The 122,233-nt window shown below is 42.2% G+C and overlaps 1 protein-coding gene across 1 annotated transcript; it reads left to right on the forward strand.

The window, feature by feature from the left end:
* Positions 1 to 16,058: 16,058 nt before the first annotated feature.
* Positions 16,059 to 115,184, forward strand: LANCL3 (LanC like family member 3; the record flags this gene model as incomplete). The annotated part of the gene is made up of 5 exons (XM_080795159.1): positions 16,059 to 16,631; positions 97,713 to 97,836; positions 99,944 to 100,141; positions 107,486 to 107,693; positions 114,764 to 115,184. 5 exons carry the CDS (start codon positions 16,059 to 16,061, stop codon positions 114,921 to 114,923), a joined length of 1,263 nt encoding a protein of 420 aa, XP_080651285.1. The 3' UTR covers positions 114,924 to 115,184.
* Between the last annotated feature and the right edge of the window lie 7,049 nt (positions 115,185 to 122,233).

Below are 122,233 nucleotides of genomic sequence, written 5' to 3' on the forward strand. Positions count from 1 at the left end.
TCGAGAAACGTCTATTCAAGTCCTTTGCCCATTTTCAAATCAGGTATTTTGTTTGTTTTTGCTATTGAGTTGTAAGTGTTCTTTAGGCATTTTGAATATTAACCCATTATCTGATACAGGGTTTGCAAATATTTTCTCCCAATCCATAGGTCACCTTTCCATTCTATTTTTTGTTGTTGTTGTTGTTTGTTTCCTTTGTTGCACATAAAGTTTTTAGTCTGATATAGTCTCAAAGCTTTTGTTGCTTGCATCTTGGTGTCATATTCAAGAAATCATTGCCAAATCCAACATCAGAAAGTTTTCCTCCTACGTTGCTTATACTTTCAGGACTTAATGTCTTTAATCCATTTTGAGCTGCTTTTTGTGTGTTTTGCAAGACAAGAGTCAAATTTCATTCTTTTACATGTGAATATTCAGTTTTCCCAAGACCACTTATTGAAGAGATTATCATTTCCCCATTGTATATTCCTGGCACCCTTGTCAAAGATCGTTTGACTATACATGCATGCGTTTATTTCTGAGCTTTCTATTGGCCTATATGTCTGCCTTTATGCCAGGCTGTATTGATTATTTTTATTACTCTAGTGTGATATGTTTTGAAATCGGTAAGTGTGAGGCCTCTAGCTTTGTTCTTCTTTCTCAAGATTGTTTTGGCTAGAGGCACCTGGGTGGCTCAGTGGGTTAAGCCTCTGCCTTCGGCTCAGGTCACGATCTCAAGGTCTTGGGATCGAGCCCCACATCGGGCTGTCTGTTCAGCAGGGAGCCTGCTTCCTTCCCCACCACCTGCTTCTCTGCCTACTTGTAATCTCTCTCTCTCTCTGTGTCAAATAAATAAATAAATTTTTTTTAAAAAAGATTGTTCTGGCTATTCAGGGCCCTTTGTGGTTCCATATGAATCTCGGGATTATTTTTTCTATTTCTGTAAAAAGTGCCATTGGCACTTGATGGGATTTCATTAAACTTGTAAGTCACTTTGGGTGCTATGAGCATTTTTACAATTATTGTCTTTTTAAAAAATATTTAACTTATTTATTTGTCAGAGAGAGAGAGAGCATAAGCAGGGAGAGCAGCAGGCAGGTGAGGGGGAAGCAGACTCCCCACTGAGCAAAGAGTCTGATGCGGAACTCTGGGATCATGACCCGAGCTGAAGGCAGTTGTTTAACTGACTAAGCCACCCAGGCGTCCCAACAAAAATTGTCTTCTGATCCATGCACATGGGATGTCTTTCTATCTATTTGTGTCTTCTTTAATTTCTTTCAGCAGTGTGTTAGAGTTTTCAGTGTACAAATCTTTTGTCTCCTTGGATAAGTTTCTTCCTAAGTATTTTATTCTTTTGCTGCCACTGTAAATAGGGATGTTTCCTAATTTACCTTTTGGATTGTTCATTATTAGTGGATAGGAATGCAACAATTCTTGTACATTGATTTTTTAAATTGTCTATTAACTTTTATTTTCAATTTTTGAGGTTTAAATTCCACTGTTTTCTTAACTTAATGTGTTTTTATGAATGTAAAGATTTTTATAAAGCGTTTTTAGGTTCACATACAACTTTACTCTCCCCAGTCTTTTCGTACATTGATTTTTATTCTACTTAAGTCATTTATTAGTTCTAAAGGGTTTTTGTGGAAACTTCAAGGTTTTTACATGTAAAATCATGTTATTTGTGAACAGAGATAATTTTACCTTTTGTTTTTATGATTTGGATGCTTTTTATTTCTTTTTCTTGTCTAATTGTTTTGGATAGGACTTCCACTATGTTGAATAGCAGTGGGAAGAATGGGCATTCTTGTCTTATTCTTGATATTAAAGGAAAATATTTCAATTGTTCTCTATTGAGTATATTTGCTGCAGTCTTTTTATATATAGCCTTTAATATGTTGAGGTAAATTTCTTCTACACCTAGTTTGTTGAGAGTTCTTTCTATCATAAAAAGGTGCTACATTCTGTAAAATGCTTTTTCTTCAAATATTCAGATAACTATGCAATTTTTATCCTTTATTCTGTTAACAAGGTGTATCATATTTATTGATTTGGGTATGTTGAACCATCCTTGCATCCCAGGGATAAATCCTGCTTGATCAAGGTGTATAATCCTTTTAATGTGATTTTGAATTCAGTTCACAAGTATTTTGTTGATAATTTTTGCACCTATATTCATTCATTGGCTCATCTATTTTTCTTCTCAGGTAGTGTCTTTTTCTGGCTTTGTTTTCAGGATAATGTTGGCCTCATAAAATGAACTTGGAAATATTTTCTCCTCTTCAAGGTTTGAGGTGTTTGAGAAAGATTGGCATCATTTGTTCTTTAAATGTTTGGCAGAATTCACTCATGAAGACCTCTGGTCCTGGGATTTTCTTTGGAGGTGTTTGATTACTGATTCAATCTCCTTACTAGTTGTAGATCTATTCAGATTTTCTAGTTCTTCATAATTCCATTTTGGTAGGCTGTATTTTTCTAGAAATTTATCCATTTCTTCCAGGTTATCCAATTTCTTGGCATACACCTGTTCTTAGAGTCTCATAATCCATTTTACTTCTGTGGCATCAGTTGTAATGTCTTCTCTTTGATTTCTGATTTGAGTCCTCTGTCTTTCATAGTCTAGCTAACGGTTTGCTAATTTAGTTTCTTTTTAAAAAAACCCAACTCTTTTGTTACTTTTTCTATTCTTTTCTATTCACTATTTTGTTTACATCTGCTTTAATCGTTATTATTTCCTTCCTTCTGATATCCTTGGGCTTAGTTTGTTCTTCTTTCTCTAGTTCCTTGAGGTATAAAGTTAGGGTTTTTATTTGAGATTGCTCCTTTTTAATGTGGGCTTTTTTTTTTTTTTTTTTTGCTTTAAGCTTCTCTACTCGTACTGCTTTTGTTGTATCCCAGTTTTAGTTTATGCTTTTACTTTCATTTGTCTTTGCTTTTCATTTTTGTTTGTCTCATAATGCTTTCTAATTTTTCTTCTTGACCTTTGTTTGTTCAAGAATGTGTTGTTTAATTTCCAATTAATTTAATTTGTGAACTTGTGAATTTTCCAGTTTTCCTTAAACTACTGATTTCTAGTTTCATTCCATTGTGCTTGGAAAAGATACTTGGAATGATTTCAGGTTTCTTAAATTTGTTAAGACTTGTTTTGTGACCTAACACGTGTTCTATCCTGGAGATTGTTCCATCTGTGTTTGAGGTTTATTCTGTTGCTGTTGGGTGGAATGTTCTATATATGTCTGCTAGGTCCATTTTGTCTATAACGCTGTCAAGTCCTGTGTTTCTTATTGATATTCTCCCTGGATGTTCTATTCATTATTGAAAATGAGATACTTAAATCTCCTATTATTATTGTGTTGCTATCAATTTCTCCATTTCTGTCAATGTTTGCTTCATATATTTATGTCCTTTCTTCTTGGATGCATATATAATTATTATATCTTCCTGGTGAACTGGCCATTTTATCATACATATTGTTCTTTGTTTCTTGTGACAATATTTTACTTGAAGTCTATGTTGTCTGGTATAAGTATGGCCACCCCAGCTATCTTTTGACTGCCATTCGCATGAAAGATCTTTTTCCATCTTTTCAGTTTCAGCCTGTGTCCTTAAATCTAAAATGAGTCTTGTAGACAGTATGTAATTGAATCTTTAAAAAACCCACTCGGTCACTCTATTTTTTTATTAAAGACTTGAATATAATTACATTTAAAGTAATTATTGATAGGCAATAACTTACTGCTATTTAGAAAACTATATTCTGACTTGTTTTGTCTCTCTTTTCCCCTCTTGTTCTCTTTATTTGTGTTTCATTGACTTCCTACTACAGAAGGAAGGATTCTTGGACTCATTTCTCATATTCTTTTGTGTATCTCCTAAAGGTATGTTCTTTGTGGTTACCATGGGGCTTGCAAAAAACACCTTATAACAGTCTACTATAAGATAGCAAATCAACTTCAAACAAAATACAACTTTATACTTTTACTTCTCCCCCCAACACTTTATGTTATTGATGTAACAAATTATATTTTATATTGCATATCCATTAATATATTTTTATAGTTATTTTTTATATTTCTTTTTTTAAATTTTTTATATTTCATTTTTTAACTTCTATACCAGAATTAAAAGTGACTCACACATCGCCACTTCAGTATTACACTATTTGGTACTTGTTTATATATTTACCTTTAATTGTGAGTTTATGTTCCTATGCTTTTGTGTAATTGTTCAGCATCTTTTCACTTCATCTTGAAGGTCTCCCTTTAATATTTCTTGTAAGGCAATTCTAGTGGTGATGAGCTCTCTCCGCTTTTATTTAGGAAATTTATTTAATTTTAAATGACTGTGTGGCAAAGAGGAATATTTTGCTGGATACAGTATTCTTGTTTGGCAGTTTTTTTCTTCTGGCACTTTGAATATATCATTGCACTCCCTTTTGGCCTGCAAGGTTTCTGCTGAGAAATCCGCTGATAGTCTTATAGGGTTCCCTTGTATGTGATGAGCCACTTTTCTCTTGCTGCTTTTAAAACTTTGCCTTTGACTTTTGATAACTTCATCATAATGTGTCTCAGTTTGAAATTCTTTAGTTCCATCTTATTTGGTATCTGTTGGGCTTCTTGAATCTGGAAGTTCATTTTCTTCCCGAGATTTGTGAAGTTTTCAGTCATTATATCTTGAAGTAAGCTTTCTGGCCTTTTCTCTCTTTTCCTCTGGGACCCTAAGAAAGCACAGACTGGTCTTTTGATGTCCCATAATTTCTTTAGGTTTTCTTCACTCTTTTTCTGTCTTTTTTCTTTTGGCTCATTTGACTGGATAATTTCAAATGACCTTTTCTTCAAGTTTGCAAGTTCCTTCATATGCTTGTTTATGTCTTGTGGTGATTCTCTCTAAGGAACTTCTCAATTCAGTTACCGCACTCATCAGGTCTAAAATTTCTGTTCACTTCTTTTTCCTAGTTTCTCTTTGTTGAAATTCTCACTTTAGTCATTCGTAATTTTCCCAAGACCCTTGAGCATCTTTATGACAACTGTTTTGAATTCCTTGCCATGTAATTCATGTATCTTTGTTTCTTTAGGGTCAGTTCCTGGAGATTTATTTTATTCCTTTGATTGGGTCATTTTTCCTTGTTTCTTCATGTTCCTTATAACTGTGTTGATATTTGCACATTGGAAAAAACAGTCAAATCTCTCAGTCCTTACAGACTGACTTCATACAAGAAGTAAAATATCTTCACCAATCAGCTCAGCTAGAGATTCTGGGAGCCTCTCAAGTCTTTTTTTTTTTTTTTTTTTTTTTTAAAGATTTTATTTATTTATTTGTCAGAGAGAGAGAGAGAGAGAGAGAGATCGAGAGCGAGCACAGGCAGACAGAGTGGCAGAGGGAGAAGCAGGCTCCCCGAGGAGCAAGGAGCCCGATGTGGGACTCGATCCCAGGACGCTGGGATCATGACCTGAGCCGAAGGCAGCCGCTTAACCAACTGAGCCACCCAGGCGTCCCTCTCTCAAGTCTTTTTTTGTGAATGTATGTTCTTTGGCCTTGTACGTGTAGATTCCTAATTAGAGAGATTTGTTGGATTTCTTTTTTCAGGAGTTTGTAATCTCTTGCTCCCTCTGGTGTGTGTCTGCTATACTGTAGGTCCTCTGGAGCAGCAGCACGTTGCCCGGCTCTTTATTCTTTGTAGCCCCCAGGCATCTAGAGTATGCCAGTTCCTGTCTCTTTTCTGAGATAAGTGAAACTTATCTGAGATAAGTGAAACTAGTCCCTCAAACAGCCCTGCCCAAAAGCCAGAATGTCAGATGCATACTCCACTCCTTTCCCACTGAGGGAGAGGCCACCAAACTATATCAGCCTTTGTCTGCTGTGCCATGGGCCTTCTGGAACAGCAGCATGTCACACAGCTCCTTTTTGTTCATAGTGGCCCTGCAGCATCTGGAGTATGCTGGGTCCATCCACATTCTGAGACAGGCAAGACAGAAGCCAGCTCCTCAGAAAGCCCCCTGAAAATCCAGAATGGTGGAGACATGTTCTAGTCTTCTCTTCCCCCATAAAAGAGCGGCTGCTGAGTTATATCACCTCTATCTATTGTACTGTGGTTCCCCTAGAGATCTAACATGCTGTCCAGCTCTTTTTTGCTCTCAGCAACCTCCAGGCACCTAGACTATGTCGGTTCCCATCAGTGCTCCAAGCCTCTTAAAAGTCAGAACACTGGGTATATGGTTTAGTCTTCTCTTTCCCTTCCTTGGTTAAAGCCAGGAGCTAGGTAGGAGTTGGCTCCAGATTACATGGCACTGTGCCAGGTGGAGGGGCCATGGCAAGAGAGCCCCACAAATGTTCCTATGGACTTCAGTGTATCTGGTTTCATGCTTGGCCTTGAGTGCAGGAGCCTCTTAACTGGCCTTCAGATTTCTCACAGAGGGCATTGGTTCATATTTTGTTGTGGAATCAATTTCCCTGGGCGGAAGGAAGTTCTGGGGCTTCTATTCTGGCATCTTGCTGACATCATGCTCTGTACCTTTGACTTGTTTTAATAGGTGAGAGAAATTGTTGTACTTAATTTTTAATATATCTTTCTTTTTAAGCAGCTAAATCTAATCCTAATGGATGCAGACGGATGCCCGCTTTAGGTGGCAGGTAATATTATACAAGGTCTTAAAACTTTATAAATATAGGATGATATAAATCTATGATATAAATCTATAAATCACCTCCCAAATATTTTATGAAAAGGAAGAAGTTTAGAAGAATAATGAAAATACAGAGAAATATAGTTCTCAGGAAAGCAAATCCTTTTTGTTTTTACCCATAGGTAAACAATGGTTCTCATGCTGTTTGGTTAATTAGGAAGAATAGGATAGATATCCAGATGTTAATCCCTTAGCCAGACTCATACTCCACATCTTTTTTGGGTCTAGATACTTAGTCTACATCACAAACCAGTGTGAGCTTGTACTAAATAAATGGCTTCATTTTATTTATATTTAATCATTTGGTAAATGAAATAAAGCCATTATAAGAGATAATAGACCTCAGATTTAAAAATAAATATTGAGACTAGATACATATCTCTGCTTTTTCATGACATTTATCTGGCAGCGGGAACCTATTAGACTGTCATGATATTCTATTCCATTGACTTATCTCCAGGCTTCTTATTATAGAAGGCCAATCCTTTGGATGCTTTTATACTCATCATTTATATGTACTTACCTACTTATCTCTTCTGAATCCACTAGTCCTTTATATCTGAATTCCAGTTTTGTATGTCTCATGCAAAACTCAAAATGCAAACATATAGCGCTCTTGACAAAAAGAGGTTTAATGTCACCATCTGAACGAAAATCAATTTTACTGAGTAGTGGTGGCCTGGAGATTCAGTTAAGTGAAGGTTCTAATTGCCTGCATTTTAAATAGGCAGATAATACTGTCAACTTTCTGGAACATCATAACTGAAAGAGAAAATATAATTAAAGACTGAATATACTGACATTTTTCTTTTTAAACTAAGTTTGTGCTATACAACTTCTAGTCAATAATAAATGGAATTTCTCTGTCAATCCTTTCAGAAGCAGTTCAGATAACCACAGCAATCAAAGACATCTTGCAGCGTTGGATTTTTTTTTCAAAGTTGTGAGAGTTTGGTAAAGTAAGGAGAAATTGTGGAAAGCTTCTATTGTACTTAAAAGATTGAAAACCACTGAGTCAAACATCCCCCTCATTTCGCGCCTGCTTATCTTCCTTTGCAGATCTGCTCACCTACATGGCTTTATGTCACATGTTTTTACTTTCCTGCCTACTCTTAGCACTGCAGAACCAGACAGCCTTGAAAAAGATTAATTTTATTCTGTCTTATGCATCAGCAACAAAATTTGTCAACTTGAATCTTTATTACCAGCAATCACATCAAAGCTGAAAAACACAGCATGATTTCTCTTTCCACATTAGAGGTTGAATTTGTCACAGTAAAAAAAAAAAGAAAGAAAAAAAAGGAAAACAAAAGAAATCTTTAGGCCTGTAAATGTAATGTGTTTGATTTAGGAATCATTGAGAAAGAATAAGCAAAACAAATAAACAATCAACCTCCTAACTCTTTTCTAAGGAGAATCAACTTAGGAAAAGAGGAAGATTCAAGAGGTTAGGTGGTAATCAGGCAACAGGAATACACTTCTTGAAGCAACTATATGTAGAATAATAATGATTTTGGAGAAATGCTAATATTTATTCAGAGCGAGACATCAAGATAAACCTTTTATAGGCATTATCCTAACCATTCTATGAAACAGATTCTCTTATTGTTACCAACTTATGGATGAAAAAACTGAGGGTAAGGAAAGTTAAATAACTTTCTCAAAGTCACACAGTTAGATTTGGTGGAGCAGGAATTTGACTGCAAGTCTCATTTCAACACCTTCACTCATTCATTGCTCAAGAGCTCTTCTCAATCAGCTCTTGTTCTACCACTTGAACTGCCTTCTAAAACCTTACCCAATATTTTCTTGCTTCCCTCCCTGCCTACCCAGCTCCACTAAACAAATCACAGCAAACTATTTTTTTAAAGATTTATTAATCTTAGAGGGAGAAGGGGAGGGAGAAAGGGGGGGGAGAGAGTGCACATGCAAGTGGGGGGGCACAAAGGGAGAGGGGGAGAGAGTCTCAAGCAGACTCTGCACTCAGTGTGGAGTCCCATGGGGCTCGACCTCACAACCCTGAGATCATTACCTGAGCTAAAACCAAGGGTAAGACCCTTAACTGACTGCACTACTCGGGCACCCCCACAAATTACTTTAAATTATCAAAAACCCAAATTAGTCCAGATCTCTTTCTTTTGTAAGTGACAGACACCCACTTGAGCAAAAGAAGGAATGCACTAGGTCCCATAATGGAACAGTTCTTCAGGTAAAGCCAGGTGTGGATGTACCAACAATGTTATCAGGTCACACTTTTTATCTGTGACTCAGTTCTGCTTTCTTCTGCGTGTTTTACACCAGCTTTCTCCTTGCAGTCACAGGATGGCCACCAGCAGCTGTAAATTTAATCCTACTTTAGCAATCCCAGCTTTCCCAATGGTTCTAGCCTCTCAGAATTGCTTCTCCATGGGCAGGCCTGGGATATATGTTCACCCTTGAGGACAAGGGAGTGGTTGAGCTCCCTTCAAATTACATGTTAAGGGAATGAGGGATGGTTGTTTCTCAAAGGAAATTCAAGATATTACTCATAGGAGAAGGGAACGGAAGCTGGGTTGACAAGCACAACAGATCTTGCTCTGAAGTCTAGGTACATGCCTTTCTCCATGTCCTCACTATAATAACCCATTTCCAAAGCTTACCTCCATCAGCCTCCTTTAAGCAGACTTACTGAATTTTGACTGCATCTTTGGTACTTAAATACTGAAATTATATATAGATAGGTAGATAGATAGATATCTCCACACCCACCCACACATACACCATATATATATTTTCCCATAATAAGGCTGAAAGTCATACTCAAAAGTTTTCAAACTGAATTAGCCATTGTCCTTCTTCTCATACTTATTCTACTACCTATATCCATTGACTTGGTGTAGAGCACCTCTATTGGCCCAATTGTGCAGAGCAGAAACCAGCCATTATCTTTGATTTTTCTTTCTTACTCCCATATCCAGTCAGTCATCAAACCTGTAAATCCTACCTGCTTCATATCTCTCGACTCCCTCTAAATCTCTCCATCCTTCTTGCTACTGACCTAGCTCATATTTCCTCATTTCTTGATTATTCTACTTATCATCCTGATAAATCTTCTGCCTCTCAAATATATCCTCCAATTTTCTAGAAAAAATGATCTTTCTAAAACACAGATATGATCCCATCATGCCTCTTTCCCACCATTCAGTGACTCCCTATTGTACGACTGCAATGGGCCCCAGTTTCCTCATTGTTAAAGGAAAGGATTACATTGATGATTTCTTGGATCTTTCCAGCTTTGTGACTCTGCTAATCCTTGCCAACCTAAAGCAGTTATCTTCCTTTCGTTATCTGGTAATAGACTTTTCTACCTTTTGGACTATGGGCTGAGAGCTCAGTTCTTTCTCCTATCATTCCTTATTATACCTCATGGGGATGCTGGGCCAAGATATACTAAGAAATCATTTCATATTGAAGACAGTTGGAAAAGTATGAGCATGAGAATTCCAAAGTCATAATCAGTTATCAATTATTTGAGACTTATCTTCTAACTACTCTCTCTTTTGCATTCATGTAAATGTCTAGAAATTGTATCAGAGAAAAACTCTACCCTGTATTTCTTGCATTGAAACTTCTTCCAACACTGAGAACTATAGATGTAGAAACAGAAATATTGTTTTATCGTAAGACAAAAAGCAGAAGTATTAATTAATGCATTATTCATTACGAGGTCATTATTTGACATCTGTTACAATATACCACCACAGGGATTCTCAACCACTCCTCCCCTCCTAATCCTGAATACTGGAGAAAACCTTAAAAATGAGTACATGTAGGAAACTTAAAATTTTCAAGTCAAAGAATTTACTCTAACCAAAGGAACACCCCCATCTTCCCTTGCCCATTTAAGGTAACTACACAGATTCGTCAGTTTAAAATAGAGGCATATCTGTTTTCGTATTTTGCTCCACACGGCAATAATTTATTATAGTGCATTCAAGTCATACCTCCATACACACACATTATAGTACCCAAAGGTATAACTGACATATATTTTTCTCATATCCAGTAAGGTAGGGTGTATATTATTACTTGTTCTTGGCCAGTGTGACTGATTACACTGGGCTGTCCCTCCTTCAGAAAGAGTGATGGGTGACAGTTTACTTATTTCTTTTGCCCAGTTTTTAATCTGCCATTACATTGTGTGCTGGTGATCATGTTTGCCATGAAATGGCTAAAAAATGTTTAAAATGGTAATGTTGGATATAGAGAAAAAGAGGCAAGAAAGAAAATCAAATCTTATGTCAAAATGCACATTTTTAGGGCTGCTATACAGAGAAGCACTATCAAGAATTTGATCATGAAAGTGGACAACAAAGCTCAGCTAGGAGTTAGGGATTGGTGGAAGTTTTTGACATTAAGAAGGGTATTACAGACATTGATAAATATCTATGGAGCAAAGATTGTATATAAGGCATTAATCTAGGTGCTTGGGATAAAGCAGGGAACCATGGAGACAAAAATGCCTGTCCTCGTGGGGATTACATTCTAGGAAAAGGAGACAGACAAGAAACAACATAAATCAGTAAAAATATATGGTGAATAGATACTAATGGTTGGCAGGGGAGGGTTACAATTTAAATGATAAGTTATGGAAGACTTCATTGAGAGATGAGAGGGCAAATATATCTTTTGAAGAGGATTCTAGGAAGAGAAAACTTTCTTTTTTTTAAAGATCTTACTTATTTATTGAGAGAGAGAGAGAGAGAGAGAGAGAGAGCGTGCGCATGAGGGAGGGAGGGTCAGAGGGAGAAGCAGACTCTGCTGAGCAGGGAGCCCCATGCGGGACTCCATCCTGGGACTCCGGGATCGTGACCTGAGCCAAAGGCAGACGCTTAACCCACTGAGCTACCCAGGGGCCCCCAAAGAAAACTTTCCAAGTTAAGAGTCTGACTAGTATGTTTGAGAAATATCAAGGCAGCCAGTGCAGCTGGAATTGAAAGAACAAGAGGAAGAATAAGAGGGAGGTCAGAGAAGTATGAAGGGCAAGATGGCAGTGTGCCTTCTGGGCTGTCCTATGGGCTCTAGATTTTACTTCGAGGGACAGGTGCAACACTGCCATCAACCAGAAGATTATATTATTCAGGCTGCTATTTTGAGAAGGGGCTATAGGGGACAAAAGAGCAGAAGCAGAAGAGGTCTCCAAGGTTTAGGTAACTAAGCTAAAAAAAATCGGAGAAGCATTTCCAAAGAGAATGTACTATAAGGACTAGACAGAGCTCTGATGCAGTTACCTGAATTTCTAGGTAAACCACATCTAGGATGAGCCCTTAGAGAAAAACTTTGGAAAACTTTTTGAAAGTATTTTTAGATGGTTTATCCCATAAAATGTACTAACCCTTAAGTGTTGAGGTTTGACAGTTATAAAATTACTGAGGTTTTTTTTGATATTCACCCTGAGAGGGCAATGATTTACATCAGAGAAACCCTTTGATTTTAATATTTTCTTCCTGGATAGTTTTGCATAATTTTATGCGATTTCCTTGATGAACCCACTAAAACTATTTTCCATCCATAGTTTTGCATAATCTGCACAATAAGGAAATCCCGAGGAAGAACTAGGAACTGGGCAATTCAGCAAGATCACAGAAACCATGTGTTGGGAGCTGCTTGTCAGCAAATGCTGCTAGAGAGTCTGTAAAGATCAGGACAAATCTTGCAGATAAGGGCAAAATAACTGTCTTTGGGAGAATTTTGTATAGGCTGCATATTTCTTTGTGGGGTCATTGCTACTTCTAAAGAATCCAACTAGACTTATTTTGCAACACAATTTTCTGTGTGCCTGCATACTTCCTGTCTCCCTGTCCAGAGTTGCCCCAAAATATTCCTCTTCCCAACTATTTGTTGCCCTGTTGAGGGGGGCAATATAGATTATAGGGGACTTTATGGCATTGGATGAGGGGAAGCTAGCAAAATATTCTAGTTACCTTTGCTGCACAACAAATCACCATTAACCTTAGTAGCTTAAAAAACTATTTTATTTTGCTCATAATTTTGTGGGTCAGGAATTCTGGAAGGGATTGGGACAGTGGTTCTCATAGAACTTCTGTCATCTGAGGGCTCAGGGGGACTGTACATCCGAGGTGGCTCACTCACATGGCTGTCAGCTGATGCTGTCAGCTGGACGGTCAACCCAAGCACCTGTAAGTGGCCTCTCCATGTCATCTGCATTTCCTCACAATATGGCCACCTCAAGGTAATCAGATTCTTACAAGGCGATTCAAGGCTCCAACTAGGAGCGGTCCAACATGTAATACAGAAACCACCACCATTTTGTTTGTTTGTTTTTTTAGCTTTGGATGCCGTGCAGTATAATTTTTATCACATTCTGTGGTTATAAGTTAGTTATAAGTCTACTCAGATTCAAGAAGAGGGGACACGTACCCTACCGTCTGATAAATGTCAGGGTCCAATGGCAGAGGAGCACACAGCGTAGGAGATGTTGTTAAGGCTGCATTTGGAAAATGGTTAGTTGGTAAAAACAGATTGTATGAAGTCACTGTAAAGTGTACAGGTCAGCAGCCCATGGGGAGATAAAGAAAGGAGGCAGAAACTGCGGAATGTTTTCGTTCTTGCATTCACAAGAACAAAAGGATCCAAGAAACAGACATCAAGTCTGGGTAACTTTCAGTTGTCTTTATTCTGCATTCTACACTCCAGGTTCGCTTGCTATGATGATCTCATAGTAATTCATTCATCATTTCACAAACTTTTATTAAGTGCCCACTACATGTGCCAGAGACTATTCTAGGCTCTTGGTGCCTATCAGTACGTAAGTGTAACAAAAAGCCCACCATCAAGGAGACTGTATTCTAATGGAGTCATGATATTAAAATAAGCAATGTGAATTAAGTAATGGCAATTGGAGGCAAGGCCTCATGTGGTCTAAAACTAGTTCCACCCTGAAGGATGTTCTGGACTGAAGTTTTGCCAGGTGATTGTGCAACAGACCAAGTGGTGGGTTCTTTGGGAAAGACATTTATAGTTAAAAGGGCTAATTTGTCCTAGTTTAAGAGGGCTTCCGGATACTGCTAACTTCTTGCTTCTCCCAAATCATGCTGTCTCACATCCAACTGGTGACCTCTGTTCTACTTGTTGGCATCACTGTCCAAAACCCCTAGGAAACCCAGTAATTCACCCCACCCTGTATACACACACCCTTTGCCATCTACTTCAGAGTTGCATAAAGACACCCTGCATTTTTCACGTGATTTGCCAATAGATTAAGGCGGGTAAAAATGTGTCAGTTTTAAGACCAGACCTAAAGAAGTCTTGCACGTGTTCACCTGGGCTCTTGCCCTGCTGCCACCGCCATGCAGGCATGCTGGGGTTGGCTGGAGGGTGAGAGACAGACATGTGAACCAGAGCCCGGCCGCGCCGATTTCCCCAAGCAACAGTCAGCCCACCCCCAGACACATGAACGAGCCCAGCCAAGATCCCAGATGCATGAACAGTAAACTTACTGTTACAGGCTACAAGACTGTGTGGTTGCCTGCTATGCAGCATTTTGGGGCAACGGGTGGGGGGGTTGACACAACTGGGAAAAGGCAGAGCTCCTTCTCTTGGAGACCTGCGTACTGGTCTTACTTTTTTTTTTTTTTTCTTTTTTGAAGTCAGTGAGCACAAGTCCCTGTCAGTTGCTGCTGGTGTCACCCCAGTGCTGGGATTTGTGAAAGGAGAGTCAAAATGAACAGAGTTGCCTCTAGATGCATGACAAAGGGGAGGTGTGGAGGAATGAAGTGGCAGCATTATAGGAGGAGGGAGGCCACAGCATCCCCTACGTGGCTGTCAATCCCAGCAGGAATCTTTTGCAAACAGAGCTCCTTTTCCAGAATGCATCCAGCAAGGATGGAGGGGGCAGGCTATTTACTCTCTGCTTCCAAATCATTGTGACAATTACCACTTTTGAGGAAAAAACTGCCTCCAAACAGAACTAGCCTTTCAGGTAAGTGGAGCAGTTGCTCTCCCCACCAACCGTCAGAAACTTTTCCACCAGTCACTTATTCTTTCCTGTCTCGCACAGCCCCTATCAAAATGCAAATACCCCTGGGAGAGATGACCTCTTTGGCCTTCCCTTGTCAACACTTTGGGAATGGAAGAATTATTTTAAAACAGGTGAGCAAAAAAGAAAGGCAACTTGTTTGTGTAATTGTTCATTTTCTGTCTTTCTCAGTGGACGGCACAGTCCAAGAGGTGTAGGACCCTGTCTGCTTTGTTTATCCATCTATTTCCAGAGTCCAGGATTCCTATGAGACCCTCAATAACGCCTGAGGAAGGAAAGCAGCAGGGAAAAACAGGAGAAGGGAGGAAGTAGGTAACTAAGGACCCGCAGAAAAGGGTAAAAATGCTGAATTAAAATTCGCACGCAGCATTTGCCCTTATATTCAGTTAATGACTTACTATGCATGCATGGGAGGGAGGGGTCTCTAGAGTAGGAGAAAGACAGAGCCGCCATCCTCTTACCTTAACCTGGTGTGGTTCTTTGCATTTTTACTCCTGTGTACTCCGAGAAGAACACGACAACCCAGGCCATAGGAAAACGTGCTGTACTCAAAGCCCTCAGCCTTTGGGATGGAAACATTCAGAATGAGAACTCCAAAGTGACCAAAATGAGAAAACAAGTTTCTGGAGGGCTCTCCGTTTTTTCCTAGCCAACCCCCCTACCTCTCCCACTCCCCCGCCCCAGTTCAGTGGCTTCTCAACCTTTAATGTGCATGTGAATCACCTGGGGATCTTGCTAAATATGCTGATTTTGATTCGATAGCTTTGGAGCGAAGTCTGAGCTGCTGCGTTTTTAACACTCTCCCAGGTGATGCTGATCGGCTGACTCGAGGACCACACTTTGAGTGTCGTGTACTGGGGACTCGAGGTCTTCACCTCCAGCGTCAGGTGTGTGTGTGCCGAGCCTCAGCTTTCCGGATCGGTGTCCCGCACGTCCCCGGCCTTCCGCCGGGAAGGGAGGAGCCGGGGGCGGAGCGGGAGGAGTGGCGCGGGCCCCGCGTGGGTCCTGCCAGAGATCACCTCGGCCCCTTGGAGAGGCGGCCGAGCTGCGGCGGCGCAGGAGGGGGCGGGTTCGGCGAGGGCGCGGCCTCTCGGAGGGGGGCGTACGACGCGCGTCCCCAGCGCCCGCCTGGGCCACTCGGGAGCTTCCCGGCAGCCCGGTGCCCCACTTGGCAATCCGCTCCGTGCTTCTTCCTCGCGCCCGCCTCCTCTTGTCACCTCCCGTCTTAGCCTCCCTGCTCCATCCCCGCCGCATCAACCGCCGGCCGAGTGCCTCCGAGAGCGAGAGGTGGTGCGCGGGGCTGCAGGGCGCGCCCTCACGCGGACCCCGGCCCGGCTTTGGGGGGCACGGGCAGCAGCATGGACACCAAGCGCTGCTTCGCCAACCGCTTCGATGACTACCAGGGCAGTCTGCTGGCGGGCCAGTGCGAGGAGGCGGTGGCGCCCTTGGTCACCGCCACCATCGAGCGCATCCTTCAGGAGCTGCCCCCGCTCGGGGGCGGCGCTGAGGCCCGGGGGGCGGCGGCCGCGGCCAGCAGCTGCCAGGGCGGGCTGTACGGCGGCGTGGCCGGGGTGGCCTACATGCTCTACCACGTCTCGCAGAGCCCGCTCTTTGCCGGGGCCCGGGAGCGCTACCTGCGCTCGGCCAAGCGCCTCATAGACGCGTGCGCCCGCGCCGAGGAGTGGGGCGAGCCTGACGCCGACACCCGCGCTGCCTTCCTGCTCGGGGGAGCGGGCGTGTACGCCGTGGCCACGCTCGTGTACCACGCCCTGGGCCGGTCCGACTACGTGCAGCCGCTGGGCAAGTTCCGGGCTCTGTGCGCCGTCTGCGCGCCGGTGTCCTTCCTGGAGTGCGGCTCCGACGAGCTGTTCGTGGGCCGCGCGGGCTACCTGTGCGCCGCGTTGGTGCTCAAGCAGAAACTCGCCCAGGAGGTAAGAGGCAGCCCCGGCCGCGGGGGGGCGCTCGCCGCCTGCCCGGCCCTTTCCCTGAACTCCCGGCTGCGGGAGCAGCGCACCCCCGCCCCCCGCACGCCTTGTTACTCTGGCGCTGTCGTTTCCTCAGTCTCCAGAGGTTCATCTGTTTTTGTCCGTCTACCCCCCTCTCTTTTTCAGTCTCTCAATTGTTGGGATTCCGCGTCTTTGCGCTTTGTTCTTATTTTACACCGAACGTGGCATCTCCCCAGATGCCTCCTTGCCCAACAGCTTCCTGGAGGCCCTTTGGGGCGGGGGGAACTCCTCGAAAATGAAAGGGATTTCCCTTCTTTTGACCCTCCTGTCGAAAAGCTGAAGCACCCTCGAATGTTAAGACTGCTGGCAAAGTATTGGAAGTTGGGGGGGTGGGCTGGTTAGGTTTTCATGGTTTCTATGGCTAACGTGGAGGTAAATGGCTTTGACGACCGCCCGTCCCCTGCGCCGCCGTCTGTAACCCAGAATTACTGCCCAGCTGCGGGTCTGATGTGCTGACTGTGGTTGCTTACTATTCAGTTAATCTCAGGGCTCTTTTAAAATGCCTGTCTAATGGGGGTGTCCTCTTTGAAACGCATAAACAGAGACAGAAGTTTACCCCATTGTAATCGAATGTGCATTTTTCATTCTAAAACTCGTAGTTAGGATTGTCAAGATGACAACGTACTTAACAGGGCAGGTTTTCTTAATGAATAGCTTTCCAGTGGCTCCTTGAAGTGAATTGGATTTCACAACTACATATTTTTTTTTTCTGGATTCACTTTGAATACAGCATGTGACCATTAGAGGAGAATGTGCCAGTTCCTGTGGAGTAGGGGGGGAAAAATCCTCCAAAGGATCATAGTAACTAGAACTGAAAGAGAGGCATTTTCATTCATAACCCAGTGGAGCCAAATATTGTTCTAGGGAGGAAGTGACACATTCAACATGACTTTATTTGGGTGAAAGAGGCGTTTGAAGAAAAATTAAAGGTACACAGTGTTTTTAAAGTGTAATTAACTTAGATAACTTCTAAGATAACAGAGGCAGACTTGATTTTTATTTATAGAAGGTGAGGTTGATACAAGTGAGAAAAAAATCACTAAAGACTGTGCGCTGTGCTAGCACGGTAGCAAAGATGTGTGTGACAACGTTGTCTTGAAATAGTTCACTCTGCTTCTGAGTCACTGTTATCTGCTAGCAGTTCCCCAAGGGCCCTTCCAGTTGTAGAAAACCTTTTAGAAGGCCACAGGGCTATTTACATATCATTTGTATTTCATTTGCATCTGCTCCTCAGACCTTGCAGTCTGGTGGTAGGCAATTTTCAGATTCGGGGCTTTTTGGGACTGCTTTCCCTTTGTGTGCCTTGGGGTCTTCTCTCCAGAATGGGGTGGCGGAGAGTGGGAGACCCGTCAGGTCATACAGGCGGACACAGACCTCAAGGACTCATTGCCCCAAAACTGGTGGCCCAGGGCCAGTCTGCAACCCTGATCCAAACAGACATTTATTAAGACCTCTTTGCTGCCCTCCTGCCAAACCAAATCTGTCTTTTTATACTAATCAATTTGAGGTTCTTTGGCCCCTACTCCCAGGAGACAGAACAAGTTCAGAGGGTTGTTCAACTGCCCCCCCCCCCAGCCACCACCACTACCACCACCACCAAAACCAGCTCTTAACCTGAGCAAATAAGCTAGTCTCCGTGCCAGCCTCAGCTGCAGTAATCTGAGAAATCCAGACTTGAAAAGTGCAGGGCAGGGGCTAAGCACGCCTGGCTGGAAGCCCTTCTGAGGGGAAAGTATGTCTCCTGCGCCATCCCCACTCCTGCACCCTAGCCAGCATATGGCTTTGCCCTCAGTCGATGATCCATAAACGTTGATTAAATTGAGTTGCCAACTTCTGTCATTTCTCTATAAATAATCTGTTATTATGTCCTGGGTTTCTTTCCTTCCAATGTCATTTATATTCACTTTGCTCTGGCAGTTCCTTCAGTTATCACCCTAGTCTGTATCCTCCCCACACTACCTGGCACAGCTTTGGCACCTAATAAATAGTTGAATGAATGAATCCCCATTTACTGGGATTAGTGCAATATACTCAGCTGGATTCTCTCGAGCCATTACATGTACCTCTTAGAAACCAATCTTAGAAGCACTTCATTATGCCATTTCCCGCACTCGGCATCCTGCAGTGGCTCCCTATTACCTTCTCTCCAGGGACTTCTCATCTTTCTCAGAGCTCAGATCCTTAAAATGGCCGACAAGGCCCCACAGGATTTGGCCCCCCTGCATACCTATTGCTCTTCTGCTCACTCTGCTTCAACCACAATGGCCTTCTTGCTGTGCCAGGCATTTCTTGTCTCGGGGTATTTGTACTCGCTGTTCCCTTTGCTTGGAATACTCTTCCCCTAGCTATTTTTATAGCTAGCTCTTTGACCTTGTATAGGTCGCTGCCTCATCAGTGAAGCCTTCCTTCCCTGTTCACCCTCTATGAAACCGCAACCTTGTCCCCTGACTTGATGCCCTTTCCTTGTTTCATTTTACTTGTTTATGTCTTTTCCAATTAGCAGGTAAGCTCCATACGTGTAGAGAGGTTTTATTTTATCGTTATAGTCTCATCATTAAGAGGGTACCTGGGACATATTCAAGTTCTCCCCTTTTCATTTGGGATTATTGCAAGTACTGTTTATGGCTTGCTTCGCCACTCACTCTGAATGGTGACCCATTTATCAATATTTTCCTTTATGGTGGTGCTTTTGGTGTCATACTGGTAAGAATATGTCCTATTGGTCGGAATCCTTTCTTACCTCCAAGGTCTCAGTAAATATGTGTTGCCTGAATAAGTGAATACCAGTTTCTTGGAAATTTTGCCTGAGATCAAGCTTAACCTTGAGACCGGCGCTTGTTAAACTTGAACGTTCATGGGAATCACCTGCAGATCTTGTCAGTAGAATACAGACCGATTCAGCAGGCCTGGCATTGGGCCTGAGATACTGCATTTCTAGCAAGTTCCCGGGTGATGCTGCTGGCCCAGGGACCATGCTTTGAAGGAGCAAGGCCATGCAGTGCGGCACAGGATTGGGCATACCAGTCATGTCTGTTGAGCTTTGCTATAAGACACCATTCTCTGAAGCTTGATGTATTTTTTTATAAGGTTGTCGTTGAGAATACTGATCACTCTGTCCTATCATGCTTTCATTATAAGGACCCACAAGGGGAATTTCTCTCAGTACTTAGAGTACAGAAATGGTTGTGCTCTTCCTGGAAATTGATTGAATTTTTTAATCTTCAGAATATGTCACGTAATTGATGTGTTTCTCACTTGATGCTGGCTACTAGGAAGCCCGTGACCAAAATTGCCCACATATCTGATATGAAGTGCCTTATGTACTTCCATAAACTAACATTTAATTTGGGTTAAAATTTTTTCTTCCTTAGTCTACCCTTTTTTGACTTCCTTCCATCTGATTTTATTGTTTGTATCGATAAGATTCAGAGATGAGAAAAAACGTGTGTCGATGTATGTACGGAGACAGCGACAGGAGGAGTCGCTCTAACCAGGTAGTATATTTTTGTTCAATTTGGCTCTCCTGAAAATACTCAAGGGAAGTAGCTTTGATGGTTTGTTAAGCAGATATCCTTGAGCAACAGGGCACTGAAGTCCTATGAAATCACACCATAAAAACTTATATTGGGTCCATTCTGCTTTCCAGATTGGGGGAAATGTAGCCGGGAAAAGTTAGAAATGGTGGAGGGATAAAGGGGAGGCCTAGGGACCGCAGTTAAAATAATAGCTTTACCACTGGGTGACCTTGGACAAATAATTTTACATCTCTGAGCCTCAATTTCCTCACTTCTAAAATGGATGAATGATAGCTTCCTTTCCACTTAATTCTGTCGTTTATTCCTTCATTCCATGAATGTCAGGTTTTTACATGTACCAGGCCCCTTGCTAGATGCCAGGAGTTAGTAGTGAGCAAAAATCAATATAATTATGTTGTGGCAGGTGCTCTGAAGGAAGTAAACAGGAAATACCTGGGGGCAGGGCAGGACAGAACAGGAGAGGGGTGGGATGCTGCTTGGCAGAGGATAGCCAGGAAGACTTCTCTGTGGAGGTGATGTCCTGGCTCATCACTGAAGCCTGAACATGAAGCGGCTGCTTTAAGAGTAGGCATTCCAGGCAGCAGAGACCGGAAGGATGAAGCCCCCAAGGTGCAAATCTGCTTGTAGATTTCAAAGAAGTGGAAGGCCGCCCATGTGATGGGAGCAGAGTGAGCCAGGGCTGGAGGCATGGGAGAGCCCTCAACCGACTGCAACTGCGTAGGAGCTGTGAGCCGGCTCAAACACGATCCTGCAGGGCCAGGTCAGTCAGGAGTTGAGGCTTCTTTCCGGTTTTAATGGTCATGTCTTCATCTTACTTACCTTTAAAAAGATCTCCCTGGTTTTCTGCATGGACAGTGAATTGAACAGTCACAAGGGGGACTAGTTTCACGGGGTCTAAGCCCCTTCTGTGCCAAGGATCCCTTTGTAAATCTGGTGAAGCCATCGATAGCTCTTTTTTCTTTCTCTCTTTTTTTAAAAAGATTTATTTATCTGAGAGACAGGGAGACTGAGAGAGAGAGAAAGCACGAGCAGAGCAGAGGGAGAAGGAGCAGCAGGCCTCCGGCTGAGCAAGGACCCTGACATGGGGCTTGGTCCCAGGACTCTGGGATCATGACCTGAGCTGAAGGCAGCCACTTAACCGACTGAGCCACCCAGGCGCCTCCCATCAATACCTCTTAGAATAATATTTTTAGATGCATAAAATCAAACACTTAGGGTTACAAAGGAAGCCAGTTATATAGACATTCAGTTACCAAAACGTTTGAAAAATTGTGATGCAGTGGCCTGTGTGTTTCTTTATTAACACGTTAAATAACAAGATTTCACAGCAAGCCTACGGATTATGGTACCTTTGAAAGAGTGATGAGGGTCAGTGATATTTCGAGCTGTCTTCAACAACTGCAGTGTGATATGAATATAGCTGTGATTTCTATAGGTGGCAAAGTCACAAGTACTTGAGTGGTTTGTGGTCTGCATTTGTAATGAAAGTAAATGTGAAATTGTTTAAATGAGATTTGAGGAAATACAGATGTGATTTTATTTCTCCAGCCAAAGGGGGCTGGTCTGGAAGTTGCTGTGGTGACTCACTTTAGATCAAGTGCCTAGTATTTTGCTTGGCCCACAGTAGCTGCTTAATGGAATCAGAGTTGTTCCCTTTTGCGTCCACGAACAGAAAATCGAAAGTGATTCTGAACGTCATATAGAAAATCATACAAGATACCAGGAATATATCTTCCTTCCATAATTTTATTTATATATCATATAGATATATTTATATATCATATAGAAAATCATACCAGATACCAGGAATATATCTTCCTTCCATAATTTTATTTATATATATATATATATGTATGTGTGTGTATAATATATATGTATATGTATGTGTGTGTATATATATACACACACTATATATATATATAGTGTGTATATATATATATATATATATACATATTGCTAGATTGTTAATTGGGTCCTTGGCTCATTCCTAAGGCAGGTGGTTGGCAGCTGTGTAAGTGGTGATGCTTTTAGCTGCAAATAGTAGAATGTCCAATAAAAAGTGATCTAAATAATGGGAACATCTATTACCTCACTTTCTAAGGGGTGTAGAGCTAGGCCATTACAGATTGGTCCAGCAACTCGAGAAAGTCATCAGAACCCAAGCCCTTTCCAACATTTTTCTCTGCAATTTTCAGTGTAGGAGTGTCCCACTCTCTGGGGTTGCAAGATGGCCACTGTCATTCCAGACATCACGTTCCCATTCAACTAAAGCAGAAAGGAAGGTTCTGAGGCTTTTTTCTTGCTTCTTTAAAAAAAAATCATGGAAAACATTTTATACTTGAAGAATTTCCCTTTTGCCTCATTGTCCAGCACTTAGTCACTGGCCACTTCTGGTTTCAGGGGAGGCTGGGAAGATTAGTGTCCTTCATTTTTAACCTGGATCATTGAATGCAGGTTCTGACAAAAAAAGAGGAAAGGAGAAGGAAAAAGCTGTTGCATGGATACCAAAATGTCTGCCTCCTGACGTCCCTTGGCAAGGTCTGTCTTACGACTTCCCACTTCCTTGGCTGTTGTGAATAATGTTGTCATGAACATGGGGATGCATGCATCTCTTTGAGATCCTGTTTTCATTTCCTTTGGATCAATATCTAGAAGTGCAATTGCTGGGTCATAGGGTAATTCTAGTTGTAGTTTTTTGAGGAACCTCCAGACTATGAATTTACCTTCCCACCAACAACGCACAAGGGTTTCCTTTTCTCCACATTCTCACCAACACTTGTTATTTCTTGTCTCTCTGATGACAGCCGTTCTAACAGGGGTGAGGTAAGACCCTGTAGTGGTTCTGATTTCCATTTCCCTGGTGGCTAATGATGTTGAGCACCTTTGCAGTTACCCGTTGGCCGTGGGTATGTCTTCTTTGGAAAAATGTACAGTTCTTCTGCCCATCTTTAAATCAAGTTGTTTGTTTTGCTATTGAGCTGTATGGAGTTGTTTATATATTTTTGATATTAACCTCCTATTCAAATAGAGTTTGCAGATATTTTCTTCTATTCCATAGGTTGCCTTTTCATTTTGTTCATGGTTTCCTTTGCTGTGCAGAAGCTTTTTAGTTTGATGTCGTCCCATTTACTGATTTCTTCTTTTGTTCCTTCTGCTTTTGGGGTCCTATCCAGAAAATCATTGCTTAGGCCAATGTCAAGGGGCGTTTTCTTTTTTTTTTTTTTAAGATTTTATTTATTTGACAGAGATCACAAGTAGGCAGAGAGGCAGGCAGAGAGAGGGAGAAGCAGGCTCCCTGCTGAGCAGAGAACCCGATGTGGGGCTCAATCCCAGGACCCTGGGATATGACCTGAGCTGAAGGCAGAGGCTTAACCCACTGAGCCACCAAGGAGCCTCAAGGGGCGTTTTCTTTCCTTTCTTCATATTTCACAGTTTCAGGTCTTATGTTTAAGGCTTTAATCCGTTTTGAATTAATTTTTGTGAGTAGTGTAAGATAGGAGTTCAGTTTCATTTTTCTGCATGTGGTTATTCCGTTTTTCCAGCACCACTTACTGAAGAACTATCTTTTCTCCATTGAGTTATCTTGGCTCCCATGTCAGATATTAGTTGACCATATATGTGTGGATTTATTTCTGGACTCCTGATTTTCTTTCATTGGTCTATGTGTCTGTTTTTATGCCAGTACCATACTGTTTTTATTACTATAGCTTTGTAATACAGTTCAGAATCAGGAAGTGTGATGCCTTGAACTGTGCAGTTCTGCCTTAGAATTGCTTTGGCTATTCAGGGTCTTTTGTGGTTTCATGTCTTTTAGTATTTTTCCTAGTACTATGTTGACTAGGTGTGGTGCGTGTCAGCACCTTTGTGTCTTGTTCCTGATCTTGAAGGAAGAGTGGTCAACCTTTTATCATTGAGTATGATGTTAGCTGTGGGCTTCTCTTAAATGCCTTGATCATGTTGAGGTATGTTCTTTCTATATCCAACTTGTTGAGAGTTTTTATCATAATTGGGTGTTGAATTTAGTCAAATGCTTTTTCTGTATGTCTTGAGATAATCCTGTGATTTTTTTCTCTTTCCTTCTATTAATGTGCTCTATCACATTTAGTAGCATATGTTGAACCATTCTTGCATCACAGGGATGAATCCCATTTGGTCATGTTGTATGATCCTTTAATGTGTTGTTGAATGTGGTTTGCTAGTATTTTGTTGCAAATGTTTGCATCTTTATTCATTAGGGGTATTGGCCTATAGTGCCTTTATCTGGCTTTGGTGTCAGGGTAATAATGGCCTCATAAAATGAGTTGGAAGTGTCCCCTCCTTTTCAGTTCTTTTGGAGGAATTTGAGGATTGACATTCTTTTTTAACTGCTTGGAAGAATCCTTCAGAACCTGTCGGTCCTTGTCTGTCTTTGATGACAGGTTTTTGGTTACTGATTCCATCTCCTTACTCTTTATTGGTGTGTTTGGATTTTCTATTTCTTTTTTTTTTTTAAAGATTTATTTATTTGACAGACAGATCACAGGTAGGCAGAGAGGCAGGCAGAGAGAGAGGAAGGGAAGCAGGCTCCCTGCTGAGCAGAAAGCCTGACACAGGGCTCAATCCCAGGACACTGGGATCATGACCTGAGCTAAAGGCAGAGGCTTTAACCCACTGAGCCACCCAGGCGCCCCGATTTTCTATTTCTTCATTTTTAAAAAAAGGTTTTATTTATTTGTGTGGCAGAGCACATAGGGGGAATAGCAGGCAGAGGGAGAGGGAGAAGCAGACTCCTTGCTGAGCAGGGAGCTCAATGCAGGACTCTATTCTTGGACCCTGGGATCCTGACCAAAGGCAAAGGCAGACGCTTAACCAACTGAGCCACCCAGGCACCTCAATTTTATATTTTGTTACGGTTCAATCTTGATAGATTGTGTGTTTCTATGAATTCATCCATTTCTTCTAGATTGTTCAATTTGTTGGTATATAATTGTTCACAGTAGTCTCATACCCTTTGTATTGGGGTGGTGTCATTTACTGTGTCTCTTTATTTCTGATTTTATTTGAGTCTGGTTTCTTTTATTCTAACTACAGGTTTGTCAGTTTTGTTTATCTTTTCTAAGAATCAATTCTTTTTTTTTTAAGATTTTATTTATTTATCTGACAGAGAGATCACAAGTAGGCAGAGAGGCAGGCAGAGGGAGAGAGGAGGAAGCAGGCTCCCCGTTGAGCAGAGAGCCCGATGTGGGGCTCGATCCCAGGACCCTGGGATCATGACCTGGGCCGAAGGCAGAGGCTTAACCTACTGAGCCACCCAGGCGCTCCCTAAGAATCAATTCTTAGTTGGTCTTTTCTATTGTGTTCCTCGTCTGTATTTTGTTTCTTCTCTAATGTTTATTACTTCCTTCCTTCTGCTAAGTTGGGGCTTAGTTGTTTTTTTTTTTCTTTTTCTAGTTCCTGGAGATATAATGTTAGGTTGTTTGAGATTTTTTTTGCCATAGTTTTTCTTAAAAATTATTACTGCCCTCATACTAAAAAGGTAAAGCCAAACAATGAGAAGATACAGAAAGATACATAACAGAATGTCTTTGAACATATTATCGTTAATTTATCTTTTTTAGAAATATTCCATGTAAATTGCTTATATCTTTCTCCATCTATGGAAATGATATTATATATATTCTATAGTTTTCTTGCACATGACCACATAGAAAGAGGTCTCATTCTTTATACTGGTTTGATTTCATGGCTATAGCACAATTTAACCATTAATGATTGATATTAAATTCAAGTTTTTTTCCTTTTTTTGCTGTCAAAACCGTGTTGTAAAGAATTCAAACTTATACATATAACATGCATATATACATATACAATATTTACATGTAATGTGTACAGACATATACATGTCTTTTAATGTATGTTTATGTATCTTTGCCTTCTGTTGCAAGTATATATATGTAGGATAAATTTTTTTATTTATTTTTTAAGATTTTATTTATTTGCCAGAGAAAGAGCACATGCACCATCACAAGCAGGGGGAGTAGCAGACTGAGGGAGAAGCAGGCTCCCCGCTGAGCAAGGATCATGACCCGAGTGGAAGGCAGGCAGGCGATTTACCTCTTAACTGACTGAGCCACCCAGGTGTCCCTAGGGTAAATTTAAAACACAACTGCTCCTTCAAAGTTTACAGATCATTTTCATTTGATAGAGATGATCAAAACTGCTTTCCAGAAAGATTTTATCAATTTCCTTTCCCTCCATGAGTGTTGGGGAGTGCTGGTGTTTCTATATTTTCAGTGCTGGGTTTCATCAGACTTTTTAGTAGATGAGAAACTGATAGGTGGAAAATGAGGATGGAAGTTTCTAGGGCAGAAAAATGAGTCCCCCTATTGTTTCCTTCAACACTCAGCAAACAGAATGCATATGCATGGTTTCACTCAGTCTGGGTTTGAGTGGTCTCTACAAGCAGCCGTGTGCCATGCACTGCTTACGAAAACCCCGCAAGTTTGGCTTGAAATGACAGCGGGTTGGGGAATGTGGTTTTTTGTAGGCTGAGTCCAGTTCCTCGTTGCCTGCTTATAGACCCACCAGCAAGTGGGGCACATCTATGAGCTACAGCTTACATCCTCTGTTACTCTTGAGCCAGAACCCTATGATTGCTAGAAGGGGGTAGGGACAAACTTTATAAGTTTGATAAGCACTTTACATATTTTATGTCCTTTAATACTACCAGCAACCTTATGACTTAGGTGCCATTGCCATCTCCATCGTACCCAGTGAAGGAACTGAGGCACAGAGAAGCTGGGAACTTGTTCGAGGTTACACCCCTAGTCAGTGGCAGAAATGAGGTTCTGCCCCCTGCAGGCTGGTTGTCAAGTCTATGCTTTCTGTTAGTGCTCCTTATACTTAACTGTGCACACAGATCACCTGGGGATCTTGTTAAAAACCAAGTTTTGATTCAGCAGGTCTAGGTTAAGGCCCAAGATGCGGCATCCCTAGCAAGCTCCCCAGTGATGTTGTGGCTACTGCGGCTGGTTCACTGAGCAGACTTGAGAGTGAAAAGCTCTAAATCACTATTTTTCTTCCAATTTTATGGGATTGCCTATCAACAGATTTGATGGATTCCCCCCAAACTTCATGATTTTCATCGTTTGTCCTTTGTCCTGAAAATGATTTATTCCATAAATGCCAGACTATTAGCTCTTCAGGTCATAGTTAATGCTGAAGGAAAGATTCACTGCCTGGCACATCTCCTTGCAGGTTTAAGAACTCTGTTAACAATCTGTGAATGAATGTATGGATTCCTTTTTTTTCCTGATAAATATAATTTTGTACTATATATACAAGGTGTTTTTTTTGGAGGAGAGCGGGGTGGGGGGTTGGGTGAGCCTGGTGGTGGGTATTAAGGAGGGCACGTATTGCACAGAGCCCTGGGTGTGGTGCATAAACAATGAGTTTTGGAACACTGAAAAAAAAATTTAAAAAAGGAAAAAAAAAAGAATTTCTTTAAAGGCCCAAATACACCAAGTTCCAGCAGTTTTAAATTAGTTCATAATAATAGAAGAGACACGTCATTACATTTCCAGATCAGATAGAAAACATGATTTTGATGCTCATAGAACCCCTCTCATTTTAGAATCCTTTAATTAAATCTACCTGTGTGACATAAGTAGTGCTGTCCCCACTCCAAATTAATTTAAATGGAAAATGCTTAGACCTTTTCCTTTTTATTTTTTATGATACAGTGATTTAAAAAATCTACCCAGTAATGCAGATTTCCTTAGAATTTATTTATACCTTCTCATCTGTTAAATACATTCCACCAAAATCTAAGCTTATTGTTGGTATTGTAATTATTTGGCGAGAACATGGTCTGTAATTTTCTTTTTTTTTAATAAACATATAATGTATTTTTATCCCCAGGGGTACAGGTCTGTGAATCGCCAGGTTTACACACTTCACAGCACTCACCATAGCACATACCCTCCCCAATGTCCATAACCCCACAACCCTCTCCCGACCCCCCTTCCCCCAGCAACCCTCAGTTTGTTTTTTGAGATTAAGAGTCTCTTATGATTTGTCTCCCTCCCAATCCCATCTTGTTTCATTTATTCTTTTCCTACCCCCCAAGCCCCCCACATTGCATCTCCGCTTCCTCATGTCAGGGAGATCATATGATAGTCGTCTTTCTCTGATTGACTTATTTTGCTCAGCATAATACCCTCTAGTTCCATCCACGTCGTCACAAATGGCAAGATTTCATTTCTTTTGATGGCTGCATAGTATTCCGTTGTATATATATACCACTTCTTCTTTATCCATTCATCTGTTGATGGACATCTAGGTTCTTTCCATAGTTTGGCTATTGTGGACATTGCTGCTATAAACATTCGGGTGCACGTGCCCCTTCGGATCACTACGTTTGTATCTTTAGGGTGAATACCCAGTAGTGCAATTGCTGGGTCATAGGGTAGCTCTATTTTCAACTTTTTGAGGAACCTCCACGCTGTTTTCCAGAGTGGTTGCACCAGCTTGCATTCCCACCAACAGTGTAGGAGGGTTCCCCTTTCTCTGCATCCTCGCCAGCATCTGTCATTTCCTGACTTGTTAATTTTAGCCATTCTGACTGGTGTGAGGTGGTATCTCATTGTGGTTTTGATTTGTTTTTCCCTGATGCCAAGTGATGTGGAGCATTTCTTCATGTGTCTGTTGGCCATCTGGATGTCTTCTTTGCAGAAATGTCTGTTCATGTCCTCTGCCCATTTCTTGATTGGATTATTGGTTCTTTGGGTGTTGAGTTTAATAAGCTCTTTATAGATTTTGGATACTAGCCCTTTATCTGATATGTCATTTGCAAATATCTTCTCCCATTCTGTCAGTTGTCTTTTGGTTTTGTTAACTGTTTCCTTTGCTGTGCAAAAGCTTTTGATCTTGATGAAATCCCAATAGTTCATTTTTGCCCTTGCTTCCCTTGGCTTTGGTGATGTTCCTAAGAAGAAGTTGCAGTGGCTGAGGTCGAAGAGGTTGCTGCCTGTGTTCTCCTCAAGGATTTTGATGGATTCCTTTCTCACATTGAGGTCCTTCATCCATTTTGAGTCTATTTTCGTGTGTGGTATAAGGAAATGGTCCAATTTCATTTTTCTGCATGTGGCTGTCCAATTTTCCCAACACCATTTGTTGAAGAGGCTGTCTTTTTTCCACTGGACATTCTTTCCCGCTTTGTTGAAGATTAGTTGACCATAGAGTTGAGGGCCTATTTCTGGGCTCTCTATTCTGTTCCGTTGATCTATATGTCTGTTTTTGTGCCAGTACCATACTGTCTTGATAACAACAGCTTTGTAATAGAGCTTGAAGTCCAGAATTGTGATGCCACCAACTTTGGCTTTCTTTTTCATTATTCCTTTGGCTATTCGAGGTCTTTTCTGGTTCCATAAAAATTTTAGGGTTATTTGTTCCATTTCTTTGAAAAAAATGGATGGGATTTTGATAAGGATTGCATTAAATGTGCAGATTGCTTTAGGTAGCATAGACATTTTCACAATATTTGTTCTTCCAATCCAGGAGCATGGAACATTTTTCCATTTCTGTGTGTCTTCCTCGATTTCTTTCATGAGTACTTGATAGTTTTCTGAGTATAGATTCTTTGCCTCTTTGGTTAGGTTTATTCCTAGGTATCTTATGGTTTTGGGTACAATTATAAATGGGATCGACTCCTTAATTTCTCTTTCTTCTGTCTTGTTGTTGGTGTAAAGAAATGCAACTGATTTCTGTGCATTGATTTTATATCCTGACACTTTACTGAATTCCTGTTCAAGTTCTAGTGGATTTGGAGTGGAGTCTCTTGGGTTTTCCACATATAGTATCATATCATCTGCAAAGAGTGATAGTTTGATTTCTTCTTTGTTGATTTGGATGCCTTTAATTTCTTTTTGTTGTCTGATTGCTGAGGCTAGGACTTCTAGTACTATGTTGAATAGCAGTGGTGATAATGGACATCCCTGCCATGTTCCTGACCTTAGCGGAAAAGCTCTCAGTTTCTCTCCATTGAGAATGATATTTGTGGTGGGTTTTTCATAGATGGCTTTGATAATATTGAGGTATGTGCCCTCTACCCCTACACTTTGAAGAGTTTTGATCAGGAAGGGATGCTGTACTTTGTCAAATGCTTTTTCAGCATCTATTGAGAGTATCATATGGTTCTTGTTCTTTCTTTTATTAATGTATTGGCTTGTAATTTTCTTATTACTGAATAAATTGGGGGAAATGGGCATAGTAAAAATTCTTTTAAATGGATTGAATTATTTTGCCGATAATTTAACCTCCCAGTGTTCTATAAGAGGTTGTTTTAATGGAATTTCACTGTATTTATTGACCTCTAAATGTGGAAATGATAGATTGTATTAATTTTTTATTAACTTGGCTGTTTTCATTTTTGCTGGTTAACGAGTGATGTTCGTCATATGACCGGCCCCTACAAAACACATGGTAGATTTCCTCTGTGTGGCAGAGAGGTCCTTTAATAACCCCGCATGGTGATGGTCTCTTGGTAAACTGGCCAGCAATCCATGGTGCGGTCCACTAAGTGTTTTTCTTCATGATTGACTTTCACTGATTGATCTCTGACCTATATTCAGTAATTAAGAACAATGCCTTGGACGTTTGGTTTGTCGCAAAGAAAAACATGTTGTTTTCATGCATTATTTATATCTAAGTACCACTTATCTTTGCCTCATTATTTTCTTTATGGATTGAGTTACTAGGGAAACCCACCAAGTTAACAGACTCATTATTCTTGAGGTGCTAGCCCCTTGGACAAATTAAATTTTCAAGAAGTCATTTGATCCATCTTTTTGCAAGCTGAACAAGGAAGTGTTTTGTTTAAGATCAGGTTTCCTTTTCTGAATAGCTTTACCCATTCAACAACCCAGACAAACGAATGACTTTGACACATTGAATTGTGAGTGTTGCTACCTGGCCCGTAAAGAAGCTTTTTCTCTGAAGAGAGACAGCCTTACAGACTTGGTGGGTGAGAACATCATCTAAATTAGAGGTAGCAAAACAAATATTGGTCATAGCACTATGTGCAGTTAGCGGTCACTGTGCCCATCTGCTGACTCCATTGCTTTGCATGGAATGGATTTCCTGTGCTCAGTGGTGTGTTGAAATCTGGTGTCCATGGCAACCAGAACATCACCAATCTCAAAGCACTCACTGGGGGAACCAGGTGAATGTTCACTTACACAATGACTTTAGGAGGGAACCACGTTCCTAAGAGACTTTACAGCTCTCAAAGGCTGAAGAGATCCAGTGCTCAGCCAGAAAGTAAGTATTATCCTCATGCACATTTCAGTAACATAATCTTACTATCTGAAATGTTCTTTCCTTATGAGGCAAAGAGAATTGCACACACATCACAAATCCCACCTGTTGAAATAGGTTGGACTCTCAATGAAGACATGAAAGCACTGTGTTTAAGAGCAGAACTTCCAGAGTCCGATAGCTTGGGGTTTGGATCCTGGCTCCACCACAATCGTTGGTTGACCTTCACCAAGTTTCTTAGCATCTTGGAGGCTGAATTTCCTTGTGTGCGAAATGCAGTACTAGCAGTATTCACCCTGTAGGTGTAGGTGTGTTACGAAGATCCACTGAGAATGGTCCCGGAATGTGCTTAGCAGGGGGTCTGTCAGGCACAGGGTAAAGGCACTAAGTCAACCATTATTAGTATTTTAAGTACGATGAGTATGATTTTCATTAATGCGAAACGACACCCAGCGTTGGCTAAACATAGGTATGCTTTTTGGACATCGAGCGCGTCTGTCTAATGTTCCCCGTGGCGACATTCAGAGCTGCTCTGGCCCTGATCCCAACAGCAGAGCTTTGAGCTCTTCACACAGGCCATGCAGGAGACGAAGCTGAGCAGCTCAGAGAGTGCATGTGAAAGCAAATGGAGTGGCCGGTCATCACCCCTGAAACACGAACCTATGCGTGCTGCCCTCTGCACTTTGCTTTCTCTGGCAGGAGGGCTGTTTCTCTTTCGAAAATTTCAGGTCCTTTGCGGACTTATCCTAGGAATTGGCTTTCCTGAGTCTCTGACTTGTACTCCTCAGAGTAAATCGCCTAATTGGCTTTCAGCGGCGGGAAGTTGCTGTTGCCAAGTGACGGTGGAATATTCCTTGGTCGGTTCCCCCAGAATCTGGATGGCACATTGAAGAAACTCTCTCTTGCTCTTAAGTTCTCATCTTTGCTTCTAAAGATCATTTGCTTGCATGGCACAAATTCAGAATTGGAGCGAAATTTCAATAGCTGTATCTCTGGTGAAGTGACAACATCAAATGAGTTTTCCTCAGCAAATGTTCTGGATCATGTATACGTGGTAGCTTGTTTCAGAAAAGGATTCATACAATTAAGGATCCTTTCATGTGTTCCTTAGGCTTCTGGGCTCAGAAATGATGGTTTTTCTTGCATTAATGCACTTTTCTATTTGTGTTCCAAGACTGTGTGTTATAGGCTCACTGTCAGTTGTGCAAACTTCAATCAACATTTTACTCTTTAGCTCCTAACTCCTATTTATATTCATTTATGTATTTACCTGGCTCTAGTAATAAAAGTATAATTATGACTTCCTCCTATCCCTAATCATTGAGTGGTTATGTATATCCATTAGTTCTGCTTACAGTCTGCAATACCATAGTAACTGGCTCTGGGTCTTGACCTTCGTCTTTATGGGGGTCTGTTCTATTTGTCTCTGACCTGTGGCCTTAGGTCAGTATTTCTCACATGTGAGCACACATTAGAATCCCTTTAAAGGGCTTGTTATAACACAGGTGGCTGGGCTCCATTCCCAGAGTTTCTGATTCAATAGGTCTGGAGTGGGGCCCGAGACTTTGCACTATTAACAACCTCCAGATGCTGCTGCTCATTTGGAGATGACATTTTTAGAACCACTGCCTGAGACTATTCCCTTAACCTTGAGCAAACATCTCGGAAATGGTGGGAACTAGGGGAAGGCATAGGGGGATAATACCACAAACTTGTTACCACCACCGGAAAATAACTCAAAAGACAGGACTTACCAAACGACAGGCACTCTGATAAGCATATTATATGACCTATTATGACTCAGAGGTCGCCTGTCATCACACAGCTGGCAAAGTTGCCTAACCCATATTTGTCTGACTCTAGAACTGCTTCACTTCTAGGGCTTTAAGTCAGGTCTGATTTCTGCATGTTTTTCTACTAACGTTTACCCTGCTAAGAGGAGAGTGAGTTGTACCCAAGACATCTGGAAGAGTAGACACTCTGAAGCTGAAGGTGTCACTGAAGTGTAACTTAGAATTGAATAAAAATGGCAGTTCAGGAGCTCGTTCTGCAATTGTCACAAACATCTGGAAGCCTCGGCTTCCTGGAACACTAGGAAGGTTCAGGAGTGGGGCTTGAGCTTTCTGAAAATAGAAGAACTAGTTGCAAGCTTGATAGAGTGATTAGACATCTAGAGCCTTTCCCAAACCCAAGCAACTAGATGATGGTCTCAGGCTAGTTCTCCAAAAGCCATCTCTGGGCTGTAGACTGATGGGCAAGTGCTTCATTAAGAAAGGGCTTCTAAGGGACACCTGGATGGCTCAGTGGGTTAAGCATCTGCCTTTGGCTCAGGTCGTGATCTCAGGGTCCTGCAGGGAGTCTGCTTCTCTCTCTCTCTCTCCCTCCCCCCCTCTTCTCTCCCCCTCCCCCTGCTCGTTTCTCTCTCTCTCTCTCTCTCTCTCTCAAATAAATAAAATCTTTTTTTAAAAAGTGCTTCTTGGAGACACCAGTATGGGAGGAGTGGGGGCAGGAGTAAAGGGCAGGAAGCCAAGCAAAGGTGAGATTTGGGCTAAGTCCCAGCTCTGTCTCATCCTGTAGGGGAGTTCTGGAGTGTAAGTTACATCACAGGGTTTGTCCTGACCAGAGGCACACTCTTTCCCTAGTGAGTCACTACACCTGGGGGTGCGGGCTATCATCTTCACAGGTATGTCTGTTCTGTTGGCATGTGTCCAATGTGGCTCTTGTAGCCTAAAAGTTAGACCCTGGAAGAAGGCTACAGGTGAGGGTTGTTAGAAGCAAAACATATGGACACAGTCGGGGCTGGGGGGTGGGGGGCAGAGGTGGATTCACAGACTCAGTGGAAAGGATCTGAGGGGATCAAGTAGGAATCTCCAGTTTCTGTATGGGGGCCCTCCGGACCTTAGGAGAAACCTTGATAATCACTTTCTTGACAGACTGAATTAGAGAAGCTCTGAGCTTTGAGGCCCAGGTCACAGTCAAGGGCAAAGATGAGATACTTTGCTGAAAATAGCAACATTACATGCTGAATGGTGAGACACCCCCCCCCCCGGCAACATATTACAGGCCTAGCTTCTCAACTCAGCCCCCAGAACACTGGCAGACACACTCACCCCCCAGGAGTGGGCAGGCTAAAGGAGGGTCTGTGGTTGTCAAATAGATTCAACAAAAATAACCACAAATACTGACATCTGTAGGTGTATCCCCTCCCAATGACAAAGCAGTTACACTGCCTCATCACCCTACAGTCAGTGCCACCAATTGGCTAGCACTCTTCTTCCCTACCCTGGGTTCCCACTGAGCCTTTTAGGTTGAGACTTTTAAATAGGGCCTGTCAGAAGACATTTGAAGAAAGCATCTGATGTGAAGGACAGTGATCACAACATATAGGAAAGCCAAACTTGGAATAAACAGTTAATACTGGGAGCAGAAGAAAACTTCCTGAGTGCCCAAATCTATAATTAATATTACCAGAGAGGAAAGCGAACACATGTATGAAGTAAAGGCAGGATGTTATTGAAAGCAATATTCAGAGGACAGAAAAAGAACTCTTCGGAATTAAAAATACGATGGCAAGTAAAAATAATTTAGTAGAAGGATTAGAATATTAAATCAAGGAAATGTCCCTGAAAGTTCAGCCAAAAGACAATGAGATTGATAAAGAGAAAAGACTAGGGATGTCTGGGTGGCTCAGTCATTGAGCGTCTGCCTTCAGCTCTGGTCGTGATCCTGGGGTCCTGGGATCGAGTCCCGCGTTGGGCTTCCTGCTCGGTGGAGGGCCTGCTTCTCCCTCTCCCACTCCTTCTGCTTGTGTTCCCTCTCTCGCTGTGCCTCTGTCAAATAAATAAATAAAATCTTTTTTTAAAAGAGAGAAAAGACTAGTTAGAGGAGGTCTAACCTCCATCTAGTAGTCAGTCCCAATAAACTAGAACAAAGTATATGAAAAGACCAAAAAAATGACTCAAAAATATTTTTCACAGGTGCAAGACTTGAGTTGTCAGCTTTCAGGGGCCCATCAACATGTTGGGTGGAAAAAGAATAAAGAGATTGTAAAGCCTTCCAAGGAGAAAAGCAAAACTGGTTCCATAAAAGGATTAGCACTGGGCTTTGAATAGCAACTTAGGAAGCTGTAAGACAATGGAGCAAGGCCTCCAAAATACACAGAGAAAATTACTTATCAACCAGAATTCTATAGCAACTGAAATGATCAAGTGTGAGAGTGGGGAAAAAAAAATAACCTTGCAAGGTCTCAAAAGAACAATTAAAACTTTTTTTTTCTTTCAAAAGCAGACATTCTTTTTTCTTTCAAAAGTGTGAGACAGAAATAATCTAGCCTCACAGGGCATGTGTTAAAAGAACTTAGAGGCCAGAGGTTGTAAATAAAGCAGCCACCATCTGGAACTCTGCAACAACTTTATAACTGGCTATATATCCATTGTAAAGGGGGACTGGACCAAGGAATAGGAAACTACGGGAATCTCAAAATCTGGAGCCCCAGTGCAGGTGAAATGATAGGAAACTTCCAGAGTGATGGTAGAGACAGCCCCAAATGACAGCTGGGTATCCAGGCTTGAAGGCAGCCAGTGAGTACTGAAGCAGAGCTACAGCTGGGATGTTGCCAAGACAAAAAAAAAAAAAAATTGAAAGCTTACCTGATGTGTTTGGATATACCTAAGGGAGTTTTGTAGGTCAGTTGGAAAGTCTGGGCATGCATTTATTACAGACAGAAAACCAAACAATATGAAAAGAGAAGACAGTTATTAACCCTGAGGTGCGATAAACTAGGAGAAAGAAAATGGTGATCATTGTACCTGGTTTTGCCTAATATTAATTTAACCTAATGTTGTTTTGGTAAAAGATGTAATATAACTAGGGTGTTTGAGAAAGGGAATGTATGTATGGAGAGAGACTAAGAGAGCTAAATCTTCTTCTTCCATGTTAGGAGATTAATAGCACCTAAAATGGAAAAGCCAGGATATAGCTGTATAAGAAGAAATATGAAGAGAAGTAGCAAAAATACAGACAAGTGTTTTAAGTTTTTTTTTTTTAATTTTTATTTTTTGACAGGGAGAGGGACACAAGCAGGGGGAGTGGGAGAGGGAGAAGCAGGCTTCCCGCTGAGTGGAGAGCCCCATGTGGGGCCCGATCCCAGGACCATGGGATCATGACCTGAGCAAAGGCAGACGATTAATGACTGAGCCACCCAGGCACCCCCTTAAGTTTTTGCCTCAAAGGAACAGAATGTGGATGGAGAGGGGTGGAGGGCAGGAGCCCGATGTTATCTTAAGGAACTCTGTTTTTTTTTAATTATTTTTATAAACATATAATGTATTATTAGCCCCAGGGTTACAGGTCTGTGAATCGCCAGGTTTACACACTTCACAGCACTCACCATAACACATACCCTCCCCAGTGTCCATAACCCAAAGGAACTCTGTTTTTTAAGCTATGCACACGTATTTTTTTGAGAAATATGAATAAAAAGAAAATAACATCTTTTAAAATTAACCTTACTCGTGCTTTTTAGCTGTGACTTCTCCACAGTCTGTTCTGTTCTTCACGTTTATGCTGTTCCTGCTCAGTGATGCAGAAATGTTCTGAGAGAACATCTATGGAATGTTATCTTGTAATGAAACAACGTGGTCATTTATAGGTCGAGTTTGTCAATAAATACTTCCTCATCAAAAATATGGCTTGATGTATCCTTTATATCCTTAGAAGACATACTAAATTAGGTTATAATGGTATTTTACTAGTTTGAATGGTTGAATGGCTTTGCGTCAATTAAAATCTTCATATGGTTCAATTTCGCATGCCCTCCTTAATAAAGGATTGAGGAAAATGAGAATCAGAGCCACATTTAAGCTTCTACCCCAGAAGAAGAGAGAACCCAGTTAAAATAATTAAAAGTGAAAAGATGATTAGAATATAGTAACGACTGGTTGAACCATTTATGTAAAGTAGAGCAGGAATAACATTTTATTCATGGCAGTGCCTCTAAGATGCTCCAAGATCCTAAAATGCTTCCAAGACATTGCAACCAATAGTAACTAATAATTATATAGAACATTAAGTCTGCTCAGTACTTTTCACATAAACTGTTCCGTTTAATCCTCACAGTATCTTTTCGAGTTAGATATTATGACTACTTCCATTTTCAGAATAGAAAATAAAAAATGTTGCAGAGAGGTTAAGTAACTTTCCCAAGGAGATTAGGGTTGATAAGTAGGATAAAGATAACATTTTCAAGCATGATAGTTTTGATAGGAACTAACCAGTTGGAAAGAGACGAGAGATTTAATTAGACTTTACCTATGGGACTTACAGCTCCCAGGTGATAAGGGACTGAATCTAGTCTAGAACTCAAGTTCTTCTCCAAGCTCGTGATCTTTCTGCTGCCCTGGGCTGGTGATACCATTCGTGTTAAAGTAAATTCTCCATTCCCTAAATATACCGATAAATGTTCACCAAACGGCAGATAATTGTTGATGTTCATGGAGAGAACACTTGAGGGAGTTGGCAGAGCCTCAGAATCCATCCTGGGGATCCAGGACTGAACCGGTTGTTCACTCTCACCACCCCCGACCCCGCCCCACCGATTGCTCACAGTAGCTAGAAAACTCAAAGAGAGGAGGTATCTGGAAGGCTTTTCAGGTACAGGTGTGCAGTGCCCAAAGAGAGCACGATCAACTGGTAGTGTGATGCCGAAGACCAGCACGGATGCTAACGCGTGAGGATCCAAGGTAGATGGCAAATTGTGAGATAAATAATCCTAAGCAGAAAGTTTCTAATACCCCATTTGTTATTTTTCTGAGTTTCTTTTGTTATTTTTTCACAAGCCTTTTTTCTTTTCTTTTTTTTTAAAGATTTATTTATTTGACAGATCACAAGTAGGCAGAGAGGCAGGCAGAGAGAGAGAGAGGGAAGAAGGCTCCCCGCCAAGCAGAGAGCCCAATGCGGGGCTCGATCCCAGGACCCTGGGATCATGACCTGAGCTGAAGGCAGAGGCTTTAACCCACTGAGCCACCCAGGTGCCCCTCACAAGCCTTTTTTCTTAATCGATACCTCCTCTCCCACCCCCGCCCCCGGCATCTCTGGCTGCGCTTCTGGGTGCACCGTTCACTGCACATTTCATGTTTGTTTTCATCCTACACGTTTCCGAGGGAACCTTTCCTGCAGCATACCTGGGCTAACTCCGAGCTGCTCATCTCCACTCCTTTCTTACTACTACTGAGCTGAATAATAAGCACATGCCTGGCAAACAGAAGATTCTTAGAACTTACTGAAGGAAAGGAGGAATGCAGATGAAATGCTTTTAATTTTATGAAAGTAAATAACCCCCTTTATTCGAGGCTCCAGAAGGAGCAACCCACATTGTGAAAGCAGCTCTTACCTTAATGCGTTGTAGCTTTTATGGGTCTGACAGCAGAGCCATTTAGGATTAAGTATTTGATGGGCAGGATACTTGGTTAGTCATGAATATTGTCATATTTTCACTCACAGTCAGCTTTGTGACAGCCAAAGGATGCTAAAATTCTACCACTTGTACATTAGGCATTTCTGGGCTGACACACAGACCTCTCTGATTGTTAACATTAAAGATAGCTTTCGGGAAACTGTAATTTTGGACTTGTATAATACCTGACATCTAAAAAGCTTTCTGTTTTGCTTTTTAAAAATAATCTGTTACTTTTATATTCACGTGGGTGATAAAGGTTGGAAAACATACAGAACGTTTTATCTCCCTCTGTTTAAAGCTTGCGTTCGTGCTTTATAAACATTGACAGATGTAGACACTTAACCATTAGATGCCCCCCCCCCCCCACCGCCGCTTTTTCTGGATTGTTTTGAAAGACTCAAGTTTTCCTGTAAAGAAGAAAATAACTTACTGTAGACAACTGTCAGTTTAATCGCATATTAAAATACTGTCCTTCAAACAGTTGTTAAATATTTATGAACCATGTATGAATAGGAGGAGAAGAGTCAAAGGCAGTTTTCAGTTAAGTACACTTCCACAGTGAAGGAATGAATACCTCATCAAATCCTTCCCATAGCAAATAAACAGATATCTGAAGAGATAATTAAATCTAAGAAATGAGAAGGAAATAGGAAACTGAATTTTGATACAGCATACTATGACTTAATATTTCTCTTCATCTTAGCGTGAGTTTTTTAAAGATTTTATTTATTTGACAGAGAGAACACAAGTAGGCACAGAGGCAGGCAGAGAGAGAGGGGAAAGCAGGCTCCCCGCTGAGCAGAGAGCCCGATGCGGGGCTCGATCCCAGGATCCTGAGATCATGACCTGAGCTGAAGGCAGAGGCTTAACCCACTGAGCCACCCAGATGCCCCTTAGCGTGAGCTTTTAATGAGCAAGTTGGTACCCAGAATGGTACAGCCGTTTCTGATTTCTGCCACTGCGTATTGACCAACATGTAAATAACTCCCCATCAGCATTTGCAGCCGGAAACAGTTCCCAGTTCTTCCTCTTGGTGCCGGGGACTTCTTAGAGATTCTAAGTAAGATGAATGTGTCAAATGGCTTTTAACATTTGGCCTTGAAGCTTAAAGCATTCTGTGTTTTCCATCAGGCAACCTGTGTTCCTGTGCAAATGTGAATCAAAGGCAGAACAATACTCCTTGATTTCTGTTACTGCCTGGCGTTTTGTTTTTGTTTTTGTTTTTGTTTCTAGATTTCAGGCCAAACATGGTACCTTCTGAATAGTCCCTTGTTCTAAAGTTCTGTTCCCTGGCAGTTAATGCTGTGATGCTTTCAATGTGTTCATAGTCCCCTCTGGATATTGACTGCCAGGGATTTCTTTGGTTTTGGCTTTCTGTAGTTTCACCGTCATGTGTCGAGGAGTAGATTTCACTGTGATCCCCCTACTTGTTTCTGTTGGGCTGCTTGTATTTGTGGATTCTTGTCTTTAATCAGTTCTGGAAAATTCTCAGCTGTTGTCCTTCAAATATCACTTGTTCTCCATTTTTTAACAACTTTATTGAGATAGAATTCACACACCATACTATTCACGCATGTGAAGTACACAATTCAGTGGTTTTAATATGTTCACAGGGTTGTGCTGCTGTCACCATGATCGATTTTAGAAGATTTTTTTAAAAAGATTTTATTTATTTACTTGGCAGAGAGAGACAGCGACAGAGGGAACACAGGCAGGGGCAGTGGGAGAGGGAGAACCAGGCTTCCCACCGAAAAGGAAGCCTGATATGGGGCTGGATCCCAGGACCCTGGGATCATGACCCAAGCCAAAAGCAGACACTTAATGACTAAGCCACCCAGGTGTCACGATTTTAGAACATCTTTATCACCCCAAAAGGAGACCCTGAAGCCAATTAGCACTCACTCCTCCATTATCCCCATTTCCTCCTCCTACCTCACTGCCCTAGGCAACCATTACTCAATTTTTTTTTCTTTATGGATTTGCCTTTTCTGAACATTCCATACAAATGGAATAGTAGAATATGTGGCCTTTTGTGACTGGCTTCTTTCACTTAGAAAAATGTTTTTGGGGCGCCTGGGTGACTCAGTGGGTTAAGCCTCTGCCTTCGGCTCAGGTCATGATCTCAGGGTCCTGGGATCGAGCCCCACATTGGGCTCTCTGCTCAGCGGGGAGCCTGTTTCCTCCTCTCTCTCTGCCTGCCTCTCTGCCTACTTGTGATTTCTCTGTCAAATAAATAAATAAAATCTTTTTAAAAAAAAGAAAAATGTTTTCAAGGTCCATCCGTGTTCTGGCATGTATCAGTCCTTCATTCCTTTCCACTGCCAAATAATTTTTCCATTCTATAGATACATCACATTTTATTTTTCCTGTCATCAGCTGATGGACATTCGAGTTATTTACAGTTACTGTTGTGAATAATGCCTCTGTGAACATTCTTTTTTTTTTTTAAAGATTTTATTTATATATTTGACAGAGTGATCGCAAGTAGGCAGAGAGGCAGGCAGAGAGAGAGGGAAGCAGGCTCCCCACTGAGCAGAGAGCCCGATTCGGGGCTCGATCCCAGGACTCTGAGATCGGGACCTGAGCCGAAGGCAGAGGCTTAACCCACTGAGCCACCCAGGCGCCCCACCTTTGTGAACATTCTTATACAGGCTTTTTTGTGGACCTACGTTTTCATTTCTCTTGGGTATATACTTAAGAATAAAATTGCTCAGTCAAATGGTAACTTCATTTTTAACATTTTAAGAAACTGACAGCCTGTTTTTCCAAAGCAGCTGCACAATTTTTTCCGTGACATCAGCAATGTAAGAAGGTTCTAGGTTCTCTACCATCTCGTTAACACTTGTTATTACCAGACTTTTTGCTTATAGCCACGTTAAGTGGCTGTGAAGTGGTACAGAATTGTGGATTTGATATGTATTTCCCTGATGACTATGGTTTTGAACATCTTTTCATGTGCTTATTGGCCATTTGCCCATCCTTGGAGAAATGTCGTTTCCATCCTTTGCCTATTTTTAATTACTTGGTTTTTATTACTGATTTGCAGAAGTTGTTTGCATATTTTGAATATAAGTCCCTTCCTTATCAGAAATAGGAATTGCAAATATGGTCTCCCATTGTGTGCCTTTTACCTGTATCGATGTAGCACAAAATTTTAATTTTTGTGACACCCAATTTATCTTTTTCCTTTGTTCTTTGTGCTTTTGGTCTTATGTCTAAGAAGACTGCCTACCTCGAGTTTATGATGTTCCCCATTTTCCATACCAGGGCTTCTGTACCTTGGGTGCACATTAGAATCACCTGGAGAGATCTAAATACACCTGCCGCTCAGGGGTGCTCTAGAACCATGAACTCAATCTCCTGGAGTGGGACCTAGGCAGCAGTAGTTTTATAGATCCCACAGGTGACTCCAATGTGCAGCCAAGGTAGAGAACCAGGGCTCTGTGTCCCTCTGGGATCCAAATGGACTCTTTTTTTTTTTTTAAGATTTTATTTATTTATTTGACAGACAGAGATGACAAGTAGGCAGAGAGGCAGGCAGAGAGGGGGGGAGGAAGCAGGCTCCCTGCTGAGCAGAGAGCCCGATGTGGGGCTCGATCCCAAGACCCTGGGATCATGACCCGAGCCGAAGGCAGAGGCTTTAACCCACTGAGCCACCCAGGCACCCCCAAATGGACTTTTTATTATCACTTCCTGCTGCTTCTCCTCGCTTTCACATTTGCCATTCCCTTGTTTTTCTGTGCTGCATTCTAGGTCACCTCTTCACATCTCTCTTCCAGTTCACCAGTTCTCTCCTGAGCATTATTTCACCTACATTTAACCAACCCATCCATTGAGTTTTATGTCTGTCAATTTTTTTTTTCTTTTCTGTACGTTCCAGGTGAGCCTTTCTCAAGCTTTCGTATTGCCTATGAAGTTTTGTAATTTTTACCCTTTTTTGGAGCATTTAATGCATTTGTTGGGAATGGAGTACCTGTTAATTTAAATATTGGAAATACTTGGTGATCTAACTTCCTTGTTTGCTATTCCTGCATATGGTCACTCATGGTGGCTTGTTTCCTTGGGTCTTTGGTCTTTCACAGGTCACACATATTTGGTTGACTTTAATATGTGGTGCCTAAATAGAGGATGCTTCTCTTTTTTTGTTGCCTTTTTTTTAAACAATTTTATTTATTTACTTATTTGACAGATCACAAGTAGGCAGAGGCAGGCAGAGAGAGAGAGGGGGGAGCAGGTCCCTGCTGAGCAGCGAGCCAGATGTGGAGCTCGATCCCAGGACCCTGAGATCATGATCTGAGCCAAAGGCAGAGGCTTAACCCACTGAGCCACCCGGCGCCCATAGAGGATGCTTCTTTACAGAGATTTGTGTTTGCTGTCTGGAATTCAGGAATACTGGTGGCCTGGAACCACTTTGGCCTTTCTCCTGGGCCCCCAGCTTAATACAAGAGATACCAGCATTAGCCCTCTGGACAACCTTCCCTGCTTATCACATATACTTCAGCTCAAGTTTTTGGTTTTACTTTTTTTTAGGGGAACATGGGGCTTCCCTTACTGTATTTGAGTCTAACTATGTACTGGCAAGTAAGCCTTGCGAAGGATATGGGGAATTGCATCAGTTACAAGATTTTGTCCTTTACAAGATGCATTTTGCTCATGTACCAATGAGAAAGAGAAAAACCAGTCCATTAAACGGACACAATACTTTTTATCAGTGAGGATTTTACACTTCTTGAAAGAGCTCTCTTTAGAGTTATTTAAACATGGACTTTTATCATAGATCATGCTGGTGTATACCTAAAAGGAAAATATAAGCAAAATAAATTTGTTATGATATTCATAAAACTTTCTCACATTCACACTTCAACAGGTCTGAGTTATTTTCTCCTTTGAGTCACTGATGGTCTGTGATTTTCCACAATATAGAGTCTCCTGTGCCATTGAAGGCACTGTGATGCAGCATTTCTTAAGAGAGTGTTCTACTTTGTCTCTTGCATTTTTTTCCAAGTCGTTGACATCCTTTGGGGACATTTTGGTGCACATACATAGACCATAAGAGCAAAATCCTGCTGCCTCCAGACAGATCGTGATTTTGAGACACATTCTAATTTCAGAGATGTTAAAACGTAGAAAATAGGTGCATCTTAGAATTGATAAAATTACAGTTCCTTATCAAAGGGAAAGGCCTTTCTCTTTGTCTTGACCAGTGCTACTCACAATGTAGCTTGCAGGCCAGTACCATTCTGCACATTTGTTATTGGGCTAAAAGGATGTAAGTGCAGAAATGAAGAGTAAGCACTTCAGAACTTTTTAAGTAATTATACCAAATAATTTTTGTCAATTGGATCTAATAATTTTAAAAATGGTACTTGTATTTAATATGCACTGTAATTTAATTTTCCTGGCAAGGTGTCAGTATGTTATTTTAGAAATATAAGAGACAAAGTTGTCCTTGACCAGTGATAGTTTGACTACCATTGATCCTGATGGTGCCCATAGTTTAGCTTCCAGCAGAATCATCTGCAGAGCTTGGGGTGGGATTTGAGAATTTGCATTCCACGTGATGCTGATGCTGCTGTTTTAGGAACCACACTTCCAGAACCACTGCCTTAGCCCACCACATTGCTAGAAGCAGGAATCTTATTTCCAAGAACTTCTGGCTTGGTTTGTTGGGCAAGGAATCCCGATGCTCTCTTGGAAAGTTCGTGCTTCCAGCGATCACTCTTCATGAATTTAAAGTAAGTTCTCTGAACTTCACTTTCATGTCCTTTCCTAGGTGCACTGTTGAGAACACCACCAATTTCAGGCCTGGCACAGTCAAGGTAGGCTACAGGGTAGATGTGATCTTATTACATTAGATGTTCACATCTTAGAAGAGCAAAAGGTGCATTTTATTGTTTAAGTGAAGTGGTTCCGTGACTCGGATGTAAATAAGCTCCCGGTTCTCTTTGGTAATACCATGGACGATCTGTTAAAGCATTCTAGGGTCTGACCAAGTAGCACAAATGCCTAAAATAACCCTCTGCAGTGGCAGAGTGGCATAAACCAGATAGCATACCAGACTTCTGGGACATTCCTGTTGCTTTGTTGCTTTGTTGAAGTGACAGGAGGAAGCGTTTTATGAAAAGTGTGTCTTGCATATCCATAGCATAGTTCCCAGCAGCAAGTGTTGTTGTTATCGTCATCTTGAAGAATCTATGTTAACCTTAGAGACCTTGATAAATGACCTTTTAGGGGGAAATTAATATCTTTAGACCAGTTGAATATATTAATCATTGGTGGCATGGGCAGAGTAAATTTTCCTCGTGCTGCCGTGGCACATGCTGTAAGTCCTTGCAGTGTCCACGGGCAATGTTTATGGCCCTCCAAATATCAGACTATGCCTGCCATTTGCTGGGGTGGGAATAATTTACAAATCCTGATTTCTCCTAAAGATCTAGGATGGGGCCTGAGAGTCTGCATTTCTGAGAAGTTCCTGGGCAATGCCGCTGTTCCTGGTATGAGGACCACGCATGGAGTGGCAAGATGCTAAACACTTTTGAACCACTTGCTTCCAGAGGGGTACCCCTTCTTTCAAACTAGCAAGTGGGGTGCTGGCATAGCCCTTCACCCAGAAGCTTAGCGTGCTCCCCCAGAGTAGTCATCGCCCGCATCGCTTGGTTCACTTAGGAAGAACATTCTGCTTACTCTGTGGATGGTATTTTCATCAGAAACCACTCCATTTATGTCTGTGTTCTTTAAGATCTTTTCACTTTGCTCATTAAAAATGTCAACTTTATTCTCGTGGAAAAATGCTGTCGAGGGAAGAGTTGTGATGAATGTCACATTGAAGGTGATCACATGGCATCATATCAGAGGAAGAAAACCCCAAATCCCAAGGAGAGACCCATGATGCAGGCTTGTGCTATGCCACTTAATAACGTAGTCAGAAGGCCAATAGCTTTCACTTCGCAAACCCAACTTGAGGTCAGTGGTGCGTGAGGGTGAGTACTGCTTTAATAAAAGAGTTTAATTGCTTGCTTTGGTCCTGGGTGAAAGAGGAGTGATGAGGGAGATGATGAGAGCCTGTGTGCAGCCGTCACTCACTGCGAGGCCTCATGTGCTCCTGTTCCCGAGGAGCAAAGTACAATATTCTAGCAGGGACTTTTGTAAACAATGAAATCTGCTCAGATCTGAGTGTGAAAGCTGGACTCCTTTCCTACCTGAATGTATCAGTTAGTGACGCTTTTAGCAATAAGTGGTAGAAGACCTGACTTACAGGGGCTTAAGCCGATAGGGTTATTATTTTAACATGAAAAGAAGTCTGCGATTAGGTGTCTGCTGGCATTTGTTCGATGAGCTGGTGCTGTACTTTTTTTTGCCTTTCCCACCTGAAGGTTGCAGAATCTGTGTGGAAGCTCCAGACACAATGTCTGTGTTCAAGGCAGGAAGAAGAGGGAAGGCCGTACTATGTCTGGATTTATCAGGGAAGCAATATCTGACCACGAGATCTCTAGCAAATTTCTTCTTCTGTCTGTTGACCCACACTGTTGGGTGGCCACAGAGAGGAGCCTGGGAAAGCTTGAATTTATCTGGGCCACCTTGAAAACTGTTGGGGTTCTATCAGGTAGAAAAAGATATTGGGTAGACAACTAATTGTATGCCATACCAAAGGTAACTAGAAGTAAAATTTTTTCCACCTTCTTTGACTTAAACTTTGGTCTCTTCTTAACAGAATCCAATATTCCTTACTAGGAAATAGAATATATGCTAGGGAGAGGCTTGGAAGAGGGAAGAAGCAGGAGTCAAACAGCCTTTCAGCACCCAAACTTTATTCCTTTTGACTGAGATATTATCTATCTATCTATCTATGTGTGTGTGTGTGTGTGTGTGTGTGTATAGAGAGAGAGATATAGATATCTGTATATATATATACACGTTGGGTTTTGAAGGCACAAATTACAGCTAAAATTGAAAAGAATGGTAAATGGACATCGAGCACACAAGGTAGCTTGGAGATTCAGCAACAGAATTTCCAATGTCATAAATATGGCGGCACCCCTTATCCTACAGTTTTATTAGAAAGTTCAAGCATTAAACAGCTTGTGTTGTCAGCTTAATGAATCCCTAATGACTCTGAAAGAAAACCTTGTACTATTAATTATAATTAGAATGCCTCTTGGGACACTTCAAGATTCACTTCTTGATAAGGAGCAATCAATAAAGTCTTTTGATAAAGAATGAAACAACATGGAATGTGAAAATCAAGGGAGTATTATGTTCCTTTTAAAAATGTTCTTTGGGCATTTATTCTTAAAATAACAGGTTTCCAGTGATGTTACTGTAGGTTTGCTGTTGATTTTTAGACATTTTACATCAAGTAGAGTTAATTAGACCTGTGTGAGATTATGATTTTCCACACTGTTGAGCTGGGTAACTGCTTTCCCCCCCCTCTTCTGTTTCATTTAACCTTATTAAAATAATTTAGTTGCTAGGAGTTAACTCTTCTTTTGAAGATGAAGAAAAATGCAATTTTGAGGAGAGAGGGTGACGTATTTCTCTTGATTAAAAACACAGTGCGTATGGTCAAGATCAGGCTTTTCAGCTAGGCTTTGTAACATTTTGAAGGTGATTGCCTTGTTTAATCCTCTTTCTCTGTGCTTTCTGGCTCTGAATTCACTCAAAACTTTTTATCTCTAGCCTGGTCACTGGATGAAAGGGAATGATGATTTCTGTGTTGTGCAGATTTTAGAATTTGGAGGAGAACAGTGAGATAAAAGACAACTTTTAATTTCCTTTCATTCATCTAGAGGAAATAGAAGTGTTTCATGGGTTCCCATAGAAAGTCTGGCAGGAGATGGTGATTGGGAAAAGATATGGGTGGGCCTCCTTTGATCTCTCTCGAATCAGGAGATTCGTTCTTACAGAGAATTCCTTTTCCTGCTTCCAGAAGAGTGTAAAATAGCTCGAGTCCAGGTGTAAAGGATGGGCAGAGTCCTGGTAGGATTGTGTGGCAGAAAAACGACAGCATAGAATCTCAGGGTTTTTCGTGTATCCCTTCGAGTGAATGAATGGGACTCATGCCCCCTGGGAGATGTGAACATGGGCGTGCTGGGCTCTAACTTCACGTTGGTTCCTCTGCCCTTTGGACATACTTGTAAGTGTTACAGACTCTTTTGTGTTTGCAGAGAACTTGGAAACTGCTTCCACCACTGAACTTGGCACTTTGGGTCCTGAGCTGTGCCGGGGCTGAGTGCTCCTTGTGGGTGGACCCAAGAACTCAACCTTCAGAGGGCAGGGAGTATGTCCTGTCTTGTCTTCCATCATCCTTGGTACCAAATAAATGGATGCATGCGTGCGGAACCCGACTGTGACTCTATGTCCTTTCGTGATCCCCATTTTCATTGGAATGTTGTGCCTGCTTTCACTGTACTGATTCAGCTTGTTTTGAGAGGCTTTTTGATATGACTTTGAGGGGTACTTGAAATATCTTGACCTTTTCTTTTCAGAGTACATTGATTAGAGGGGATACCTTGTGCAGCAGTAAAGCAAAAAAGAAAGGAGGGGGAGTTGAAGAGAATGTGAGGAGCATTGAGGTTGACAGGCACAGACCTATTCAGATTTTGAATTAACCTTACATGTTGCTGCCTAAGAAACAAACAGTAAAATGGGCAGCTCTGTTGTTTTTAGGAGATGAAAATATTCTCTTGGCTCCACGCAGCGAGGCTGTGATCTTGAAACACTGCCAGCCTCCCTGCTGGGCAGCCTGCCCACGCTTCGCCCAGGCGCTGAGTTCTTTCTCAGCTGCTCTGGCGTCTGTGCCCTTCCTTCTGTTCCCCACTTTGCCAAAGGCCAGCCTCCCTGAGCCATATGAGAATCTGCCCTTTGTTGTACTTGAGCAGAGGTTGTTTCCAACATTTCAATTGCTCTTCTCCTCATGAGCCAGAGAGACAGAGAGAGAGAGAGAGAGAGAGGGAGACGCAGCGTGACAGCTGTTAGATTCTCCAGCCAAAATGTAAGGGCTGTTACGAAGTGAAGCATCCCGTCCTGGAAGTATGTGGCCTCCCTCCAAGTCCTTCTGGCTTTAAAGTGGTAGTCAGGCCTGCCTTTGTGCGAAGAGCTACCGTGAGAGATTCTGCGGTGCTCTGAGCTCTGGAGCTCCTGTTAGGAGTCATCTGGAGAATTTTTTCGGAGACGCTCAATCTCGGTCAGTTAGCGCTGCAAAACAAAACAACCTCACAACTTAGCGGTTCATGTTTTCTTTGTTATTGCTCACCAGTCTGTCTGATGGTAGATCTGGGCCAAGATTGCTCATATTTCTGCAGTTAGCTGAAAGGTCAGCCACAGCTGGCTGACGCAGGATGGTCCCACCTATATGCCTTTCAGCGGGTCGGCTGTTGACTGGAGTGATAGGGGTCACTGCTTTCCGAGAGCGGGAACAGAAGCTGGCAAAGCCTCTTGAGGCTTAGGTTCAGAAGTGGTGTTTCATCACTTCTGCTGCATGTTGACTAAAGCAAGTGACATGACCCGCCCAGTTTTGAAGGACAGACTGTTGGATTCCACCCCTCGCTGAGAGGAACTACAAGGTAAAATTGCAAGGGCATGGATGCAGACAGGGAAAGGCTTGGTGTGTGGTATCAGAGACATCAGGATGTAGTGTGTTGGGCATGCATATGTGTATATGTCTTCTCAGGGTTCTAGATTTCTTTTTTTTTTTTTTTAGATTTTATTTATTTGTTTGACACACAGAGAGAGAGATCACAAGTAGGCAGAGAGGCAGGCAGAGAAAGAGAGGGGGAAGGAGGCTCCCCACTGAGCAGAGAGTCCGATGTGGGGCTCAATCCCAGGAACCCAGGATCATGACCTAAGCCAAAGGCAGAGGCTTAACCCACTGAGACACCCAGGCGCCCCTCAGGGTTCTAGATCTCTGGGAAGCATGGGGCGATGTGTGTGTGCCCAAAAAGTTATGGGCAGGTTCTGAGTTTTCCACACTCCTGCCTCCCCTTTTCCCTCAACATGTCTCATTGGGGCCACCACAAATAATCTGAAATACCTTTCTTCACCTCACAGGTATCACACCATTTCTCCTGCGGCCCCTCCACATGGCCAATGCTAGGTATTAAATCTATGTAAGTGCAAGGTGTGGCCAGAATGATTAGGTGGTATTCAGTGATGTGCTTCTGCTGTTTGTTCACATGAAAAAAAAAAAGGATGGTGATGATTAATCCCAATTATTAAGCTATTATGTGGGGGCTTTGGACAGAATTCTTGACTTTAGATTGAAATACAGTGACTCAACACCTGAGATTTTCCTTCTCAGAGCAATACAGAATTTCATCTTACCAACTATGAACGTCCATGGTGTGTCTAATTTTGTGTATTTAATTTTTGTTTCTGGTGACTCTCACGGTGGCCTACAAGGCCCTGTATGAGGGGCATCCTCCCTTCCTGGCCTCAGTTCATTGACCACCTCTCCTACCTACCTCCCCTTGGCTCTCACCACTCCTGGCACACCAGCCTCCTTCCTGCTCTTCAGACACACGGGCACCCTGCCCCGTCAGGGTCTTTGCATGAGTTGTGCCCTCGTCTAGAAAACTCTTCCTTCACACATCGCTTTAGCTAATATGCTTACCTCCTTTGGGTCTTTGATCAAATGGCACCTTTTCAATGAGACCGCCACTGCCCCTCCTGCTTAATACAGTACGCTCTGTCCCTTCCCCACAACATCCCAGTCCTCCTTCCCTGCTCTACATTTTCCTCTTGGCATTGATCACCTTCTAGCATACCAGATAATTTAGTCATTTATAGTATTAATTGCGTATAGACCAAACCTCCTCCTCCTGTGTGTTGGGGGGGGGTCCCCAAGACCACCCCAGGATCGATGATTCAGTAGGAAAACCCAAAGCACTCAGGATGTAGTCATAACCATGGTTATGATTTATTGCAGCCAAAGGACACAAAGTCAAATCATCAAAGAGACAAGGGGCTTGGAGTGAAGTCTGGGGAGGAGCTGAATGCGAGCTTCCAAAGATGCTCTCCCAGTGGAGTCCAAAAGTACGAGCTTAATTCTCCTAGCAGAGAGTTACAACAGCACGTGGGAAATGTTGCCCATCACGGCAGCCCATTAGACTCTGAGCGCCCCAGGTTTGGGTCACATAGGGGGCTGGTCATGGAGGCACCCTCTACGTGGCATGTACCCAAATTCCGGTCTCCCAGAAGGAAAGCACGTGCTAACAAATAAATGCTATTATTCACGCAAACTGTTTAGGCATAGCGAGGCACACTTACTAGTCCTGGGAGTGGCTGTCCGGAAATCCAACTTCCAAAACTCCTGCTGAGGGCCAGCTTCGGAAGCAGGCTTTTCTAAGGATGGCAGTGTCAAGCCTGCTGGGGTAACTGTTTTCACCACGCCATGCGAGAATATAAGCTCCTTGAGGCCCGAGATCTTTGTTTTGTTCCATGATGGAGCTATCCCCTGAAACAGTGTTTGACGCATAGTAAGTGCTCAATAAATATTTACTGAAGGAAGACCCTTGAATGGACTTTCTCTGTGGCAGAAATACCATGTGAAGGAGACAGAATCTCATGACTTACACCTCTGAGGCTTTGCCCTCAGCTAGACTGAACCAGCAGACTCCTATACTCCCATCCAGATAACTCTGTGTCCAGGGGAGCTTGAAATGAGCTGAGTTCCACACCCTGATCTGATTCTCTGTTTCACCTGTAAGTCCATCTCCTCCACAAAGGGCCATTCTCATGATGGACTCATGCAGCATGGGAGCCGGCAAGGACCTTCTCCCTCATGAGTCCACTTGCCCAGGGACAATGTGTGCAGAGGAACCTGGTTGGTTGCTTAGTGAGGACCCTGATCTCTCCTTTTTAAAAAGATTTTTATTTATTTATTTGACAGACAGAGATCACAAGTAGGCAGAGAGGCAGGCAGAGAGAGAGAAAGGGAAGCAGGCCCCCCGCTGAGCAGGGAGCCCGATGAGGAGCTCGATCCCAGGACCCCGGGATCATGACCTGAGCCGAAGGCAGAGGCTTAACCCACTGAGCCACCCAGGCGCCCCCTGATCTCTTGATCCTGTTTTTCCCCTTTACCACATCTGTTTTTTGTTTGTTTGTTTTTTGTTTTGTTTTGTTTTTGCCATCCCACAGAGCCTAGCACAATGCTAAGGAAATGTTATGTTTTCTTTAAACATCACTAGCTGCTAAGTGGCCTGGGTATGCCAATTGACTAGTGTCCAGTTGTGACATTTATGCAGGCGATGTCTTAGTTTTTTTCTCTTAATGTTTATCTTTAAAGGTAAGTATGCCACATTAAAGGACTTTTCCCCCTGAAACCATATACATGTCCTTGTTTTTCTTGGTTTCCAGATCCTGAAACCATTTTTCACTGTGACCGTGTAAGCTCTTTAGTTGCCCTATTGTCACTGACTCTTCAGGTAAAAACCTCATTTTTCATGTCCTACTCCCTCAGTATCAGAAGGATTAAGCTAATTTCAAAACTACTTGTATCAGGATTTCATCCTACCTGGAAAGTCTATTCATATCATCAGAGCCTTGCTTGTCACAGTCTCAAGTTTGACAAATGGGTGGAATGAGTCGTGTGCTGCAATTCGACAAGAAGCGCCCTGCCCACCTTCTATGTCTCTACTTAGGCTTGGTCTCAGCTCCAAAATACCAAGTTGAATTTATCAGCAGGAAAAGTGAAAGGTCTTCAAAAGCAGTATCATAGTACCATCTTAGAATATAATGCTACGTAGCATTTGCTATCAAAATTAAGTTTTAATATTTTTGCAAGAATGTGTTGAAACATCGTTCCTAACAAGAGAATATCCTCATTTGGCATCTTAATAACAGTCCTAACGAATGCTGAGTCACTTCTGTACAGGGAAAATATTCTTCTGAACGGAAGGGGAATTGTGAATCTATTTTTAGCACAAATAAAAAATAATTGCTCATCAAGAATCCTGGACTGATCAGATGAATTAATATTTCTGGCCAAGAAATGATAAATTCTGAAGGAGATAAACTGTCAGGGAGCATTCACCAGCAACTTTAACAAATGGCTTGGTCTTGACAGAAACGTTTTAAATACAGCTTCTAGCTCTTTAAAGTATTTAACCATTTTGACAAGATTGGGTTAGCCTTTCCTGAAACTTTAAAAAAGGTGACATGGAAAAACATGAATCATATGCCAATATATTAACTTGGCTAGTGCTCTTGAAGGCAGTGACTTTGTTACTTTCTAGAAGTGGTAAGGACCTAAGAGAAGTTCTGTCTCATCTTTCTATAGATGAGAAAACTGAGGTCCAGAGAGGTGCACTGATTTGCTGAAGGCCACACAGTAAACTAATAGAGCACAAAACAGAACTCAGGTCCTTTCAATTTCAGCTCACTGGACCATTCTGATCCAGTTTTGTTTTGTGCTTTGTTTTATTTTTTTGAGATTTTACTTATCCATTTGAGATAGAGTAAGAGTAAGGGAGCACGAGCGGAGGGCAGGCAAAGGTAGAAGGAGAAGCAGGCTCCCTGAGTGGGGGCTCAATCCTCCATCCCAGGACCTCAGGATCTCGACCTGAGCTGAAGGCAGGCACTTAACCCGCTTGACTAACAGAGCACCCAGGCACCCTATTCTGATCCAGTTTTATGCTCTAAGGCTGGGGTTCTCACAGTCCAGCAGGTATCAGGATCCCCTGGAGGGCTTGTTCATACACACATTGCTGGCCCCTACTGCCGAGTTTGTTTCCATAAATCTGGGATAGGGACAGGGAATTTGCATTTTTATTAAGTTCTCAGGTGATGCTTGATAGTCCTGATCCAGTGACCATACTTGGAGAACCACTGGGTTAAGGGGTAGGGGGAATGTCAGGAAACTGAGAATAAAAGTGGAATTTTCTTGGGGGGAAGAGGAAAGACTGATTTTAGCTAGTCCTGAGTATCTTTGTGCTCAGAGAATAGGTCTGTTAGTTATTTTACCTTTCCCATTGCACTTGAAATTATTGTTAAGTGAGGTCTCTTCTCTTTGCACAAATACCTGGTAAATGTCTTACCTGACTCAGATTATGACCCACTGGGTACCTGGATAATGGGTGAAGGGGACTATAGCAAACCAAGGCCAAGGAAGAGAAAATCCTTGAGAGCTACCTTCAAATATGGAATGATGGCTAACTGCAAACACCTTTTCAGAACCTAACCCCCCTCCCAACCAGGAAATCTCAAATTGCCTTTATTCATCGTGAATATTCACATTAACATAGGAAAAAAGAGATCTAGAAGTGATGACTGGAAACAAACAAACAAACAAAAACCAGGTAATTGAGTTGACAAAGGGAATTAAAGTTAAAGCAGGAATTGGATTAAATTGCCAGAAATGTGCTTTCTCCTTTTTCCTTGGTGCTATAGAATTTTTAGCACCTAATATTAAGGTTAAATCTAAAAACTAAATTCTCTCAATAGATTCTAAGCACTTCTTTTCATTAACATAAGGTTTCTTATTTCCTGTTTTTATCTTTTTGTCCATATTCATTAGCTAGATTAAAATGGATGCCTTATAATATACTGAGACAAAATCAAAATTGGCGGTAGCATCCTTTCTCCCCACCTCCTTCCAGAAACCTGCCTGCCTGCTTAAAAGAAACCCATATTTGTCTGCTCAGAATCCCTCTTTGTTGTCCCTTTCACCGTCCTAGAGTGGGCAAAAATGATTCCTTGCTGACCTAGAGGCTAAATCAAGGTTTTGGGAGAAGGGAAGAGATAAGAGGGAAGGAAAGAAAAGAACCCAAGTGGATTCTGGGGCCAGAGAAATCATTTGTGTGTAAAAGGTTCTGAAGCAGCTGTGAAGGACAAGGGGATTGGAGAATGGGGAAGGGGTTTGAGGAAGTGTTACTATGGGTTATGAATAGATTTATTGTACTTTGAAAGACAAGAAAAGAAAGGAGCTGCTTTCTGATAATCTGTAATTGCCAAAAGAGACTTTGCTCCAGGATTGGACCACATGGCTGCTTGGATTTATTAAGTTTACCCAAAGTACCTCAGACTCAATCTCTGCTCTAATAAAATTTGCAAGACGGAATTGAGGGGATCCATGGAAAATTTGGTTTCCACGGAAACCAGCCTGGATGGGATAAGAGGAACACTATACCTATCTATCAATTAATAAATATTTAGAGTCACATGAAAGCTCTTGCTGTTGGCAAGATGGGAAACTTTCCTTGCTGCTCTAGCAGAACTAGTGGAAGAGGTAGGGCTATGGAGGTCCAGGAGAGCGCTGATCCAGCTCTCTGCTCAGCAGGGAGCCTGCTCCCCCTCCACACACCCCCCCACCCCACCCCACCCCCGCCTGCCTCTCTGCCTACTTGTGATCTCTGCCTGTCAAATAAACAAATGAAATCTTTAAAAAAGGGGGGGGGGGTGGAATACACTTCAGCTTCCAAAAAATGGTTTTGGTAAAAACTCTGAGTCAGCTTTCCGTTCTTGGGAAATTGAGTGTATCAGTTACCTACTGCTGCCTAACACACTGCCTTGAGAAACTGAGTAGTTCAGAATAAAAATCATTAATTTTGGTCAAAAATCTGAAATTTGGGTAGGGTTCATCTCAGGAGAGATGGCTTGTTTCTTGTCTTTCTGTGATCAACTGGGAAGGCTCAACTTGGGGCTAGGGGAACGATTTTCAAGATGGCTCACTCAGAAGGGTAGCAAGTTGGGGCTGGTTGTCTACTGGGAGCTCATCCGGGGTTGGGAGCCTTGGTTCCTCTCCGCACTGGACTGCCCATGGAATGCTTGGGCTTTCTTCCAGTGTGGTGGCTGGATTAAGTGAGCATCCTGAGAATATGGCGGAAGTGCATGGCTCTTCATGTCCCAGCCTTGGATGTCATACAGTGTCGCTTCTGAAGTACTCTGTTGGCCAGAGCCATCAGGATGGCTGTCGAAGATCAAGGGGGCAGGGGAATGCAAAGGGTTGGGCTGTTGTGGACATTTTTGGATAATGTAACCTACCACATAGGGAAACCTAAGGCACGTCCTGGGCTTTGAATTAGTGTCTCCGTATTTGTCACCTTGTTCCCCTTCCTTTTATCCCCGCAGACAGAATGGCCCTTATGAATAGTCTAATCTCAGAAACAGCCCCATTTTTTGCTTGCATCTTTAAGAAGCAAGTTTGGGCCATTTTTAAGCATTTCGGGCTACAGACCTGGGAAGGAGAGATTTAAAAAGAATTCAATAAGAGAAGCAGAAGGTCCCCGTGTTAATCAGTGGCTTTCCCAGCCAGCAGCGTCCCTCCTGACGCACTAAGAGATTCATCGATTTTAGAACTTGACGTGTAGTAGCCACTATGTTCATTGTAAGTACTTCCTGTCTTAGTTCAGGTTCCCCTAAAGTACACTCAGAGACAAGGTTTTGGAAGTGACTAGTTTACGAGGCAGGTGACCCCAGGAAGCATAGTGAGGGAGTAGAAAGTGAGGTAAAGAGGGGAAGAAAGCCCATAGAGGGCGATGATGATGAAACGATCTCCCAGATGATCCCGCTGCTTCAGTCCAAGACAGAGAGTGGGAGTGCTGAATGCCAATTAGCTTTCTTACCTCTCACCACACCGCACCCCCGTGCTTTGTCCATCTGCTCCATGGCTGTGGCCATTTCTTTTCTGTCTCCCATCCCAAATCATGCTTTGAGGTGCCTTTGCTTACCTACCTTACCGTGATTTGTATTCTGTTCCATCCTTCTCCTGGGTATAGCCCTAGTCGTCATTCTAACCGCAAGGATAAGGGCCCGCAGTCCCCTTCTGTTCTGGGAAATGGGAACGTTCCCTGAGTACCAGCAGTTATAGAGGGTGTAAGAATTGAAGGGAAAGACTGCTATAGGCCAGTGTGCCTACAGTGGTGCCGGCAGACCCCCGGCATCACTGGCGTGCTTGGCGTCAGTCCCTACGGGATGGCAACACACGGAGGCACCTGAGCATGTAGGCTTTGGATCCCGAGTGCCTGCGTTGGGATCTCCGAGCTCCGCACTTGTGCATTCCCAGGCAAATTACCTGAACCTTCTGTGTCTCGTTTTCCTCATCTGTAAAGTGTGTCATGTGATTATGCTGCGGATCAGCTGAGATAGGAAATGCATTGGGAACGTTGCATTTAGAATTACTGAGCATTCTGTAATGTTTCATTATTCTTGCCCATGTCTCAGACCTGGTGAGTCATAATCTCAGGATAGAGCCTGGAAACCGGCATTTCTAACCAGCCACTGAAGTTTGAACACCGCTGCTCCAGGCTGAGAGGCAGAGGCAGAGAGAGAGCAGGTGATGTCAAGACAAGATTGATGAGCACAGTAACACCTCATTTCCTTAGCAACTTTGGGAAATGAGGAGTTTTCCTGTGAGTTCTCCAGATCCAGATGGCTGACACTTTTGTCTTGTTTTAAACATTCAATATTTTTTTTCTTCTTCTTCTTTTTTTTTTTTTGTAGAGAGGATGGGGGCGGGGGAAGGAGCAGAGGAAGAGAGAGACTCTTTTTTTTTTTTAAAGATTTTATTTATTTATTTGATAGGCAGAGATCACAAGTAGGCAGAGAGAGAAAGGGAAGCAGGCTCCCCGCTGAACAGAGAGCCCGACACGGGGCTCCATCCCAGGACCCTGGGACCACGACCTGAGCCGAAGGCAGAGGCTTTAACCCCCTGAGCCACCCAGGTGCCCCAAGAGAGAGACTCTTGAGCAGGCTCCACACCCAGTGTGGAACACGAGGCAGGGCTCAGTGTCACGACCCTGAGATCAAGACCTGAACAAAAATCAAGAGTTGGACGCTTAACCGACTGAGCTACCCAGATGCCCTAAACACTCAATCTTAAAAGCTAAAACTTGATGTATTATTCATTCTGAATTATAAATTCTATTACATGCTGACACAGAGAATTCTGGAAATAGTAGTGTTGTAGCAATATTTTCGAGGTGACTCAACACCAGAGAGCCAAACAAATAGTAAATATTTATTGACTCCCTTGCCTGTGTCCCCTCATGGTAGTCGGTGCTGGGGATACAATGAAAAACAGGACCAAATCCCTGCCTGCAAGATACCGTCTAGTGGAGGAGAGGGCAGGAAGTGGAGATGACACGGCGAGAGAAGTGATAGAACAGAAGGCTGTTTTGCACTTTATCATGGGGATGTCCTCCTAATGAGGCTAATGAGGCGGGAAGGTATGTGGCCTTCATGCTGGGTCGTTGGAGTGCTCAGGCCTGCTAGCTTATAGCTTCTGCGTCCTTCCCTTGTTTTCATTGGACATTCTTTGTTTTGTCAGTTTGTCTGCCTTCAAACGACATTGCCATCCTCATGTAATGCACTGCCTCTAATCTGCTATGGGCTGGAAACCAGGTGCCTTAAGCTTGCTGGAACGGTGCCCTCTCAGAAAGGCCTTCTCTGACTTTGCCATCTAAAACAGCATGGCCCATTCCCCCCACGCCCTCTCCCCATACATTACAGCCCCGTGCCCTGCTTGATTTTTCTTCATGGCATTAATCACAATCACAACCTCGTGATGACCTATTACATGTATCTCTTTATGTTCCACGTTGTGTATTTTCATTAGACTGTAAGTGCCAAGAGGGCAAGGGCTCTGTCGGTTTAGTACACCCTCTCTCTTCAGCACCTAACACATGGCCAGGCTCAGGGTAGACCTTCAATAAATACTTACTGAGTGAACAATAATTGCAAATACATTTATTTTTCTTTATTTTATATTGAGGTACACCTTGCCTCCCGTCAAGTGCACCATCTGAAACATTCAGCTCAGTGACCGGGGTATGTATGTGCACACGTTATTACGCCACCTGGACCAGGATATAGAGCATTTCCAGCACCCACCCAGCAGGCCCCCTCAGGCTCCTCCCAGTCGGTCCCTCCTCTGAGAGAGACCTGCTCTACCGACTGCTCTCGCCACTGATTGGTTTTGCTCATTCCTGAGTTTCAGACACACGTAATCACGTAGTTTGTGCTCTTATGTGTCTGCCTTCCCAATGTGATCTGTGAGATTTATCCGTGCTGAGTGTACCTGCAGCCCACACTTTATTTCATCACTTGCAATGGTCACAGTAAATTTATTGCCATACGTTTAACCCATTCTGCTCACATGCGGGTTGTTTCCAGGTTTGTCTGAGAGGGAAAATGAGTCTGGAGGATGGTCCTTGCAAAGCTTTGAGTAAAAGCCATAGGTCAGTTCTACATTTCTGGGTCTGTCCACCTTTTCCCTGCTACTTCAGGGTTCTGATTTATGCTGGACCTGTGATGAATGTCTGAAACTATCACATTTATAAAACCCCTAGATGGCCTGGTGGAGAAAAAAAAGCCACATTTCTGGTGGTTTATCCCACGACATAGAAGCAGAATGCTGATTAGCCATCCCTTCTGGTATCCTTCCCTTCTCTTCCTCTTTTGCCCTTGAGTCTTGTTCGCTTTCTGCTAATTCCCTCCAGTAACTGGGGGCACCTTTGGGCCTAATGTGTTTTATAGCAGTGTTTCTCAACCATGGCTGCACATTATAATCACTTGGGGAACTTTAAGAATAATACCCATGCCTGAGCTTTACTCTAAAGCAATTAAATCTGTATCTCTGCCAGTGGGGCCTGGGTATTAGTGTTTTGGAAGAGCGCTCCAGATGATTCGAATAGGCAGCCAAGTTTAAGAACCATTGCAGGACACACCTTGGAAATAGTGTAGATGTGTAGACCCAAGTAACAACTAAGTCCTTTCCCCCCAAAACGAGCAAAATCAACTTGTTTCCACATAATTTACTAGATAGGGGTCTTTTGAATGCTGTCCACTTTATAAATTTCAAGGAGCGATATATGAGAACTGCTCGAAAATGAGGGAGCCAAGGAATGTGGCTTTTCACCCACACCATATTAGTCACTTCATGGCATCTAGAGCAGTATTAACTCAAGCTGGGCTCATGAATTATAGTTTAGATCCATCATTTAAAATCCAGGCTGTGGCATGGACACCTTGACTACAGCTGAGCGGGTGCCTCAGAAAGACGGTTATTGTGATGGCTTTTTTAATGGGCATTGTGTATAAGCAGGATTAGCACCAATGTGTCCTAAGTGTCATGAGGTCAGGGTCTATTTTTTTTTCCTATTTATTTTTTAAGTAGGCTCTGTGCCCAGCATGGAGCCCAATATGGGGCTTGAAATCACAACTCTGAGATCAAGACCAGAGCTGAGGTCAAGAGTCAGACGCCTAACCAACTGAGTCACCCAGACACCCTGGTCAGGGTCTATATTTATTTTTATTTTATTTTTATTTATTTTTATTTATTTTTATTTTTTTTTAAGATTTTATTTATTTATTTGACAGAGATCACAAGTAGGCAGAGAAGCAGGCAGAGAGAGGAGAAATCTGGCTTCCCGCTGAGCAGAGAGCCCGACGCGGGGCTCGATCCCAGGACCCTGGGATCATGACCTGAGCCGAAGGCAGAGGCTTTAACCCACTGAGCCACCCAGGAACCCCTATTTTTATTTTTTAAAATTTTATTTATTTATTTGATAGACACACAGTGAGAGAGAGCATGAAAGGGAGGTCAGAGGGGGAAGCAGACTCCCCTTGGAGCTGGGAGCCCGATGGCAGGACTCGATACTGAAACTCCGGGATCATGATCCCAGCCGAGGGCAGTCGCCCAACCAACTGAGCCACCCAGATGCCCCAGGGTCTATTTTTAAATCACCTTTCCTGACAACACCCTACAGTGTTTTGTCCACTGCAGCTAATATCTACCAAGTACTTTGTTCATTTACTGAACTCAGCATTTACAACTCATTAATCCGTTAATCCTCACTATAACAGCAGTCTTACTGAATACTTATGTGCTATGCCCTTTTATAAGCTCTTCACGTGTTTATTCATTTACTCTTCTCAACACTGAGTCAAGTTTTTATTATCATCCCCATTTTATGGGTTAAGAAATGGAGGCACAATTTAAGGAGTCAGAGATAGTAACTAGCAGAGCTAGGATTCAGGTAGTTTGGGCTCAAGAGACATTTTTTTTTCTTTTTTTTCATTGTTTGTTTAATATATATTTATAAATTTTGTCTGTAAACATGAATTAGAAAAAATTACATTAAGAAGGACTTTTGGAAAGTCAGCTTGGGATTTAGAGGGGTTTAAACTTATTTTAATTCCAGTGCAGTTAACATACAGTGTAATACTAGTTTCAGGTGTACAATATAGTGATTCAACACTTCCATACATCCCCCAGTGCTCATCATACCAAATGCCTTCCCTACTCCCCATCACCTGTTTCACCCATCCCCCTGTCCACCTCCCCTCTGGTAACCATCAGTTTGTTCTCTAGAGTTAAGAGTGTGTTTCTTGGTTTGCCTGTCTGTCTGTCTGTCTCTCTTTCTCTTTCTTTCTCCCACCCCCTGCCTTGTTCATTTGTTTTCTTAAGTACCACATAGGAGTGAAATCATATGGTATTTGTCTTTCTCTGACTTAGCATTATATTGTGACTTCATGTCATTGCAAATGACAAGGTTTCATTCATTTTTATGGCTGAGTAATATTCCGTTGTATATATATACACCACATCTTTATCCATTCATTGGTTGATGGACACTTGGGCTGCTTCCATAATTTGGCTATTGCAAATAATGCTGCTATAGATATGGGGGTGCACGTATGCCTTTGAAATCGGTGTTTTTGTATCCTTTGGGTAATACCTAGTAGTACAACTGCTGGGTCATAGGGTCATTCTATTTTTAACTTTTTGAGCAATGTCCATGCTGTTTTCCAGAGTGGCTGCACCAGTTTGCATTCCCACCAACAGTGCATAAGAGTTCCTTTTTCTTCATGTCCTCACCAACACTTGTTTCTTATGTTGTTGATTTTAGCCATTCTGACAGGTGTGAGGTGATATCTCATTGTAGTTTTGATTTCCATTTGCCTGATGATGTGTGATGTTGAGCAAACAATCTTAAAATTTATATGGAACCACAAAAGACCCCAAATATCCAAAGCAGTTTGGAAAAAGAAAAGCAAAGCTGGAGGTATCACAATTGCAGACCTCTAGTTATATTACAAAGCTGTAGTCATCAAAACAGTATGGTATTGGCACAAAAATAGACACATAGAGCAGTAGAACAGGATAGAAAACCCAGGAACAAACCCACGATTACATAATTAATTGACCTTCAACAAAACAGGAAAGAATATCCAATGGGAAAAAGACAATCTCTTCAAATGGTATTGGGAAAAGTTGTCAGATACATGCAGAAGAATGAAACTGGACCACCTTCTTACACCATACACAAAAATAGACTCAAAATGGATGAAAGACCTAAATGTGGGACCTGAAACCATAAAAATTCTAGAAGAGAGCACAGGCAGAAATGTCTCAGACATCAGCCGTAGCAACAATTTTCTAGATAAGTCTCCTGAGGCAAGGGAAACAAAAGCAAAAAGAAACTATTGGGGTTACATCAAAATAGCTTCCAGACGGTGAAGGAAACAGTCAACAAAACTATCAGACGACCGAGGGAATGCGAGAAGATACTTGCAAAGGACATATCCAGTAAGAGTTAGTATCCAAAATATATAAAGAACTGATATAACTCAACATCCAAAAAACCAACAATCCAATTAAAAATTGGGCAGAAGACATGAACAGACCATTTCTCCAGAGACTCTGTTCTTACATATCCAGTGCTTCTCAAATTTTACCATGCATAGAAATCACCTGGGGATCTTGCTAAAAGGCAGATTCTGGCTCACTCTGTCTGGGGCAGATTCTGCAGGTCTTATAAGATCCTGGGTGGTGTTGATGCTCCAGGTTCGTGGTCCACACTGTGAGGAGCCAGGACATACTCTATGAGATAACTTCTATTACTGTCTCCATTTTCAGGTGATTACTCTGGGGCTCGGAGCGATTAGTGTTTTCACCAGCAGATCCCCACTGTAAAGTCAGAGGTTGGAATGCATTAAATAGAGCCCACACCATTTATCTTTCATTGGTACTTTTTAAACCTTGGAAGTGAATCTCCTATCAGCTTTTATCTTCATCACGTTTTCTTCTTATGGCCTAAACAGGTCGTTTCACCCTTGCTGTTAACAGAGAACAAAGAGGAAACAACTCAGCAAATTTTCACTGGGGATGTCTTTCTGTGGGTCTTTTTTTTTTTTTTTAAACCATTGCCTTCGCTTTTGAAAAAGTGGCACAGACCTGGCATCCTACTGCTAGTATTTCTTGTTAAACTCTCTAAACAACATTCAGAAATTATGCTGCTGTCAAAAACTAATGATATACTATATGATGACTAACATAATAAAAATTATTAAAAAGAAATGCTGCTACTTAAGGTTTGGTCATCAGCAAAGAGATTAATTTCCGGGTTTTGGGGTGAAAGGAAATATTTCCTCTTGTGGCCTTGGCCCCCACACTGTCCTGATACCATAGATTGCCTTCTCCCTGAGTGGCCTCCCTGAGAACAAGGCCCATCAGAAAACAAAATAAGAATCCAATTTAATGTTCCTTGCAACAATTCAACCATTACAGGTTCCGGAAAGAGCTCTCTGTGTACTCCCACCACTTTGGGTAATGTTTTCTAACCAGATAATGCATGTATGTGACAAAGAGTTTTTGCCTGGAGGAAAATTTATTTACTTACTAGATTATTTTAAGTGGCACTTCTTGGCTCAGAGAACCAGAGGGAACAATGTGTATAATAAAAAATTCGTAACTCATAAAAATATGTGACTTCATGCAACTGGAATCAGGCATGAAATCCTAGTGTCTCTACATTGTAACGGGGTCCAGCATTAAGAAAAGGGCTCTTGGCTGCATCTTACTGACTCAAATTCTGAAACCCTGCAGAAATATCAGTGGAGGCAGTGGCTTGTGCCATGTTTACCACTGTTGGGGAGAAGAAGAAACCACACCTGAAGTCTAGGGGCTGTATTCACGTCACTCATTCATTCCATTCGGTTACCCAGTGAAGATCCTTGAGGGCCACTGGGCGAGGTAGCCTGGAGGTACCAAGGGGCATGAAATATGGTTTCTGACCTGGGGAGTTCACAAAATCACTGGGGATACAAAACAAAAAGGAAAGAGGTTAAGGGAGATGGTGTGTGACACAGATTATAGAAATGGTGCCCTGTGTCTTACAGCCGTGTTTCCTCAGAGGGACCCTGCACGGTGCCCCTGCATCATCTGAGAATTTTCTGAGATACATATTCTTTTTTTTTTTAAGATTTTTATTTATTTATTTGAGAGAGAGCGAGAGCTTGAGAGGGAGAAGCAGACTCCCCAAGGAGCTGGGAGCCCGAAGTGGGACTCGATCCCTGGACGCTGGGATCATGACCTGAGCCAAAGGCAGTCACCCAACCAACTGAGCCACCCAGGTGCCCCCTGAGATACATATTCTTGAGCTCTACCCCAGAACCACTAAATCAGATGCTCAGTGGTTGGGGGCAGGGATCTCTACTTCTAACGAGATCGTAACACAGTTTGTATGCACATGTAAGTTTTAGAAGCATTTTTAACACTTACCATTTCTAATCATCAGGGAGATGCTAATCAAAACCACACTGAGCTATCACCTCACACCTGTCAGAAGGGCTAGAATCAAAAAAGCAAGAAACAAGTGTTGAGAAAGATGTGTAGAAAAAGGAAACCTTGTGCACTGTTGGTGGGAATGTAATTTGGTGCAGCCACTGTAGTCCTTTCAAAAAGTTAAAACTAGAACTACCATATGATCCAGTAATTCCACTGCTGGGTATTTACCCAAAGAAAACCAACACTGATCTGAAAAGCTACATGCACCCCTATGTTTATTGCAGCATTATTTACAAAAGCCAAGATACAGAAGCGACCCAGGTGACCACTGATCGGTGAATGGATAAAGAAGATGTGGGGAGTATGTGTGTAGTGAAACACTACGCAGCCATAAGTAACCGTGAGATCTTGCCATTTGCAATAGCGTGGATGGGTGTAGAGGATATAATGCTGAGTGAAGTAAGTCAGATGGAGAAAGACAAATACAATTTTTCTCATATGTGGAATCTAAACAAAACAAATGAATAAACAAAAAGCAGAAACAAGTACAGAGAACAAACTGGTGGTTGCTGGATGGGAGGGGTGGGAGCTAAGTAAAATGGTTGAATGTGAGTGGGAAGTCCAGGCTTCCAGTTACGGAATGAGTAAGTCACAGGGAGGAAAGGCACAGCATAAGCAGTATAGTCAATGGTACTGTAATAGCACTGTAGGCTGACAGATGGCAGCTACCCTTGCAGGGAGCATAGCATAATATAGAGTCTTGTCAAATCACTATGTTGTACACATGAAACTAATGTTACATTGTCAAGTATACATCAATTAAAAATTTTAAAAGCACTGTTTTAAAAGATCACTTCTATCAGAGGAAGAACACAGGAAGGTCTTGTCCTCATGGGCCTGTCATTTAAAAGAAAAATGAAATTTGAATATGAATTATCAAATGTGATAAGGAACATTAACAGCTGCAACTGGAGGTACAAAGAAGATAGAAGTAAAGAGAGGAAAATTTTGTCCGCTTTGCAGGTGGGGAGATCTCTGAATGTTCCCTGGAAGGGGCCTTGGAGGATGGGAAATGTATCAGGGAGGCATGCATTTGACTGTAACAGAAAACTTAATTGGCAGTGAATCGAAGAGGGGTTCTTTCTTACACAAGTAGTCGGGGGCTAGGTGACCTCCAGTGCTGATTCGGGTGTTCGAGGATGTCAGGGTTCTGGGTCAGTGTCTCTGCGGCTCTCTCTTTTTTTTTAAATTAAGGTATCATTGCCATACAACATCGTATTAGTTTTAGTTGTAGAATGTGAAGCTCTAAATTTGTATATATTGCAAAATGATCACGGTTTCTTTCCATCATCATACGTAGTTTTTTTTTTTTCTTGTGACGATTAGGATTTACTCTATTAGCAAAACTTTCAGTATGCAATACAGGATTATTAACTATAATCCCCATGCTGTATATTACATCTGCATGACTTGCTTTATACTGGAAGTTTGTACCTTTGACCCCTTTCACCCATTTTGCCCATCTCCTTCCCCCCACCTCTGATGACCACTATTCTGTCTCTGTACCTATGAGCTTGATTTTTTGTTGTTGTTTGGGGAGGGGGAGGTTAAAGATTCTATATATAAGTGAGATCATACAGTATTGTCCTGTCTTATTTCATTTAACATATTACCTTCAAGGTCCATGTTGCAAATATGTAGTATGCCTCTTTCCCCCCTCCCCTTACAATCATAAGATGGCTGTTGTAGCTCTGAGAATCACATCCTCATTCAACTATATTCATAGGCAAGAAGAAGAGGATTGGAAGGGGGAAAGATGGGACAAAGAATTCTGCTTTCTTATCAAGTAGGCAACCCTTTCTTAGGTGCCTCCCAGCAAACCTCCCCTTTGTCTCAATGACGAGAATTTGGGCATATAACCATCCACACGGGGAGCTGGTCTACTTTCTATGGCTTCTAAGAATTCTAGCCCAAGATTAGTAAAATTGGACTTCTTTTTGCAGGGAACAAGTATTTTTAAGTGGCAAAAAGACTATGGCACAGCAGGACTGTAGTTGGTGGAATCAAGAGTAAGGGCATTCCCAGGAGAGGGAAAGACATTAAGTCAGGGAGGGTGGAGAGTGTATGAAGAATGATTACTAGATGAGTTTGTCTGAAGCCCAGGGGTCATACAAAGAAGTGTCGAAGCATTTGTCTTTAATCTGGGGAACCCTTCATTTAATTGGAATCAGATGTGGAAATCCTTTTCAGAAAGGAGAGAAAATCATAGCTGCTTTGGTCAGAAGGAAGATGGGAGCCCTGGAGCCAGCCTGGTCAGCCTCTGACCTGCTTCAGCTGAGAGGGCGTCTTGGGATTTTTGTTTTGTTTTTTGTTTGTTCTGTTTTTTGACTAAGATGTAATTGACAATACAGTACTATATAAGTTTAAGGTATACAGATAATGACTTGACTTACATGTATTGTGGAATGATTAGTGGAGAGAGTTTAGTTGACATCCATCATCTCATGTAGATACCAAAAAAAGGAAAAATGTTTTTGTCCTTGCAATGAGAACTTTCAGGATCTATTCTCCTAGCAACTTTCAAATATACCATACAGCAGTGTTAACTGCAGTGATCATGTAGTCCTAAAAGGGCATTCTTGAAGGCCAAACTGAAGGGACAGTGCACTGCTACTTTGACCCTGCCACCCCCAAGGTTCTCAGGGGCCTTCTGTGTCCTTGTAGGAGGAGACAATGAGGCATCTGGCAAGGTCACCCAATTGGTCTCAAGCTGGAACTTCATAGGTATCTCTGGACAACACAGTCACCCAGACTGGGTATGGGTATTTGGTTTTAGGATATTGCTTTTTGTAAATACCACGTGTGGCCCTGCAGCTCTTAATCCTGTTCCTGACCTTGAACTGCTAAAAACTAGAGTTGAGGGGGACATCATGGGGGAACACTCAGAGGATGGGGAGCTCTGTTCCTTGCAAGAAATGGAACCTCTTGCCCTTACCACTCTCTGTTAGTTTCCTAGGGCTGTTGTAACAAAGTGCCATGAACTTGGTTTTATAAACAATAGGAATTTATTGCCTCATAGTTCTGGAGGACAGAGTCCAAGATCGGGGTATTGGCAGGGTTGCTTCCTTCTAAGGGCCCTGAGGTGGGATAAGTTCCGTGCCTCTCCCCAAGCTTCTGCTGGTTTGCTGTGGCATCACTTGCCTTGTGGATCTCTGCCTTCATCTTCCCATGGCGTGCTCTGTGCCTTCACATTGTCCTCCCTGTGTGCATGTCTGTGTCCAAACTTCCACTTTTTATGAGGACACAAGTCCTATTGGATCAAGGCCCACCCCAGTGACCTCACCTTAATCATCAATTTCTAAATAAGGTCACATTCATGGGTACTGTAGATTAAGACTTCAACATGTCTTTTTGGAGGGATACACTTTGACCCATAACACATCCAATATTGGAGACCTGCACTTCTCTTTCTCTGGGGCCTTCCCTCCCATTCTTGATCCCAGTGATGACGCCACAGGCCAGTCCATTAATTCTTATGCCAATGCCAGTGCAACTTACTAGGGAAGGTGGGTTATTACAAGGAATGTTTCACCCTCACTCTTCTGTTTGAAGACATAATTGTGTAGACAAGTGTATGAAAAGACATGCAGTGCTAAGTTATATACCTATATGCAATCTTTTGCATGGGATCCTAAGTTCGAATTCAAAAAAGTAGAACCAAAAGACTGAATAATTATAGTCATTGCCACTGTTATCATCTATACAGCACTTTCACACGGATTCTTGTTTAGAAGTATATTCCTTTCTGCCAGTGATCAAAACCCCTTTTTCTCATCCACTTTACTCCATAATATATTTGGTGACATATATTATTAAACTTTGAAACTTGCTAATTAAGTACTACTTACTAGTGAGAAAATCTGCCCTTGATCAAGAAAGAAAAAGGAGAAGTTACTCTGCAGATTGTGGTCTTAGCTCTTCCTTGCCTTCAACTGTGTCGTCAGATGCTCTGACCATTTCCTCTTACACCGTGGAAATTTCCTGTCATTCCATTTTCCCTGGAAATGGAAGATAGCTGAACAGAGCCTCCATTCACCTCTCCGTGTACTCAGATGCTCATTATGTCATCAAGTCTTCTCTCTCTTTTATCTCAGTCTATCAATAAGCTCCCTTCATTTCTCTTCTTCCGAGTGCTTGAAGCATGACACTTGGCCATTGCTCACACTGTCATTCCTACCTAGAATGCTCTTCCCTCTTTGTTTTCTGCTAAAATATCTCTCTTCCAACTTCAAGACTTATCCAAGGTGAGAGCTCTGGGGCACATACAAAAAGGCATAAAATGGGGATGCCCCTAGAAGGGCTGGTAAGCAGATCCTCAGGTGACACAGCTTAGTCTCCTTCTGTGTTTCTCTGCCGTGCCTGGAGTGCTCATCTTATTGACCAGTTGGAGTTTTCTGGAACTCTGCTCTCCTAAGATCTCCCTAACTGCTCCAGTGAAATAGAGAGCATGGAAGTCTCCAGAGAAAGATGGCCTAAAGGCAAAAGGGCAGGTGACTCTTGGGGTCTCAGAGGTGGAAAAACAACCAGGACCAACAGGGCCACATGTAGATTTAGGTACCACTTGGGCCGCTGGAGGATGGAACACTTCCTTAAAAAAGAGAAGGAGGCAGATATTTGGGCCTGTGATGGAGTCAGTGAATTTCATCTCCCCACTTCCCATCAGGTCTAGGGGAACGGAGACTAGCTGCAGAGACTATGTGGTCTCATAGAAGGTAGGACACATTGATCTGGCCTGGCCCATTGCAGATCTTAATTGCTGGTGACCCCACTTCCAGAACCAGAAATCTGAGCATTTCTTTGGCAGTCTTACTTCCCAGGGTCACAGAGAATTTGCAAATGGGGTGAAGACTATAGGACTAACTGTGAGACCATGGCTAGGTTGGACAGATTTAACTATATTCCCAATACCTTTAGTCCAGTGATAACAGCTGTTGGAAACTGATAAGTGAGGTGTTGTATCCAGAGCAATCATCTGGATCCTTGGTTATTCTTGAACATTGAACCCCACATGCCTGACTTAAAGGAGTATCCTTACTAAAGCTGAGAGGCCCTTGCTATCGCCTGAACTCTTCTGGTACATTCCTGGAATGACCCAAAGGGCTGGGGAAGTGGCGCAGACTCCTAGCGCACAACTCCTTAATACTGATCCCCACAGATCACAGCCTTGTTTCTGTCACATCAATAGCTCCCCCATCTCATTTAAATCCAGATTAGGGAAAGCATTTAATACGAGATTTCAGCCTTTCTAAATTAGACCAAGCTGGCTTTGGAGATCTCAGTAACAAGCACCTTTGTATTTTTCCCTCCATTATTTTGCTCCCCAGACAGTGTCTGCAGCTCTGGTGGGTGTGTGTGTAGCCCTCAGTCTCTGAGGTCATGCACTGTGTCTTTTTTTTTTTTTAAGATTTTATTTATTTATTTGACAGAGAGATCACAAGTAGGCAGAGAGGCAGGCGGGGGGGAGGGGTGCGGAGAAGCAGGATCCCCGCTGAGCAGAGAGCCCAATGCGGGACTTGACCCCAGGACCCTGGGATCATGACCTGGGCTGAAGGCAGAGGCTTAACCCACTGAGCCACCCAGGCGCCCCATGCACTGTGTCTTTTATTAATTCTGTAGACTCTATACAGAGTTTGACACAGTACTTGCAAAATATGCACATACTATTGCTTGATAAATAAATGTAAGATATTTGGTTGGTTCTGAAGATCACTTCTGTAGTCTTTCTCTAGCTATAGGCAGTGAGTTCTACAAAATTCCTTTGTTGAAGGCAATTCCGGTTGAAGGTCATCTTTATGGTAGAATAAGTATGGGTGGATCAAAAGCAGCCCATAAGAAATATTTTCACATTCACTGACATGTGACCTTACAAGCAGCTTTCCAAATAAGGAGAATACCAATAACATTTTATCACCTTAAATTAGTATTTGGTGATTTTTTTTCTTTTTCTTTTCCTCCGCTCACTTGAGAGTTATATCTTTCTTCCCTCCAGTTTCGATAAAATGATATGTGGTGATTTGTTGTGGAAGATAGATTTTCATTTGTTAAGACTTTGGACTGTGTCTAGTCCTATGTCCAGGATCTCAGTCTTTCTGATTTTGTGACCTGAAATTGTTGACTTTGAACTCCCAAGTGGTCTACCTTAGTGAACCACTGTACTCCAGGGATGGGGAGGCAGGCACTGGGAGACTTGAGGTGAGAAAATTGATGTTGGTGTGGATCCAGCTCAACTCCTGTCCCCAAACCATCCCCCCCACCAACTGGTATCCCCTTGGCCCTGCACCCAGAGTTCAGGCCAAAGCGATGCCATCCGCTTTTCTCACACACGCCTCTCAGGTGCCCGCTGAGGATGGTTTACGGTTTCTCCTCTTCCTTTGTCTTTCCCAAGACATCATTGCCAGAGCTTCTGCTCCTCTTTACCATCTGTTTTCCTTCCTGCTTCTCAGCTCCCTGTTCGTCTGAGGAGCCTTCCACAGCACTGCCCTCCCACTTGGTATTTCCTAGTATCACACTTCTTAGAGTAGTGGAGAGGTGTCAGAATTCTATGTATGGGAGAGGAACTCCAGTTGGAGGGAAACTTGTGGAGTCATAGAAGAGAGTTCCCAGGTTTTCTTTCATGTCAACAATTTAGCTCATTTTACACCTCACAGCTTGTAGACCTTGTGCAAGTCCTCACCCCACTTCCTTAGTCTGGAAGCAGGAGAGGTTGCCTGTTGCCTCCCTGGCATTTCCCAGATGGAGTTGTGAGATTAGGGATTATGCAAAAAGAGGGACCTTTGGTCAAATATTTTCTTTGCAAACTCTGACCCACCGTACTGAGAAATCATATGTTGGGGGGTGTCTTTTTTAACCTAATATTTAGGTTATCTCAAATACTTAACCACAAGGACATGACCCTTCCTTTCCCATTCTCCCAGGCATCCATTATCACATGGTAAGACAGGATTTTGTAAGTACGTGGATAACACATGAATTGCACTCTTCTTCATGGCTTCCAAGCCTGCCGCAAAGTGGACTGAGTTTCTCTGTTCAACCTGAATGTTCTCTCTCTGTCTTTCACAGCATGGTGTGCTATTCCACTGGTGTCTATTTTCTCAATTTGCTGGTAGTCCACCTCTGGGCCTTTGCTCATGCTATTTTACCTCCCCGGGTACTCTTAACTTTAGGCACAGCTTCATTCCAGATCCTCTGTGAAGCCTCCTCAGGCTTCTCCTTCCTCCAAATGCCAGTAACTTGGTCTTCAGTACTGCAGCGATTAAAACCAAAAGCTGTCCCCAAGGACAAAACTCTACGTTCCCCTAAGGCATGACCATATCACGTCCAGCTGCAATATTTCCCCTGAGCTGCTCTTGAGGATATAAGAAATGCACTAAACGAACCTCTTCATTGATTGACAGGTAACAAGACTATTCATTCAACCATAGAAGTGGTACCTTTTGATAGGCAGCTTTTCGTGGTTTTTGTTTTCTTTTGTTTTGTTTCGTTTGCATTGAGTACCAAAGTATAGCGCAGCTACTCTGTATTTACCCGCATAAAAGCCCAACACACTTATTTCCATTGTACTTTAAGGAGAGAATAATTGTTGTGGAGGGTTTTTTTTTTCCCCCAATTTGACAGAAGTGATTGCTTTCAAATTTCATAATGGCTCAGTGCCTCAGAAACACTTTAATTCTCCCGGACAAGTCCCGGCATAGGTGTAATTGGAGGGTCTTGTCCATTTGGCCTCTCTGCAGTGGAAGATGAGCCATGAAGATAACGCAGACATTATCTTTCGTGTGTCCTCAGAGTTATGTAAATAACCATACCTCCCTTCCTGACTGAGAAGCTGTCATTAGTTTGCTTTTCAGGTCATTCTCCGTCTACTGAATGAAATTCAATAGTCCTTGAAAAGTCAGCCTTCCACAGCCTAATCACTAGATCATTGTTAAAAAAAAAAAAAAAAGTTATCCTTTTAAAAGCATTGATTTTTCTAAAGTAATAGAAAGGCTATTAGGTTTTCTTCTTGTTTTTCTGTACACCTTTAGGGACTATTCAATTTTTCTATTTATTCGTATTAACTAGATTTTCGTTTTAAAAAAGACTGCATGGTTTTGGTACACACACACACCCCCCCAAGTGTACGAGGGGATATATCAAATAAGAGATCAGTGTTCCTCTCATCTCAGACTGACAGCCTCCAGTTCTCATCCCCCAAAGCAGACAATTTTACCTGTCTCTTGCGAATTTTCCCAGGAATATTCTAGACATGCCAGCACACAGGCGTGTGTGAGCAGAGCAGGTTACAGACGCTGCCATGTACCCTACTTTTTGATCCGACCCTGTCTGTCAAAGAAATCATCTTGTTAACATGTACAGATCTACTTTGTACCTTTTGTGGCTGGACAGTAGTATCTCATTGTCCAGGTGGTACCACAGTTCATTTAACCATACCCTCTTAACGGGCATTCTGGTTGTTTCTAGTGTTTTGCCATTGCTTATAAAGCTGTCATGTATCAGACATACATCTTTGTATACCTACAGCTAAGACAGTTGTTTCCCCAGTATTTTTTCCAGTTTTGGGGGGATATAATTGACATCCATCACGGATAAGTTAAGGATATGCAGCACAATGGCTTGATTTACATATATTGTGAAATGATTATCAGTGTTTAGTTAACATCCATCATCTCATATTGATACAATAAAAAGAAAAAGCAGAAAAAGGAAAAAAAAATTCTTTGTCATAAGAACTTTTTTGTTGTTGTTATAAGAATAATTAAGGATTTATTCTCTTAACAACTGTCCAGAAATCCTACAGCAGCCTTAGCTATGGTTGTTATGCTGCACATTACATCCGTACTACCTACTTGTAACTGGAAGTTTGTACCTTTGGACTCCCTTCCTCCAGGTCCTCCTCCCCTCCGCCTCCCACCTCTGGTAACCACAAATCTGCTCTCTTTTTCTATGGAGTTTTGTTTTGTTTTGCTCTGAGATTCCACATGTAAGTGAGATCACACAGCATTTGTCTGACTTACTCCCTTTGCATAATGCTCTCAAGATCTAGCCATGTTATCACAAATGGCAGATTTCCCCCTTTTTTATGGCTGAATAATATTCCATTGTGTATACCAGATACCACAATTCTTTATCCATTCATCTGTCAGCGGTTTCTTATATCGTTTCCATATGCTCAGTGTTTGATCAGTGTTGCCAAATGGCCTTTCAAAGAGGAAGTTCCTACTTACCCCCACCCCAAATAGTGTGTGAGATTGCTTGTTGCCCCACCAGTTACCTGTGCTATAAATTGTACTCACCTGTTTCTGCCACACTGCTAGATTAAAAATGGTATCTCATTTTCATTTACATTTTTCTAGTTTGAAGATAATTTTTGCCAAAGATTGAAGTCATTTGCATATCATTATATGCAGATTCCTTTTTTATGTCCTTTTCTGTTTTTCCTTTGAATTGTTGCTTTCTCTTGGTTTGTAAAATTTAAAACACTAACATTGTCTGTCACATATTTGGCAGCATATATAAAATCATCCCTGTGTGTTTTCTTCTACAACTTGTGTGATTGCTTTTTAAGTGTTTAAGTATTTTATTCATCTGGAAATCGTTTTATTATGGGAAATCATGGCAAAAACAATACTACTTACATCATTATAAGTTTCAGGAGAACAGAGGCAGAGTTTTTTATTAGTACCAGCTGTGGCCACAATATAACGGGTAGCACATTTCTGTCAATTTTTGTTTGTTTGTATCAACTTGCTCTCAAAAGATTCTATCACCTGAAGTTTGGGAGAGTAAGTGGTCATAACACACTTTATTGAGATGGCAGCAATTAGGCAACAGTAGCGGAGGTAATGGTGGTAGTTAAGGAGTCATTCTCAACTTCGTCTTCATCGCTTCTCCCTCACAGTGCTCAGGGCTTTTGGTACCATAACAAGTGTGTCAACCCACATAGAACACCTTTCTGGTACTCCCATGTGAGAATTCGTCCCCTTTGAACTGCCTCTGAGTGGAGGAGCACCCACACTATTTTATAGCAGTCAAACTGAGGGCACCAGGGAGAGGGGGAGAGGGGGATGTCCTAGAAAATTCTTTGGAATCCTCTTAGTAGCTACCAGGAAGTACCATGTGCAGGTTCCCCTGGGTAGTTAACAAATTGAACCTCACCTCTACCACGAATTTAGAATCTGTACTTGATAGACAGCAAGGGCTAGGTAAAAGGGTCTTCTTTTATTTTAGTTACATTTTTAATAGTACTTTTTTTATTTTTTAATTTTTTAATAAACATATAATGTATTATTTGCCCCAGCGGTACAGGTCTGTGAATCACCACGTTCACACACTTCACAGCACTCACCATAACACATACCCTCCCCAATGTCCATAACCCCTACACCCTCTCCTTAACCCCCTACCCCAGGTCACTCTCAGTTTGTTTTGTGACAGTAAGAGTCTCTTATGGTTTGTCTCCCTCCCAATCCCATCTTGTTTCATTTATTCTTTTCCTACCCCCCAAACTCCCAACGTTGCATCTCCACTTCCTCATACCAGGGAGATCATATGATAGTTGTCTTTCTCTGATTGACTTATTCTGCTCAGCATAATACCCTCTAGTTCCATCCATGTTGTCACAAATGGCAAGGTTTCATTTCTTTTGATGGCTGCATAGTATTCCATCATATATATATATACCACATCTTCTTTATCCATTCATCTGTTGATGGGCATCTAGGTTCTTTCCATAGTTTGGCTATTGTGGACATTGCTGCTATAAACATTGGGGTGCACGTGCCCCTTCGGATCACTACGTTTGTATCTTTAGGGTAAATACCCAGTAGTGCAATTGCTGGGTCATAAGGTAGTTCTATTTTCAACTTTTTGAGGAACCTCCATGCTGTTTTCCAGACTGGTTGCAATTTTTTTTAATTTTTTAATTTTTTAAGGGGCTGGGTAAATTTCAAAACATGGTTGCTATTATTTCGAAATACATAACAAACACCTTTAAATCTCAGTGGCTTGCAACAACAAACTTTTAGTTGTCCTCACTCTTGGGGTAGCTCTGTGTGGGTTCAGGTCGGCTCCATGTGTGTCCTCATTCCTGTAGGGTTCTCGGTTAGTGGGAGGGTGATCTCATGGCAAGTGCAGAAGTGCAAAAGGACAAGCCAAATCATGCCATCATACTGAGCTCACCAAGGTCAAGCTGAAGGGACTTCCATGTAGGTTCTACCTACTTATGATAGAACACAACCTGGGGTAATAAAAAATAATGAACTTTGGAGCCTGACAACAATGGGATGGCAGATACTGTTAAATAGCCATTCAAAACCCTTTCTCTCTTTCTTCCAGGATGGGGGACCCTAGTCCCCACAGTAGAGAATCATAGTGCCAGATACTTTTCCAGCCTCACTTGTAGCATAGGTAGCCGAGTTACATGTTTCTGGCCAGTGAGACATTGGAAGGACTCTATGAGGTGCCTCTGGGAAATTACTTTCCTCTTTGAGTATGCCATTTAAATTTTATTTTTTTAGAAGATTTTATTTATTTATTTGACGGAGAGAGAGAGATCACAAGTAGGCAGAGAGAGAGGGGAAGGCAGGCTCCCCACTGAGCAGAGAGCCCGATGTAGGGCTCGATCCCAGGACCCTGAGATCATGACCCGAGCCGAAGGCAGAGGCTTAACCCACTAAGCCACCCAGGTGCCCCTGAGTATGCCATTTAAATGCCCCAGTAGTCTCATCTGCAAGTTGGGGCGAGGTATACCTCACAGAGTTGTATTAGTCAAATTTACTCTGTAACAAACAATCCCAAACCTCTGGCTTACAATGACAGGCACTGGTTTTCCTCGCTGATGGTCTGCAGGTCATCTGGAGGTGGAGTGGCTCTGCTTCAGGCTACAGGTGGGGATCAGCCCAACTCCATGTATTTCAGGACAAGGCAAACTACACAGGCATGTTTAAAGCATCTACTGTGGGGTCTCCTGCCTGGCTCAGGAGAGCATGAGGCCCTCGATCTCAGGGTCATGAGTTCAAGTCCCAGAATGGGTGTTGCGATTACTTAAAAATCTTTAAAAAGGAAAATAAAGCTTCTGTGTCCCTAGCATGCCTTTGACAAAAGCGGTTCTCATGGCAGAGCCCATCAGTAGGGCAGGGAGGTATGCTCCGCCCGAAATGAGAAATCCTGAAGTTACGTAACAAAGGTATGGATGTGTAATCCTACTCCCGTAGAAGGAAGATTTAGAACAAGAATCCAACCTTCCCACTTCCTAGGTGCGTGAGCCTAAACAAATTGCTAGTTGACTCCCCGTCAAGGCAGCAGGGGCCTCTTTCCTCTGGGATGATGTGAAGATTAAAAATAAACCATGTGCCATAAAGGAGGCCCTTAAACAAAGTTAGCCCTGCACTCCCCCCCCCCCCCCACCAAACTCTGTTTAGTAAGCAGGTTCCTCCCAGAAACCAGGTGTGTGATTTAACGCCAGCGTTCCATGACGTGTGGATGAGAAGTCACCAAAACAGAAAGCTCCCCGAGGGAGGAGGCAGAGCATTTATTCACTAAGCAAGCTTTCATGGAACACCTGAAATCATTATTTCAAGGCCATTGTCATGCTTTCATGCTTCAATAAACTGTAACTGGTTTTTGTTTTTGTTTTTGTTTTTTTGCGAGGCTGGGACAAATGACCCTTTACCCCACAAGAGCATATGAACACTGGTGTTTCAGGGTTGATTTTTGTTATTTCATAGGCTCCCTCTGCTGGAGGAAAACGGCATCTTCTTTTCTGAAGATGAAGTTCCTTTACCTTTAATTGAAAAGCAACTGTAATAAAAAATTTGCTGCATTGCTAGCCTGGCTTTTCATATAGTGTTTCTGCTGCCACATCCTAAACTTACTTACCACGGAGCTCTAACACCGACTGGCACTTCTTGCCTTTTCAAAGCAGAGCCTTACAAAAAACTCTGATTTTAAAGAGTTTGCCAGAAATGTGAATTGTTAATAAAAAGCAGGTTCATGTTTCCTGTGAGTAATGCCCTTCTTACTTCAATTCTAACCTTCTCAGTTTTAGAACATCTAGGAGTATTATGGGAAGGCTGTGCCGGGCCTATTTAGAGGTGCTTGCTAAAAGGAAATTAGCCTGAGTCACCAGGTTTGTTATGTAGGTAGACTATAATTGTCTCTAGAAAAAGCGAGGATTGATGCAAAGCCAACACTTCCCCTCAGGGGTAGCCACACTTTCTTAGGGTATGCACGTTTTCAGGGTGATCAAAATGAGATTTTTATGTGAACTTATTTTTTTTAGAGAGCCATTGTTCATTGCTTAATGTGTACAGAGTTTCACTTTATTTCTGGCTAAGGAGTGTGCCAAATATGTCTCCTTTGCCTTTGTCACCTCTTTATCTTTTTGGAGTCGCTTTTTTGGATTTAAATAACTCAGGAGTGTATTCAGTGAGTTCTGAACTAGCTGAGTCAACGAAGCTTCTAGGTGATGGTATTGAGGGAAATCTTTTTTTTAATTAACATATAATATATTATTTGCTTCAGGGGTACAGGTCTATGAATCATCAGGCTTATACATTTCACAGCACTTCCCATAGCACATACCCTCCCCAATGTCCATCACCCAGCCACCCCATCCCTACCCCCTGACCCCCCAGCAACCCTCAGTTTGTTTCCTGAGATTAAGACTCTCATGGTTTGTTTCCCTCCCCATCCCATCTTGTTTCATTTTTTCCCTCTCTACCCCCCACGACCCCCCTCTCTGAGTCTCAAATTCCTCATATCAGGGAGATCATATGATAGTTGTCTTTCTCTGACTGACTTATTTCGCTAAGCATAATCCCCTCTAGTTCCATCCACGTCGTCGCAAATGGCAAGATTTCATTTCTTTTGATGGCTGCATAGTATTCCATTGTATATATACATACCACATCTTCTTTATCCATTCATCTGTTGATGCATACCTAGGTTCTTTCCATAGTTCGGCTATTGTGGATGTTGCTGCTATGAACATTTATCGAGGGGAATCTTACCATAAACGGGGACTCCAATGTACATGGGGGAGCATCAGCACATCCATTGCAGCCACGGCCAAAAACTGTGTTCTCCTATGGCTTTGAAACCCAGAGCGTGGTCCAGCGTGACATGGGGACAGATTGGTTAAAAATGCAAGATATCGGCCCTCCTCCTAGACCTACTGAATTTGGCTGTGCACCTGCACCAGATTTCCAGGGAATTCCTGTGCCCATTAAGATCTGAGAAGCACTGGTCCACAGTGAGGGGAAATCGCTGAGTAATGCCAACCCCGAGGTATGCGAGATAGCACTGGCACCTCAGAATCTGCCATAGTCAAAGACACCTTACTCCTGCCCTCCACTGAGGTCTGTGACTAACACCCATGGGCCCAGGGCCAGCTCCACCCATTGGCCCTGTGATGCCGGGCAGTGAGCCCACAACCCCTGCCCTGCAGTCAGTGCTTACTATCCTTGTTAACTGGCACTTGCAGACTTCGACCTCATGGACTCTGACTTCCTGGACCTAGCCATCTACCCTCCCCTGACTTAGCTGACTGTTACAGTCTATTTATCACTGGGTGTCTTTGACCCAAACTCCTGCTTTCCCAGCTGGGATAGAGCCAGGCCCAAGTGATGACACATGTTACCACTGAAATTGCATTAAAAGAAACTGGGGGGGGGGGCGCCTAGATGGCTCAGTTGGTTAAGCAACTGCCTTTGGCTCAGGTCATGATCCTGGAGTCCCTGGATCAAGTCCTGCAAGGGGCTCCCTGCTCAGCGGGGAGTCTGCTTCTCCCTCTGCCCCTCCCCCCCTTCATGCTCTCTTTCTCTCTCTCTCTCCCTCTCTCCCTCTCCCCCATTCTCTCTCTCTCTCTCAAATAAATAAGTACATAAAAATCTTTAAAAAGAAAAAGAAAAGAAATGGTGGGTCTTCAGCAACTAAGGCCTTAAATGAGTCATAACTTTTAAGATCTCAGATGATAGAAATTAAACTTGAAGTAGCTTAATTTTAAAAGTGGGGGACCCCAGTAGGGGTCAAATATCATGACATGATTTCGGGGATATTCCTGCTCTAAAAGCATAACTCGAAATGGATCATGAGGAACATTGTACACATCCAAACTGAGGGATAGCCAAGAAAATAAATTGCTTGTACTCTTTAAAAAATGTCAAAATCAAGAAAGACAAAGGCTGGGGATATGTTCCAGATAATGAAGTCCAAAGGACATGACAGCTCAATGCAATGTGTGATTCTGGATTGGATCCTATAATAGGAGAAAAAAAAGTCTTTAGGAGGATTTATTGGGATTATTGGAAAAGTTTAATGTGGACTGTAGATTAAATAATAGCATTGTATCAGTGTTCGATTTCTTTGTTTTGATAATTATGCTATAGTTAGATAAGAGAATGTCCTCGTTTATAGGAAATGCATACTGAAGTATTTGGGGGTAAAGGCAACTTAACTCTAAAATGCCCCCTCCAAGACCAGAGAAGAATGGAGCAAATGTGACAAAATGCTAACAAAACTATGGGTGCGCCTGGGTGGCTCAGTGGGTTGAGCCTCTGCCTTGGGCTCGGATCATGATCCCAGGGTCCTGGCATCGAGCCCCGCATCGGGCCCTCTGCTCAGCAGGGAGCCTGCTTCCCTTCCTCTCTCTGCCTGCCTCTCTGCCTACTTGTGATCTCTGTCTGTCAAATAAATAAATAAAATCTTTTTAAAAAATAAATAAAGGGAGAGTTTTATCAGCAGAACACTGGGGAACTTCAGAGAATTAAAGGAAGAAATGTAAGACTCAGGGCAACACTGGAGAACTGGGAGTGAAGGCTTGATGCCCCCAGAGCAAACTCTGATCTGGGTAAGCTTCTTGAACAGAGTAATAGAAACCTGGAAATTTAGAGCAAGAAAAGGGCTTTTAAGGTCCCTAAATATCTCCCATTTCACAGATGAGAAAACTGAGACCTGGACAGCAAAAGTGACTTGCTCAATGACAGATAATTAGTATAATTTCTAACTACAGATATTTAGAACTCCTTTTGTCATGGGTTTATAAGTGGATCCCTAAAGTTTGTGGCTTTTCCTTATACTTTTAACATAGAATATGAGTTGAAGCAAGAACAAGATTAACATGAATGATATACTGTAACATGAACATATGTTTGATGAACAAATATCTAAACAAGATCCCCCACGTGATGAACATATCCCCCCAATTTTGCTAGTAATATGTTTATGATAAGTATTTAAGTGTGTATTTAAGAGTGGTAATAGTCTTTTAACAATTTTATTCGTATGTGAAAATCAGCTAGAAGATTCGACTTTCTCTACTTATCACGTGCATGAGGACGTTCCGTCCTTTTCCATGGCATTTTTCTCACCTCACAGAACACATCATCTTCCGGTTGCAAAGTAGCACCGGTCCAGACTTGATTGTTGGAAATGTCCCTGTGATTTGGAGAGACTGTGATTGCAGTCCATTTAGGAAGGATAATCTCGGGCATGGAGGGGCACCTAAAAGCCATCTAGTCCCACCCATCCCTTCTAATGGTGAAAACTGCCTGCAGTTGGTAATTCAGACTCTCTCCTGCACCTGATTGCACTAGGGAATGGACTTAAAATGGAATAGTATCTATTTACATATATCGAAGTAATTATCTTTGACATCACTTCTGAAATAGTGGTATATTTAGAGAAAACAGAGCTCCTTTAATCATCCTTCCTATAATCCTGTATTATCTGTATAGAAGAGGCATTTGTGTAGTGCTTGGATAATGAGTCTGGGAGCCGATAAACCTGCCTTGACCAATTACCTCCATGACAGCTTTTGAAATTGAATGCAAATCCTAGCTGAAGGATCCTGCGTCGTGGAGTGCAAAATTGAATATGTATAATACAGTGGTTTAGTGTGTGGTGAGAAGCAATGAATTAAAAAAAATTAAGTATGTTTTCTGTCACCTGTGTTCAGACATGATCACGAATGGCTCACATAAATTTTTCCTGAGAATATGGATCCCTATAGTTCACTATGGTGACCGACACTGTCTGTTGCCCACCAGATATCCATTTTCCACCTCATCCTTACTAGCGGAACCCTAATCTCATTTAACATAGCAGTGTTCTCAGATAATTACTTGATTTTCCAATCTCTCTGTGAAGGTGGCTGTGCCACACAGCACTAGCTAATGACATGTCAGTGTAAGTCGACTTGTGAGTTCTGGGAAACCTTTTGCTTCACTGATTTAAAAAAAAAAAAAAGGAATGGATATGATTGGTGTTGCCCTTCCCCATTTCTTCCTGCCTTGGATATAAACGTGGTGTTTGGAGTTACAGCAGGCTTTTTGTACCTATGGGTGAAGCTGGGTGGGGAGGGAGGGAGAATTGTGACATTCTGACTGACGTCACAAACCACTAAACAGTATCAGCCGTGCACTACTTCCGGACCTTGTTATGTGAGAAGAAAATAACCTCTTACTTGATTAAGCCACTGGAAGTCAGGGTTTCTAATAATTTCACTAAAATTCATCCCTGATACAAGTATAGTAGACCCTTCTGCGCAAGTGTGGCTAGCTCCGGATATCCCCAGTTCTCTGTGAAACAGTCTTGCTCCCTCTCTCGCTGGACTTTTGCACCCGTGTTGATGCAGTTGGGGTAAATCCACCTGACAGAGGCCGAGCCAATCAGATTCCCTCTCAGGAGGTTGACATTCAGTTTCAGTGGTTCTGATTGATCCCGCAGTGTGGCTAAATTTGAAGGACATTATAGAACTTGGAAGTCAGGTATGTGTTATGTTGTGATAGGAGGTCACCTGCAGCCGTAGAGAGGTAGGAAAAATGGGTCGGTGGAAAGTGAAAGAAGCAGAGTCCAGTGTCATCAAGAGAGAGAACACTACCTGGGGCCTGGTACATTTCTGGTCTAAGTATTTGTCCCTTCGTAGTTTCGGCTGCCCTTAGATTCCAGGAACTCTCCAGCTTCCTTCTAGAGAGCCAGGCAGCCCTGTGTGATTAGCAAGGTGGTGCCCCGCAGAAGAGGTAATGTGCTTTTTCTGCAATTCATTTGCCCAGAAAGGGGCAGATCTCACACACAAGACTTAGGAAGGCCCTTCTTCAGGACAGGTAGTAAGGTTAGTCTTATAACCAATGGATCTTGACATTCAGACAAAATGCATTAATGACCAGTGAAACCATTCCTTCTAGTACTTGACAGATACACTGTTCAATACCCTGATTTATTTTGCTATTAAAAATTATAGTTTAGGGGTGCCTGGGTGGCTCAGTGGGTTAAAGCCTCTGCCTTCAACTCAAGTCATGGTCCCAGGGTCCTGGGATCGAGCCTCGCATCAGGCTCTCTGCTTGGTGGGGAGCCTGCTTCCTCCTCTTTTTCTCTGCCTGCCTCTCTGCCTACCTGTGATCTCACTCTCTGTCAAATAAATAAAATCTTAAAAAAATATATAGTTTATGGGGTGCCTGGGTGGCTCAGTGGGTTAAGCCTCTGCCTTTGGCTCAGGTCATGATCTCAGGGTCCTGGGATTGAGCCCCACATCGGGCTCTCTGCTCGGCGGGGAGCCTGCTTCCCTCTCTTTCTGCCTGCCTCTCTGCCTACCTGTGATCTCTCTCACTGTCAAATAAATAAATAAAATCTTTTTAAAAAATTACAGTTTGCATATAGCAATATGTACAAATCCTAAGCGCATAATTTAGTGATATCACTGTATGACTCATATACTCACTATCCACATTAAGGAAAGGAACACTTCCATTATTGCAGAAATTTCCTTTATACCACTCAGTACCACTTGTCCCCAACCCCCAAAAAAGGACTCGGGGCAGTAACCACCCTTCTGTATCACTGTAATTTGTTTTGTCTTCTTCTTGAACTTCATATAAATGGGGTCCTACAGCAAGTAGTCTTCTGTTCAACATGCTCATGAGATCCAACCGCGTGGCTGCATGTGTCAGTGATTAGTTCTCTTTTTATTGTTGAGTAGCGTTCCATATCATGAATATACCACCATTCATTCATTCATTCTTCCCTCGGAGGACATTTAGGGTGTTTCCAGGTCTTATGAATAAAGCTTGTGAATAAACTCTCGTGAGTTTATTCTGGCACAAAGTGGACCTACCTACTTCTTTCCTTGGGCACTGATGAATTGTAGCAAAAGTTCAAATTATACATCTTTCCCAGCAATAAACATATCTATAAATTTATATAGATACATAGATCACATGCATGCACCTGCACAAATTTTGTCTCGAGTTGTTCCTTTCTGGTGTAATTAGGAGGGCTTATTTTGTAAGTACCTCTTCATAATTAATTATACATTTAATGTACCTATCCATTTGACATAGAGGCATGGGGCTACTCTCTCAGTATTGTGGGGATGCCTGCTTTGGTTGATTCAAAACTTGCTAAATGGTCAGTAGTATTTTGTGTTGCAACTAATGAAGCAAACTTATAGGAAGGGTATCTGGCATTAAGCTTGTAAGTGAAAGTCTAGTCTGTGACCAGGTATAAATACAGCAAAGCTACGTGAACCACATAAGATTAAGCCGAGTCCTTTGTTCCAACCACCTGTGCATTTTGCAATATTAAATAGTGCCAGATTTGCAATGCAAAGCCCTATAAAGCAATGCCTGTGTCCCAGCATCATGAGTGGGGCTTTTTACAAAACAGGAGTGTCCAGTCCTACCCCACCTCCCATAACATCTTGATCTACAGTGGGGCCTTGGTTTTCAAACCCGTTCATGTAATTATAGGCTATAGCAGCTGACCAGCAGAAAATTTCTTTCCTGTGTCCCTCGTCACGATTCTGATGATTATCCTCAGCTGAACACTGGTGCCTGTAAATGGATTTTATCTCCTGTTAAACTTTCCCCAGGCAACATGAGATGAGGCATACAATTTACTCTTTATGAAGACAGCCACATTAAAATGATAACAAATGATGGAGAGTGGCTGAATAAGACCTATTTAGGGTAATAAAATATGGAGCACAATATGCATTTATTCAGGCCAGGCTTTATACTAGGCTAGGCTTTATACTTAAATACTGAATTTATTCAGGCTAGGCTTTATTTATACTAGGCTGTAATCTCCACCGATGGCAGGGGTTTGTCTCTCTTGTTCACTGATGTTCTTCTGGTGAGCCATAGGAGGGCTCAGTGAATATGTATGGAATAAACCATGTACGAGACAAGAACCTTATTTACTAACTTACACGGTTATAACTCCTGCTTTGCGTAGCACTGGCGATATACCCCAGGTGCTCCGCTCAGCCTCGCTAAGGACCAGGAAAAAGCCTCCTTAGCTCCATTCATCTGGCAGCGACCAACTTGGAATCTGAGGAAGCTCAAATCTAATGATGAGGATTTGGGGACCTTCTCGTCCTTAACAGAGAAAAGGAATTTAATTCATTCAGAAAAGAATTTAATTCATTCTTCTGTCTTCAGCCACACAGCCAGCTGCTCCTAAGATTCTCCATTCCTTCTCCTTCCTTTAGGCGTACAATGAAGATCGAAACCAGCCACCGTGACACTTTTGTTCATCGTGGCCCGCCTGATCCCTAACCAGGGGTGGTGGTGGCCGCTCCCTTCACATCTTCATGCCGAGATCACCCCAAATCTCCTTTTTCGGTGCGTCGGTTATGTAGAAAGCAATTTGATCTGAATTTTATAATCTGGCTCTCCTAAGATCCCTGGCTAAAACTTTCTGAATAGAAACCAGACAACAGTAAACCACAATCATTTTCCCTTGCAAGTACCTGAAGACCCATTGTCAACGTAACAAAACTACTTTGGACGAGATTACACAGAGGGTTCTCTACAATACCTATGTGAATACGAAGGGAGGAAAGAAAGTTATGCACATACTTACAAAGCATATAAATCGTGAACCAGAAAGGTCGTGGGAAGTCTCTTGGTCAGCAGTGTCGTTTCATAGATGAAAACCATGAAGTCAAAGAGGTTAAATCACTTGCCTGGGACCATATAATGACAAAGCCAGAATTTCTGAATTTCTTAGCCATGGTCACCCACCCCCCACCCCCCCATTTCCCCACCCCAGCAGCTTTAGGTTTCATTTTGCACACAAGGAAGGTACCACTCATGGCCAAACCCACACTCTTATCACACTGGTTCCTTCAGCCCCAAAGAACAGATTTACTAAAGTGTATTTTAAGATATTGGGGGGGGGGCAGATCTAAGCAGTTGTAAAGAAACTCTGCGTTCCCTCCCCTGTTTCTGACCTCCAGGGCAGCCATCAGTCCGGTAGGCCCACACCAAAAAGCTGGGCAAAAGAAACCCTTTCAGCCTGTTCTGTCAAAAGTACCTTGGTGAAAGAGTTATTGAGCCTTAAAATGTCACAAGTTGTTCAGATATTATTCTTATACGGCCATTTTCACGAGTAGCTCTCTAAAGTGACAAAGTAGGCAGCCCGTAATATAATCGCTGAAGTTGAGGTGACGCTGGTTCCTGGAAAAGCAGGTAATCGCTTCACAGCACTTGTTGCTGAGGCTCCCGCGGGCCTCCTCTCTGTCTTCCCAAATCGACTTTGAGGATTTCAAGATCTACTGTCATGGCAGCAGATGGGAGAGTGCCCATTGTCCTTGACCTAGAGCAGGATAAGTGGAAGGAGATCATCCAGGGCTGTGGCCGCAGAGGTGACAGCTTGCTCCCCAGGCTTTGTCTCTGGGCTCTAGGATAGCACTTCAGAAAAATCAATCACAACTTTGTGAGTGCCGCCGGGGCTGGAAACTGCAGTTAAATTTGTCCACCTAAGACAGCCTCACTTTAAAGAGCTGCGAAACTGGAGGTTTCCATGGAAACAGAGGTACGTGTGGGCAAAAACTGCTTTACAGGGAAATGAATGCTGGCCATCCTATTAGGTTGGCGCTTTCTGGCTACCCAGTTGATGTGAGTTTGGCCGTGAGTAACCCAATGAACAGTGACTTTTTTAAATTAACATATAATATATAACTCCTTTGAAGGGTACAGGTCTGTGATTCACCAGTCTTACACAATTCACAGCACTCACCATAGCACATACCCTCCCCAGTGTCCGTCACCCAGCCACCGCATCCCTCCGACTCCCCTCCCCTCCAACAACCCTCAGTTTGGAATAGTGACTTTTATTTATTTATTTTTAAAGATTTTGTTTATTCATTTGATAGAGATCACAAGTAGGCAGAGAGGCAGGCAGAGAGAGCGGGGGAGGCAGGCTCCCTGCTGAGCAGAGAGCCCGATGCAGGGCTTGATCCCAGGACCCTGAGACCATGACCTGAGCCGAAGGCAGAGGCTTAACCCACTGAGCCACCCAGGCACCCCTGGAACAGTGACTTTTAAAAAGGGAATAATTTTTCTCTTGTAACAAGAGGCTGGAGATAGGTAGTCCTGGTTGGGATACAGAGATGCTCAATGATAGCCACAAACCCCAGGATCTTTTCTTTCTTCCCCATGATTTTTTGAATGTTGGCCTTTGATCCATGTGTTCATTGCCTCAGGGTACAAAATGATTGCTATAGCTCCAGGCCTCACATAAACATCCAAGACCCCAGAAAGAGGAAAGGCAGGTAACAGCCAAGTCTATCCACTTTATTTCCATTTATCATGAAATAATAAGATTTCTAAGAAGCTCCTGCCCCGGAATATTTCCCCACTGATCAAAATGAGGCTACATAGCCAAGCCTAGCTTCAAGGAAGACTGAGGATGGAGTATCTGGCAAGAGACAAAAAGATTGATGTGATTGGCTGAGGCTATTCACTATTTGTACCCGAGAGCTAAACACAACTGTCACCCTAATAAAATTAAGATCTAGTTATCAAAGAATAAGGGGAGAGTGGGTGTTGAGTAGCTAACTAATGGTGGAAGCCACAAATATGTAATCAGAATTCACCTTTCCAAATAGGAAAGGCCTTTACCATATACCTGATTGTACTCAACTACTCATCTCTGTATTTTTTAATTCACTAGCACAGTGTTGTGCACCTAGCAAGCACTTGAAAAAATGTCTGTTGAATCACAGTTTGAGAACACTGCAATGACTCATTCATTCAGCAGTGGCTTAGAGGAGGGTCTGATGTGAAATGTCAATTATGCATCTGACATTCATAACGGAGCCATTCACTTTAGAGGCATCAGGAGGCCAGAGACTATGGATACTCAAGTAGCCAGTACGGAGAGGCTAAAACAATTGCTAGTTCTTTAAGCTTTCTACTTAGGAAGAAAGTACGTAAGAGAATATGCGTCTTGATAATGCCTGGGACAGAGGACAGGTTAAACATGCATCATGATCTCATTGCAAAGGACTTTTGGCCTAGCCTGTGCAGAATGAAACCACTGAAACAGACCATCACAGCCACATCCCAGAATTAGAACCCAAATAGTTATAGACAGATTTGTAAATAGTTGTCATAAACTGTTGAATCACAAAATAACAAAACACTGTTGCTGAGAGGCACATTAAAAACCAGCACAACTCCTTGTTTTTTTGTTTTTTTTTTTCAGAAAAGGAAACCAAGTTCCAGAGGGTTTATGCGATTGGCCTAAAGTTTACATAGTTAGTGACAGAGACTTGTCTAGAAACCAGATTAAACTTGAGAACTGTTTTACAGAAGCAAAGAAACGTGGCTTGGGGTAAGTAGGACAGTGAAAGGTTCCAAGTGTGGTGATGAGAAAAGTAAATACACAAACATGAAGGGCCATCCATTCCCAGTTCATAAATTAGAAGTTACAACAACTGAGGAACACCAGCTGACACAAGCTGGTCCTGGAGTGGAACATGGGCATGAGAGGTGAGCAACGGCAAAGTTCTTTTATGAGAGAGATCCGGAGTGATCCTGATCTCAAGGTCATTGGCGCTGAATGGTGGGAGTTGAGTGACTAATTGACCTTTGGATAGCTCTCATGTATTGTGCATGTGCTTTATGCCAGGAATTGTGCTAAGTGTCCTATGTGGAACACTCACAGCAATGCAGTGAGATGGGTAGGTCTTGTTGCTGCTTTTTACAAATGAGTAAACTGAGGCGTAGAAATTTCAGAAGCACCCCCCCCCACCGCCGCTTATCCATAGGGCATATGTTTTAAGCCCCCCAGTGGATGCCTGAAACCATGGATGGTACTAAACCCCATATACACGATGCTTTTCCCTATACATACCCACCTGTAATAAAGTTTAATTTACAAATCTGGCAGAGTAAGAGGTTAATAACAAAGCTAACAATAAAATAGAACGATTACAACGAAATAGCGCAATAAAAGTTATACAAATGTGGTCTCTCTCCAAATACCGTATTATCCTGTACTCACCGTTCTTGTGCTGATGGGAGATGATAAGACGCCCATGTGATGAGCTGAAGGGAGGTGAATGACGCAGGCACTGTGACTTAGTGATAGGCCACTGTTGCCTTCCGATGATTCATCAGAAGGAGGATCACTTCTTTGGGACTGTGCTTGGCTGAGGGTGACTGACATCACAGGAAGCAAAACCTCAGATATGGGGAGATTTGCTGTTTAAGTAACTGCCTAAACCCATCATGCTAGAAAGTGGTGAAGTGAAGTCTGGAACTCGGGTCTGCCTGACCTCAAAGCCCCTATTTTTTTTATCATCCTTCTCTGCTCCTTCTTTCATTCCAGAGCCAGACAAGAGTCAGTATGGAGCCCGGAGGAGCCTCAGGGGTCAGTCACCTAGTACAGTGCCGTGCGGTGGGTTCTCAGACCAGCAGCGCGCCCACCGCCTGAGAGCTTCTTACAAACGAGACCTCAGGGGGTGCCTGGGTGGCTCAGTGGGTTAAAGCCTCTGCCTTCAGCTCGGGTCATGGTCCCAGGGTCCTGGGATCGAGCCCCGTGTCGGGCTCTCTGCTCAGCGGGGAACCTGCTTCCCTCTCTCTCTGCCTGCCTCTCTGCCCACTTGTGATCTCTGTCAGATAAATAAAATAAAATCTTTAAAAACAAAACAAAACAAAACGAGACCTCAGGCCCCGTTCCACAGCTGCGGAGTCAGACTCTCTGAGGGGAAGGCCCAGGAAGAGGCTGTGTTCTAACTAGCTCACTAGGTGATTTTAAAGCACCCGAAAATTTAAGAAGCACTGACTTAGCAGGTAGATTTTAGTGCAGTCTCTTTCTGTTAAAGGTGAGGAGGCACACCTGGGTAACTTAGGCGGTTAAGCAGCTGACTCTTGATTTCTGCTCAGGTCATGATCTCAGGGTCATGAGATCGAGTCCTGCTCTGGGCTCCACGCTGGGCATGCTGCCTGCCTAAGATTCTCTTCTCCCTGAGAGGGAAACCCTCGTGCACTGTTGGTGAGAATGCAAAGTGGTGCAGCCACTCTGGAAAACAGTATGGAGGTTCCTCAGAAAGTTAAGAGTAGAGCTACCTTATGACCCAGCAGTCGCAGTACTGGGTATTTATCCAAAGGATACAGTGACTCGAAGGGGCACGTGCACCCTAATGTTTATAGCAGCAATGTCCACAATAGTCAAAACACTAAAGGAGCCCAGATGTCCATTGACAGATGAATGGATAACAAAGAGGTGGCATATATACAGTGGAATGTTCCACAGCCATCAGAAAGAATGAATCTCGCCATTTGCAACGACATGGCTGGAACTAGAGGGCATTACGCTAAGCGAAGTAAGTCAGTCGGAGAAAGACCGTATGATTTCTCTCATATGTGAAATTTAAGAAACAAAATAGAGGATCATAGGAGAAAGGAGGGAAAAATGAAACAAGATGAAATCAGAGAGGGAGACAAACCATAAGAGACTCTTAATCTCAGGAAACAAACTGAGGGTTGCTGGAGGGGGAGGGGATGCGGGGATGGGGTAACTGGGTGACGAGCATTAAGGAGGACACGTGATGGAATGAGCACTGGGTGTTGTATGCAACTGATGGATCACTAAATTCTGTCTCTGAAATTAATAACACAGTATATGTTAATTTTAAAGATATCCTTTAGGATGTCTGGGTGGCTCATTCGTTAAGTGTCTGCCTTCAGCTCAGGTCATGATCGCAGGGTCCTGGGATGGAGCCCCGCATTGGGCTCCCTGCTCAGCAGGAGGCCTACTTCTCCCTCTCCCACTCCCCCTGCTTGTGTACTCTCTCTCCCTGTCTCTCTCTCTCTCTCTCTGGCAAATAAATAAATAAAATCTTAAAAACATTTAAAAAAATTTTAATTTAAAAATTTAGAAAATAAAAGTTTTTAAAAATCCTTTCTCCCTTTCCCTCTGCCCTTCCTCTCCTAAAAAAAAAAATGAGGAAGCAGAGTTCTGATGACTGAACCATGGTCACTGGGGCAGAGTAGGATCTCAAACCCAGGCCTCCTGAATCCCAGTGCAGTGTACTGTCTGCTGTGTTCTATGATTTCTCCATGACTGTCCTACAATATGTGCACTGGTGCTTGTGTTGGAAACACTGGATGAGGTTCAGTGGACCTCTGACCTGACCCAGCATACCCAATCATGTGGCATATCCGGTTTCTCCCTCCACTCCCTTATGAGTCACACCAAGGGTGTTTCCCTATACCTGAGAGTATCTTTTGTTTGGGAGGTCTTTTGTTCTTCCTCCCTTTAGCTTTTCTCTTCTTCTTCATCATGATTGTCGTCATCATCATCATAGTATTATTATTACTTTGCTTTAAGAACTATTTTTGCATTTATTCACTATTTCATAGCAGTGATTCTCAAACTTGAGCATACTTTGAAATCACCTGGGGAGATTTTAAAAATCCTGATGCCTGGGTCTCACACCCAGATTGTCTCCTGTACTTGGTTTGGGGTGTGGCCAGGGCATCAGGATTTTTAAAAGCTCTCCAGGTGATTGCACTGTGCAGGCAACCATTGGCAACTCCTTTTTGATGAGTCTCACCAAGACCTGAGGAGGTAGGGGGGCAAGTCCTTCTGATGCCCTTTCCATAGATAAGGAAGCTGGGGCTCTGAGACATTCAGTATCTTACAGAAAACAATGACATCATCTAGTGGCACTTGGTGCAGACTGGGTTACCAGGTAGTTGTAATAAATCTTTAAAACCAGCAGTCAGTCTGCAAGAATGGGGTAAAATCTCTTTGTCTTTTCTGGCTTCCAGTGTTTTCTGGGCTCATGTTTCCTGACATGAGAAGGGGAAAGAAACAACTTTGAAATGGTGTCTGGGACCAAATGTTATAACTGAATATTATAACTGAATGTTATAACTGAAATTCCCTGCTGAATGCCTTTAATAACTAGAAGATAATCACTAACTAGAGCATCCCCCCTCCCGTTCCTCACCACCCAGCATAATGATGGTCAGGCAACATCAGGAAAACCAGATGGAACGGACTTGCTCATTCTGCACCAGCACACGTGCCCTGTTTGGAGACTAATTAAGAAAATAACAAACCTGGCCGCATTGGCTAGAAGAACTCTCCACTGGGGTTTGTAAATCTGGACACGTTTTTCCTACACACAGCATACTGGAAGAGAATTTCCCGTTGTTGCTTGCTTCTCTTCCCGGAGTATTCTGATGATTTAAATTATGGTGTGCAGTGTTTCTTGCCAGGTGCTCTCTCTTACTTCCTTGAATGTCTTTGGGAACTTACTACAGTTCCTTCAGTTTATCTCTCACCCTTCCCAGGAAAAATCCTCGGCTGCAACCAGCCTCTCTATTCCCATAATCCCTTGCTACTTCAGGTGCTTTCCCTGGACCAGCAGCAGCAGCAGCAGCACCATCTGGGAGCTTGTTAGAAATGTAGAATCCTACCTACTTCCTACTTGTCCTTCAAACCTTAACTCGGATCCCTCTCCATCTGTGAGGCCCCCAATATTTATTGCCCCCACCTTACCCCCCATAGGTCATGACTTTTCGAATCTAAACAAATGTTGAATGTTTCATTGTTTATATGGTTCAAGTATTATTAGTCTGTTTGTTTAGAATGTTAGAAATTTTGTGTTTTGCAAAATTGCACTATAAACAACAGTAGCTGACAGACTTAAGCTAATCATAACCAGTAATAACAATGATCAGTCAGGTTAGACCAGGTTATGTTGCAATAAGCAGAACCTCCAAGTCTTAGTGACTGAAAAGAACAACATTCCATTTCTTGCTTACAAGACATGCCCAGTGTGGGCAGCTGGGGACTCTGTTCCAGGTTTTCTTAATCTGGACCCAGGCTGATGGAACCTCCAAAGACTGGAGATTCAGTGGTTTCATTGGTGGAAGCCTGCAAAAATTACCTGCTTCTTCATGGGTTTTGCCGTAGAGCAATACACATTGTATTTGCACACATTCCATTGGCAAAATAAATGACACGTCTCTGTCCAATTTCAAGGGAGCCAGGAAGTGCAATCTCACCCTGGACCTAATAGAAAATCTGGAATATTGGTGAAAAGCCTTAGCATCTACTACAAACAACAATGAAAACTCTAAGACACTGTTTACCAATTTCCTCACTGGGAGAAAAGGCAGGATACAAAGCAGGGGATTACATGTGGACAGAAAAATGAACAAATCTGAAAGTAAAAATAGAATTTAATAGATAAACATATAAGGACAGCACTTCCTTAATCTTTCTTTTTTTTAAATTAGTCTAATTATTAAGATTACATCTTCCCCCAGAGTGCCTTGCACAGACTTTGCACAAAATAGGAATTATTCAATTCATCAAAATCTCTTTCCTGCTTGAAAGCTATCCCTTAGCCCTGTCATGTATCTTTAAGCTTCTTCTCCCTCAAAGGAGTTTCCCTCAGTTTTTGTCTTCTCAATGTCTGAGGTAAATCTCCACCCACTCCAGAGATCTTCTGAAGGCCTGGCTCTTCTCTGTGACCTAGTAGGTTCCAACCAAACCACAACCCCCAAAAGGCATAAAAAGTATTAAAAAAAAAAACAGACAAAAAACCTAACCGACTGTGAATATTAACTTTGTACAATAAAGTTTCCCTAACTTTTTAATTTGAAATTGTTTGCATTGAGAATTTTTAAAAATGAGTTTCCTTTTGGGGATGAGATTTTTTTTTTCCCTGCTTCACCATGGTATGCACAGGAAACCTAGGATTGTCTCTGGCTCTCTCCTGGGATGTGCCATGCAGTGTTATCTCTTTTACTGGCCCTAGATCCTGAGACAAGAGACACATCTTTGAGGCTTCCATCTCCCCAATTCCAGGAGGGAGCAGAGGGCACACATCCTAGCTATCTATAAATCCCCAAACCTATCCGGTGGATTATAAGATCTCTCCTAAGGCTTGGCACAAGGCGGGGTAGGAAGGAGAGCCGGAACTCCATACTGACTTTCAACTTCCTGGTTTCCTTTCTGTGTCAACTCTTCCTACCTTAAACAGCTTTTAGTTCCATCCCGACTCTCTATGTCCTTCAAGAGTATTCTTTATGGTATCAGCTTTAAGTTAGAAAATACCCAGATTCTGACAACTCAAAAGCTTTTTCCTCAAAGCTTTTGTCTGTGGGCGTCAAGTCATTTTGATATTCCTTGGTAGTCAAATGGCTTGTTTCTTTTCTCTGAGCAGAAGCCCATGCTGCCACCTATGGTGGTAGACAAAGAATTGGGGCCAAAAAATTGCTGGAGGGAAACACATAAATTAATATCAGATTCTTACTGTGTGTTTGGTGTGATCTAGGAGTGGCTTTCTGCATTGCATGTAGACGAGCAATCTCACACTCAGGACATTTCAGACCATTGCTTGATCACGTTGGCAGTGGTTGATCTATAGCTACCAAAGACCGCCACTTCAGAGGGCCTGTGGGCAGGCTTGCCTGGGAAGGAGGTCTGTGGTGAAGGAAGCTTTCTGTGTCTTGTTCATTTCATCCATTTCCTTAATGAAAGTCTCTGCTGGCCATAGAGATGGCTCAGTTACCACACAACCCTCAGGTGGGGCGAAGAAACATAGCATGGGCTTGATCTTTCTCTCAGCTCTTCAAACGCAGAGCCCAGCCCCAGAGGAACTGTTTCACCACAGACACCTCTGTGTGAGGATCAGTGAAGGGAATCAGTTAAACTAATGCAACTTGAAATCAAACTTGCTTTGTATTTTTGAGGTATCATAATTTATTTTAAATCAACGTAGAAGACAATTTATTTGAAGGACCAAATCCATCCAAGATATCAACACACACATAGGCCTTGGGTGCTACAAATACAGGAGAGGGAATTTGGGTTTGTTTTGGCAAAGGCCTGATGGGCAGGGAGCCCCTCTCTGCCATCCCATCACATTCCCCCCACCACTGGAAATGCCACTTCCTCATTCCCTGGGCCTTGGTGTTTCCGAAGCACCGTGGCCCTCTTCTCAGAAACACGGAGGCCATCTTCTCAGAGGTAGTGTGTGTGTGCTTGAGAGCGCATTCCTGTGTGCTGGCTCAGGGCTGAAGAGACGCCTGAGAAAGCAGACAGATGAGTAAAGGACAAGCCCCTCCCACCGCATCTCTTCTTTCTGTGCTATTTGCTCAGGGGGAAGAAAACCGCCCACTCTTCCTCAGTATTCCTCCTCCACACACTTTTGATGAGCACCGTTTTCACTTTTTATTTGCTGATCAATAAGCCCAAGGGTAGGTCTTGTCTGTTCCCAGAGATAAAGAACTGCATGCATAACTGGTCTTTATCCAGCCAAACTAGCACTGTTTCTCTTTGTTTTTCACAGTGTTTCTGAGAGATAAGAGGAAACCATGCAGACATGATGCATGACCGGGGAGGTTTTGAAATACTTTGTAAACTCGTGCTCTATTCTGAGCTATGGATTAGGGATGGAAAGAAGGGAAGAGGGCACCACATGTAATCTAAGTTGATTTTTTCCCTGCATTTAAAACAAGCAGGTGGACACACACACACACATGCAGAGAGAGAGAAAAAAACATGAATAAATGCTCAGCTGAGGAAAGAATAAGCTGATTTTCAGTTAGTAGCATAGAAGTAAAATAGGGAGAATTTTAGTAATTCAAATGAATACATACCCTGAAGATTCGGTGATCTTTTCCTATCGCAGAAACTATTTCTTGTCATATGGATTCAGGACCGATATTGGTAGACAGAACCTAAGTTCATTTGAAGAGCCAGATATATTGCCAGGAAAATGTGGGCTGGGACCAGGTTAGAGTCCTATGAAATGCATGCTGTTCGAGGCTCTTAGCATGTTTCTGAGAGCAGGCCAACGTGGAGGCGTGGTTGGAGGGGGAATAGAAGCTTTTAAGTAGAGTAAGACTCAATGTAACATCAGCTAGCACTGATAAAGGCACAAAGGAAAAGGTGTTTTTAACAGCAAATGAAAATTTAGGGTAGCAATTTGAGTAGATGCAGGGTAGAAAATCCTTTAGGAGAAATTTGCTGTTCAGCTCTGCAAAGACCCAAGGTTGATCCTTGAAATGATGGCAGTCTTGTCTGGGAAGATAGAGTCTTCAGGAATTTTAGGCAGAAAGGAGGAGTACAGCCAAGAGACAGAGATAGGTTGCTAATAGAAGGTAAATTTAAGTTGTAAGCCACAACATCATTATTGCTGAACAACCAGATAGGAAATGAGTTAGTAAAGTCTTGGTGAAGCTGAACAGTGCTTCCTTGTCTGTGTTACGTACTCTGCATTACTCTTTCCACCCTTAAGCTCATGGACTTAAATTGCTCTGTGGTAGACTTCTGGCTATATTTTATCTCCAGTGCTGGAAGTAAGTTCCCTGTAGGGAAAAAAACATGTCCCAGGTTTTCTAGAATTTCCCCCATAATACCGGGTATAGGAGCTCACTGGAATGGTCACTCAGTAAATGTTAATTTGGCAGAATTAATTAATGAGCAGCCTCCTCTTTATGTAATTAATTTTTGAAATTAATTGCTAGATTTGAGGAGGCCAAAATCTGGATTATATTTTGCCCTTCTCATGTTGAGTAGATCAGAGGAGCAAAACCCTGCAAAGAAAGAAAAAAAATCAGTAGTACTTTATTTCAGAAGGAACTGGTGAGTGTAATGGTAGATACCAGGCAGAAAGATTTGGCGCGCGAGTCTTAGGAGAGGGGCCAAAATCCAACGGACTTTTCTTTGATCTTAGAGTCATTCCATCAGACCAAGGCTGAACTTCAGATGATTCTTGGAGGGGCAGGTAGGGGACAGACAGTGGCCATGGTTATTCTGACTGGTACTTTTCTGGTGCAGGAGTGCGTTTCCAGAAGGTTGGCTTCATGAGAGCGGAGGTCTTGGCTATCTTTTCATTGTCATACCTCTAGCATCTAGAACAGCTTTCCTGCCATGCAGTAGGGGCTTAAGAAATAATTGTGGAAGGAGGGCAAAGAGGGAAGGCTCTGCTTTCCATGCCAGTAAAAACCTGGCACTTATTTACTCCCAAAGGCCCCCTCAGGAACTGAGGATACCAAAAAGGTGAGAAGCCATAGTCTTGGGGCATCTCGATTATCTAGTAGAGAGAGGCAGGGACAGAGGCATAACACCCCAGGTGGTAAGTGCTCCCCCAGAGAGTCACGGTGAGATAGAAGGAATGAGCCAGAGGGAGGTGGGAGGAACCTCCCACGCCTAAGCAGAATCCTAATAAACTCAACACTGCTTTGTAGGCTCGAGAACATTTTCATCTCTAGGGTCCTCAAACGGACCGTGGGTAGATTGAGTGAAATGTGGAAGCCCGCAAGTCATTGTGTTTCAGCCATCTTCTATTCAGAGTGCATTTGACATTGGAAGTGATTTTTGCCTTGGTACTTACTGGACTTTGGTTTCATTCTGGGGTGCAAAGGCCACCGTCTGTCATGCAGCAGCCTGTCATAGCACTGTGGCTTTATAAGCAGTCTAAATGACACAAACCGAAGGTCCATTGTCTGGGCCAGACCTGCGCCACACACTGGGACTGACAGCTTTGTTAAGCATGATCCATGAGGCCCAGTCTTTGTTCTTCTCTTGTGCGAGTTCTTGTTCCTGTGACAAGGATTAATAACATGACCACAGTAAAGTGGTCTTTGCATTTTATAAAAGCCTAGGGCAATAAAAGTGTGTGTTTCCCATCAACACAGCAAATTTTCTGAAGAGGGTGGATAAACTTGACAACAAAAAGAGAATTGGTTATTTTTTAAAAAAAGTCACTGCTGGCTAAGCTTGTTTTTATAAGAGGAAAAGGATTTGGGGAATATGCTGATGGACCTTAATGAAAAAATCCAGTGTCTGTGGAAAAAAAGAAGATCTTGATTTGACTTTTGCTTCTTGATTTCCTTACTCAGGTACTGACCCCAGCACAGATCAAATCAATTTGCCAGGCGATTCTGGACTCTGGGAAGCAGTATGCCATGAAAAAAAGGAAACCATTCCCTCTGATGTATTCTTACTATGGAACTGAGTACTTGGGTGAGTGAAAGTGTTGGCAAAGCCCTCTAATATCCACACTCACTAAAAACTAGAAGATTCCGTTTTTGTTATAGGTCCTCACTATTCGTTTAACTAGAAACATTTAAAAATGCTGTGTAAAAACAAATATTGATGATCCTACAAATCACAATTTAATGTTTGTTCTCATGGTCTGGCAGAAAGGTCTTTTGATGATTTGCTTTCACTAAAGACTAAAGTCCATATTCTAGATTGTGAGTTCATGGGCTGAATGTCACCAAAAGTTTGTGACTGGTTTACACACTCTTTGCCAATGGTACCTCAGCACAGGGGAACAGGATGAAGTCACTGGCATTTCCAAGTGTTTAATATTAGTGGATTAATAACAGACTCCTGATTCATAATGGCTACTTTTGTGACAAGAGGCCTGGAGAGTGAAGATTAGTTACTCCCCTCTTGAGTCTCTCAGTGGCTGCCCATCACTCCTGAGCGTGACATACAGGCCCCTTTGCAGATCTCCCTTTCCTGGTTCTGCCCTGCATAACCTCCTACAAGCAAAGTGCCCTCAGATCTTCCAAGTGTTTGTGCCTGTTGCTTTTGCCAGAATGCCTGGCCTCCCCCGACCCCTTCAACTTAGCTGAAATACTTACACCTAAACTTCAAGGCTGATCAAACGTCAGCAGAGCTTTGGAGAAACTTTGAGCTTTTGGGTTTATTGAGTCGTCTCTGGAGAAACATTCACACATTTCAGGTTTTACCCTGAAGCAAAATCGGTTAGTGTCAGGTCACCCTGCTACACGTTTGCTGGAGCCTTTATCACATCATGCTGTAATCAGTGGTTCGCCTGTCCAACCGCCTCAGCGGGCTTCGTGCCCCTTCAGGAGGAGGACTTCTGCTCACTCATCTTTGTGATCCCCGGACATTTGCCAATGGCCCGCACATAAGGAGGGTGCCCAACTTCACCAACGAGCTTACAGACTTGTAGTTCTCTGAGAGATTTCTCCAAGAAGCTTTAAGTTTCTATCTGACTTTCTCTAGAATCAGACCTTGAGACAAGGATTTGGGTATTAATTAATGGCTTATTTGGGAGGTGATCCTAGAAAGTGTTGCTAAAGGAATGAGGAGGTGAGATAGGGTAGAGAAAGAGGTTAATCGAGGATGTACTAGTGAACAGCTGTGGATAACTGAGGCTTGGTTCCACTGGGGACCCTGAAGACTGTCTAGAACATGCCTCAGAATTGTTGTACTTCAGTGGTGAGGAAGCTGAGATATTCATCTACCAACTCCCTGCTTCCTGGGTGAAGGGCTCTTCCCAGACCTGTTAATTCCCTAGGATTTCAGTCCTGTCCCTGTGGGCTGGGCATACCCCTGGCCAGAGAAAACATCAGGCAGAAGGATAAATGCTTGAGGTAGAAGGTGGGGAGGAGAGGTGCCCCAGAATGGTGAGTGTGGGCGAGGTGATGGGCAGGGCACTGGCAGTGTCTGCTAGAGTTCCTTAACAGAACTATTCCTTTCACTATCTATCTTCTTAGAGAAATTAACATTCTAGCCATTTACATGTATAGCACAAATCAGATTGCTATCTAATGCATAAATATTTTCCTGGGAAGCTTTTTTACCCAACAAATATCCAGTGAAATAAAGGTACCTTCAAGTAATATGACTAAATTTTAGGAAGAATTTTTTTAAATTTTATTTATTGGGGGGGCATTTTTATCCCCCATAAAAAAGTTATATTTATTGGGGGGGCATGAGGAGGGGCAAAGGGACAGAGAGACTGTCAATTAGACTTCCTGCTAAGTGCAAAGCCTGACGTAGGACTCGATCTCACGACCCTGAGATCATGACCTAAGCTGAAACCAAAAGTCAGATGCTTAACTGACCCGAGCCACCTAGGCGCCCCGGAAGAATCATTTTTGACTAGACAAAACTGAGGCCATTTTTGGAGAGTTCAAGTGCCTGAGTGCAAAGAGAAAGCTTTACTGTTATGGAGTTGAGTTTACTGTGTCTGCCTTCAAGTAATATTGCCATTCATTTTTTTAAATACAATTATGATTGTCTTTTCCCTAAATTAAATGGGCTGTCCTCCCAGGTGTGTGAATTAATTATGCTTTGTTTCTTGATACAGGAGCAGCTCATGGCCTGTCGTCCATTCTCCAGATGCTTCTGTCTTACCACGAGCACCTCAAGCCCTCCGATCAGGAGCTGGTGTGGCAGAGTGTGGACTTCCTCATGGAGCAGGAGCAGAACTGCAACTGGCCGCCCGAGCTCGGCGAGGCCATCGAGAGAGAGAACGAGCTGGTGCACTGGTGCCACGGCGCCCCAGGTCTCACCCACACTATTGTCTGAAAACATTAGCCAAAGAGAGCTGTCTTTTCTGAGGAGTGAGGATATTTCTCCTGTTAGGTCATCACTGCATGAGTCAAAAAGGTCAAGACGAAGTTTGTCAAACCAAAAAAAGTCTTGATCTGTAAAGGATCTCCAGAACAGATGCTGTAATTTTATTTTTTTTTATTTTTTTAAAATTTTTATTCATTTGACACAGAGAGAGAAATCGAGAGATGGAACACAAGCAGGGTGAGTGGGAGAGGGAGAAGCAGACCCTCCCACACTGAATAGGAAGCCCGATGCAGGGCTCGATCCCAGGACCCTGGGGATCATGACCTGAGCCGAAGGCAGCCGCTTTAACAGCTGAGCCACCCAGGCGCCCCTGATGCTGTAATTTTAAAAATATATGATCTATAGCTATTTGTGTATAAGTTAAACTAGCACTGTCCTATAACGTATAATATGAACCACATAGGAAATTAAATTTTTAGTAGCCCCATTAAAAATGTAAACAGAAACAGGTGAAAGGAATCTTAATAGTATATATTTTATAACCCAGTATACCCCAAGTATTATTTCCACATGCAACCAATTTAAAACTCGAGCTATTTCAGTTTTTTTCATATTAAAGTGTTTGAAAGCTAGTATATATTTTATATTAACACCCCATCTCAATTCACACTAGCCACATGGCAAGGGCTCAATATCTGTGCTGAACAGTATAAATCTGGAGGCTGCTAATTCAAGATGCGGGCCCTGGACCAGGGGTAGGGGCAACATGGGAGCTGGTTAGAAATGCAGAACCGGGGCGCCTGGGTGGCTCAGTGGGTTAAGGCCTCTGCCTTCGGCTCAGGTCATGATCCCAGGGTCCTGGGATCGAGCCCCACATTGGGCTCTCTGCTTGGCAGGGAGCCTGCTTCCCTTCCTCTCTCTCTGCCTGCCTCTCTGCCTACTTGTGATCTCTGTCTGTCAAATACATAAATTAAATCTTTAAAAAAAAAAAAAGAAATGCAGAACCTCAGGCTCCATCCCGGATGCACTGAATCAGAATCTGCATGTTAACAAGATCCCTGCGTGATTTATGTGCACATTAAAGTTTGAGATGCACTATTCCATAATTCTTCAAATGAGGATTTCCATCATCACCTAATAAAAAGTCTAGAGAACTGAGAAGCCATGTGCAGTGAACTCTCTGGAATTGAGCCTAGAAACTTACCAGACTCCATCTCTTCCTTTCTTTCCTTCCTTCCTTCCTTCCTTTCTTTAAATCCCATTATACTGTTAATTAGGCTTCCTGAGAAGGAGCAATCTGAAAGAAATTAAATTCAAATAAATCAATTAATTTCAGTTGATTGGCCAAGGGAGAGATTGAAAATACCAAAATAACACAAAAATTTTGGATTAGGAGTCGATTTAATTTTCTTTCCTTTTTCAAAGATTTTATTTATTTATTTGAGAGAGAGAATGAGAGTCAGCAAGAGGAGGGCCAGAGGGAGAAGCAGGCTCCCCGCTGAGCAGGGAGCCTGGCACAAGGCTCAATCCCAGGACCCCGAGATCATGACCTGAGCCAAAGGCAGGTGCGGAACTGACTGAGAGCCACCCTGGTGCCCCAGGAGTGGATTTAATTTTCAAGGCTATGCTTCAGTGCCATGATATATCCGATTTCTCTTTGGTCTGTTACCTGATTTTTATTATTTCCTTCCCACTCCTTTACCTAATTAATCTTCTGTAATCCAACTGCAATTTCATTTTTTGTTCGATGCAGTTTGAGTTGAAGAGTGAGTTTTAGCTCACTGGCCATGTTCTCTCCGCCTGCCACATTCACCTAAGGAAGGGACTTCAAAGCCTCTTGTGTGTGCTCGTACCAGCACCAGTGCGTTGCGCATTACGTCCAAGCTAATTCCCGCTGGTGATGACTTGAGCCCATATCTTCTGGCTTTGAACTTTCTGGAGAAAAACAAGTCATTTACCATTCTGGAAATGATATCGCTTCATGTTAGGCTCAGCACTCCGATATCCCATTTCCCTTTAATCATTCTCAGGGATGGTGTCTGGCTATCCTCCAAGCACCCCAGAATCCTTGAATTTTGGACGTGTCCCAAGTTAAATACAGAATATTTTAGAGGGACTCAACATACTAGTAAAAGCATTGCAAAGGATGGGAAGATAATCCTTTAAAATGAGCGACTGGGTCAGTTAATCGATGGGGGTGTCTTTGTGGAGCGAGCGGTTATTTCGTCCTCTTTGTACACCACATTCCTTCTGTCTTTGTAAATCCTGTACCGTAACCGTATGGTGTAGGATTTATCACCTTGGGGACTTTATTTGTCCTCATATATCATTCACATTCTTTGTCTTCATAAGATTAAACATAAGGTGCAGAGCAAACTCATTAAACCCCGATATCCACTGAACTACCAGAAATAAACCAACTCACAAATGAATAGAGAACCAACTGGGGCCCATTCTGCATGCCAACCCACACTGCCTTCAAGGGTATTGGTCTTCCTTTTATGAGATGTCCTGAAAACAGCGTAAGTGTGATTATAAATCTGGTGAGTACAGGTTAAAGACCATCAAGTTGGCAACACTTGAACTCCCTCAAAATTCTAAAAAAAGATGACTTAGAAAAATCATTTTCACTTGTTGGAGGGAAACGTTTTTTGAGAGTAGATTTATGAACAGCGCGGATGGCTTGGGGCAGCAGACTGATTCCATGAATTAAAAACCTGCCGGAGATAATGCAAATGTGGAACTTCATCGGCTCTACCTGATCTCTCCCTGAAATCGTTTCCTATCCACTGTTCTTCACCCGACCTCTACAGGTGACAGACAGCCCTCGTCATCATTTAGGCAGTATGCAAATAGTTCTTGCCTCGAGGTTAATAACTTTGGGTTCTAATCGTAGCTCCAACGCTAACCACTAAATGACCTTGAGAAAACCACTCTGTGCCTTTCGTGGCTTTGTGTCTTCATCTGTGAAACGAGTATGTGGAGACAGAGCAGTGAAAGTCAGTCTTTTGATCACTGCAGATCCCCTTCGTCCTGTGGACCCTTGCCCCTCCTGACGGTCGCGCCCCAAAAGATCTGCAGATGCCCCGCATTTAGAAATAACCAGTGTAGCGTCTTGTTTTTCTCACTAAATGCACCGAAGTATAGCAGGCAGATCCATCTGACCTCTTCATAGCCTTAATGATTCTGAAATACAGGATGAGAGCCATTTACAAAATCATTAAACAAATGCCACGGCTAAAATAAACTCTGGGTTGCGTTATGGTACATCATTACCGTGGTAACACTGACCGTGCATTTCCTTTCCGCTGTGTGAAACACAGGTGTGGCTAGTTTTTAAAATCATTTCACAAGGGCTCCTGGGTATGTGGCTTTGACTAGAGAACAAGGGCTTCTCCAGGGTGGGTGTCATTGGTCACTAAGGGTTGTCGTGCGCCGTACGATGCGGGTCTCATTGAAATGACAGACCCAGAACGGACCTGTGCAGTGATGCTCCAGTCTGTTCAAACGGCGCGTACCGGGTCGAGCTGTCGCGAGGCTCTGCTAGATTGCGAGCTTTCACAGGCTTAGCTTTTCAAACCATACTTCTTAAGTAATAATTTCTTTTCCCAACGTTTGGTAAACATGTGTATCGTTGCTGACTTAGGTTTCTTATCAGTGCACAATAATCAGTGTTCTGGTGACAAAATGACACAGTTCCTATCAAAAGCAAAGAAACCCAACATTCCTTCCTTTTAGATTAAGCAGCCTTATGGATTTCAGTAGGTCAGGTTAGAAGACAAGGGGTTTAGAAGTCTTTCAAGGTCCTTTTCATGTACCACTTTGTGATTCAGGCTGCAGGAAAGGTCCTTTGTCTCTGGCCGGAACCATAGGATCGATAGCTATTAAGCTGCCTTGGGCTAATGGCCTGGCACAGCCATTGGACCCTATCAGCCCTTCTTGCTTCCACACCTCGTCTCCGCTTCGGTGTCAGCCTGTGCTGGGGTGAGAAATGAGACATTATAAATCCAGCAGGTGTTTGTGGAGCCCTTGCCATGTCAAACACCAGGCCATAGACCAGGGGAGCAAAGGTGAACAAAAAAAGTTCCCGCCCGTGGGTAATTTGCACTATTCTAGGGGATGCAGACATATAAACATAATTTTAATATGATATTGTATAAGTGCTCGGGTTTGTATAGGGAATGATGGGAACTCAGAAAAGGGATTCCTGGTACCCCTCCAGGTTTAGGAAAGGCTTCCTGGAGGCAGTGATGCCTGAGGTGAGTTGGCCAGGGCAAGAAAGTTGGGAAGATTATTCCAAGAAAAGTCAGTCAGAGGCTTGGAACTACATAGTGAAGTAGGTAATGGAGGAGACGTTGGCAGTGAACAGAACATGACCTGAGCCACAAAGGGCTCTTCGTACCTCAACTGGAGACTAGCTTCATCTGGCTTCTGAGTGGATGCTAAGAGGCATAGATGACACCTCAGGGTTGGTCCATCCTGAGGCAGGGGAGCTGACATTTGGTCTCCCCGTGTTAGCCAGTCTTTGGCTGAAATCTCCTGGGGAGGTGGGCATATAGCGTAGCCCCTCCTTTGGCTGAGTGCAAATCTCCCAAGAAGAGGGCAGCTGAGAGCTTTATTAGCAGCCAACTTGTAGCATCTGGGAAATGGGGCACCTGCAGGTAAGGTAGAGGCAATCCAGCAGAGCACCAAGGGCTCCCAGTTCACCTAGCGAAATCCTCCTCATCTTTGATAGTCAGGCCAGATGGTGTCACTCCCCCTAGTGGGCCTTTTCTACCTCGAGGGGTGGGTTAGGAGCCTTCCTGTGTGTTCCATGACAGCTCTACTTCCCCTCAGATAACTTAGTGCCTCCAGTTAGATTGTAAGCACTGTGAAGGGAAGGGTTTTTTAAAACCTTAGCACCTACTACTGTACTTGGTATACAGTAGGTGCTCAGTTACTATCTAAACAACTACCACAACCTTTGAGCCTTTTATTAGCCTCTTTGCCATCTTTCTGACAACATGATCAGCTCATAGTTACCCCATTGTGCTTGTTAGGTCTCTCTTGACACAACCCTGGGACATTTTCTCTAATATTAACCACATCATTAAAAATAAAAACCAACGAATTTACAACAAAATCCCTCCCGCTGGTTCCCTATTGCCCAGAGAATACAGTCCATGCTGCCTAAGTGGATTTGTAAAACCATCCATAACGTGAACCCAATCCACACTTCCATCTCCCTGTCCTGTTGGTTAGAACACTGCACTACTGGTCTTCATGTGGATTGTGTGCCGTGGCTCCAAATCTTTGCCCTTGTTGATCCTGATGCCTAGAATGCTCTCTCTAACTCATTTTGGGCCTAGAGTTTGCTATGCATCCTGCAAAGTCCTAAAGAAAGCCCTGCTTCTATCCTAGGCCTCTCCCAACTGTCTCCCTCAGGGAACTTCCACTTTTTTGATCCCTGTAGGGTTATTGACAACATCATTCACTTTAGGCTCCAACGGCATCATGAACTATATGTCCTATGATGTATCGTTCACATGCACAAATTTTTTTCTCCCTTTCTAGACAGCACCTTCCTGAAGGTCAGGAATCTTGTTTAGCATTTATTTCATAGAACCCAAGGCCAGGACTGGTTACATAATTTGGGGGGCCCGGCACAAAGTGAAAATGCAGCCTTCTTTAAAAAACCAATTATTAATTTCAAGATGGTAACAGTAGAGTATTAAACCCAGCTTGAGGTCTTCTGGAGACCCTTGGAGACTATATAGGTCACATGCCCATGAAACAAGCCCTGCTTAGGGCTATGTATGCAGTAATCAATGATCAGTTAAAAATGAATGGATACAGTGAATGAATAAATGTGTAATTAAGTAAATTCAATTCTTTTAAAATCTTCCTTTAGCTTGTGGAAGACACTTTGTTCCTAGAACTGAAGAAGGACAATAGGCTATAGGTGACCATTGTCAATAGTCAACTGGAAAGCCTTGGCCGAGGAGAGCTTCTGGTTATATGTTAATCATAGGAAGTGTTAAATAATAAATTCTAAAAGAGAACACAATCATGACTCATACAAATATAAAATAAACATAGGTCAACAATTTTTTTAAGATTTTATTTATTTGACAGAGATCACAAGGAGACAGAGACAGGTACAGAGAGAGGAAGGGAAGCAGGCTCCCTGCTGAGCAGAGAGCCCGATGCAGGCCTCGATCCCAGAATCATGATAGGTAAACAATTTGATTTTGCTCATTAATTAATGAAGGAACCGGAAAGGTGTTACAGCTGGTTTCAAAGGAAAATTCCAGGAGCAGACATATTTACGGGCCATTAGGAGTGCTGACCGTGGATTTGCTTACTAGATGCAAAACCAGCTGGTACCACAAAGGCCGAGGGAAGTCAAAACAACCTCTCCCAGAGAGAATGCGATTTTCTAGGAATAGGAATTATTTACATTACTATCAGTTGTCTACAAGGTAATTTCTGTCTCCACAGAGTTGTAAAATAGCCTGGTGGAAAGACAGTGAGAGGCCAAGATAACCCTGACAGATGAGCTTACGCCTGCTAAATTCCAGTCTTTCCCACTTTATGTAGGAGAGAGGTAGAGGCCTTGCGGGAGAGGGAGAGATCTGGTGTTACTAATCTCCTCTCTGAATATGAGCATCTGGAACTTGGGGGAACTCATTTCCATGAATAACTGTCGCTCCTCTTGTTTCTGTTCCCGCCTTTATAATTGAGATTCCCTCTGCTGAGGGGTTTGGAAGGCAGACGTCTTCCTTTGGAACAATCGAGTAGGGAAGGACTCGCTCCACAGCTGGAGTAGAAGTCTTGGCCAGGTTGTTTGGGATCATTGTTTTTTTCTGGAAGGACTCCCAGTTTTGCCTGAAGAAAATGTGTATAGTTATAAGCACGTTAACATTAGAAATGCCGAACCTCTGAGGGGGCATGGGCAGACTGTATAAACTCTTAGCCATTTCAAATAGCCAGATATGCAGAATGCTTAGCAGAATATGCATCGTTAAATCTTACCCCATTTGTCAATTATGGGTTGTATCACTCTTTGTACTTGTTGCTCTGTCTCTGGGGGCCAATACCACGATACAATTCAAACAACTAAATCTCACAGGTAAAATAAGACTAGAAGGTTCTAGAGCGCTGTTACTGAAAATGTGGTTCCCAGAAGGGCGCTTGTTAGAAAAGCAGAATGTCAGGCCTCACCTCAGACCCACGAGATTAGAACGGGTGTTCGACACTGGTGATGTGTGAGCCTTTTACAGAGTGTTGGAGAAGTTCTCCGTAGCATAAGGCTCCAAAGTCACCTCTGATATCTCCAATGTTTTCACAGGAATTGCCTATCTGTTTGCCAAAGCTTATCTGGTTTCCAAAAAACCACAGTACCTGGACACGTGTATCCGGTGTGGGGAACTTACGTGGCAGAAGGGCCTGCTGAAGAAGGGGCCAGGGATTTGCCATGGTGTGGCCGGCAGCGCTTACGTCTTCCTGCTGCTCTACCGTCTCACCGGAAACTCCAAATACATCTACCGGGCGCAAAGGTCAGCTGATCTTCACGTGGATTGCTCTTTGTTTTTTCCTAAACGTAAATCGAATTCATGTTCCGAATAGGTGATAGAGTCCCATGGTTTGGAAAGTGAAAAATGCATGAACTGTGCACTCTAGCAATGTGCTTCTCTTTCCAGGTGACAGTGGTAACCTCTTTCTTAGTTCTCCTCTCAGAGATCCAGTGTGTTTGTGTATACAAGTGACTAGGTGGGCTGTATATCTGAAGTTCCGTCCCTCTTTTTTTATACAAGTGGTAGCACCTTGCTTTCTGAGCAGTCACCCCAAATCAGTACACGAGCAACTCTTCACTGTCATTGTTGTTTAATATTACATCGTACGAATGACCCAGAGTTTAGTTACCAGGTCCTTGTAGAGGGATATGTGCATTATTTCCAATATTTTACATTACGAATCATGCTGTCATGAATAACCTTGTATATATATCATTTTGCCCATATATGGGTCCATCTGAAAGATAAAGCCCCAGAAATGGAATTCCTGGGCCAAAGGGTGTATATTTGAGTTTGTTTTTTATTGTAGTAAGAATATTTCACATGACATCTGTCCTCTTAACATATTTTCTTTAAAGATGTATTTATGTATTTGAGAGAGAGAGAGAGAGAGAGAGCATGAGCAGGAAAGGCAGAGGGAGAGGGATAGAATCTTAAGCAGACTCTGCACTGAATGCAGAGCCCCATGCAGGGCTCGAACCCACAACTCCGAGATCATGACCTGAGCCGAAACCAAGAGTCGAATGCTTAACTGACTGTGCCCCCCAGCCCCCACCCCCCTTAACATACTTTTAAGTGCTAGCTGTAGGCAGTGTTCTACAGTAGATCTCTAGAACTCATTCACCTTGCACAGCTGAAACTTTATACCCATTGAGCAACAACTTTCCGTTTTCCCCCTCTGTCTCCAGTGTCTGGCTACCACCATTCTGTTCTTGACTTCTACGAATTTGGCTAGTGTAGATACCTCATATAAGTGTTACCACGCAGTATTTGTCTTTTTTGTAACCTGCTTATTTCACTTAGCATAATGTCCTCATTTAGAACAGTGTCTGACACATAACTGCAATGTAAGTGTTCACTGTTATTATTATTAAAAATTAGAGTTCTATCACTTGAGACATTTCTCAATGCATAAATGCATGTCCATATATCTATGCATATATAACCATGGATATATATAAATATTAATAAGATCCTACTATTATGTATATATAATAGTACTATACATGCCATTTACAGCTAATGATTTTAAATTAACAATTTCCAAGGGACATCCTTCATTTCAGTTTCTATAGATCTAGCTCATTGTTTAAATGACTGTACAGTTATTCATTATAGATGTACCATGATTAATTTCACCAGTCTTTAAGTAATGAGTAAGTCTTTAAGTAATGAACACTTGGTACCTGTGTGATCTTTATAAATAACAAACAAAATTGTCCCAGATATCTAGTACATACAGTTCTGTGTACTTGTGCAAACATTTCTTGTCACAGAAATTTTAGAATTGAAGTCATTAGACCCATTGGTATTTCCAGCCTGTTAAAAACAGGCTTTTGCCTATTTTTATCCTATTGTGATGCTTAGTTTGAGGATTGTAACTCTCTGTTACAATATATGCTGTGAACATTTTCCTATGTTGCCATTTCTCTTTCAATTTAGCTTGTGGTCTTTTGCCAGACTAAAATTTTGAGTATTTTTCTTGTTAAACTTTCAAGATTTCTGGATTTTGTGTTATACTTAAAAAGACTGTTCCCTCTCCAAGATTACAAAAACATCAATTTACTCGACTTTTAGTACCTTTGTGATTTTAACTTTCCACAAAAATAAAATTTATACCTCCTTCACCCATTTTTCCCACCCACTTAAAAGTTACCTTAACTTTCAAATCTTTGATTAATCTAGAACTTACTTTTTCTAATGGTGTTATCTGGGTATCTGTCTTTGTGTTTTTTAATGAAAAAACAAAACGTTCCAATAATATCTATTGACGAATTACCCCAATGATTTGAAATGTGAAATTTATCATAAACAATTTATATAAATGTTTGTTTCTGGACTTGCCATATTTTATTATTCATTTTCTCTCATTCATTCTTCCCATTGTATTTTATTTTATTTTTTAATATTTTATTTATTTATTTGACAGGCAGATCACAAGTAGGTAGAGAAGCAGTCAGAGAGAGAGGGGAAAGCAGGCTCCCTGCTGAGCAGAGAGCCCGATGCGGGGCTCGATCCCAGGACCCTGAGATCATGACCTGAGCCGAAGGCAGAGGCTTTAACCCACTGAGCCACCCAGGTGCCCCCTTCCCATTGTATTTTAGAGTCAATTTTCAGATTTAAAAAAATTCTGTGGCGGGGCGCCTGGGTGGCTCAGTGGGTTAAGCCGCTGCCTTCGGCTCAGGTCATGATCTCAGGGTCCTGGGATCGAGTCCCGCATCGGGCTCTCTGCTCAGCAGGGAGCCTGCTTCCCTCTCTCCCTCTCTCTCTGCCTGCCTCTCTGTCTACTGTGGTCTCTCTCTGTCAAATAAATAAATAAAATCTTCAAAAAAAAATTCTGTGGCCATTTGATTGGAATTTCAATAAATTTATATGTTACTTTAGGGAGAATTAACATCTTTAGAATATTGTCTTCCTATCCAGGAATGTGGTATGTTTTCCCTTTATTTAAGTTCTTTAAAATGTCATTTGGTAAGGTTTTGATCTTATGAAGAAGCTCTTACATGTTTCTTGTTAATTTTATTCCTAGGTATTTTATGTTTCCAGGTTTGTGAGCACAATCTTTATTGCAGTTTAGCAAGCTAAGATGCACTTCTTTCCTAGAAATCTTCATTGTTATAAATGTCTTAGTTTTGATAGATGTCATGATCTATCTGGCCATCTTTCTGAACTCCATTACTGTTTCTATTAGATTTTCATTAGAGTCCATTGGGTTTTCTAAATAGATGGACATATTTGCAAATAATTACAGTTTTGTTACTTGCTTCCTCGTTTGTATTCTCCCCCACCTCCCCCATTGCATGGGTCAGAATCTCCATAAAAATGTTCATTAATGTAGGCAATAGTAATGATGATTTTATTAAGAATGCTTCCATGTTTCACCATGACCTTTGAAATTTGCTTCTTAGGATGTATGTCATGTCAGAGTATGACACTCCTCTGTTTAGGAAAATCCAGTGGCTTCCAGTATGACTCAGAGTAAAAGCCGAAGTCTGTCCTCTGAACAAAAGGCGCTACAGGATCTTGCCTCCCATTACCTCTGTGACGTCATCGTCTATACTCTTTTCCACCTAGTTCTTTCTACCACAGTGGCTTCCTGTTGGTTCTTTTAAGGTGCCAGGTGCAACCTACCTCACAGTCTTTGAAGTTTTGGTTCCCCCACCTGTAATGCTCCCTTTCCTAGGCACCTAAATTCATTCAGACCTTCACTCTAAAGTCATTTTCTCACAAAGGTTTTCCCAAGCCAACTTAGCTAATATTCAATGTGTATATATATATATATGTGTGTGTTTGTGTGTGTGTGTGTGTGTACACACACATATATATACACACACACGCACATATTTTTCCAGGTGAAATATATATATATTTTATATATGTATTAAAAAATATATATATATATATATGAAATACTCTTTATGATATATGCCAGTAGGCACTGAAGGAAAAACACTAACATATGTCAGGCCTCCATTTGGAGCTTCATTGTTCAGGAATTCCTTTAACATATTTTCATTCATGGCTCCCTAATCTGTTTGGTTGCAGCCTGACCCTTTATTCCCCAAATGTAGAAAAAGAAAGTCCTTTTGGATTCTGTCTAGACTAACGCAGTATCACCTTTGGGACTGGTTTCCTCAGACATTGTCAGGCCCTAGAAAGCCTAGTAAAAAAGGACCAAAACAACCCCTCTATTTTTCTGGCAGACCCATCCTAGCTTACAGAGTTTTAGTTATGAAGTTCTGGGGCCCAGGGCCCTTCAGACAGGTTCCATTTCTCACTTCCAGGTAGAGCCTAAAAATGTGCAGGTCATATCTGAATATTTGCGGGACATCGCATTTAATTGCTTTAGTGTACTGAAATTTCCATTTTATTATAATTCAGAGTTAAATATTCTATGGCCCAAACTGGGGAAACTTCCCTAATTTTGGCAGTTCCTAAAACACTAATGTCAGACAATATGTACCTTCCTGTAATAAACATTACTTGGTCACCGGTTGAAATTTATAGTTGCAGAAAAATAGTTGATAATGGTTTCAGTTTCTTCCATCATATTTAATTATTTAGGGTTTCTGCCTCTTCTTGAATTAATTTTTGTAGCGAATATATTTCTATAAAAGAATTTAGTTCATATGGATTTTCAAATGTTTGATGTAAAACCTTAACAGTGTAGTTCCATGGTATTTTAAATTTCCCATGCCTGTGATTATGTACCTTTTTGCATTCCTAATGGTTTTCCTTTTCAGTCAGACACCAGCATTTTGTCTATGTCATTCATCCTTTCAAGGAACTGGCTTTTGGTTTTGTTTATTGATTCTTTTTGTGCTTCTTTTGCTTCTTAATTCATAGAAACTTTCTGCCTTCATTTTTTCTAGTGTTCCTTTCCTTTGTTATTTTCTACGGTTTAAAAAAATGCTTCATTAGAATACCTTACATCTTTCTGATAATAACAATAATGAAATTCTCAGATGAATGAATTTTCCAGAGTTCAATTCAATTCTTGTCTAATCAATAGGTTTTGATATGTAATGTTCTCAGTGTCTATAGTTCTTTTTAGTTCTAGAATTACCATTCTGACTTCTATTTTGACAGCATTTTTTAGAAAAATGAATTTGTTAGCTTGAATTTTGCATCACTGGGTAGATTTAGGGAGCAATCATTTTCGTCTTGTTTATCTTTTTTTAATTCAAATTCAATTAGTCATTTTCACTTGAATGTGGTAACACACTATACCCGTCAGAACACAATGAAACTGCTACTCCCAGATATTGCTGGTATATTTACTCTTATAAAATGCTATATATCATTTAGAAATTATTTTGAAAAGTGCAAAAAATGTTTATCATATTACTTTTAAATGAAATGTAGGATACTAAAGATTATACAGACTATAATTTCAATAATGTGCTAAATAAATCAAAGCTTGGGGGGGAAAAGGGTCAGGAGGAGAAAGAGCAAAATTAACTATGGGTTTCTTTTCAAGTACGGTGGAATGGTTGTCTCTGTTCTACAAACATTCCACTATGTTTATGTGAAAAATTATATTTACCATATATCAGATGCTTGCCGTATGCTCAGAGCCTAATATATGGTATCTTTAATCTTTACAGGTCATCTTGCACAACTCTGCAACTTCACCATTTTAAAGTCCGATTAAGAAATTTGCCAAAGGTCGTATAACATGAAATTATCAGAGTTGGGGATCTCAGCTCCAAAGCCCTTCCTCTTTCTGCTCTACCAGGGCTTCGTAATCTAGGGCTTGTGAATTTACTTGAGAAGAGCATTATATTTCAAACTGAAATGGAGCATTACCTTCAATTCTGGACGTGGGTAAAAAGCCACAGGAGAATTAGCGCTAGACGTGACTTTCACCAGTACAAGTCACAGCTATTCTCATGTCATATTGCTCTTGTTGCAGATATTATGAAATACATTTGACTCTCGTAACTACTAAAAATATCAGCAGTTATTAGACTCACTGCTAGATCTTGTGCTTTAATGTGTTAATGAAGTATCCATATATTATTATTTCACAAATTTGGTTTTACAACTTTTGCTAACTGTGCCTTGATAGAACGAATTTCCTTGGGAATCCTGTGTATTTTCTTTTCTGTATTTGAAGACTTTTTTTCTGGGAGGAGTACAGACTGTGAAATGATCCATGGCACCGGAAAGCTTATGGCTCCTCGAAGCTATACTTTGAAGTTTCATGGCATAATGACAAATTTCGAATTAACTCTCAAGAGACATCATCATTCTACCGTTTAAAATTTTAAACTCCATTTAAAAATTGTTGCATATTCAGGAAAACAGTTGATAGAAAAATTGTACCAAACAGAATTGCAATATGTTTCCTGCTGACTTATTTTAAGCTGCTGTTGATAAGTCCAAGAGCCCTAAAAAGATCAAATAAGTAATTACTCTTCATGGGAGCCCCCCCGCCACATACACTCACACACACACACACACACACACACACACACACACCCTCACACAGTAGCAATAATCTAAATTATGGCAGTATCAGCTCTCAGGCCTTACCCATCTGTGAGTTCCTCTGAATTGGTGATTGTGTCGTTAACAGAAACCAATAGGGCAGGTCCGAAAAGACAGAACACAGGTCACAACACTTTCAAAGCTCTAAAGTACTATAAATGTTACTCATTGTAAAGAATTTGAATAGGATTTGTGGCAAATACAGGTAGAAGAAAAAGGATCTTTCATTAAGAATCTGGAGGCTAGTGATTTGTTTTTAAGGCAGATGTCCTAAAAATAATCTATCTTGTAGCTGAGTTTGCTATTTGATGTCATGATTATAAAATGTTGCTCGCCTTTTCCCATTCATCTTATTCCTTTGTTTGCCCAAAGCACAGATTGTATAAAATCTTGCCCATTTATTTTCACAGTCTCTGCTCTCTGTCACATATAAATGAAATCTAGCTCAGAAATGATATGACTGCAGAAACACAGCATATTTACTCTTTTAAAGGAACAGCCATACATCAGTTTGCTTCTATTCCAAGTAAATAAAAATATGGTTATTTATCTGTCTCTTTTACTTTTAATTATTGAATGGCAGAAGGAATGAAATCCACAGAAAATACCAAACTGCTTTGCTTTGCAAACTCTGACAGTAGTTGAATTTGCTTGTCAACACAATTTGTTGTGAAACACACACAATTACATAACAGATCTTCTCTCTTTTTTTTAAACGGAGAAAAAGTCTTTCTTAAAATATTTCTATATTCTCTTTTCTAAAATATTGAGCAACTCAAGGCCAATAATCTGGAAACCCTCGTGTTAAAACTGTTCTTATGTTCTTCTTCTTCTCATAGGTTTGCTGAGTTTTTATTTACGGAGGAGTTCAAGGCCGGCTCTCGTGTCCTTGAAAGTATATACAGCTTGTATGAGGGATTCTCCGGGACGGTGTGCTTTCTGATCGATCTGCTGCAGCCCAATCAGGCTGAGTTCCCTCTCTTCAGCGTCTTTGTCTAGAAGGCTCCATCTCCCACGGTGGCCCTGCGGAAGGTCCCTGAGATTTCCCGAGCCTACCCGAGGCAGTTTCCACATAAGCCACATTCAATGGTATCACAACCATGAGCCTTAACATTGCCGCCAGAAGGAAGGAAGGGAGGGAGAAGGCAGGTGAAGGGTTAAGGAAGAACAGTTTGAGAACCTGCAGAATTAAGACCCCACAGCTCTTCTAAACACCGTAGAGACTTAAAGTTTCAGGGAATAGTTGTGAAACCAGAGATCAAAGGAAAAAGGGAAAGAGGAATCATCCATTTTTCAGTTATGGCACAGAAAACCAAACTGAAATGTGGACTATGTCGCTAAGATGCCAGTACTTTTGCAATTGGAAAGAGAATTTGGCCATTTGTGGGTGCCCTCCACCCCTAAATTCAGAAATAAACACGATCAAAAACTAAAGTAATTGCCCAGCTGAAAATTACTAGGAAAGATAAAATGTCAGGTTGCTGAAGGACAAAAAAGGAAACTCTTGGTTGTCCTAGGCCTTTACTTATTCAAATTTATGTTTTTATGGAATGGAGAAATTTGCATATGAATATCTTTAATCATTACTCTGGGCCCTTGAAAGGATTATCATAACCTTCTTTTATTTTTGAAGATTTCGTTTTTAAGTAATCGCTATGCCCAGTGTGGGGCTCAAACTCACAAAACTCAGTTTAAGTCCTGAAACTTGAAGGTTCTTTTGGGCCTAACATCTCTTTTCCTGGTTCCTTTTTCTTTCCTAAAGCTCAATTAGAATAGTAAAATTCATAGACTAGCAAATACTGTAGCAAGTGTTGCAGTCAAGTATTTTTCTCAATTTTAAGTGTGAGCTATGTCTTCTCTATTGTTGATTCGTATTAAAATGCTTATGTAATCCCTATGAAGCTCTTAGCTGAACTGTAAAATACACTCGTGGTAAAAATCGCTCATCTCAAAGATCAGGGTAGCCACTACAAAGATATGTCGTTTCTGCCTTTCATGGAATACTGGGGCTCCTGGGACAGGCAGACCCTGGCCGAGAATGAGACCTAGTGATGGTGAAAGGAACACTGCTGAAATACATGCTGTTAGGTTAAGAGATGAGTGAACTTGTTGGCTGATCAGCTTAGTCCTCAAGACAACGGGCTCCACTAGGAACTGTCTACAATCCCCACTGAGCCAAGCTGTCATATTAAATTCTACTCTGCTATAGACACGTAGAAATTGTAAAACTACTTCAGCTAAATAAGGGTTTGCAGAACACTGGCAGGAACACCTGTCAGGTCAACGTGAGCTTACCCAGTTCCTAGAATTTGGTTACTGGTGATTTCATATATTGGAGTGAGGAGGGACTTGTGTGCCGTACAAGATTTAAGAATTATTGAAATAGTCATCAAATATTTGCATATATGTGATAGATGTAAAAAATATATGTGTGTATTCTACATCTATCTCCACGTAAACCCAAACACTTATTAAGTTCAGTAATTCCTAACTTCTTGCTTTATAGATAAACTGGGAGGAGTTGGGAATACTCTGTTGCCTAAAATATGTATGTGTGTGTGTGTGTGTGTGTGTGTGTGTGTGTTGGCATGTATGTGTGTGCCATGTGCTATGTGTGTGTGTGTGCACTTGTGCATACTTATTTTCCTGGGAAGAGGTTCTCTAGCATTTATAAGATTCTCAAAGAATCTGTTGGCGCTCATCAGAACAAGCGAGGACAAAATGGTTTTGAAAAACATGCACCTTTTTCATTTATTGTTTCATTTTCATATCCTCAGATATAAATAGATGAAATTGGCTTCACTTGTTCATTTTGAAAATACTCAGGTTGGAGCAACACCACATAAATAACAGCTTCAAATGACTCTCGAAGCTGGGTTCTAGAAATTCTTTCATGAATAGTCGAGGCCCTCTCAGAAAGCCTTAAGGCAAAATGCCTTCTATGGAGTAGTCTCCTTTTGAAATGATAGTAGTACCTGCTTTTCAGCATCTCATTTCAATGCATTCCCTTTGGCCTCTAAAGGCTGAAAGTAATAAGCATCCAATATACCGGGCTTTGTGCAATACATGTTTTTTTCATCATCCACCAACCCTTCTAGATGATTTAGGTAATTGATCCAAAGTCTCACAGCTGGGACGGGGCAGAATGAAGATTCAAATCTGGGGTTTCCCTTCACGAGTATGTTTATTCAGTCCTCTAGACTAGAATCTGGGGATACAGCAGTGAACCAAAGTCCCTTCTGGAAGGTACCTTCGGTTTCTGTTTGCTGATCCTTTCACCACTCATTTTGACGCCCGAAATCTAAAGCCCTAAGAAGGGATAATGTAGTTCGACATATGGGTTTCATTTCTAGGAACTTCAGGACAACTGGACACATTCATGCTTGCCCACCCACTTAAGGTCTAGCAGGGTAACCATGACATTGTGCTGACCCTTCCGAAAAGGCAACCCTCTTGTGTGTCAAATCCAAGCAAAGGCCATGTTTGAGTGTGTCTTTATGAGTTGACATCTGGGTAAATGAGACACAAGGGTAAGCTTGTTTAGCACTTAAGCATGCTGTAAGTTTTCATTTTCCTGCAAGAGTAGAATTGTAGCTTTTGGGAGACCCTCTTCTATCTTGTATTCCCAGGAAGAGGGAAAAGCCCCTTAAGTGTTGCAGTAGAAAGCATGGCATGTCACTTCTTATTTACTTAACCAACTTGTTCCCTTCTAAGCAGTTACATCCTTTTCGGAATACGTGCTTAGGCAGGTTGCCTCGTGAAGGCTGCAGGGGCATTTTCACCACCACTAGTGTAATTTTAATATTAGTTACTATATGTGGCATGAATAGTTATAAACCCCGAAGGTTACAGTGGAAATATGTGAGGATAGACTGAAAGCATCTCTCCACAGTGGGGAGGCTGGAATATACTTTAAGAATGGGAAGTTTTGGAGAATATCACAACTCTTTGAATTTGTTTCATTAACACAATTATGGACCTTCTCTTCCACACATACTCCCAAATATCATATATTTTGCCCCATCGCATTTCAGCCGTCAGTTTTTACTTTTTTGCTCCATTTATAACCTAATAACTGAAGTTCAGTGAGCAGGTTTTTCAGCATAGATATCCCCTGTGATTCTTCAGGCAACTGACGACACTATTAGGATAATAGTATTTACTTTCTGATCATTTGAGAAACAGTCATTTTGTTGGTCTGTGTTAAATAGCAACTCTTTCATGGCACTATATAATTAACTTCCTTTGACACACTAAGATTTTAATCAAGGTAGTACTCAAATTGTTTCAATTCCTGTAGAGAACAAATCTCAATAATTTCAGTGCAACTGATGTAAGCTTGTGATTTATAACCATGCTGAGGAACACATGAATAAAGGGAAAAAAACATTAGTATTGCAAAGAGCCCTCTCCACCTCACAGGGTTGTCCTGAGGATTGCCAATGATAAAAATGGATATAAAAGAGTTTTGTAATATGCAGGTCCTTTATATATTTTAAAGGGAACCTAGGGTTTTTTTTTTAAAGTTTTTATTTATTTATTTGACAGGGAGAGAAATCACAAGTAGGCAGAGAGTGGAGGGAAGCAGGCTCCCTGCTGAGCAGAGAGCCCAATGCGGGCCTTAATCCCAAGACCCTGGGATCATGACCTGAGCCGAAGGCAGAGGCTCAACCCACTGAGCCACCCAGGCGCCCAGGAACCTAGATTTTAAGTACCTATGATGTGTGTAGAAAACTGTGCTTGATTTTGACCTCAAATAAGCATTTTAGCCAAATGGAATCTCCATATGTGGATACAGTGCTTGGGGTCTGGATCACTTGATGGGTAAAAATGAATATATTTTCTTCTTTTTTTTAAAGATTTTATCTATTTATTTATTTGACACATAGAGAGAGAGATCACAAAAGGCAGATAGAGAGGGGAAGTAGGCTCCCTGCTGAGCAGAGAGATCATGACCTGAGCCAAAGGCAGAAGCTTAACCCACTCAGCCACCCAGGCGCCCCTGAATATATTTTATTCCAGAACCAATCCTGACCATAGTATTTGTGCCTCCTGACTCACTGGGGCTTAGTAAATAGGAATAGGCTGGTTTAGCTAGAGATCCTTTTAATGCAAATATTTATTTTGCTTGCTGGAAACAAAGGATTACAGTGCCAGTAATGTGAGAAAAGGAGCTGGCAGGCGAGCTCTACAGAGCAGAAATGAACTGGGAAATACAGTATTTTTGGTTGAGTTTGTAATTCAGGCCTCAGAACTGTGTGACATATAGCAATAGAAGCATACTCTGAATTACATATGAGGACTTCTTTGGGGGATCTGGGTTGTTTATTTAACACTGTCCCAAATTAATAGCTAAATGAACAGCCTCAGATTTGCCAAGGCCATGTTAACTTGGTATAAACTTGGCCGGGAAAGCAAATGGAAAGGCAGCCACAGGTGGGTGGGGAAACTGGCTGGTGCTCCAAATGTTGTGGGTTTTATTGCTTCCTGGGACCTCTAATTCCCACCCCCCCACCCCCATCACCAGCCTCCCCTGCCATTCAGCAACTTCATGTCCTCCCTTTGGTCTTTAAATAGTACATTCTGATGTTTATTTTTTCCTGTGTGTGCTTAATCATGTGACCTCCTTTTGCCTGGGAGGGCAGGATTTCTCCTTATCTCTTCCATCCAGGTCGGTTTGTAGCTAAAAGCTCCGGGCTCCATGAGGCTGGACTCCCCTCTGGACAGAAGGGCTGACCTCAAGGTCAGCCGCAGCAGGAGTTGGGCCCATTGTGCAGTGGGGTCGCAGGTCCTTGACAGCTCACCCTGAGCACAGCTGTGCAGGAGGATAGAATGGCAGCTGCATTTGTCCTGCTTCTCCTCCATAAAGAAACCTCCTCATTGTATTTGTAGTGTTGTGGAAAATGCCAGAGTTGATGCTACATTAAGTATCTGGGCCTCCTGCATTACCATAAATCTCCTACCGGGCGGTGGGGGCGGGGTGCCCTCTCTCCCTCTTTCTTTAATTGGAAGTGCTAAGGAATTGAGGCCTGATGGATGATGCCTCTAGGGGTAAAAAACGTTTTTAAAAATTCCCTTCAAATATTGAACCTTGTCATTTCCTCCTAGACTCTTCCACAAATGGCAAAGTCCCTGACCTGATCTGCAGAAATTCCTGCATCTTTGTTTGCCTTCGGGTACCTGTTACTTCCACCTCTGAACTGAATCTGAAAAATCATTTAAAACGAAAACCAAATCATATTTTTGTTCTTTGGAGCAGTTTGTTGGTGAGTCATACGGTGAAAGGAGCAGGCTAGCTTTCCTTTTCTTGCCTTTCTCCTCCCTGTACAGTATCGAGGAAGAAAGGAAACAAGGAGAAAAGATACACGAGGTGAGGCTTGACTGTGGAGGACGTGCAAACAGTTTGCAAGCCCTTCCTGTTTGTTTGCTCTTTGGTTTTTCTTAGTCCTGCCCCACCCCGTACGAAATTGTGCGCGCGTGCGTGCGTGTGTGTGTGTGTGTGTGTGTGTGTGAGAGAGAGATTGAGACAGAGACAGAGACAGAGAGACAGAGAGAGACTGACTTAGGGAGAGTCAGTATCACATATGATATAAAACCAACAGCTCTTAGATATATCTGAATGGTGAATTGGTATATGCTGATTAATGAATGGGTCTTCACTGTGTGTTAACTGCCCTCTAATAAATTAGTGCATAATTAATGAGGGCCCTAGTTACACTTCTAGTTGTCTATCTTCAGCATTTATTTTCATTAAAACTTCTGCCAGGTTAGAGCCATTAGTAGCCAACTGTAGAAGACAACAGATGTGAGTTTCACAAAGAGAGCCAAAAGCACGAGTCACATACAATTTAAAATGTTTCTAGTAGCCACATTTAAAAAGGAAAAACAAAAAGATGAAATCAATTTGAATAATGTATCTGATTTAGCTCAATGTTTCCTGAATATTCTCATCTCAACATGTAATCAGTACACAATTATTAATGAGATATTTTACCTTTTTTTTTTTGTCGTGAATCTTCAAAATCTGGTGTGTATTTTATACTTACTGCACGTTGCAAATCAGACCAGGCACATTTCAAGGGTTCATGAGCCACATGTGGGCTGGCCACTGTGTTGAACAGCAAAGGGCTGGCATTCACTGCTGCTTCACAGTTCTGATGAGGTTTTCCCACAGCTGATGTATGTTTTTGTTGTTATGAGAGGAAATGGAGACAAACCACTGCATGTTATTTGAGTCCTGCGGTGTTTCCCCAAATTCTGAACACTAATACCAAGAGCTGCCCTGGGGAAAAATAGATTCTGTGATTAAATAAGTTAGGCAAGTTCTGGTCTTTTGCCCCCTTTTGGAGATTTTTATGGTGTGTTAACATATCACAGACTGAGAAAGCCCTCTTGGATAAAGAAACCTGTTTGAAGTTGTTGAGCTGTGTCTGTAAGTTTCAACCTCCTGATTGTCGCTGTCGCCCAGCTGCCAATGTAAAAACATGGTTAGTCTGACATGCTATGTTTATGGTATACTTCTAAAATTTGTCTTTTCTACAGTGGAGTTTTAATACTCCTCCCTACACCCCGGCCCATTAAAGATATCAGAATGATGGTTCTGTCCCAGAATATTAATCCCTATTAATTATCTTGTCCTCAGAGACCTGAGATCATTCTTTACTACACTTTTGGGGACAAGAATTCTGAAAATCCTGTGTCTCTACATGAGAAAAGCTTTTGTGTCTTCCCCTCCTTCTCCACTTTTCTTGGAGCCTATATCTACTTATTCTTTGTATTCAGAATCACTCGAGAACCAAGATACATTTCCTTGTTCTAGAACCCCGTAGTAAACTGAAACCAGCAGATGGCTTTAATGTCTTGCACATGGATGTAGATCTTCAGAAAGGACCCAAATACACACTTCCTCTCATGCTTTCAGAAATTACGAGCACTCTAGAAAGATGAGGAGAGAAACATCTGAATGTGTATAATACAGCCTTTTAAGTAGAGTAATACCGTCCTGCTGTTGCTTTCTATTTTGTGTGTGGTGTTGATTTACATGCTTTAGTGTGTACTGTTTTTGCAAAGTGTGTAAACTTAACAGCTGTCAATCTTCAGCAAATAATCTTTTTGCCTTTGTTTTAGTGGGACCTCTGATGCCGCCCCCATAAGTTTTGCTTTGTTATCTGTGCTTAAGTGGCAATTACCAGTTATCAACTTCTGTCGCTGAATTTGGTCCAAGTTGACTGCAGTAACTCTTAATAATGTGTATGTATTCAAATAAGATTGATCTTAAGGATCAGTTTTGTCTCTGTTTTTTAGGACTT

The sequence above is a fragment of the Martes martes genome (assembly GCF_963455335.1).
Source record: "Martes martes genome assembly, chromosome: X".
Lineage (NCBI taxonomy): Eukaryota > Metazoa > Chordata > Mammalia > Carnivora > Mustelidae > Martes > Martes martes.